The 143,081-nt window shown below is 32.2% G+C and overlaps 14 protein-coding genes and 1 pseudogene across 22 annotated transcripts in view; 7 read left to right on the top strand and 8 right to left on the bottom strand.

Moving 5' to 3' along the window:
* LOC114415253 (phosphatidylinositol 3-kinase, nodule isoform) overlaps positions 1-852 on the bottom strand; it is a 9,361-nt gene extending 8,509 nt beyond the window's left edge. For 2 of the 5 annotated variants that reach the window (XR_003667337.1, XM_028379854.1), the window contains exons 1-2: positions 615-852; positions 373-469 (exon numbers count right to left, since the gene is read on the bottom strand). Coding sequence is in view for 4 of the 5 variants with exons in the window: in XM_028379854.1 (XP_028235655.1) it covers positions 373-469; positions 615-726 (209 nt within the window). In the remaining variant the exon portion in view is untranslated. The remainder of the gene's footprint in view (positions 1-372; positions 470-614) is intronic. The other 3 variants (XM_028379851.1, XM_028379852.1, XM_028379853.1) reach the window with 2 other exon arrangements.
* A 1,596-nt stretch (positions 853-2,448) lies between these two features.
* Positions 2,449-5,737, bottom strand: LOC114415252 (kinesin-like protein KIN-4C). Its single transcript, XM_028379850.1, has 5 exons — positions 5,194-5,737; positions 4,917-5,064; positions 4,656-4,748; positions 3,979-4,503; positions 2,449-3,294 (listed from the first exon to the last, which is right to left on the bottom strand). The coding sequence occupies exons 2-5, from the start codon at positions 5,016-5,018 to the stop codon at positions 2,827-2,829; spliced, it is 1,188 nt and encodes a 395-aa protein (XP_028235651.1). The 5' UTR covers positions 5,019-5,064; positions 5,194-5,737; the 3' UTR covers positions 2,449-2,826.
* Positions 5,738-10,601: 4,864 nt separating this feature from the next.
* Positions 10,602-20,210, top strand: LOC114415251 (mechanosensitive ion channel protein 2, chloroplastic-like). Its single transcript, XM_028379849.1, has 14 exons — positions 10,602-10,864; positions 11,171-11,383; positions 11,481-11,540; positions 13,684-13,841; positions 14,568-14,691; positions 14,785-14,882; positions 15,202-15,315; positions 17,410-17,470; positions 17,787-17,936; positions 18,184-18,294; positions 18,480-18,647; positions 18,733-18,846; positions 19,018-19,074; positions 19,219-20,210. The coding sequence occupies exons 2-14, from the start codon at positions 11,306-11,308 to the stop codon at positions 19,969-19,971; spliced, it is 2,046 nt and encodes a 681-aa protein (XP_028235650.1). The 5' UTR covers positions 10,602-10,864; positions 11,171-11,305; the 3' UTR covers positions 19,972-20,210.
* Positions 20,211-21,736: 1,526 nt separating this feature from the next.
* Positions 21,737-28,798, top strand: LOC114415250 (mechanosensitive ion channel protein 2, chloroplastic-like). The gene is made up of 14 exons (XM_028379848.1): positions 21,737-21,980; positions 22,103-22,232; positions 22,338-22,397; positions 22,844-22,995; positions 23,789-23,915; positions 24,006-24,097; positions 24,180-24,293; positions 24,603-24,663; positions 24,978-25,127; positions 25,326-25,436; positions 25,595-25,762; positions 25,858-25,971; positions 27,325-27,381; positions 27,931-28,798. Exons 2-14 carry the CDS (start codon positions 22,128-22,130, stop codon positions 28,600-28,602), a joined length of 1,983 nt encoding a protein of 660 aa, XP_028235649.1. The 5' UTR covers positions 21,737-21,980; positions 22,103-22,127; the 3' UTR covers positions 28,603-28,798.
* A 726-nt stretch (positions 28,799-29,524) lies between these two features.
* Positions 29,525-35,016, bottom strand: LOC114415249 (O-fucosyltransferase 31-like). Its single transcript, XM_028379847.1, has 10 exons — positions 34,676-35,016; positions 34,464-34,526; positions 34,237-34,318; positions 34,032-34,102; positions 33,769-33,857; positions 33,471-33,674; positions 31,855-32,110; positions 30,375-30,602; positions 29,997-30,194; positions 29,525-29,840 (listed from the first exon to the last, which is right to left on the bottom strand). Exons 1-10 carry the CDS (start codon positions 34,808-34,810, stop codon positions 29,631-29,633), a joined length of 1,536 nt encoding a protein of 511 aa, XP_028235648.1. The 5' UTR covers positions 34,811-35,016; the 3' UTR covers positions 29,525-29,630.
* A 581-nt stretch (positions 35,017-35,597) lies between these two features.
* Positions 35,598-36,905, top strand: LOC114415248 (protein TIME FOR COFFEE-like). The gene is made up of 4 exons (XM_028379846.1): positions 35,598-35,758; positions 35,867-35,933; positions 36,018-36,386; positions 36,495-36,905. Exons 1-3 carry the CDS (start codon positions 35,670-35,672, stop codon positions 36,300-36,302), a joined length of 441 nt encoding a protein of 146 aa, XP_028235647.1. The 5' UTR covers positions 35,598-35,669; the 3' UTR covers positions 36,303-36,386; positions 36,495-36,905.
* Positions 36,906-43,511: 6,606 nt separating this feature from the next.
* On the top strand, positions 43,512-49,446 carry LOC114415247 (MADS-box protein AGL24-like). Of its 2 annotated transcripts, XM_028379844.1 has the most exons (10): positions 43,512-43,616; positions 43,763-43,879; positions 44,088-44,294; positions 47,393-47,471; positions 47,758-47,819; positions 47,983-48,082; positions 48,186-48,227; positions 48,613-48,654; positions 48,931-49,109; positions 49,223-49,446. In XM_028379844.1, exons 3-10 carry the CDS (start codon positions 44,113-44,115, stop codon positions 49,239-49,241), a joined length of 705 nt encoding a protein of 234 aa, XP_028235645.1. In that variant the 5' UTR covers positions 43,512-43,616; positions 43,763-43,879; positions 44,088-44,112; the 3' UTR covers positions 49,242-49,446. The 2 variants fall into 2 exon arrangements, with proteins under 2 accessions (XP_028235645.1, XP_028235646.1); XM_028379845.1 differs by lacking the exon at positions 48,613-48,654.
* A 2,395-nt stretch (positions 49,447-51,841) lies between these two features.
* On the top strand, positions 51,842-62,853 carry LOC114415246 (probable ubiquitin-like-specific protease 2B). Its single transcript, XM_028379843.1, is given in 17 exon segments — positions 51,842-52,027; positions 53,147-53,493; positions 53,578-53,668; positions 53,773-53,819; positions 54,220-54,414; positions 54,500-54,575; positions 54,776-54,884; positions 55,202-55,258; positions 55,628-55,759; positions 57,027-57,227; positions 57,314-57,400; positions 57,402-57,533; positions 59,377-59,470; positions 60,421-60,540; positions 61,034-61,432; positions 61,821-62,571; positions 62,574-62,853. Coding segments are annotated over 17 exon segments (2,958 nt in total). The 5' UTR covers positions 51,842-51,933; the 3' UTR covers positions 62,600-62,853.
* Positions 62,854-65,137: 2,284 nt separating this feature from the next.
* On the top strand, positions 65,138-71,025 carry LOC114415245 (annotated as a pseudogene).
* Positions 71,026-77,567: 6,542 nt separating this feature from the next.
* Positions 77,568-80,462, bottom strand: LOC114415243 (transport inhibitor response 1-like protein). Its single transcript, XM_028379842.1, has 3 exons — positions 79,832-80,462; positions 79,249-79,750; positions 77,568-79,104 (listed from the first exon to the last, which is right to left on the bottom strand). Exons 1-3 carry the CDS (start codon positions 80,335-80,337, stop codon positions 78,349-78,351), a joined length of 1,764 nt encoding a protein of 587 aa, XP_028235643.1. The 5' UTR covers positions 80,338-80,462; the 3' UTR covers positions 77,568-78,348.
* Positions 80,463-81,557: 1,095 nt separating this feature from the next.
* Positions 81,558-84,588, top strand: LOC114415242 (GEM-like protein 1). Its single transcript, XM_028379841.1, has 4 exons — positions 81,558-82,065; positions 82,140-82,241; positions 82,309-82,580; positions 84,124-84,588. Exons 1-4 carry the CDS (start codon positions 81,792-81,794, stop codon positions 84,295-84,297), a joined length of 822 nt encoding a protein of 273 aa, XP_028235642.1. The 5' UTR covers positions 81,558-81,791; the 3' UTR covers positions 84,298-84,588.
* A 9,704-nt stretch (positions 84,589-94,292) lies between these two features.
* On the bottom strand, positions 94,293-96,103 carry LOC114415241 (zinc-finger homeodomain protein 2-like). 2 transcript variants are annotated; one of them, XM_028379839.1, is made up of 2 exons: positions 95,106-96,097; positions 94,293-94,808 (listed from the first exon to the last, which is right to left on the bottom strand). In XM_028379839.1, the coding sequence occupies exons 1-2, from the start codon at positions 95,917-95,919 to the stop codon at positions 94,726-94,728; spliced, it is 897 nt and encodes a 298-aa protein (XP_028235640.1). In that variant the 5' UTR covers positions 95,920-96,097; the 3' UTR covers positions 94,293-94,725. The 2 variants fall into 2 exon arrangements, with proteins under 2 accessions (XP_028235640.1, XP_028235641.1); XM_028379840.1 differs by lacking the exon at positions 94,293-94,808 and having other exon boundaries at positions 94,899-96,103.
* A 10,003-nt stretch (positions 96,104-106,106) lies between these two features.
* Positions 106,107-108,084, bottom strand: LOC114415240 (serine/threonine-protein kinase-like protein At1g28390). Its single transcript, XM_028379838.1, has one exon. The coding sequence runs from the start codon at positions 107,848-107,850 to the stop codon at positions 106,405-106,407; it is 1,446 nt and encodes a 481-aa protein (XP_028235639.1). The 5' UTR covers positions 107,851-108,084; the 3' UTR covers positions 106,107-106,404.
* Positions 108,085-115,888: 7,804 nt separating this feature from the next.
* LOC114415239 (WD and tetratricopeptide repeats protein 1-like) lies at positions 115,889-131,507 on the bottom strand. 2 transcript variants are annotated; one of them, XM_028379836.1, is made up of 20 exons: positions 131,289-131,506; positions 131,074-131,142; positions 130,477-130,554; positions 129,816-129,950; positions 129,624-129,734; positions 129,355-129,483; positions 128,256-128,371; positions 128,057-128,174; positions 126,677-126,782; positions 125,667-125,812; positions 125,419-125,586; positions 125,184-125,294; positions 119,635-119,746; positions 118,915-119,264; positions 118,485-118,575; positions 118,094-118,189; positions 117,937-118,007; positions 117,720-117,847; positions 117,162-117,267; positions 115,889-116,286 (listed from the first exon to the last, which is right to left on the bottom strand). In XM_028379836.1, exons 1-19 carry the CDS (start codon positions 131,358-131,360, stop codon positions 117,186-117,188), a joined length of 2,289 nt encoding a protein of 762 aa, XP_028235637.1. In that variant the 5' UTR covers positions 131,361-131,506; the 3' UTR covers positions 115,889-116,286; positions 117,162-117,185. The 2 variants fall into 2 exon arrangements, with proteins under 2 accessions (XP_028235637.1, XP_028235638.1); XM_028379837.1 differs by lacking the exon at positions 130,477-130,554 and having other exon boundaries at positions 131,289-131,507.
* A 5,781-nt stretch (positions 131,508-137,288) lies between these two features.
* On the bottom strand, positions 137,289-140,681 carry LOC114415238 (transcription factor SAC51-like). 2 transcript variants are annotated; one of them, XM_028379835.1, is made up of 4 exons: positions 140,480-140,681; positions 139,515-140,149; positions 139,252-139,409; positions 137,289-139,154 (listed from the first exon to the last, which is right to left on the bottom strand). In XM_028379835.1, exon 4 carries the CDS (start codon positions 139,135-139,137, stop codon positions 138,061-138,063), a length of 1,077 nt encoding a protein of 358 aa, XP_028235636.1. In that variant the 5' UTR covers positions 139,138-139,154; positions 139,252-139,409; positions 139,515-140,149; positions 140,480-140,681; the 3' UTR covers positions 137,289-138,060. The 2 variants fall into 2 exon arrangements, with proteins under 2 accessions (XP_028235636.1, XP_028235634.1); XM_028379833.1 differs by having other exon boundaries at positions 139,524-140,149.
* Positions 140,682-143,081: the final 2,400 nt, after the last annotated feature.

Raw genomic sequence — 143,081 nt, 5'->3', positions numbered from 1 at the left:
CACCAAGCCCAAAAGTGTTGGATGTGAGGGGGAGTAATGGGAAAAACTCAAGTCTCACATCGGTTAAAGATAGTGTCAAGATAGAGTATGTAAGTTGGGGGAGCAACCCTCACCCTATGAGTTAACTTTTGGGGTTGAGTTAAGCATAAACCCACATCTTAAGAAGGCCTAAGAAGGTAAAAGCACATGGAGATGAAAATAAAATAGTTATAAAAGAGGTAAATCAGCAAAAGAAATCTCAACCCATAATAATTATTTTTTCAGTACATCAGTTGAAACTAGTAAGGTAACATTGTATACTAAAAAGTCGAGTCATGTGAGAAGTATATATACTGCAAATTAATAGCTCAATTAAGTTAAAAATATAATAACCTTGTTCTCATAGGAAGGCCAAACGGTGCACCATCAATGTACAATGCACACTCCACAAACAACTCTGTCGTTCTATTATCTGTGGGGGCATTATTTTCTGTAAGCAAATTGTAGTAATATGAAATTATCGATTGCACAATCATCAAGTTTAATTGATAGAGATTTTGTATTGCATGAGAACTAAAAGATTGGTCAATTCAATCATGAAATGAGAATTCTAGAAAAAGAGTGGGGAAACAAACCTAAATCAGGTGATTTGGGAAGGGGCAAATTGCCTTCAAGGCGCTCAACGCGGAAGGTTACAGGAACACTGATATCGCAGGACAAGAAGAAGCGAAACTCGTTACCGGTCATTGGAACTTGTTTGTGATGAATTAAGGTTCGTTGAATTGATGATCGTCTTGGTCTCTCTGCGTGGTGCTATTCTCTGTGCTCACACCTGACACAACACCCTTCTTCTTCCGCTTATTTATATGTTTCTTCTCTCGTCCAATTAGTAGCATTTATATTTAATGTACTTAAATTGAATGCTTTATTTTGAAGCCCGGATGAAAACTGACTACCCAAAAATATAAAATTTGGATATAATATCATTCCAAAACAATTTTTTAAAGATAATAAATACATTTAAGTTTAAATATCTCTTAGAATAAATAATGAGTTTATCAATGTTTTGAAATCAATCTTTATATATTCAATGGTTGGAGAAGGATAAAAAAAATAAAGGAGAAGAAAAAAATCACAAATTTAAACCTTTCAACTGATATTTTTAATAAAATTAACATTAATATTTATCTGTAAAAAAATCTTTATATATTTAAATAAAATGGTTGAAATAAAATTATATTAGATGGGAAAAAATTAACCAAACAATCCCGAAAAATACTTCAATATTTGACTCATGATGGTAATGATAAGATTATTCTTTTTTGTAGTTCACGAATTATTATGTCTTTGAAATAGATGTTCAAATTGTGGTGGATGGTATAAACAAAAATGCAGCAGAAAAGTCAGAATTTCATTTTTTTTAAATGTAAATAAGTCATTTCTAGTATTTCAAACTCTAGTGAGTTTTGTAAGACAACAAACCAATCATATAACTCATCATAACCAGAGTTTCAAGATTATATATTGGCACTCAAGTCTTTAATCAAGTTCCTTCATGCATTTCTTCAACCATTATGAATGAAATGTCTTAAGTGTCTTTGATTCAAAAAAAAAAAAAAAAAGACTAGCGGAACAATTCAACAAATTTGTCCTTAACAACGTGTTGGATTGGCATTAAGTTGAGCAAGTCAATGGATTTTTTTGGTGAATTGCACTAAGAAGAGGAATTAAAAGCCTCTAGGGAAACAAATTTGAGTTATATAAGATCTTACAGCTTCAAGAACAAAGTTAGAGACGAAATCAAAAATATGAAAATTAAAATCTTTTTCTATAACATGTTTTGCCATACCATCCGCTACTTGGTTGGTTTATTAAAAAAAATATGATTTCAAGTAATATCTCCTTCGTTACTATGAATTAAGTGTCTAATGAGTGTATAGCATGAATGCAGCATACAGCACATCCACATATAAATGAATCACATAACCCAACTTGTTTTAACAAGTTAAATAAATCATTGTGTCAAGTTCAATTTAATTTTCTCACCCTTATAAAACAATTGATATTTTTTTTTATACAAAATTATTGACATATTATAAACCTAACATGTTTTCATTCTATTTTTATCTTATGAAGTGTTGCTAAGTTTCTAGTTTTTTTTTTTATAAAAATAAATATGTTAATGGTAGATAACTCATTGACCTAAAAACTGCTACTTAATTAGGGGCATTTATAGGTTAAAATCTATTATGTACAATCGGTTCTATATTAAATTTAAAAAAATTAAATAATAGTTATTTTTCATAAAATCTAAAATTAAAACTTTAATTTTTAAATATATCTAAATAAAATTTTACATATGATGAAAATGGACTTATCCTATCTAAACTAAGAATTTGAATTAAATAATTTAAATTAATTTAGATAAACAAAACAAAAGTAAAAAAATCAAAACAACGTAAATTTCACTCATTTTAAATTCTCTAAAATTTTAAAATTCCTCGTCTAAATACAACCTTGTTTATTTACAATACTATGGCCATTCAGCAGAAAATATTTTTCCGAGCGAGGGATCAACTCAAATACTGAGCTTTGACACAACTTATTCTGACCTCACCACTTGAGTAGACTGGCCGTTTTCTGGCCTTCATCTGAAACCTTATGGAATGCTAAAATTTAACAGTATAAGAACCAAGAAAATCGAACCAAACGTACTTAAATCGATTCATTTGTCTGTACACTGATATCTTCTTTCTTCAACAAAACCTCCGCAAGACATATTGTTCTAGTACTGGTCTTCTTCTGGGTATAAACATGATCAAAATGGTAAGAAACAAATGTATCTGATCAGCGTCTGTTGTTCTCTTTTTCGTCTAGTGATCTTTTGTGCCGTAGTGGATTCCTTGTTTCAAAAACTTCAGGTTCATCTGACTTATTACCAGCAGCAGCATTCCTGTCCCAAAATGGAACGCCACTACTATTGGATGATGCTTCCCTTCGAACAGCCCTTGGCATTTTCAAGGGTGCATCTGGGTCCACGAAATTACCCTCTGCCCTTGGGGCTGAGGCAGCGTTTTCAGGTCTGGATTTGGACCTTTTATGTCTTGGTTTATTCACAGCTACACTTGTTTCATTCGTGTTGTTATTATTTTCTTTCCTGAAGTTGAACTTTTCTTTCCTGAAGCTGAACTTGAGGTTGTGGATGGGGATGGGGACTTCAGAATTCTCTGCCTGCGAAGAAGGTGGCGGATTTGGAACAATAATTACGGTGGCTGTTTTCTTTTTGGGATTATCGTTCTTGGCATTTGATTTGACCTGCAATAAGAAATTGTAATGCTTAACAGGACACGACAGATAAGAATGCAGAAGGATGGATGCGATATTATTGCCTTAACTAGCAATTATTAATACCATTTAAATAAAGAATTAGTGACCCAGCTAATGCAGAATGTATATTTTTTGTATATTATAGTTTTTGGTTGAGATTAAGAAAATAAAACCAAGAAAAAAAATCGGTGATAACCAGTTTTAATAGTGATTTCTATAATACATTAGCTGGACTCCTTAAATGATACTACAAAATTATAAAATAAACAAAAAAAAAACATTTTAGTAATAAGGAAGTAAGGAACACGTAATAAAAAAGAGGATTAGCGGATAACCATTACAATTTCAAATAAATAAAGTGTGAAAATAGTACTTCCAGTTCCAATCTTAACATTTTAAGGACAACATGAAAAAAAAAAGATTATTTAAATTAAATGAATTGCTAATGGAAACTTGTTTTTAAGAGAAATATTAGCAGCATACTATTTTGAACAATCATTTATTATCAAAATTTATTGAATCATAAAAATTTATGATCTTACCTTTTATTTAATTAGTTTCTTTCTTAAATTCATAGTTTTCAATTTGTCGGAAAGAGTAAACTAACACTTGTTTTTTTTATTAATCAAGAAAACGTCTTTGACGTTTTAGAGGATGATGATTGACACGCACCTGTGTATTTCCTATGTCAGAGAGAGGTTTTCTGTGCCCTCGGCCACTGTTTGTCTCGTCAAGCCTATCAACCAGTGCTCCCTGAAGTAACCCTGCACCTTGAGTAACAAGAAGGCCTGTTTCTTCAATACTTGCAGATTGTGTTGGCTCCTGTGATTCACTTGATATTGATGCTCTGTTGACACACTTGGTTGCTAGGCAACCGCAAGAACTCCCACAACTATTGCCCATAGCTTTGCACTTGCATTTTGCTGTCTTGCACAATGAGGTTCTGCTACAAGAGCAGCAAATATCTGATGCAGTTTCCCCAGGGGTATCTACAAGTATATCTCCTGAATTTTCTTTGAAATCTTCTAAATTGTTGATGTTGGATTGATTATTTTCAATGTCTGAGCGTCTTGTTTTAGATTTCCTTTTCCAAACCTTTAACTTTCCTGATTCTTCCCACCCGTCATCTGTCAGATCATCTGACTCTGTCTCAGATATATCCATGTCCTCCAATAGATGGGTAGACCAGCGGTATTCCTGAAGTTAAAATAAGTTTGCAGTGAATTAAATAATAAGCTAGTTCCCATTAAATGCAGTGGCTAAAAATGCTACTAGTTATGAGATGGAAAATCCTTTGCAAGCGTTGTTGTAAGAGAGCTAGTGAGTGATGTGTATTGTGTGAGACCTACCGGCTTGCACAAGTAATACTTGTGGCCTCCAACATTCAAGTCAGAATATTCTGAATCTCCCACATATTCTGAGTATCTTTTCAAAGCATCACTCTGCCATACAGTACAATTGCACAAATGATACGGGGAAAATATTAAATAGTTGGAGAATCAAACAGTTTAATTAGGACAGGTACGTCAAACTTGAAAAGAAGGAAGATTGACGAGTTATTTACTTAAAGCTTTATCTGAATGATAGATAATATGCAGCTAAACACAAACCTGCAACTTCAACTTGTGACTAAGTTCAGCTTTTATCATGTCCAACTGTCGAAGTGAGTAGCTTAGCCCCACAAATTTTTCTTTTAGATCTCTTATTTCCATGTCCTTCTCTCTGCAAATCACTTACTTATTATCTCGTAATGAACACCTGTGATAAAGAAAATCCGGAGGAAAAAATCTCAATCATATTACGACATGGAAAATTTTGGATTACTTGTGATTTAACACCTAGTTTAACTTCGCAAGGTATATAATCATTGACCAAAACATATAATACCTGGACGAAGATACAATATTGAACAAATAATTCATCACATTCTTGGCATCAGCAAGGGACCGGACTTGGTTCTAACGCTCTTTACCACTGAAAACCCGTTTCTGCTCTTCTGCCTCTGACAACTGGGATAACATAGACACTAGAGTTGCAGAAGAAGTCGAAAGCATGTTTTGAAGGGCAAAAATCCTAGAATTTCTTGCACCAGGAGACATCGATGTGGGACAATCACTACATCAGCAACAATAAGTCAATGGATGAATAGATTCCATCTCTGCCTACGTTTTGGAAACCCTAGACTCGTGATTGAGCGCGAAACATCGTGATCAATGTAAAAAAAAAAAACACGAAGCGCCGAACTGGTGAAATTCTGAAGCTATCAAGCATATAGAGAGATTTCGCGTGTGAGCTGAAGAGTGTGAGAGGGAAGAGAAGGAGAAATCAACAGAAGAGGGGGGATTTTCAGCGTCCTCGTTGGAGAAGAAGGAATAGAATGGAAGGGAACGAAAGGGTTTACGTTTCGTTTTGGATGTCTATTTGAATGAGGAGGACGTGTTGGGTTTGCATTAAACGGAAATGGAGAAAACGGCGCTCGCTCGGGTCGAATTCAAATACGGAATGTAATCACGCGCGTGTCACGTGAACGGAAGCTAACGGTCTAGTAGTCTATGTCGGCTGAGTGAAATTTGTGAAGACAAAGAAAAGCCCCACCAAAATTCGGTAATAATGGATTGGTTTTTATCCAAAACCAACTTTTATCTTTGCTTAATTATATAATTTGTCATTATAATTAAAAGTTTCTCAATTATTAAAAAATTCAATAAAATCCTATAGTGGTTTAGAAATATTATAAGTGTACTATTTTTATCAGAAAATAATTTTTTATATTGATTGCATTGTATAAATAGTATTATTAATAGATATTTTTATATTGATTTTCATTATCATCAATATAAAAAAATGATTTTATATTTATTGTCAATAAAATTGATATAAAAATGTATATTTATATAACTTTTATCAATCAAACTAATCGTGCTAACAGAAAGGATACAATTATGATATTTTCAAATAATTAGAAGATTTGTTGAACTTTTTAATAACAAAAGGATTTAATTAAACTTTTAATTATAATTAAGAGATCAATTGTATAACTAACCCTTTTTTATACTTATAGTCTCTTAGGGTCCATTTGATTTACTAAAAAAATGATACTAAATAGTTGTGTTTTACAATTAATTTAAAAAAGATTTTGAAACAAGTCAAACATAACATATTAAACACACAAAGACAAGAGAAAAACTCATTTCCACGCTTACTCTCACTTTTCTCTTATTTTCTACCCATGTTTTCTTATAGTAACACGAATTAAATCATTGTGTTTGAATTTTCATTATCTAATAGCTATAATAATTTTATCATGTCATATATTTTGAATTTATATTATCTATTAGTTACAATTGAACAACTTTATTATGTTATGTACTTTGAATTCATATTATTTATTAAATACAATAACTTTATCAAGTGATGTATTTTTGAATTCACATTATCTATTAGATAACTTACTTATATGTATTAAAAAAAATCACATAATATATCATAATAATGTTAAGGGTAAAATGTAATTTTTATCCTCTATTTTCTTTATTTTTTAATTAAGATAATTTGTCTCTTATTTTTAAAAAAATTTGTAATTCTAATCCCCTAATTTTTTAATTGATTGTCCCCTATTTTTAACAAAATATGTAATTTTAGTCTTCTTCTTCAATTTAACACTTGATTGTGTACTTTTTTCAATTCTTTGTAAATAAATTAAATTTGTTAGCAATTAAATTATTTTAAAAAATATTTGTCATATGGATAATAAATAAACATGCATCATGTTTATATTGACCACAAAGATTAAAATTACATATTTTTAAAAATAAAAAATAAAATATTTTAATTAAAATATAAGAGATTAAAATTATAAATTTTTTAAAAGTGAGAACAATAAAATGTCTTAATTAATAAAGAGGGAACTAAAATCACAAATTTTTTAAAAATAGAAGATGAAAACTGTATTTTAGCTTAATATATTTTCTTAAGATAATTAATATAAAAAAGGTTATTATAATAAGTTTGATATTATTTTGTTTGTAATAGATATTGTTAATTAAATAATATATATGATAAAATTTTATTTTATAAATATTTGTTTTGTACTATTGTCTTCGTCCTATACTATAATACGTATCAACCAGATCCTGAGTAAGTATCAAACAGACTCACATGTGGAGTAAATAGATTACCCCGCATAAGAGATTAACTGATCAGCGTTCAACAATCCAGCACGTTTCTCACCGTGTCGTTTTCATGCATACGGACAACTTCTCGACCATATGCTCCAAGTGCCATATTATCCACTCAATCTGTTCAATTTATATTTTACACAGGATAAAATATATTTTTAGTTATTATAAAATATTAAATATTCAGTTTTAGTCTTTTATTTTTTATTTTAAGAATATGATACATCTAGACACTAATTATAATATATTTTCTTTTGAAACAAAGACACTAATTATAATAATTTAGTATTGATCCGGCACGAAACAATTTTTCTTATATCAAACGCCGCCTTAAAATAACGAATACTGGAAAAATAAATTCTCCTAAATAGTCTGACAAAATTGGGGTGTTTTAGTAATTACTTTGTATTAAATTTAAACTATTTTTTAGAAGAATATAAACAATTTTTAGGTTTAGAAAGAAAAGATACAATTTTCTGACAATTAATAACTAATTAAATTTAAATTTCAAATATTTTACACATTGATTAACTATTAAATTCAAATTTCAAACATTGTTAATTAAATTTATAAAAAAAATTTATAGGCACAATTTCGTAATTTGAGTGATCTTTTGTTTGATATATTTGGTAAAATTAATTAAAAGTTGAAAAACTAGTTAAAAAATTGAATATTAATAACTGAAAATTTTCAAATTAGCTTATTAAATTGTAAGTGTTCGGTGAAACTAAACTGTTTAAGTAGTTAAAACATATAAAATAAAATTTAAAAAAATAAAAAATTGAATAAATATTTAAGAAAAAAATAGAATAAGATATAAAATGTTAAAAAACTGGCACCCTCAACAACATTGAAAACTATCAAAAGAACTTTATAAGCGACTTAAAAAGATTTCACTGAGTCGTCAAATAAACTTTTAACTAATAAAAAAATTAAAAACTGACTAAAATGATTTTTCAAAAATAACCGTTATCTTTCTAATATTTTCTCTACTGGGCATTAATCAGTTGAGTGATTAATCAGTTAAGTGAGTTCAAATTTAAAATATTTTGTTATTTCAATTTTTTTTATCAAACCATCTTTCCTATCATCTCTTCTCCTTGTCTTATCTTTTTTTTCTTTCTTTTGAATATTCTTCTTCCAATAATAATTTTTCACTCTCAAGTTTTTCTTCTTCCTCCCATCATTACCCTCTCAACTCTTTCAAACTTGAGCTACTCAATTTTGTGGTATTTTTTTCTCATTCCTTTTCTCCTTTCATTTTGTTTTCATTTTTTTGGTTTTGTTGTATATAACTTTGAAAATGAAAAAAAAAATCAATACAGTAAACTTATTACATGACATGACAACATGTTGATGTAATAAATAATTTGACAATCTGATACATACTAATATCACATTACCAGCAAGCTCAGTCTTAACATTTTATGGGTTAAAAAAATATCGTATTGTATGAGTATTCTAATATATATAATGATATAATTTATTGCATACAAAATATTACATGTAAATAGGAGTTTAATCTTTTGGTGAAAATTGAAATTTGAGAATTGAAAGAGTTACAGGGAAGTCAAGAAAATAAAGTTGAAGCATCATTAGTTGATTACCAAAAATGATTTTCTTTTTATAGATTAGAGGTATGTATTTTGGGGCCCTCTGGGTCATCGACCAATAACCCCCCTCATATCTAAATTTTAGTCTCTATTATTATGTCAGCACAATTTCATAAATGCGCTGTAAGGTAGGGAATATCCTATTTGCTTCTTCAAAAACAAAGAATGAAAAAGCATTCCTTCATAGTAGCTAAGAGGAATCCGAACTTATTTATTTTAATTTATTATTGTTATTATATTTTACTTTCGTTTATTTTACACTATTTATTTTAACTATTATATTATTTATAATATTTAATTTTTTATTTTAACATTATACTTCATGAAATTGACATTGACCAATGTTAAATTTATTTATTTTTTCTATTATTTTTTTGAATAACTTTAAATTAAACATTTTATTTTAACTATTACTCTAACCAACATAATAAAAAATATAATATTTACTTAGGTGTATATTTTATTTTTATTTATTTTTCCATGAATAAAAATATTTTAAGATATAATATAAAGTTAAAAATTCTATTTATCAATTAAATTTTTAACTTTCAACTATCTTTTTATTTAATTTTATCAAATATAGACATCATTACTTAGATGTGAGGTTAGTAATTTCTATTAAAAATTAACGACAAACTAACCATGGCTAAAAATTATTAAAATTTTAAAATTTAAGCACCAAATGTACAATAACTTTTTTTTAAGAAACTTAAATTGTAAAATCCTAAAATTACAAGACCAAAAGTGGATTTAATAAGAGAAAAAAAACTTTGAAGAAACCATTATCCTTTCCTTCTCTTTTATTAACAATAATCATAATTATTTAGAATTTAATTACACTTTCATTATTTATCTTTCATATATATATATATATATATTTTTTTTTTTGTGAGTATCAAACGGATATACTTTCTCACAAACTAGTATGTTGACAAATAATTTATATTCATTGAGTTATAATTAGGTTCAACAAGATATTTCAATTAATTTTTAATTTTTTTATTAACTAAAACTTTTATTTGATTGTTCAGTAAATAATTTTTTTAAACTTCTAGTATTTTTTAAATACTAATTTATAAATTTTTAATTTTTATTTTTTTTATTATCAATATATTTATTTATTTTTCTTGTTATTTTTTTTTAAAATATATTATGATTTTTTTTATTTTACACTTTTAAACTATTTCATCGGCTAATTTTACTAAATACTTATAATTAAGTTAATTTTTCGGCGTTTAACTTTTAACTTTTTAAATTTCAATTATTTTTTTTTAGTTTTCAGTTAGCTTTAAAGCTAATTTGTTATCTCTCAGTTTTTTTTTTTTTTTCCTTTTAGAAACCATTCTCAAATATTTGGAAAAATCAGAAAAAAACGGAAACAAAAATAATAATAATAAAAAAAGGCAGACGCACATGTCGTATAAGTTACTAATATTAGGATATGAGGGCCACCTTCTAGGCGCCACATAAATCCACAACAATCTGTAATTCCCGGGTTACCAGCATACAATAATCCGAAACAAAGCGTTTTGATTGGACCACGTACCAGAAACCCGTTAATCGCCGCATTATAAGAACCGAGTTTACCTTTTCCACGGCCTCGTCCTTCTTCAAAAGTACGTTGCATTCCACGAATTTCTTCTCTCTCGAAGAGGGTAAACTCGTAATGTTGGTTCCGATTTTTTCGGAAAAACGCCTTCGTTTCTTTCCCAGCGAATTTTTCTTTTGTTCGACGAACCTTGGATTCATTTCAGTAGCATAGTTCAGGTTCGTAGATCTCGAATTTCACTCAATAGCGTGTTGTTTTCCACTTTTCCTTTTTTGAAGAGCCGTGAGCAGGTTGAATTAAGTGCCGTTTTCTGTTGTTAAAAACTCCGATGGTTTTATTGTAATTTTGACACCAATATTTAGGGTTTTGTTTCTTGCTTTTTGCTGATTCTGAAGTTAATCTCCTCTCAATTTAACCCTGAGCTTAGTTCAGATGCTGAGAATTTGTCAATAGATCAAGATTGCAGTGAATTGTTGAGTTTATTGCTTTGCTAATTGCTGATGTTCTTGTTTGCTTTCTTGCAGGGTTTATTTTCCATTGAATTTTGAAACTTCTTTTTTTGGTAATTTCATCATTGAAAAGCCGAGGCATTGGGTTGAAAGGGAGAACTGGTTTTCAACTGTGAACTGATTGAATTACCTTGTACGGCAATTTCAAGAATGGTCTGTCCGGGTTCAACGCAATTGTCTCATGATGTTAGGCTCAACAGTAATATTGGATTCTGTAGTTTCCATCACGTGCGTGCTTTTTAAAATTTTAATGTTTAAGTATTTCCCTGTTGTTCTCGTCTTCAAATTAAAGAATGCTGAGTTTCATTTCCATGTCATTTGACAGAATCGGATGGGGGTTGGTCGATTACATTTGGTCACTATAAATCTTTCACCAAGTAATTTGGTATGGTTTTTGTGAAATAATTTTTTTATGCATAGTCTCTCCCTCCTCCCCTTCACACTTTTATGTATGTTTGATGGATGTCTTTTAATCCTTTTCTGCTTGAATTCCTCTTTGATAGGGGTGCTCAATTGCTCATGAGCCAGCAGGCTTACTTTGGCCTGGTATTTTGATTGGATCAATTTTTTAGGCTAAATAAATAATGACAGAGTCGGACTGGACCCAAAGTTTAGGCAAAATGTGCAAATTTCGATATTATGTATAGCTAATGCATAAAATTTTAAAAGCAGAAAAATAGTACTTTTATAATATATATTTTTCAATCGATGAGATTTTTTTTTTATCCGCAAAAATAATATTATATATTAGATAAGTTTCTTGTACTGTGATTTTTACAATCACCAATGAAGTCTCCCATGTGGAGGTTTGGTTCCCTATTACAAAACTAATCATGATGGATTAAAGAACCAAAACTCTAACAATATATTAGTGATCCCTATCCGTGGAACTATTTTCCACTAATTACAACACCCTTCTCTAATATGGCTTGACCATTGATGAAAAGGATTGTCGAATCCTTTTTCCAGGTTCCTCAGCCAGCTCCAACAAAAGAAAATGGCATCATCCAGTATCTTATTGGTGTTGGGGCTATTGTTTGAAAATATGATTCTGTTTCTATGGTTCCATATACTCTAAGTTAGTGCCACCCACCAAATTAACCATCTTTGTGACTTGATACCAAGATATGTATTGCAGAACGAGTGCTGCATGAAATTCTGCCTTGGGTGTTGCAAAAAAGGTCCCACTATGTTGATCCAAGACAAGGATTGCCACCAGATCTGTCTAAGGCTATGACAGCTGGAAAACAAATGCCATGCATCCTTCTCCTTTTTTGTATAGAATGGGCAGAGTGTATCATTGATGTCGATATTTCTTCGAGTCAAGTTCAATTTAGTGGGCAGTCTGTCCCTCATTAATCTCCAGACAAAAAATGCCACCTTGTTTGGTATTTTTAGCTTCCATATGGCATGAAAAATTTCATCTGTGTTATCATCTTTTGAGTTCTTGTCCAGTAATTGGCATGCACTTCTAACTGTGTATTTTTCAGTGGTATCATTTGTCCATACCCATTTATCCGATTGCTGGAGATTTATATTAATAGCTTATATTTCCTCCAGAAAATCAGCCCCTATACTTATTTCAGTCTCGAATAGTAGCCTCCTCCATTGTAGACACCATTCCCATTTTTCTTCTGAACTGTCTCCCATCTGCAAAATGTATTGCTTTTGTTATTTCGAGTTCAGGTATAATTTAGGATACTTTGCCTTTTAAAGGGATCCCATCAGCCGTCCATCCATCTTTCCAAAATCTAGCTTTTGAATCAGACCCTACATTCCATCTTATGCCCTGTTTGAACCAGCTTTCCTCCCCTGAATTGTGGCACACCTTTTTCGGGTCATACCACCATTTGGAGACTGCTTGAGGTGTATTGTTGCCATCCAAGCTCTGCCAACCTCCATATTTGGAGTCCAACACTCTAGCCCAGAGTTCTCCTTAATGGTGAAATAGATCCCACTTCCATAGGAGAGCCTGATTGAATTTGGTCAAGTCTCTAATTCCCAGGCCTCCTTTTCTTTTGATATACATGCTGTCTCCCAGCTCACCCTAGCAATTTTGTGGCTATCCATGTCTCCACCCCATAAGAACCTTCTTTGTAATTTGACTAGCTTGTGTACCACCTTCTTTAGAATCCTGAAAAAAGAAATAGAATAGATAGGAATTGAGTTTAGGGTTGACTTTATCAGAGTCACCCTGCCCCCAAATGATAATGGCTTTTTTTTCGATTTTGCTAATCTGCTTTACATTTTTTAACTATGGGTTCCCAAGTCACACAACTTTTTGGGTTTGCCCCGATGGGGATACCCAAATAGGTAAACGGTACAACTAGCAAGCTATACAAGGTTTAATTTTTAGAACCCAATCCCCGCAAAAATTAGCTTTGAGACTGGTTGGGTTATTGGCCAGAATTGAGTCTTGAGCACCCCTACTCTTTTCATACAATTGCTGTTTTTCTTTCATATAATATTGATTGATTGTGTTCATTTAATCTAAATCTTTGGAGATCTGTTACTTTTGGAAATAACAGAAGCAAGACTCTTCAGCATTCCATCTTTTAAGTAGACTACATGCCCCAATAAGGCATGTGCCTTCCAGATGTAATGTTTTCATTTGTCGGTCTGTCCTAATACCTGGTGGAGGGAGTGGGACTCCACTCATGAAATCTGCTAGTGTTATTTTAACAAGGTTGGCTTCTCTCTCTTTTCCTTGTTAATGAAGAAAGGTTACCGGGATTTAGCGGAAATACATGCTCATATCTATATATGGCTTCTTACTTATTCACTTTTTCACTTTTGCTGTAAAATTTCTGTTTGTTAACTTGTTTACCCCTGATGTTTGCTAGCCTTTCTAATAATGTTACATGTATATACAATCATGCTTATGCCATGAATATTTTTTGTACCTCTCTTCTAACTTTCATGTTAATGAATCAGCTTGTAGTTATGATTCAGAGGTATATAATTTAATATCATATTGTGGTAAATCATTAAATGCTCTTTTATATCTTTCTTTGACTTTGCTTTAAGCCACCTGCTTGTTTTCAGTCATCTAGTGCCTAACACAGCTGCATGGTGACTTTGTCCCTCTTTGTTTTTTTATCTATTTATTAGCTTGTTGACATATATTCTAGAGTAACTTCAACCTCTCAAATGATCTGTTTCTCTTTTCTCTTTTAGTAGTGAATATAAAATTGGCGTTGACTGGACCTACCAAGACTTAAATTAATTAGTATATGAACTTGTAAAGTAATCTGCAAGATTATATAATGATATGCTTAATTTGTATTTCTGAAGGACCGGGATTGATTGGTGCTAATTTTATACATTTCTTGTTGCTTCTCTCTCTGTCTTAATCTTTTATTTAATGCATAATCTCTATGGAAACATTATTTATTTTTTGATATTTATTCAGGTCATATGATGCTCTACAAGGAAACCCTATTTTCCTTCAATTGATCCCAGCCATTGGTATCATTGCCTTTGCTGTTTGCGGTCTTGAGCCACTCCTTCGTCTCAGCAGGGTTTTGTTCCTTCAGGTAGTTACTGTTGATTTTTAATTATTCACATGTCCCGAATCTGATTGATTAATTTAATTAATGCCTTTTCTGTTTATGAAAAAATATTTTCAGAGTACTGACATTAGTTGGAAGAAAAGTAGTTCGCAATCTATTATGACATCTTATATTCAGCCATTGCTGTTGTGGACTGGGGCAATGCTTGTATGCAGGTTTGTTTCTGGGCCAAAAGATTTTATTGAAAGAATTATGGTATTGAACTAGAATTTGCAGTACAGAACACTAACACAGGCCTAAGCCCAAACAAGCAGCTCCTTCAAACAAACGCCAGCGTTTAATACACAATCAGGAAACTATCAATACTATTTAAGAAAAGCACACTTAACTGCCATACATCACATCATTTAACTGTCCTACAGTTTCTAAACATTGATAACTTCCGTACGACACATCATATAACTGTCCTATCGGCTGACGGTTATATCTCCTGAGAAGCTGTATTGTTGTTAATCATAGAATTATTTGTTTCAGGGCATTAGATCCACTAGTCCTACCATCTGAGTCCAGCCAGGTTGTGAAGCAGCGGCTGCTGAATTTTGTGAGATCTTTGTCAACAGTGATTTCATTTGCTTACTGTTTATCAAGGTATTGATATCTGGAAGATGCATGACCAGTAGAAATTGGAAATGCTTTTTAAAAATGAATTTCTGTATTCTATTGTTATATTAGACTTAATTTTATGGTATGCTACCTCCTGCCCCCCTAATGCTGTAAGTTTACATTGCTCTTGCTAAGTAATTTATTATGGTTTTCTGCCTGTACTAGTCATAAAGAGATCATTTCTTTTTCTTTTTTTTTTTGCTATTGTCACAACCCACTTTTGGACCATGACCGGCGCACAAACTATAATTTCCTCAGTCTGGCTAGCCTAAGAATCCTCACTCTAAATCAAAATTAAAAGATCAACCAAAAGGGGTTAACAAAAATTCAGCAGAGTTTTCCCTCAAAATAGGATGAATCCCATATTGAATAACTTGTAAAACCATATCATATATCCAAACAAATATATATATATATAGATATATATTCAGATCCAATAGTTAGATATCAAGGTTACAGGTCACAACATAGGCTCTTGACATACTATCCAAAATATCAACTAATAGTGATGTTGGTCATACATACTAATCATCAAAGTGTCTCAAAAATCATAATTACACCATAAGCATATCTATAAGATAAGATCATCTAAATTTCAAAATAAAGGGATTTTCTCTATATCTATTACTACCCTTATCCATATAGCTGCATTATACCGGAGTTACAAAAAAAAAACACTCTCCATTAAACGCAATTGAGGCCTACCAAAAAGATAAACAAATTCCTGAGTAAGTCAGCAAATAAGGGGGTAAGTCACAAACACTTAGTGAAAGCATAAAATACAAAGCAGGAAAGAGAGCACAACATTGCACAAGTCTTTACATCCAATTTTTTTTTTAAATGACATTAAATAAAAACAAAACAAATACAACTTACTTCTAGAAACTATTGTATACTCTCTTGAAAACTTTTAGAACTACATATAAACTTGTATTCAAGAATAATAACTTTATAAACAAACTTTCATTCCACTATGTGCACATAGACCACATTATCTCTTGGTTGTGGCATATGGTAAATTATAGGACTACATCATTTAGCTTGTAGGTTGCATTATCTCTTCGTTGCAGCAAACAAAAAAATACATACATATATCTATCTATCTCTCTCTCTCTCTCTCTATATATATATATATATATATATATATATATATATATATATATATATATTATGAGTGTTTAATTTATAGGTTACATTATCTCTTCGTTGTAGCGAGCGCCAATCAATCATTAACTCACAATAAATAAAATATAATCCAATATTCGTTCTTAAATACCTTATCGAAAATCTTAGAATAAATTCCAATCATGCCAAAATAAACATTTTTCTTTATTATCAAGTACTCCTAAAATTTCAAAGATCACAAAAGAATATATTTTGAAGTTTACTTGTTTTTCCTAAAAGAATTTTTTTAAAAAATATCCTTAAATAGATTAGCTACTCACTCAAAAAGAACGCAATCAATGTCTTTCAATGCCCTTGGGAGGATCAATCACCATATTTTCCACAGGATCTGAGCATTTAAAATAAAAAGAACAAGAGGTTGGGCAAAATTTCCTAATTTAGCATACTAGGGTTTTGAGGAAACCACTATAATCCCTAGTACTTAGTTTTCTAACCCTTCTCACACAATCCATGACTAAACTATGCTATAAAATATTCATCTAACACAATGGGTTATAAACTTACCTTAAAGAGATCAAATAGAAATTTTAAAGAAATGAGTGGTGTTCCCTTTTACTCCAATCACCTTCCCATGCTTGAGAGTGACACAAGGATGCAAGAAACTTGATAAGTTTTGGAACAATGGAAGAAGATGAGTGAAAGGTTGAGAGATGAAAAAATTGAAAGAGGGAGGATTTGAGAAATGGGGGTGAGTTATTGAAAAGAAAAGGGAATTAGGAGAGGGGGAGGGGGGTCTCGGGTTTTAGAAATAGAGGGATGGGGGGGAGTTTTTTTTTTTTTTTTAATTATAATTATATGAAACGGTGCGTGCCAGCTATTTTCCACTATTAGGTGTATTGGGTCCTGCATTGTTTTTAAATTATAATGTTATATGGTTGTATTTCTTGTTTTCAGCTTAATTCAACAAGCGCAAAAATTCTTTCTGGAGGGAAATGACTCCAGTGGTGCAAGAAATGTATGTTTCTGTTACATATTCATTTACTACTTTGTTTGTTCTTGTCATTTTTCAATTGCTGTGTCAATAACATTTTGCTGCAATAATACTGATGGACTAGTTATTTTTTTTGTCAGAGCATGTGACTGAATGAATATCCTTAGATCTTTTTTTTATATAATTAAAAATTAAAATTATTTATTTACCCTTGTTTTTCAGTATATGGATTGAATGTATTTTTATCAAATCCTTCTTCATTTTCTGTTTGGATTTTTTGTGAGGGAACCCAAAATTGATAATCTTTATCAGCTTCTCATTTAGGAAAAATTGACTGCAGATGGGCCTTGATTTTGCTGGGAAGGCAGTATATACTGCTGTATGGGTTGCTGCTGTTTCGTTGTTCATGGAGTTGCTAGGTTTCTCCACACAGAAGTGGGTAACTGCTGGTGGTTTGGGCACAGTATTGCTCACTCTGGCAGGTCGTGAGGTACAGCATTATTTCCTTTATACTGGCTACTATTATGGTTTGTATGGTTACTAGCTTTGTTTCTTGTTCATTGTTTGTTGTGAATCCATCTTCAAATCAACTTAATCAAATTCTGTAAAAGTAAGATTTCTAGGTGTAGCAAGTAGCCATTTTCAATCAGTAATTTGTAATTTTGTATATACAAAATAATTATTTAATACTCTTGTTTGGTGTTGCGATTCTGAGTTCACGTTTGTGATTAATTCAGATATTTACAAACTTTCTTTCGAGCATAATGATCCATGCAACTCGGCCATTTATAGTAAACGAGTGGATTCAAACGAAGATTGAAGGATATGAGGTTTCTGGCACAGTTGAGGTTTGTATCTCTACCTTAGAAGGAACTTTTACTAGTATAAGTTTGATGCTGGTCCATTATGAATAATTTATAATTTTTTTATTGTCACAATCATGTGACAAATAGAAGAATCATTACCAACTGCAGATTTTCTTTTTGTGCAACAACTTAAATTATGTTGTATTCAAATTTTGTTTTTTCTCCAGCATGTAGGCTGGTGGTCACCAACCATCATCAGAGGTGATGATCGTGAGGCAGTTCATATTCCTAACCACAAGTTTACAGTAAATGTTGTGAGAAATCTGAGCCAGAAATCTCATTGGCGTATCAAGAGTTACATTGCTATCAGTCACTTGGATGTTAACAAAGTTAATGTGAGCATTATTGGTTCACATGCTTAAAAAATGCTCTAGGACTTTCTGATGTGCATTTTTCTGATTAACATGTTTCTTCGTGCAGAATATTGTAGCTGATATGCGCAAGGTTTTGTCTAAAAATCCTCAAGTAGAGCAGCAAAAATTACACAGAAGGGTCTTTTTGGAGAATGTCAATCCTGAAAATCAGGCTCTTATGGTTAGTGTTTGTTCTATTGATTTGTTTATATTGCACAAGTTTTCAGCTTTTAGCTTGCAAATTTTGATGTTTTCTGTAGTGTCTCAAGAGGCATGATTCTTCAGAAGTTTCTTTTTTTAATTGTCCTTTCTCAATATACCATTCTCTTACTAATTATCTTCTTTGTTGCAGATATTAATATCTTGCTTTGTGAAAACTTCTCATTTTGAAGAGTACCTCTGTGTTAAGGTAATATGGTATACACAGTAATTACAATTGCTTATGGTGAAAACTTTAAGTTTGTGGATGCCAACAAGTCATTATTATATGATCATTATTCATTATATTCATAATATTTTCTTTTTGTAACGTCATTTACATGTAAAAAAATAGGAGGCAATCCTTTTGGATCTTCTCAGAGTGGTCAGTCATCATCGAGCCAGGCTAGCCACTCCCATCCGCACTGTTCAGAAAATATACAGTGAGGCTGACTCGGAAAATATACCCTTTGGGGACACCATTTTCACTCGATCTAGAGCAGCAAATCGTCCATTTCTACTGATAGAACCACCGTATAAAGTTAATGGCGAAGATAAAGTTAAGGCTTCAACACGTTCAACTCGTGCAAATGAGGAAAAAGATTCCAAAATTGATGAAACCATGGCATCTGACACCAAAGAAGATGAGAATTTTACAGCAACATCAACCTCCTCACCTGATGTAATTTCCAAGGATAAATCCAAGTCATTGTCTGATGCCCAGCCTAAAAAGGAAAATGCAGTAGATGCAGGAAAGGGAACTACAGTTCCTGTATCTAAAAACCTTGTTCAAAGTGCTGTTCCTGAAGCCTCTCTTGCTACTACCCAAGAGATCACTTCTGCAACTTCTTCACAGTCAAAGCAAGATGAAGAGAAATCTTCTGTGTCTTTGCCATCAGTTAGGCCTTCCTTGGAAGAGAACATTCTTCTTGGGGTTGCCATAGAAGGCTCAAAACGAACTCTTCCAATTGAGGGAGAAATGACTCCATCTCCTATGCCTGCAGAGTCACAAGAATTTGCTGTTCAACGGAATGGGGGTGGACCTCCGGCTAGCAAGGATAAGAAGGATGGTCAGTCTTCATTTCCAACTGGTAAACAGAATGACTAGATTAGTAGCTAAGTTAAGCAGATTAGAAGTTGATATTTCAGTACATACCTTCGATAGAAGCTAAAAAAAATAATCCAGCTGTCTTTTTTATAAGTTGGAATTATGCATTGTATTCTCCTTAATTTGCCCATGTATGTACATAATTATCAATTCATGGTTCACATAACTTTCAGAATCTCTAAATAGTCCTGATATATGGTTTGTTCCCCACACCCGGGTAAATGCATACATTTAAATAATTTTCTCCAATCTATTACTTTTTAGGCGATTAGAAATCATTATACTCTTTTAATAAGTGTTTTTTGTAATATTCATATATATATATATATATATATATATATATATATTATAGATATCATTAATACATTTTTGTATATAATCATTTCATATTATGTTTTTTCTTGTAGAATCACACATCTTATTACTTATTTCTACTATTTTCATTTTCTCCGTGAGAAATGCTAACATACTTCTTTCTAACTCTCTTGATATGACAGGCCTAACAAACACAACAGACTTAACAAAATACTTTTTTTAACATGATCAGAAGTACATTGAAATTGGACACAATTAATCGAATTCACTATTTCATTATATTTGATACCCACCTACTCAATCAAATCATCAAAACTCTATAATTTCATTTTCAAAATAACAAATGCATACCAAAATGTGTATACACCAGCCAAAATAAAAAAATTTAACCCATCAAATCCATTTTTTTCATGATATTTTATACTACTCAAACATTTTAAGCTCACTTCCCTATCTATGATCGTAGTAGTAGCACTCTTGGAATTATTACCAGCCTGCAGTGACATAGTTATCTTCCTCAGTTATTGTGCGTTCTGTGTAGGCTTGGCCTTTGGGCCCTTCTAGTAATAAAAAAAAAACAATAATAGAGTTAGTAAGATAGATTTAGTTGCAATATAACAAGTCCCGTGAACTAAAAGGAAAAATTAATCATCATACATTCCAATTCTTGTGAAAAGAAAACACTCGTATTATTGTAATAAATGTATTGATACTTTATTGAAATCAAATCATTTTAAATATTGAAACAAACAAAATCATTTTAAAGATTTGTTTACCTATTCAATGAAATCTAACATTATTTTCAATTGCGTATTTTATTTATATTTATAATAAAAAATATAATAAAAATAAAGTTCTTTCCGAGTTCATGGTCATATTTTTTATTTCTCTCTTAAACATTTTTTTCTCTTCTCTCAGAACTATCTCACTCTCACAATTCAATCTTTCAAACAAAAGCTTTTGTTTCAAAAAAAAATGATGCACAGACCAAGATTTGTTAAAAACAGTCTCAAAAATAAGGATTGACAACAATATTTCATTAATTAGAATATACTAATAGTATAAATAATTTTTTACATTAACATGCAATCACAAATTGATACATAACATTATTGACTTTTGCGATAATTTTTTTAAAAGTCACAATTAAAGTGATTTTTAATTGGTTAAAAATATAAAAAAAAATTCACAATACATGAAAATTAAATTAAATTATATACATGTATTAAAATATTTAATTTGAAGATTTAAAAGCTACATAGAAAAATCAGTACAAGCTACAGAAATATAAAAAAGAAACTTTGTAAAATTTCTTTAAATACTAGTATTAAATCGTAAACAGTGGAGAATAATTCGTGATTCCATTTTATGCCACTGCCATGTCACATTTTATTTTAGTTTTAGTTTTTTTTTATTATAGAGAATTTTATGGCTGAATTATCATTGTGCAAGGAAGATTCGTATCCTGATCGATTTCCTTTAGAAGTGGAAGAATACAAATGTGTGTGTTCTAATCTGCCTATTTGTATTTGCGATTTTTCTGTTCCCTTCCCGAGGAGACGATTTTTTTTTTTCTTTTCCTTCCTCCCACTTCTTTGGAATATTGTCCGCATCAAACGTTAGCGTATCACGCCGGTAGGGTACCTCTGTCTCTCCTCGTTTCGTACAAGTGAAACTTTCCGAGCTTAGTTCAGGTGCTCAGCGATACAACTTTTAGCATTTTTGTTCCTTTTACTTCTAATTATATAATTTCTTCCTTTGAGACCCTGTCTTTTTCTTTCTTCGCTGCTAACGTTACCGTTTGTCTCTCATGCAGGTTAAAGTAGTTTCGATTTGTTTATATGATGTCGTGCTCATCGCGTGACCTCGGACTTCACTTCACTTCAATTAGGTTGTCTCGCGACGTCAGGCTTTACAGTAATAATGGAAACTGTAGCTTTTGTCATGTATGTGGTTATTTAATTTGATTTGTTTTTTTTTTCTAGAGATTTCCTTTTAATCCTATTACTCTGTAAAATGTTGAATTTCATTTTACTTATCTCTCTTGACAGAAACCTCTGCGTGGCGATCGATTATGTTTTGTTGCCATCAGTCTTTTGCCACATGGTTTGGTATGGCCTTCATGTATTAAAACTTCATGTTTCTTGATATTGTGGGAAACGTAGACAAATGAGTGACCCTAATTGTGCTTACGTACACTTAAAAAAACCATACATTGCGGCCAAAATCACGGCCGCAAACCATTTTTAAAAGGACAAATAGTTCATTGGGTGTTGTTCTCCAATTAGAAATGGAGTTTCACCTTGGTAATCCGTGTAATCCTTTAATACAAACCTTTATTATACTAAGGAACTGTATCTTGGTTTGGTCCTTTTTCAAAACCCTGGTTCTCTTTCTGTGATAGATATGTTTGTTTGTTAGCTATTTATCTTTCAAATTTTTGTTACAGCAGTTTCATTCGCAATTCTTCATGCTTCATGGATACAATTATTGTATTGGATGTATGTGTTTCTTTTAGTTATAGTCTAAATCCATGGAGAACTTTGTGCATGGACAGAGGCAGGATTCTTCAGCACTACATTCCAGATTACGGACCCCACTTAGGCCTGTACCTTTGAGATGTAATGCTTTGCCGTGGCGGTGTTCATTAATGCCAGCTGGTGGGTGTGAGACCCCACTTGTGAAAGTGGCTGCTGTTTCTTTGTCAAGGTCCTTCCCTCTATTTCTCTCCTTGTAGTTGAGAGAAGTTTCACCAAATTCATTGATATGCATATCAAGGTTTATATGTTGTTCCAGTTTTCCTGATTGGGGCCTTCGTAACATTGCAAAAAACAATTAGTTTGATGGGTGTGTACCTTTTACTTTTGACTGGACTTCCTCTGCACTGATAACTCTAGGTCATGCAACTAATGTTACAAGAATAAACAATCATTTCTATTCCATATGTATTTTCTGCAGTTATTTTACTGTGTATGTTACTGGTTGTAAAGTTAGAAAGTAATTATGATTAAGAGGTATGACTATATTCTTCCAAAATGGACTTTCTGTGATATGTTGGACACCAATTTTTTCTTTGATATGTTGACAATTTTACTCCTCTTCAAGCCATTGCATGTGATTTGCTTGCTAGTACACACTGCAGCTGTATGGTTGCATCCTCTCATTTTTCCTTCTTTATATCTCTTTCATATTTTGTTGATATTTTTGTGATGGGCATCTAAAGTACTGACTTCTGATTCCCCTTTTTGGGAGTGGTGGTGGAGCAGTGGGTAGGAATAGGGAATCAACCAAACCCCATCGAGACTCTAAATTAATTAGAAATGAACTTAGAAAACAAACCCATTGCATGGTATTATGATATTTGTAGGCATGAAGTTTTATCATCATAAATCATGTCTTCTGGTGCTAAATTTTGTTATTGTTGTTCATATCCTTCCTTTTTCATCTATCTATTGCTGAATACAATCTCTATTGATTTATTTATTTTTGAAAATCAATGTAGGTCATATAATGCTATAGCAGGAAAACCAAGTGTGATTCAATTGATCCCTGCCCTTGGTATCATTGGCTTTGCTGTTTTTGGTCTTGAGCCGCTCCTACGCCTGAGCAGGAATCTTTTTCTCCAAGAAGTTAGCATCTTATCTTATTTCATTTGCATGTTTTGTCTAAATCAATTGAATAGTATCAATTGCTGATTTTCTATTCCGTGATCTTTTCAGAGGACAGATTGGAAGAAAAGTAGTTCACATTATATTTTGACATCTTATTTTCAACCTTTGCTGCTGTGGACTGGGGTAATGCTCATCTGCAGGTATCTTTCTGGATCAACAAGTCTTTTCCACTGGAAGTTTGTCATGTCCTATTGGTGAACTCCTTAGCATAAACTGTTTCAGGGATTTGGATCCACTAGTCCTACCATCAGAAACCAGTCAAGCTATTAAGCAACGGCTGCTGAGTTTTGTACGAACATTGTCAACTGTGCTTACATTTGCTTACTGTTCTTCAAGGTAGATTTGATTTCTGGCAGAATTATATCCCCAGTGGTTTAGTAAACTAACCTAGTTACTATTGTATTGCACTTCTTAATTGTAAGAAAAGCTTTTGTTTCCTTATTGTTAGAACTATAAGTAAAAAACACACTAATGTAGAATTTTCTATGCAAATTGAAAACTTAAAGAAATGGGAGGAGAAAAAAGCACTGAAGCACATAAACAATGAGGAGTTTGCTCGGTTGCTCATTACTTACTACTATGTGTTTGGAATCTTTTGTCTTGTTCAAATTCATAATATAATATGCTTGTGCTGCCTATTTTCAGCTTAATTCGACAAGCACAAAAAATTTGTATGGAGACAAATGACTCCAGTGATGAAAGAAATGTAGGTTTCCATTACAGATCCTTATCATGTTTCCATTTCTGTTTACATAGCATTTTGTTGTAGTGTTGTGTTGCTCCAGATAAGGATTAAAAAAGTAGTCAACCTCTAGGAAATAAAAAATTTGATTGCTGAATATTAGTTTAACAGAATTTGAATATGTGTGATGAATAAGGTAGTGTTATAGGATAATATTCCTCATTTTTGTGTTGGATATTTTAGTGAGGGGGTATAAATTTGTTAATTTAGTTTGTTGACTCCTGAGGGCATCCCTGAATTGTAAACACAATTCTTATTCAATGTATTGCCAATGACAGATGAGAATTGATTTTACTGGGAAAGCTGTATATACTGCAATATGGGTTGCTGCTGTGTCATTGTTCATGGAGTTGCTGGGTTTCTCTACACAGAAGTGGTTGACTGCTGGTGGTTTGGGCACAGTATTGATTTCCCTTGCAGGTCGCGAGGTACAGTATAGGTTCTTTGATACTCTGTCTATGAGAATGATTAAGTCATCTTTGTCATTAGAGTTTTTATGGATTGTCCTGTATATTCGATTTCTCAAATTTTGTTAGAGTAACTCTTCAAGGCATAGCCATAGCCATTATCAATCAGGTAGGCTCTTGTTTGCTGTCATCCTCACTTCATTTTTGTGATGTATTCAGATATTTACAAACTTCCTTTCGAGTATAATGATTCATGCAACTCGGCCATTTGTTGTGAATGAGCGGATTCAAACAAAGATTAAAGGATATGAGGTTACTGGTAAAGTTGAGGTTTGTATCTATCACCTAACTAACTGACAAGGTTGTTTAGGAGGAACAGAAAACATAATGTTATTCAGTGCAAGTGATTTTCATAATAAGTGATATTTTCCCCAAGTATATATAACTTCAAAAAATTTCATTGTAATCAAATTTCATATTTTCTCTAGCATGTAGGCTGGTGGTCACCAACAATAGTTAGAGGTTCTGATTGTGAAGCAGTTCATATTCCTAATCACAATTTGAGTGTAAATGTTGTGAGGAATCTTAGTAAGAAATCTCATTGGCGCATCAAGACTCACCTTGCTATCAGTCACTTGGATGTTAACAAGATTAATGTGAGTATTCTTGTCTTTAAAAATTGTTCAGGGACTATTGATGGCTATCTCATCATCTGAAAACAAAAGTAATCTCTCCTAGTTTCTTTATGCAGAGTATTATAGCTGATATGCGCAAGGTTTTGGCAAAAAATCCTCAAGTAGAGCAGAAAAAATTGCACAGAAGGGTTTTTCTAGAGAATATTGATCCAGAAAATCAGGCTCTTATGGTTGAGATATCTTTTCTGTTCATTGGTTTATATAATATTTACGAGCTTATAAATTCCAATATCTTGTTATCTTCCCCTTTTCTTCAATTTTTGTTTTGAAAGGCTTTTTTAAGATTCACCCTGAGATACTTCTTGAAGCATAGTGCTTAGAATGAAAAGCCCTGCCTTCCTGAGCTTGTTCAAATTTCTGGAATCCACCTTTCTTAGACTTTATTGGTCAAGTGAATGAAAATCTTGGGCATCTTTTTATTCTCTTTCCATTTAAGAACTATAATTTTTATAATCATATAGTCATGAAATTAAAGTTGTTTTAGACAAAAAAGTAAACTAAAAAGTTATATATAAAGAAAGCTTAAGTGAAAAAACATATTTGGATGGAAATCATTAAGACATAAAAGTATGCATTATAATCTAACATTGCCAATTTACTTGCTTGTTTGTGGCTTACAGCTCACCTAATTTATGGACAAAAAGCATCATATCTTACACTATCTGATATAGGGCAACATCCCTAGGGTTAGCAATTTAGTACTAGGGAAATGGGGATAAAAGTGAACTGGGAAGGAGATTTGGTATCCTTCCAATAGGCTGGCCTTCTTGTTAACCAGGGAATATAGAAGAAAAATTTCCATTATTAAGATAAACCTGAACTACTACTTTCAGTTTTCAAAATCCTTTTATATAAGGTAGTGCTCAAATTCAAAATTAGTCTTGATTATCTAAAACATAATCTTTAAATCATGTTTGCAGTTTTAGATATTTTCAGTACACTACATGGCATGATGGCTATTATATAATATATTGTAGCTTTCATTCTTATCCTTCTGTGTTATTACATTAGCAGATTTCTGTTTCTGATATAAAAATTTCCAGATAGATTGTTAAGTAATTCTGGTGTCAATTTGATAAAGTATCAGAAGTATGTTTTGAAACACCCTATATTGGTTGTTGTTCTTTGGCACCATCAGTGACTCAGGTGTCTAGTAGTCAAAAGTTTTCTCTTAAAATCTTCTTTGCAATAATGAGTTCCAGAATGCTTAGAAAAGCCTTTTTTTATTTATCATGTGCTACATTCTGAGAGGTTTGTCAAGTTTCTGTTTATACTTTATTCTATGATAGGTTTTCCATCTTTTGTTTTATCTTGTATTTTGTTCATTCAAGGCATCTCATTAGCTATTTTCACCCATGACAGGATTGAAGCATTTTTCTATTAACATCTTGCAATTTGTAGAAATCTGCTTTCTGCCCCTCTTTATGTTATCTGCTTTAGTATTCATTGCCAAGAATTTGTGACTTTACACATTTTCATTTCTCAACCACCATTATCTTATAAATGTCTTTTTTCTGTTACAGATATTAGTATCCTGCTTTGTTAAAACTAGACATTCTGAAGAGTACCTCCGTGTAAAGGTCAGTACCCCCTAGTTAAGGAAAACAGTTATAATATTGCTTAAAAATGTTTGCTAAAGCAATTCTTTCAACTCCATTATATAAGTAATATCCTCACCCATTTTTATGTTTTGAAACTCATTTATAAGGGGATTTTTTAACTGCTTTCATTGCAGATGATAACTTGCAACTGTTTTTGCAATTCACTGTACATGGTCAGAATTTATAGGTTGTTTAATTGTCTTAGAATGTGATTTTGGATCTAACTCAATCCCAAAAGCTAACTCCTAGGGTGAGGGTTGTCTTCCACTTATATATTCTACTATGGTCTTATCTTTAGCCAATGTGGGACTTTAGTTTTTCTCAACAAATTGCTTTCAACTTTGTGGATCTTTTAACTTTTGACAACCATATTGACCCAACTATCCAATACGTCAATTTGTTTCTGCCAAGCTATTCTTCGTAAAAGATCATTATTATTTAATTTATAGTCAAATTAGTCTGTCTGGTTGATAAAGATAAGTGGCTCACTTAGGTTTGGTGGTTAATAATTTTTATTCAATAAAACAGGAAGCAATCCTCTTGGATCTTCTCAGAGTTATCAGTCATCATCGAGCTCGGCTAGCCACACCCATCCGCACAGTTCAGAAGATGTGCAGTGATACTGATTTAGATGTTGATCCATTTGATGACACCATTCCCACTCGTTCCAGATCAAAGAATAACCGTCCTTTCCCACTGATAAATCCACCTTATAAAGTTAAGCCTTCAACTACTACAAATGAGGACAAAGATACTAAGATTGATGAAACCTTGCCATCTGACTTCAAAGTAGAACGTGACAAATTTGCTGCGACATCGAGTTCAGTCCAGAAGACCTCCAAATCCCAAAAGCTCAAAAAGGAAAGAGTAGGAAGTTCAGAAAAGGGAACAACATCCAAAAATTTGTCAAAATCCAACGAGTTTGGTTCTGGAGAGACTACTTCACCATCAAAACTAGATGAAGAGAAATCTGTTATGTCATCATCATCAGCTAGTCACTCCTTGGAAGAGAATATTGTTCTTGATGCTGCCCTGCTGGGCTCAAAGAGAACTCTTGCAATTGATGAAGAATTGATTCAATCTATCCCTGCAGAACCACAGGAAGTTGCAGTCCATCAGGATGGGAGTGAACCTCCTATTTCCAAGGATAAGAAGGATGGTGAGATGTCTTCATTTCCTACTCCTAAACAAAAGGATTAGGCTGACGATCAGAGTAGATGTTGATGTTTAAATAGAGTAGATGGTTTTGTTGAAGTTACAAAAATGATCTAGCTGTCTTTTTTAAGCTGGGCATTGTGCATTGTATTATCCATTTGTATATTAGTGGGAATGAATTCTCATGTAATTACAAGATTAAGTTCAAATCTCTATATCCAATTTTAAACATTCCAACCTATTTATTTAGGCTTTTTCTAACTAACCCCAACAAAAAATAGGTTAAACAATCTCATCCTAGGTGACCCAATAAAATTAGAACAACTGTATTAAAATTTGAACCCACTTGTTTAAAAAAATTTATACACAAAATTTTGAGTAGTTACATATTTCAACTTCAGATTTGGGATTTTTTGTTTCTGCAATTGTTCCTACATCATTTCTTACAAGAAAATGATGAGAACTATGGGGTGTTTGCCTTTCGAAAATATTTTTTATTTTCTGAAAAATATTTTCATTTTCAAGTTTTCATTGTTTAGAAAATATGTTTGTTGGTTTTCTATTCATTTTCTTCAACATTTTTTTCACCATGTAATTTGAAAATTTATCCAATATTCCAATGTCATTCCAAGTACTGCACCGCTTGGGAGAGTATGCAAGTTTGGATGCAGGATCCCGGGCTATTGAATGGACGATTGCTTGCTTCGAAGAGAGAGAAAGTACGTCGCAGATGAAGTTCCATAGTTTGATGATAATGCACATTATTTATCCAACAAAATTTTTATTGTGTTCAATTTAACTTGTTCTCAAATCTGAAAAATGAATAAACTTTTAGAGACAACTTTCAAAAAATAAGTAATCATTTTAAGCTGAGTTGAATACTGTGTCACGTCATAAAAAGAGTTCCGTGACTCCGTGTGCCAGCATCTTAATTTCACGAATTCGAAAACTACTGGAACATCACCACTGCAATTAGAAGTTGGGAGAGAAAAAATGAATTTTGGAGAAACTAATAAGCCAAAAACGTAATTTTAAGCTAAAGATCAATTTACAACTGTCAAAACTTGTTTCCATTAAGCTCTACACATGCAATCAGGAGCAGGATACGTATAAATTGATTGATTCTCCTTCCTTAATCTTATCTGCCCTTGTCTGTTCTTATGTCCATCAAGAACTGCAAGCTGAAATTCTGACCAGCCTATGCTTTTATTCTGAAATAGCTGCCCCAACAGTCTCATGTTTGGTCTGATAGTCTTCAGATTCATATAAGCACGATGCGCCTCCTAAAGAAGCAAAAGATGTTAGGTTTAAATGATAATTTTTGGGAATTTACATCAATTCTTGCACCAAAACAAAACAAATATAGCTCAAGGCTCTTTATGTAACATAATTATTTAGATTGTACGGTTTGAAATAGAAAATTTAACAATGATTCTTACTAGAGCATTGTGCATATTGCCTGGAGAAGCAGAAATGAAGATGTCACTCTGCATGCTCACGTAATAATCAACAGCAGCTAACAGTGATGCCTTTCCTTTAACCTTGGCCATTTCCTCTGTGGAGACTAGGCTCTTCTTATCTTCCATAAGAGGAAATAACTTGCTTAAAGTTGCTAGCCTAGCTTCTCCACCATAAACCTGAAAGCATGAAAGCAATCCAGATAAGTCCCAAGTCAAAGCACAAAGTGCCCTATGCCCCTATCAATAAAGGTGTCAAAAGGTAGTAGATTGTTAATCATTGGGCATCATTATGAATATTAGAATGAAATATATGCTGTTACATAATCACAAGCCATCCTTCATATGTTGTTAATGAACCTTGTGGGAAGCAAGATAAAGCCGTGTTCTATTGTTGAAACTCAAAGCTGCCAGGAGCAATCCAATCTCTTCAGGAGTCAGTGGGCAACGCCCCTGATTTCTCAACTCTTCATCAGTGAATTGAGAGTTCAATACCCTTCCCTGCCAAAGCACCTGCCGGTACTTCGCTAGAGCAAGTTTCTCAGCTTTACCCCCACCAAAATCACAGGCTGAATGAGCTGCCATATCCTGCATAGTACAGTTGGAATCAAAGTGTTAAGGGCTGAGATATGTAATGATGATGATGATAATAATAATAATAGATACTAGAGATTAGCTCTAAAGAACTCAAGGATAGTATTCTGGATTTGTAGAAACAAAGATGGAAAAGAAAATAAAAACAAAATAACAGGGTTCCAGACACCCCTGAAACATCCACAAACCAAACCCCCTAATTTGCTCTCAACACCCGCCTAACTACACAAGCCCACTCCTGATTCTCAATCATTATTTCTGAATCTCCCATTCACAGCATGCCTGCTATCCCTGTGTATAGCCAAATCCTCTCTTGTCCTTCTCACCAAATTCCAAGGAGACCACTCTGCTCTGCTATGCCCTTTCTTTCCCAGCCCATATTTCTTCTATATACATGGACTAAGGGTGTATCACATAGATGTGTGACCATCATGAAAATAAATAGGACCTTCAATTTTCTCAAAAAAAATGTGTAACTTACCACAGAAAATTAAAGATGTATTACACTGCTACATAGGGTAGTAGATTATATGGCTTTTAGTTTTGTGAAAAGGAAGAGAAAGAGAACAAAAAGGACTTTGGAGGGAGTTGTTAAGAGGGATCTCATGGTAGATAATATCTCTTAAGATTTGGCCTTCAACCAAGTCAAATGACGTTGTGTGATCCATATAACTGACTTCACCAAGTGGGACAAGACTTTGTTGTTGTAATATAGAGTTACATAAACAATTCTTAATAACAGAATCATCCTTTTCGTTCAATAGAAGCATATGTTAACATGTAGTAGTCAACTATAGAAGGATGAATTATCATTTAAATACATGAAACCTGCTCACACATGCACTCACAGAGGCAACATAAAAATGTAGTTCCTTGAAGTTGTAGTTTCCCTGAAAGGTCTTTACAACAGAATCGACATATTTTCCATATATAAGCATGTATTATTTGGCTACTCTAGTTAAGAAGCATGAACAATCAATTCATTATTCACATATGCAAGATCAATTGCACTCACACACAGGGAAAGTATTTTGGTGCTAAGGATATTTGAATTAATTATCCTACTCTAAAGTTCTAACTACATATCAAACTATACGCAGCATAGAAGATTGATTCCCCAAAGCAATAACTGAATAATAAGATTTTTCAAAAGAAATTAGAATGACAAGTGACCTAGAGTGTCATGAAGCTACATGCCTAAGCTTCAAATCTTAGTAAACCACTCAAACTAAAATGAAGACTTTACTTTGTCAAAACGCAGATGCAACACAACAAACTTCCCAGTTTGCTGTTTTCCAAACTTATCAGTTTCCTCCAGCGGATAGTCATTCCCTTCTGTAGGGTGGCGAAGATGATGAACAATGGCCTTTCCTAATTCCTTGATATGTGAAACAAAGATCAGTGCTTCAAAGTTGACCTTACAACGGAGGCGCTGGATGTATGATGGCAAGTTGTTGAATGTCAAGCGATGAGAGAATGGTGCAATGGCAGCAATTCCATAACTGTATCAACGAGAAAATTTACAGCATTTGAAAATAGATTTTTATGTAAATAATGTATATATAAAGGAATACATAGAGTGGTTCATGGCCCTGCAAATGCCACAGATTGATACCAACTATATAGTTTTTCTGCTAATAAAAAAAGTTGATATTTAGAAAAGAAAAAATTATCTTTCTATTTATCATTTAGACAAAAGCCAAAAGATAAACCAAAAGATAGTTATTTTATCTTCTATTCCCAGGATCAAATGCTATTTTCATGTTTGCCAGACAATAAGTTATAATAAGGCATATTATTTTCCTTCCTAGTTCCTAGAGGAGAATTTGAAGGTAGTCAAAAATGCTTCCTGAGACACCTTAAGGGTACTGTGCCTCATAGATTACTCCTCCAGTCTGCTACTCCCCTGAAACCCTTCTCCTTACATCCCTTTTATGATACTTCTTGGGCCAGTGGTCTAGATAACAGAAGATTTGCATCAAGTTCTTACATCTACCTAGGACCTAACCTCAGTTCTTGGCAGTCCAAGAAATATAGCCCTAGCATCCAGATTCCAGATCCAGCACTGAAACTGAATACAAAAGTTTAGTCAATACTGAAGCTGAGATCTTATGGATCCAAACTCTACTTCAATAGTTAAAAGTCTCGGGGCTCACCCTTATTTTTTTTTGGCAAAGACAATTCACTGTTTCCCTCTTTCAAGACTCAATGCTTCACTCCCGATTCTCCTGAACTAAGCACATGGAGTTGGACTTGTTTTTTTTTTTTGTCAAAGAGAAGGCCATAAAGAGCTAACTAAGTCCCTCTCAGCATACAGGTTTTTTGAGTTGCACAACAAACTCAGGGTCATGGACCAATCTTTTTCTCCATCCCCCTTGAATCTGAGTGGGGAATATTAGCATAACTACTCATATGGTAGTCACTGAAGTCTGTTATACTAGACTCTCAGGCTAGATTGTTATTACACCTATTGGGTAGTTTAGTTACATGGTCAGCTCCCTCCCTAACTCTCAACCCATAATTGTACTATCTCTTGCATTGCAAAACTAGTTCATTTCATTCAGCCATTTCCGCTTCCCACCAATATAATTCTCAAATTCTGTAAAATCTTTCTGAACATTTTATTTCCTTTTTTCCCTCATTTTGTCACACTTTCTCACACACTATTAATTCATATCACAGAGAATAACACTTATAAATTGTTTTTTAAAATCCATCTCAGCATTAGTAACAAAAGCTTTTAAGTCATATTTACAGAAAATAGAAGCCCATAACTAACCAAGTAAAGCAATGAACAATAGTGGAGGATGGGGAGCGGGAAGAAGGAACACATCAGAATCTGATGTTAAGCTTTGTACATACCTCTGAAGTACAGGCAAGACATTTTCTATATACCAATCAGAAGTAGCTTGAACAGGTGCGGTTTTAATTCTAGTAGCTCTTATGCCTGTGCCATAGTACTCTCTTGTGCTCCAAGAGTAGTCACTAGGAAGCTCCTTCACTATGGACACTTCATCACGGAGGACATCAATAAAGTGATCCACGTCAAAAATATCTGCAAATGAACTGCGGAAACACAACAATTTCATATAAATGGAAACTTTCCGGTTTGAAAATTAAACATATTAAAGGTTGAAAAAATAGCAGACTCTGAATATACCTTGAATCTTGCCACACAGGGTTCACTTCAAAATGTGGGAGCACCAGCGTCGCATTCAAAATCTTAGCAACAGCAACAGCATCACATACCTTTTAAAGAGAAAAGGAAGGAGAATGATATTAGACAAGTGATCAAGTTTTGACTTTTGAGGCAAATGCCAATGAGATACATGATAAAACACTATCTTCTTTTTTTTTTTCTTTTTTTCACTTTATCTCTGATCATATTATACCCTTTCAACACAATCTCATCCATTCACATACCCCCATCTTCTGCTGGTTCAATCCTCCATCAAGGAAAACCTGGATATAACCCCGTGACTTTTCAGGTAGTGCTGCAAGAAATTATAAGAATAAGTAAACATGTAAAATACCAGACACTACCGACAGACAAAACAGACCTCATTTTCAAGAAATAAATGTCCAATGTATAAAAGAAAATGAAATTCGATATAAAATTTGAACTCACAGTGTGGTTTTGGACGCTCAGTGCAAGGTTTCCATCCTTGGAAAGCCAAGGGAGACCAGAGACTAGTTTGAAGTTCAACTGACTGAAAAAACAAATAACCCAATTGGTAATCTTGAAACAACTAGAGACACAAAAAGCATGTCAAATCAAATCAACCTAATTTTTTCCACATTTAAATAAAATTATCATTATGATCATGAATTGATTGACGTGCATGCTTCACTCACAGTTTGGCGTTGCAAAGCACCCTCTAGCAAAGCCACGTGCATAGGCCTCGGAGCATTCCACTCCTGCAACGGCAATTCATTGATTCCAAAGTAAAGTCAATCTTTTTTCTTCTTTTTTTTTTCTAATTTCTCACAGAGAAGTAACAGTTAATTTGATAAATTTAAGGAAGGAAAAAAATTTTAAAAAATAAAAGATGAAAATTAGGAGTTACAGAGAACACAGAAGGCGAAGAACGACCGAGAGGTTGGAAAAGATTGGGAAAGAAAGGCGGCAAGAGAATGACGAAAACCACCGCCAATGCGGATTTTTGAGATTGGTTTAGTTGGGTGAAAATCTGAAGCTTCATTGTTCGTGCAAAAGAGTTTCGCTGGTGCTCTAAACGCTGCGTTTCTGTACCCAATCAACTCAACTCAGAAGATGATTTACCCTTAGCTTCATTAGATTCATCTTCAATGGCAGGTCAGGGATCCAATTTTGGAGCATAAGAACTTTGTTTTATGAAGATTTTGAAAGATCAATGTGGTACTGACCGGACTCATGATTACAAGAACAAGTAAAAAATATATATTTTACGTTTATTAAAAAAATTAATTAACTTCTTAATAATTTTTTTCTTGAACTGTTGCTCCTTAGAATTCGATATCAATCATAAACTTCTTCTACTATTAAATAGATCAGAATGACTTTGAGATCAGATGGATTTGCAAAAATATAATAAATTAAATATTAATAAAATTAAAGTATTCTCAATGCTTTGTATATTAACAACTCAATTTTATATTATCAACTCAATTTATGCCACCTTAATTTAAAAAAATTCAATCATTTTTTCACCAAATAACAACAAATATCATCACATATTTCATATTATTTCCCTTATTTAATATTGAAGTAACATTTATTTCATGGATTATTTGTTTATTTATGGAAATATAAAATTAAAAAAAATTATTTTCACATTTGTTATAAGGTAACAAAATAAATATTGAAAAATATATCACACATTTTCTTTCAAATATTCAAGAATAATATTTTCATATTATATTTCCAAAAATAATATCTCCAGTTTGTGATTAGGGTTGATGGTCACATGTCAACGTCTTATAGGCACGTGAAACAGTTTGCGAATTTTCAACTCTCAGCGATAATTCTTTTACTCTAAAAGAAACCCTAAAAGCACAATTTAAAAAATCCCTAACCCTAAAATGATGGGTTTCTCTCTTCTACTTCTTTCCGTTCAATCCAATTCTTTGCCTCTACCATTGTCAGTTCCTAGCGGGCTTCCTCTCATGGGGTACGACAAGAGATCCATTATTGTGTGTTTAGTGTTGTTTCAGATATTTGTAAAGTTTTTTTTTGGCATAAATTTGATGTGATCCTCTTCTCATCTCATTATTAGCAGATATATGACACCTCTGCAAGGAGTTGTATCCATGGATGGGACTCCTGTGAAATCTACAACAATATCGGTACTTTCCCCCTTTTTAAACTTATGATTTTGAAACAATGTGGAAATGAATTCCTGATTAATAACTTTCTCCCTTAAATTACAGCCTCCCCATCTTCTTTTTAACCAGCCTTGGCCAAAAAGGTGTGCAACCCACTGTTATATTGCTCGCAATATATTGTGTCACCAACAAATTGCGAGGATGAATTCATTTTGGCCAACAACAGCAGGTTCTGCATCACTATATGGGGGTAAGCCCAACAATCTTAATGTTGTACCCTCCACAGAGTTGCATGGGAATGTTCCCGGCAGGGCTGCAAACTCTTCTCAAGACAAAGGGCATGGTATTGTCAAGTTTCCAGAACATATTGGGAAGGACAAAGCCTATTAGCCTGCCATTGTGGATAATTCATCAAGAAAACAAATTTTGCTTCAGCAAGCTTTACCCCCAGGAGCAGCACCTAGTAATATCTCGGTATGTTCTTTTTTCTTTTGTTTGTCTTCTTCTAGAACCATAAATTCTCTAGTCTTCTTATGTTTTGCTTTTTTCCAATATTAATTTGTGCTTTGTCACAAATTTCAGCATGGCCCTACATTCATATTCCCGCTGAATCAACAACAAACAAGTGTTGCGGCATCTGTTCGGCCTAGATCTTTGAAGTCTTTTGCCAGTTTCTAGTAATGGAGCACCCTCCAGTGTCTCCAATTCAACAACAAAAGCCTAATACGGTAAGGTTGTTGCTTCGATGACCACGAGGACGATGAAGCTGCAGAGCGTTTTAGGGTTAGGGATTTCTGAAATTGTGTTTTTAGGGTTTCTTTCAGAGTAAAAAAAAAATACCACGAAGGTTAAAAATTACAAACTGTTTCACATTATGAAAATAAACTGGGGGACCAAAAATACAATTTTGTAGGATCCATTCAAAAACGCATTATTATAATCTTCCTCGACATAAACAACACCTAATCTCGAGGGACATCTATAATTTTAATATATCCTTTCTTTTCCCAATTCCTTTTCAATTTAGTCTCCAGTTGTTTGAACCCCACCTTCCTTCCCAACACTGTCTCGTCACCATAAGTGATCCCATTTGTGATTTGCATCACTCGCTAAACTCTTCATCCCTAATTGGAATTTCTTTAAATCTTTTCTTGGTCTACTTGAGAGATAGGAGTAGGCGAAATTTCCTTGTCCAGATTACCATAACATCTACCATCAAAAGCAGAAAATGACACTGCACTATCAAGTAGCTTAGCCCAATAAGACACGTCAACATGACCAATTCCCTTACCTATATCATTTTCTACATCCATCTTGCTTATTACATGGAGTTTTCCATCATCTAATTTTCGTTCTACCTTCCTCATTAGTCTTCTCTAGAATAGAAACTCTAGGAGAACTCTTTGTTTCAACCTCCATTCCTCCTTTTCCATCTTTTGCTTGTTCTTATTTTAAAAGAAAGTATTTATTATAATTTAATATTTTTAATGTAATAATTAGTGAACTCTTTAACAGTTCCCTATATTGAATTACCACATTGGTACAAAGGATTGAAGCATAGTTTAAATTGCATTGTTCATAAACCATTCCATCTAATAAAAAATTATCCAAAAAAGTGAATATTGAATAACGAACAAATCTAAAAAAAACTGAGTGAAAACAAGATAATTTGTGTGTTTGGTGTTTTATCCCACATAAAATACGTGAAAATCAGAAGGTATAACAAATGGCTTTTACTTTGATACATATAATTAACGCGAAATCATAGAAACTCTTTGATCAGTTGATGCTTCAAAGTTAACACGCTTGGATTTACATCTCTTTCTTCTTCTTTTTTACTGCCGTTTAGATTTACATCTAAAATCACGTTATCACGTCAATGCCATACCAAACACGATTTACATTTTTTTTTACAGCCGCTTAGATTTTCATATAAAATCACGTTTTCACGTGAATGCATAAACAATTCATTTATGCTTCAAAGTTAACACACGTATGCGGATACCAAAGAAGAATTCCAACACGCTGAAAGAGAAATTTGTGGCTCAAACTATCTATCCCTGCAGAATCACAGAAATTTGCATATAATTGTTCAGAACTTTTAATACTTTAAAGTATTTGTTATTTAATATTAAATCTGATTTTTTTTAGAATTTAATGTTAATGCTGTAATTTTACATTATCATTTGAATTATTTTAAGATAATTATTTTAAAAATAATAAAACTAAAATTAAATTATTGAGGTAGTATCCAAGTTGAATCCTTTGTAGAAATTTTTTTTTTTATCAAATTTTACCTATTTTTTTAATTAAATTTTAAATTAAGCAAAGTTTCTTTTTTATTATGAACATGAAGAGTTAAAGAACAAAACTTATTATATATGAATCATGCCTGCTATTACCTCTCTAGCCCATATATCCTCCTCCCTCCTGAACTCCTTTACTCAAAAGATTAATCATTTACCTGATCAGTTAACCTACCCACCAGAGCACTTGTATCTTAATCCAAGTATTACCCATAATGGTTAGAACATCATAATCTAGATTGTGATTTCTTTTTTAGCCGACACACTCTTCATCCAACAAGGGCAAGGTTGCGGTATACCACCCATGAAAATCCCCCACAGCAATTTAGTGAGAATAACGTGGCAGCATCAAATGAATGATGATAACAAAAGGATACAGCAAATGTGCCCGAAACAAAATTCTTTAAAGTTCACTAATGAGTATATTTATGTAAACAACATAAGAATGTTCCCCAAATAATCCATATAAAGCTAGAAATAAAGAAATAAAAACGGTGATGATATTGAGTGACATACATTGATTTACAATGTTCCATAAAATATTTATTTATTTTTATTGTTACCTTTTTTAAATAAATTGTTTTAATTATTTTTCTGTCATTTTATTCTTTTTAGGAATTTCTAAAAAATTTACGAATTAGTTTAAAATTAATGACATGTGTAAAATTTGAATATGAGACTTTCAGATTATTAACACATACTCTAACCAAATAAACTAATAAGTTAATGATGTTATGAAATAATTAATGTTATTATATATAACACTAAAATTTTTAATGTATGTTTAATGCACCAAAATTAATTGTCACAAAATTTATTATGTAAATTTATATGTGCATTAAATATACATTAGAAATTTAAAAAAATATTTTGCAAAACATTTTTTAAAAAAGCTATAACCCGTAAGTACATATGGATGACAGATTTTCCTTACAAATTAATTAATAACCCATGCAGGATTCGAACCTGTGACTTTCATAGTTGTTAACACGACGCTCTAATTAACTGAACTAATAGATCAATCATATTATAAAATAGTTAATGTCGTTATACACAACACTAAAATTTATAATATATATTTAATGCATATGTGAATTTACATAATAAATTTTGTGACAATTAATTTTGTTATAATATATTTAATTCACCAAAAAATAATTGTCACAAAATTTATTATGTAAACTTACATGTACACTAAATATACATTAGAAATTAATGCACAAAAATTAATTGTCACACAATTTATCATGTAAATTTATATGTGCATTAAATATACATTAGAAATTATTGCATAGAAATTAATTGTCATAAAATTTATTATATAAATTTATATGTGTAATAAATATACATTAAAAATTTTAGTGTTATATATAGTGACATTTATTAGTTAATAATATAATTGATCTATTAACGTGAAAGTCACATGTTCCAATCCTACCTAGGTCATTAATTTTAAATTAATTCGTAAGTCATATATTTTTTAAATTTTTTTAAAAAAAATCCATTGGGGCCCATATAGATTATGGATCCATAAATTTATCAGGGATGATTTTGGAAAAGAAAAAAAGCACTGGGTGCACAAGCAGTTTGGCTGGTGTGCAAAGCAATGCCCTCAAAACTGCCACTGATTGGGTCCATTATGAACCATAGGCCGAGGCCCATTGGAGCCCAAAGTTCCAAACACAAAGGCCCTTGGCAAGCGTTCCGCTTGGACTGTGCTTGTGTTCATTTATTTATTTTGTTATTGTTGTGGGGATGGGAGTTACTGACTTACTGTTACGGTGGCATGTTAAATATTATTGACTTCTACTTATGAAGCACTCGGTCAGTGACCCAAACGAAGCAGCAAGGAGATTAAAAACAAAAACCCCTCAAGAATACTCCATCTTCCTATCGTCCACATATTAAACCTAGGTATATAATCCATATTTTAAATATTATAATTAAATCATACTTAACTTTTTAAAACTATTTTTACGTTTCACTGAAAAAGTGCTACCGTTCATCAAAATTTTGATTGTCCACCGGTGCACCACCTAATTCATAGGTGCACCGTAAAATTTGTCCTCTTTTTGGAGACTAAGCTCACGCGATTTTTTGGTCCACGAAATCTTTTGCTCTGTTTTATATGGCGTTTTTCAAAACTAAAAAAATGTTATATTCGAGAAGTGGAATAATTAAACATGTTAATAATAAATTTATTTATAAATACACATCAATATATGAATTTTGAGTTTATAAAATTTGAAGGTGAGGATCGAGAACAAAAATAAGGAAAATAAAAACTTGTCACTTTCTCCCATCCAACATAAATATAAGTAAAATTGGTGATATCTAAAGGGTAAATGTCGTGAGTCTTGTGTCATATTTAAGAATTTTTTATTGAAAAATATTAATAGTTAATGTTATATTAGTGGTAACGAGAAAGATTCTAATTCAAAATATTAGTTTGTTTGAATTTTCGTTTGAAACCCATCAAACATAAGTTTGTGCATTTCAATTTCCAAAGCAACAAAAGTATATAAGTAATTCCATTGTTATGTTTGTGAAAATGTAACTTACAGTTCAACGTAATTTTTTTTCTCAAACACACCCTATGTTTTTTCCTAATTACCATAAGACTTGACCCCCTCCTTTGAGATCCTTTGTGTAAATGAGAGGGAAAAAAATTAAAAAAACATTAATGGAGAAAAATAAATAAAATACATGTTTTTGAGTTAATATTTACTAATTTCTTTTCTACATGAATTGTATCTTTAATTTTTACGCATAAAATAATAAATATTTAGTTAAATTCATTATTTATGTCCCTTGATATATTTTGGGATCCGTTCCTGCACCTTGTAATTCCATTAAATAATATATTATTATTTATTAAGTACAAATATATTCTTTATTTCAATATGTTTTTTAGGCGAATTATTTCATTATGTTAAAATTAAATTTTTAGGACACGAAAGACCGAAATTATCAACCCACTTTTTTATGCCCTACCTCTTGGTCCATCTGTGGCTTACATCTGTCCAAGTTAGAACAAGTGGAATTCAATTATTAATAATAATAGTCCTCCACATGTTCAAGTAGACTTAGATCCTCTTTCGGTATTTTTTTTTTGTTGTTTTTTATAATGGCCTAAATTTAATATCTTAATATATGGAATTAAAAAAATAAAAAAATCTTACCATATGGATCCCAATCCCCATCCGAATCCTGTATTTTTTTCCCTCATTGCTGCAGGTGTACTGCTGAAGAAAGATCGAAGAAACTTCGTAAGTAATTATGATCTATCGATCTCTTCATCTCAACATTTCTGTAAGAACTATATGAAACTAAGTTTATAATTCAAACACACTCAATGAAGTTTAATAAGTATTAATTAAGTAGTATCATGATCGTATCAAGAATTTAATTAGAATGTATTAGCAATTAATTTTTTTACGATTCAGCAAACGAAAAGCAATTAATTTTTTTATGCATACTTCCAACCATAAATTGATATGTATAATAATTAATGAAACTATTAACTTTTGTAATTTTTGCTTTAAAAACCAAATTATTATAATTTTAATTATTTGACAATATAAAATGTAACAATGTATAAAAAATGAACTCTTTCATCAAAATAGAAAATGGGAAAAATGACATCTATATATAGAAATTTATAATTTGTATATATAAAATTTGTACATTCTCTCTTTTATTGATGATAAACGTATAGTATATATTAATAATAATAAAGGATATGAATCAAGCATATTTAGCAATTATTTTTTAATTATTATATAATACATACTAATTAGTAATGAGTTTAATTTTATTAAATTATCAAGCGTACAAAATTGTATACTATCATACATTTAAAAATTATCATAAATATAATTCTAAAAGAACTATTATAAAAGTAAATAATATTACCATATATATATGACATTGCTTGATTGAATAATAGTATAATTTTTTTTTTCATTATCACCGTATATTTCAATTAAATTTATTATAGAATAAACAAATAAATAAATATATTGTGAATTATTTGCATGTTGATTATCGATATAAAAGTAATAGAAAAAATAGTATAGGATAGGAATAATGTACTATATGAAATAATTATTCAGAGGTAAAAGCACTTCAGACGACAGGCAACATGGCCATGATCGATGTACGAAAAGCAATCCTCTACAGAAATATATAAAATATTAATTGAAAATAAATACAAATTAATTTGTAAATAACCAATCCCTTTATATTATTAAATGAAATATAATTGATCTACATCATGTTTGTTAGGGTGTTCATGATCTAGAGTCTATTTTACTAATTCTGCTTGGCTCAAAAGAATTTTTAACATATTTGGATTTGGGAAATTTGAAGTTCGGGTTATATCCCGAGTCATTCCAACCAGAATTTTTGTCAACCCTTTGCGTTCCTATATGTCTTATTTAATCCTATATATTTAGTATTTTATTTTTCAAAAATACATTTCTTAATTTTTATTTTATTTTGTTTAACATGATACCAAAAAGTTAGTTCTAAACCATCTCTAACTATTTTTTATATATTTAATTTTCTTAATTACTTATATTTTTAAAATCAATTTCAATATTTTTTTATAAAAAATCAATAATTAAAAATATATATGATAATATAAATGCTTAAATCTAATTTTGATATATATATATATATGTAGTTTCACGATTGTGTGATTTTAATCTCTCAAATTTTGGTATTTCAGATTTTTTTTTTAATTTAGAAATTTTGATTTACCCTTGATAATATGCGGTCAATTTTTTAAATTTTAATACACCAAGATTACACAATCATAAAACTATATAGAGGAAATATATATATATATATATATATATATATATATGTTTATTATAAATTAGTTATTATAAATTTAAAATCCTTAATTATTATAAGTTTCAATTATATAAAAATAAATATTTATCATAAAATAACTTTAAGAGTGTGTTTAGTTTAGAGGAGAAAAATAAAAAAGAGAAAATTAAGAGTTTTTTTTAATTAGAATAAAATGAAATTTCTTTGATTATTTCAAACAAAGGCAGACTAAAAGACTAAAGGAAAAATATGAGATCAGGTTCACATCTACTTATCTGTCAATTCTCAAGAACCAATGACAGACTGTCCAAAAAAAAAAAAGAACCAATGACAGTTTTCCCAGAATTAATTATTCCTGGTTTCGAAATATCCTTATCCAACTTTGACCGCTCTTCATGGTCATATTTTAATTATTTAAACGAATTTCAGGCAAGAAAAGATTCAAAAAATAGAAAGTATATTGGATAATTAGTAATAAAAATAGAAAGTGTCCAGCGTTTACCTATTAAGGGAAGGGTTTCTTTCCTTTCTTGATACCAAACCAGCATTTCCAATCAAGGTTATCTTTCTCTCTCTCTCTCCTGTGTCTCTTTCTCGCTGTGTTCCTGACTCCTCAAAGTTCTCGTTCTCCTTCTACTTCCTTTCTTTCATACTATATCTGATTGGTAACATTTTTTTTTTCTTCTTCAATTTTTCCCCTTTCAGTAATCGAGATAGTGCTCCAACTAGCTAATAGAGTGAAATATATCAACAAATTAAAATCGAACCCCACCAATCCAAAGCTATCATACCCTTGCATGTTCACGAGCTTCCTTTTGATTGGTAGGTTATTTTTTCTGTTTCCCTTAACCAGATCTGAAACTGGGCGTGCCTTTTATTAGGTTTTTTTTTTCTATCTATGTTACGCAAGAACCCAGTGTTTATATCATTCCATATATATCCTTATATGTCATATATTATTATTATTATTTTGTTTTAAGAAAAGTGTGAGAGAACGTGTTTAATTAAAATAGTTTTTTTTTTACTTCAGGTTTGTGCAGCTGCTAATTATTAAAATGACGAGAACGAGGATAAAGATAAAGAAAATCGACAACATAACGGCGAGGCAGGTAACATTTTCTAAGAGGAGGCGAGGGCTATTCAAGAAAGCTGAAGAGCTTTCTGTGCTATGCGATGCTGAGGTTGGTCTCATTGTTTTCTCATCTACCGGGAAGCTCTTTGATTATAGCAGCTCCAGGTACGTGTACGGACGACGACTGGTATATTATAACACACCACTCTTGAGTTTTTGACTTTTCTCTCAGTATTTTGTATACACATACTAGTAGACGTATACATTGTTGGGAAACCTAGGGGATAAAAACTGGGGTATAAACATGTGTAAAGCACGTTCTTAATTACGTTGCTTTCAATTAATATTAATATGTCTGTATGGTTCTTTCTATCCTAATTCCTAGCCAGTAGTGCCAGTGGTTTATGTACGGAGTGAGTATCTGGAAGTCTGTTAGAGAGAGAGAGAGAGAGTGTGTGTGAAAACTGAGAGGAGAAGGACGGGGATTAGATGTAATCTCATGATGGGTTTGGAACAGAAACCTCGTTTCACTCGCTTATGGTTCTAATTTTATGGAAATTTAATAGTAGGCTATTGAAGTTTCCATGAAAGGTTGTGTTGGGAGAGAAAAAAGAAAATGAAGCATTAGTTAAATAGTAATTCCTAAGCGATCGTTTTAACTATTTTTTTGTAAATATTTGAAAAATAGGAAAATAAAGTAAAAAAAATGAATGGATTTTTTTTTTTATAATTGTTAATAAAAAAGACAAATTAATCCAAACTGAATCCTTTCCTATCTGTCCAACACATGAAACTGTAAGCTAGCTAGACAAAATATTCTATATCTTATGTACTTAATGAATTAGTTTAGCTTTTTTCACATACAATCAAACGGCCTTGTACTACTCAATGACACATTGACAATGGATAAGTTCACGAATCTGCCTGATATTGTTTCATTATGTCTTGGTTCGGTTAACTGATCAATGGAGTATTAACTTTCGACTTTTCACATCTAATTATTTTCTAGCTGCATGATTCTTCTGGTTGGCCATCTTCTCGTACTCTACCGATCGATAAAAAAATAATTGATGTTATACTGTGCATCTAAATAGTTTTATATACTGTTGAAAGTTGTTTTGTTGCAGTTTATGCACTTTTCCCAAATAATTAATCATGCATGTGTGTCGTGTAGGAATTTAATTAAAACCCTCGAATTTTTTTTATGAAATTCGGGTTGATGGAGTCAGAAGTAAAGCTTGACTCGTATATATTTAGTGTGTGGTTAATTAAGGCTTAAGATGTTGAGTTTTTTCTTCTTTGTTTTGTCTTGATTAGTAGTGTTTTAGAAGAAGGTCTTTTTTCAAAGATTAAAACAACTTGTGGTTCAATTTGGAAGATTGATTTCTTTAAATAAAAAAATAGGTCCAATCCAACATGATAAGATGTGGTTTGGATTAAGTTAGATGATTTGTTTTTACCAACACATTATGTCTAAGAACATATTGCAATCCTATATTATTTATTGCTAAGCCAAAACAAAAATCTGAATTGCTTAAATCATCTAAAAACCATAGTACCTACTAGACACATAGAAACATCATGCAAGGGAAAGATAACTTCCGAATTTCAGGGTGTGTATGCTTTTCCTGATGTAATTATTGTAGTATTTGTTGATGCTAATAATAGTATAATTTTTCAAATATAAACTATTAAAATTAAATTTACATAATTTGGTTATCACATTATATGCCTTTGTTCAAATAGTTACTAAAAATAATCTTAAATTAGATATATTAGTTATAATCCTTTAGCTAATATATTTTAACAATATTGGGGAATTAATTTGAAGGATTCTTCAGTACTTAAAAGATTACATAGCATCATTTTTATACTTTAAGGACTACTAGAAGAGATGATGATACCTTAAAGACCAATTTAATGGTTTATTCATTTTACCTTTGGAGATGAAAGGTGAGATATTCACGGATTTAGAATAAAAAATTATATTCTAGTATGACCTTAAATTCTTTGATATGCTGGACGACATGCATGGGTGAAACTATACATGTACGTGAATAAAAGTCCTAAGTTCTAAAAATATTTCTTATGGTGGCTATTGGTGAGGGTATATTTTTTCCCTTACCGAACTACATCCTTCAAAATTTCATCATTATCAGACATATGAGCAGTATGGGAAATTAAGTTGACAAAGTATATTTAGCTATCATGTTTTAACTTGGGAATGACATGCATAATTGCTTTCTCAACAAAATGTCATTTTCAGGTTAATTTGGTAAAGGGGAATATAGCCCCAACAATATACTTAGCTTTCCCAAAATAATCCCAATAAAAAAAATAAGTAAAGTAACACAATATACCTATATAAATCCTATAAATCGACTCTGCATTAAAGTAATTAAAAAATATATAGCATTAAGAATAGATAAAAAATATATAGAGTTTAATAAGTGTAAAAAATTTTACATTATCAATTAATAAAAGATTATTATTGATATGATTTTAAAATAATTAATAGAAAATTTAACAAACTTATATATATATATATATATATATATATATATATATATATATATATATATATATATATATATATATATATATATAAGTATGTTGAGATTCGATATGTGGTTTAAATTGGTGGTTGAAGCAGAGCGAAAATGAGTGAATAGAGGAAATTGTGTTATAGTGATAGTTAATTTCTATTTTCAGTTTTCTATTATATATGATAATGGTGAATGGTGTTTTTCTGTTATGCCTTGTGGTTAGCTACTCTTTCTTAGTTACCCCATCTAGTCTTTTTGCAATATATGCCAACTTATATATGCTTATATTTGTTCATGTTGATCATATGTTCGTTACTTCGTTTTTTAATTTTTATCCTCAAAATGTATTTTATATATTGTGGCTTAGCTTCCTTCTAGTTTGATTTATAAGGAGATTTTTGCCTAGTTCACAACTTCGAGTTGCAAATCAGAGTAGAGTATACAGCTATTGTAATATTGGAAAATACTGTTCACTTAATTATATTGGCTTGAGGAAATCCTTTAATTAATTTACGACTAATAACTAATATAATTTTGTTTTTCACAAATGTAGCACAGCGCTAAAGGGTGGAATAAATTACTTGCACTTTTGCAATGTTGTTTGAGTTGGGAAAAATCCTTGACAAGATGCATCTTTTTCTTTTAAGAAGTTTATTTAATTTCACACCTGTGACTAACTCTCTTTTCTTCGTCTCTTCTTGTTTTGGTCGAGTAAAGTATGAATGACATAGTTACAAAGTACAGTACGCATTCCCATGGCATCAACAAATTGGATAAGCCATCACTAGAACTGCAGGTTGTACAAAAAACTAAGTTCTTATATTTTCTTTTCTCTATTAATATTTATGAGTTTGTTATGATTCTGCAGAGCTTATACCGCCTGAACTTCTTGGTGACCAAAGTATAAAATTCACTATGTTTATATAATTGCTCTAATTATTTTTTATATCTATTTTGACCTATTTCTGTTATTACTTGTACATTTGAAGGAGGTGTATATATAGTTAAGGAAATAGTCACGTTTTAACGTTTTAGGCTGTAGTTAGTTACACTAACTGGTTTGGCACTTTTGTTCATTTCAGCTAGAAGCTAGCAATAGCGCCAAATTGAGTAAGGAAATTGCAGATAGAACCCAAGAATTAAGGTATATCAATTTTGTTAAATAAAGAGGAAAAAAAAGGTGAAATACGTGAAGATAAAGAGATAAATATATTTGAGTAAAATTCATTGCTTGTGTTTATATATTTTGATCCATAAAAAAAAATAAAACTAATAAATTATATTGACTGATAAAAATGATCGATCAGTTGGTTGAAAGGCGACGATCTTCAAGGACTAGGTCTAAATGAGTTGCAGCAACTGGAGAAAACACTTGAAATAGGACTCGATCGCGTGACTGACATAAAGGTACGCAACTACACATACCATGAAGTCATTTGGTTAATTTGGACAAACCTCTGCATGTTGATGCATGATTTATACTAATTCTCAATTCAACTTTTACCTTCAGGAAAATCAGATAATGAGCCAGATTTCTGAACTTCAGAAAAAGGTTTGTTGATATAGTTTGATAATGAAGCTATTATCTATCTGATAATGTTTAGTTAATCAAATTGGAATACACATTTAGTAATATGCTCTTTTCTATAGTGTAATGGCTATATAGATGCAAGTTGTTTTTAATTAATATGCTTACTTTAATGAATATCATGATGTTCGATAGAACTTAGTTTGGTTATATTATGAAGCATATAATTCGAAGAAACACATCAGATCGAGTGTAACATTAAAGCCTGTGCTTTAATTCTAGGAATATCATAATATGCATATTAAAGTGATCATTTTATCCAAGATTTCTGCATTTCTAGCTAGATTTACACTCACTTCAGAATTTTGAGGATTGTTGGTTTCTTTTGTGTGCATCTCTGCTAATAAAGGGAATCCTGTTAGAAGAGGAGAACAAGCATTTAACGAAAAAGGTGAGAAAACATTTTAAACTTTTTAACATGAGATTCACTACTGTTTCTCTTTCATTTATGATCAATGTGTAAAAAACATAATTGATGAAAATATAATAATTTTTTAATTAGAAATAAAAAATTACAAGCAGACAATTAACAAAAAACTTTTCTGTAAAAAAAACAAAAAACTTGGAAAGGGTGATAAAAAATGTCTTGGCATGGGTTTGTTTAAAAAATGAGAATGTCTTGATTTATTTTCCTTTCATTTACTACGTTAAATTAATAATTAATCAGCTAGCGGAGAAGGAGAAGGAGGCTATGCTGTGTAAGGCAAAAATTCCTTTCATGGTGGACTCAGATAAGGGAATAATGCAGGAAGAAGGTGTCTCGTTAGATTCTACAAATAACATTAGCAGTTGCATCAGTGATCCTCCTCTCGAGGATGGTTCCTCGGACATATCTCTTACGTTAGGGTAAGCAACCGAAGCAAACACTTATACACAAGTTACAAACTATACATTGAATTCTACAAAAATTAGCTATTTTTGATTGTTCATTAATTTGAATAAGTCCTTTGTTTTTTCAGGCTACCCTTCTCTAACTGAAGAGGTAACATGGTGAAAGAGTCTTGCCCCGTTTTGAGCGTTATTAAGATTTTTTTTCTTAAAACTGTACCAATATTTTTTTTAATTAAGAAAAAAACTGCACCACTATATATATGTTTTTGTTGGATTTGTTTATAAGTGAGAAGTGTATTAAAAAGTAAAATGTATGATTGTTAGCTAAACCAATGAAATATATTTTATATACTTCCGTGTGTATTAATTTAATTTAATATAATATATTAACTATTAATTTTCATCACATGTATATCTTTGTAGTAGTAGTATTTTTTTTTTGTCAAATTTGCACTTTGGATCCTTTAATTTCTTGTTGAATACTAGAGTACATTCGTATAGTAGTTCTTGTGTTTTTTTTTTTTTTTTGAGGGGAGTAGTACTTATGTTAAAGAGAGAAATATTTTTTATCAAATAAAACCTCGCTATAATTTCACTAAAAAAAACCAATGTACTTCACTGTAGAATTTACAAATCATATTTGATTAAAATTGTCTCTCTTCCCAACATGATCATATCTTGTTACTCAATAAAATTAATTTTAAATTCATAATTGATTTGGTGAAAAAAAAAACTTAAAACTTAAAAGAAAGTTACATTTCTTTTCTAATTATATTATTCAATAATATTACACAATTTAAATGAAATTTTAAATTAAATTATATATGAAGATTAGTTTAATTTCTCATGATACGCTAATCTTAATTATTTTACTTTACCAGGAATTCTTAATATAAAATATAGATGATATTTCTATAAAAATAAAACAATAACATTGACAAAATATATATACATATAATCTTAATTTAACAACTTACGTTTCATGTTAATATAAAAAAATTATCAAAATATTAATCTTACTTGAATTATTATGCACACAAAATGGGTGAACAAAAATCATGCAAAATTATTATATATGTATTTGTCATAATTGAGAGATCTGATATCATCTCAAGATCCATTTTTATCCTTTTTCTATTCATTTGCATTAACCTTTTCTCATCTAGTTTTCTAGCATTAAAATCTTAAATAATCTTTTTTCACCATTCTCATTAATTGCTATCCCTATTTACATTTTTTATTAACTTAATTGTTTTTTAGCTTATTTTCCACCATGTTCATTATTTTTTACTTGTTTTTATACACAATTAAAAAAAAATGTTCGTTTGATTAATTTTTCCATTTGCATGTTTTATTTCTACTCATTTGAATATTTTTCCCACTATTTTTTCCCTATTTGCACATTTTTTCTACTTATATTGTTTCTCATTTTTATAATTTTTCCATTCATCTAAATAATTTTTCTCACTGATTTATATATTGTTTATACTCACTTGAATGATTTTTACTACTATTTTTGTGATAAATCTTTTGCTTATTTTTTCATTCATTTGCATATTTTTTTTAAGAGCATTTGCATGATTTTTATTCACCCATTTTGTGTGCATATATAACAGTAAAATATCTTTTATGATTTATTGTATAGATAATAACAAAAATAGATTTATTATAAGTTATTTTTAATAAAGTTATTATTATTATCATATATTATAAACTATATTATACTGTATATTATTGTATTATTATAATGTAATAACTAAGTTATATAATATTTTATATAGATGACATTTAGTAACATAATAATGTGTGGGTATATTATAATATGCATGATAATAACACTATAATTTTATATAATATTTTGAGAAAAAATAGAAAAGGAATAAAACTAGTGAGAATCCTTAATCGTAAAAAGGACAAACATTTTTAAAATTGATATTGTGAGTTTAATTTATATGCATTATCAACATAAAAAAAAAATATAATCAATCAAATTAAAAAATCATCTTTAATATGATTTTTAAAATAATTAATATGAAAATTAACTTATTTATCATATATTGTAATTCATGATTAAATTAAAATATATAATAACTTTAAATACATAAATTATTTATTTTATAAAAAATAAATGTAATAGATTATGAATTGAAAGTTTGAAATAATTTTAGACTATAATTTAATTATAAATTATTGATAAGTTTTTTGAAAAAATTAAAGTATTTTTCAAATTTTAGAATCAACGAATAATATTTTGAATTACTCATTTATTTAAGGGATTAAATTATTACTACATATATTTTTTCATAAAACACATGATTACATATTTAAGAGACATAGTTATTTATCAATAATATTATGTTGGTATATAAGTTTGTTAATTTTTATAATAATTATCGTAAAAATCATATTAAGAATGATATTGATAATGTAAATTTTTTATACTAATTTTTTATAACCATCAATCTCATAAAAAGTGTTTCTATCTTTATTTTCAAAACTATTATTGCTAATATTTTTAAAAATTATAATTACTAATTACTAATTTTGGATTTAAAACTGAAACACAGTAAAAAAAATTTATAACGGCGTTCAATTTCTACAAATAATAATAAAAAGAATCACTTAGATTAGGGTGGTAGCTCCATACTCCAAAGTCGAAAGAAAGATACAAGAGCCTTCCAACCGAGTTTAGGACAGGTGGCAAATTATAATTGGCGGGTTTCAATTACTATTTAGGGCACTCTTTCAACGCACCCCCAATCCCAAGAGTGGCATTACAGCTTGCATCAATCTCGGGCTCTCAATTCGCTGTTCCCCCCAAAAACCCTTGCTGGGGACCATGAGCAAGTCTCCGCGCAGAGATCTGCAAGTCTTCGATTTCAACGAAGAGGATGAGGTCGCCTCCGATAAACACCACGATTTCCTCGCTCGCGGTAAGACCGATTTCCCTAATTTCCTAATTCCAGAAACAAACGTGAAACGTGATCTTCAATTGGAATTTTTCATATACAATGCTTGTTCTGCCTTTTAGATGGTGATTTAATTTGTAGGTGTCGTCATTGCGTTATATTTAGTGTTTTATGATTGATAGTTTCGATTTTAAAGTATATCGTATGCTTCTTAGAGAGACAAATTGAAGGAACTGGAGGAGAGGAATGAAACCTAGAGAGTTCTTCCTTATAGTTAATGTTTTCTTTTTCCGAGGACTTAAGAGTTTGTAAATAATATTAAAAATCTAATGTCATGAGGGCTGGTTATCTTTATTGAGATAAGTTGGATTGTCCTTAACACAAGACGTTGTGTAGCATAGGCAGTAGTCTTGTTTTGATTCTATGAGCGTAGTGCACACCATGGTTGTTGAATTCGTGGAAGGGTAGATATTGGTCGCGTTGCAATTTTGTCGCGTTTGTTGATTGCTGCAAATCACGGACAAATGCAGTCCCAATTAAAACTGTGATATTGCGACCCAAATCACAGTCACGGACCATTTTTTAAAACCTTGGCAGTAAACTTTACACACTTCCATAGATTGATAACGAAGAATGGCATGTGTATATATAATTTATTATCATGAAATGAAAAAGGATTAAAGACAAGCAAATGCTAACCAGGGCACTGGTTAAGGAATTATAGCTGGATAGTTTTTATGAAAAGTGTTATTAATATACTCTTGCCACAATTTCCAATGCATCTCCAGCATGATTTTCAATATATATATATATTTTAATCATTATCCTCAGAGCATGGATAGCAAGACCCTTAAAAGATAATCAAATAATAATACTCAATTACTCACAAGTACTATCCAGTTCAAGATCAAGTGTCTTTCTTAAATCTTAATTTGCATTATGGATTATGATTGGCAAGATTGAGGGTCCTACTCTTTATTGTCGAAAATATGCTTCAGCTATGCCATTTAGTTTTTATTTTAGTAATTTTGCATCCTTGAAATGGTTTCCCTCTTTTGTTCCCCACTTCTTTCTATTTTTCCTTTTATATTATCTAAGCATTTCAATTAAATTGATTGTACATATATCGTGATGTATTGACAGATGCGCAGGTCAACAAGGTTGGCATCAAGAGTGTTGCCAGTATTTCTCATGTTGATGTTGATGAAGCTGGTGCTATGTTTAATTTGGAAAAGGGTGGTTCTGACACCTCTCCTGACTCAGTGGAAGATATATATGATAGTAAAGAGAATAGTTCTGTGTTGGAAGCTGACAAACAATCAAATTTGATTAGTCATGAAAGTCGTCATCATTTTAAAATAGATATTCATAACCATAACAAACTAGAGAAAATGGATACAAGTAGCGAAGTATCTTCACCTGAAACAAGCCAGATTGACCCTTCAGGATCTTCATTTTTTTGCACAGCCCCTTCAGGGTCTTCATACAGTGTACTGTAACTTCAATTTGTCCGACTACAGCCTAAGCAATTGATTTAATTGTGAGATTTATATCTATTTTCAATTTTTTTACAGAATGAATCAATTGATGTCAATTCAGAGGCTGATGAGAGCATGAATGAGAGTGCTCCAACAAGTCCTGCTTCTGATATTCCAGAGAATGGTGGTGTGTTTTTTGTAATCCTGGATTCCTTATACTTAGTATACCATGTTTAATTTAGAAATATTATATTGCAGTTTACTAACTAAACTTAGTATTCATTGTTCCAGTGTCATTAGATGGTTGTGGATTGCATGGCACAGACAATTCTGACATGGTAATTTTTTTTAAGCACGTGACCTTTTTGTGCTAAAGAAACTGACATCACATGCAGTATTTTTTCATCTCTTGGTTTTTTTTTTATAGATTTGGTATTGCTTTAGTTGTTTTTCTACTGTTGTCTTTTATTGCTTTTTACTTTTTCATTACTGATGCATATTAATTTTGGGATTGGTTTGTCTTTCCCCTTACTGCTTCATCAAGTTTACCTACCTTTTATCTGAGAATATAAGCTGATGTAGTAACTGTTCAAGCTACAAACTTTGTATTTTCTTATCTCTAAATCTAGTACATCAACATAAAATGCTTTCTACGGCATTTGATTCACTATTTTTGTGGCATATTATGCTTCATTTTGTTTTTGTATTCACTATTATTTTCTTTCATGTAATCTTCAGGATGACACAACGGAAGTCGTTCTTCATCCTGATTATGTCATATACCAGGATAATTATTATCTGGGGCCAAAGTTAACCTTTTCACCTTGTTTTGTCAAGATCAATGTTTCAACTGCATGTATAAAGCAAGAAGCTTTTGATCTTGAATGGGCAGTTGATGATCTCATTGACATTAATTGTCAGTTGTTTCAAAGTGTGAGTTTTATAGTTCTATTGCTTGCAATGTGTGTGTGTGTGTGTGTATAAATTCTATAATTCTCCTTATATGCCCTTTCTTCAGAGTGGAACTGTCATTATAAAGCTTCGAGTAATATCACATAATGCAAGCCAATCAAATCATGTAAGCGATGCTTCAGGTGAGTGCTATTATTATAGTTGATCAATGGGAATGGTTTTCTTCATTATATCTTGGCATACATGACATAACTTGTCATTTTTATTCAAACTAGCTAAATTTATTTGGGTAATTTCTGGTAGTAGGAGTTTGTAGATTGTTTTGCAGATAGTAGTTTCTCTCTGTTATTACTGATTAAATATATGTCTATACATATGCTAGGCATTGAGGAATTGGAAATTGCGGTTGCTGATTACAATTGGTCCCTCAGACATAGACAAATCACATCTCTTAATCTGAAATACTTGGCTTCTTGGAACATGGCTCTTCGGTTAGTCATTAAGTTGTATTTTCTATTACATTTTTCCTTGGTCAGTTGGTTATCGATTGTTCTATAAAATGCTATACAGATTGTAGGCTTTCAACTGTTGGATACTGGTTTCTATCAATTATAATTGATGGATAGGTTGCAAGTCACAGATCTTGAAAGGACTCTGAATTGTAGTATTTTCCTTTTGTTTATAATTGTGACGTGTGATTTCATTGTATGGAAAAGTTTATTCTTGGTTCAAAATTGATATGAAGTGGATATGTTTTGTGCTCTGAATGCCAGTTTATGTCATTTTATGATTAATTTTTCCCTTGTAGTGTGGATGTAGAAGGCAATGGAACTGATTCACGTGGGTCAAGATGCTACTTCCCTAAGTAAGAATCGTTTGCTAATTTCCTTTTCCCTTTTTGACAAGTATATCTACATGTATGGATGCCATAGCCCATAGCTTTTATTTGAAAATGTTTTCAGGTTTCATGCTTTATGGTGTCCAAATTTCCTATTTGCTTTCACATAAATCTTCTGATTTCTAGATACTTTTTTAATGTGTCTATTGGAGTGGATGTAAAAGATCATCATATCTTGTAAATAACCATTAGAGCCTATTGCTTTCTACTATCATTTTTCATTTTCTTTTCTTCTTGCTTTGTGTTTATTTTATTTTTTTTTTTTTGGGGGGGGGGGGGGGGAGGATGTAGCTCCTGATACCATGTTTTATTCTAAGAATTTATGATCTGAAACAGTTTTGAGGAGCATTTTGATGATGTTATCTATCCGAAAGGGGATCCGGATGCTGTTTCCCTAAGCAAGAGAGATGTAGATCTCTTGCAACCAGACACATTCATTAATGACACAATTATTGATTTTTACATCCAGTGAGTTTGCGCTCTCTCTCTCTCTATATATATGCATGTATGTATGTCTAATTATCATTCTTTTGTCCCATGTTTTTGTTAAAAACTTTATTCATCATATGCAAGACTGTACAAGAACATTTATATCTTGTTCTATCCTTCTTGGTTGCATTTTATTTCTTATAGATTGTATCTTTGTGAACCATGCTATGGAGCGTCCTTTATCTTTTCTCCTTTTAAAAACTAAGTCCTCTTTCATATAATTTTTGTAACGTGCAATTTACAATTGAAAATAGATGATATATGTAGGCACTTATGGGCAGAGAAATATCAACATATATTGCGTTTATATAAAGAGAATACTAAAAGGATTGATGATTGTAGGATATTGTGAAAATGCAGAAGATATTAAATAATGAAAAATTGATGGATACTGAAATTATAATATAAGTCGAGGAGAAACTCTCCTTTACGGGGTATAAGTTGATTATTAAGTTCTGAACACAGAAAATGGAGCAAAATGAACAGAAGAGAAATAAAATGCAGCAAGAATTAGTGGATCCTTCCCTACCTGGCTAAAGCCATTAAACCCTTTAAAAATTTCTCTTCTCTGTCAATCTCTTCTCCTTACACTTTATTCATGTTTTCCTTACCCTCAGCATTGCAGAATTTCCTCCCCAATTTGCTAATGCCACATGTAAAATCTGTTACCTCCTTCCTTAATTTTCTCTTTACTCATGACAACATTTCTCACGGTGGTGGATAGCACTGACTTGGACCATATGGAAGCACAGAAATAATATAGTTTTCTCCAATAACAATTTCAACGCAAATAGAATGATGGAGGAGGCACTTTTTGGTATGGACTTGGCTGAAATATTTAGAGAAGGATTTCAACACTCATTATAATCAGTGGTCTTCAAATCTTACACATGGTTTTAGATGTAATTGACATTAGGAGTGCAGGGAAAATACTTGTAATAGGTTCTTTTATGAGGCCCCCATTCTGGGATGGATCAAACAGTTGGCTGAATTCAAATACAGCAGAATTGTAATCTCAATCCTGTACCTTTTAGTACCTCTGGTACTCATTTAATATACATATATATTTATTTTGGCTGATAAAAAAAAATGACAACATTTCTCACCCTGCTTTTATGTACCATCCATTTCCTTTTTTTTCTCTCTTCTTGCATACATGTGATAAAGGCCCATTATAATTGTATGGTTGTTGATCTATATTGTGATTGAAGATGGTTCGATGTTTTGGAAATCTCAATTTTGGCAGGTATCTCAAGAATCAAATACCGGACAAGGAAAAGCCTAGATTTCATTTTTTTAATAGTTTCTTCTTTAGAAAGCTGGCTGATATGGACAAAAATCCATCTAGTGCTTCTGATGGAAAAGCAGCATTTCTGCGCGTTCGTAAATGGACGAGAAAAGTAAATTTGTTTGCAAAGGATTATATATTCATTCCTGTGAACTTCAAGTAAGATTCTATTGAAGTTTTCCTTCTCCATCTGTCTCTATCTGAATTCAAGTTCTGATCAGCGTTATCTTTTCATGTGATGGTAGTCTTCACTGGAGTTTAATAGTCATATGCCATCCTGGTGAATTGGTTAATTTTAATGGTGAGGTCTCAGCTTATGATCGTTCTTGTGAAAGTATTTTCAGAGATTTATGTTATTATATGTATTCCAGATAAGGAGCTGGACAATTCACTTAAGGTACCCTGTATATTGCATATGGATTCCATAAAAGGAAGTCATAGTGGTCTGAAAAACCTGGTGCAGAGGTAGATTAAAACTTCTCACTTTCTTTTATTCCCCTCTCAACCCCTCCCCTGCCCCAAAAAAATGCATGCTGGTTATTATGTGCTTTATAGTAAAACTGAATTTGATGTTATATTATGTATGCAAGTACAAGTTATCTTTGGGTTGATGTTTGAGACCATTGCAGACTATCTGCCCCTGCAGCTGAATTTTAAAATATTGATTTGGCAGTAGCTTTATTAAATTGTGATTTTATCAAGCAATTGATAATGAAGTTCCTAGTGGTTAATGTTTTTTTTTGGAAGGCAAAATTATAGTATTATTAATATATAAACCATACAGTACCAGAGGTACTGAGTGAAACAGATACAAAGCACTCAAGGTGCCACCTTCCAAACACAAACCCAACAGCAAGACCCCACTATTAGAGATAAGTTACAAATTAACCGAAGGACTCCAGAAGATTGGTAGACCACTGGTTAAAAGGAATATTAAAGCCTTTCTCCGTAGCTTTAAGCCAAGTCCACGCATGAAATAAAGCATCATCCATCACTTTGGGAGGTTGAAATGGGGTGCCCTTAAACAATAGGGAGTTCCTATGCTGCCAAATAGTACTAGTTAAAGCAATCCACCAAATACAGCGCCTATTGTGATTCCTCTGTGCCCCAAACCCATCACTGAATTGGATAAAATGAGCAGCAGGATCATCTGAGAAAGCTCCCAAAGTCCGGGTCCAGTTCATGGATTCCCACCACAACCCTACAGTCATTCTGCAATGGAAGAAAAGGTGCCCAGCCTCCTCCTGGTGCTTTCCACATAGAGGACACATAGTATCCTGTAGAGCCACATGTCTCCTAAGCAAGTTAGCCCTGGTAGGGAGCCTATCTCTAAACAACCTCCATGAGAACAACTCAGCCCTTGGGGGAATTTTAAGCTTCCATAAAATCTTGAAATTCCTAGTGGTTAATGTGCTTCCTTTAATTATGTACTTAGTAATTAGTTGTGAAAGTCTTACATGACTGGTCAATCTAATCAAATTTTGTAAACATATGTATCAGTCCTAGAACCATTCAAGGGAACTTTTCTGGCCTTAGAACAGAACCTTATATCCTTAGCCAGTATTTTGTGTATAATAATAATTCATTTAAACGTAGTCCTCTTTGTACTCAACTTTTTGCGCAATGTTAGACATAAATAAATCTGAAAATAGAGCTCAGACCATTGATTAAACTCTAAGTGAGTCTTCTAGATGAAATTTCTTCTTAGCTACTGGAATTCCTAGAATTTGGGCTTATGGCCTAACTCTGCCTCACAAAACTGACTTTTAAGGTGAGGATTGTCCAAGTGTTATGAGCACTACTTAGGCCATATTTCTAATCGATGTGTGATCTCAACCTGCTAAGAGTTGACTTCTTGGTGGCTCCACACTTCACTCAGCCTTTCTGGTCAGCCCCTTTGTAGGTAGTCTTTTCCGAGACACTGACCCAGGGGTGACTAGACCACAACTAAGGCAACTTTCCAACCAAAACACATACTTAATGTTAAGTTTTCTAATTTTTGACTTTTATGTAGTTATTGAGTTTCTCCTTTAAATTAATATTGAACCCTGAAAATGCAAATATCATGATTGTTTTATCTTTGATTATGAATGATGATGTAAACAAATAAGAAAACCAAAATTATGTGCTTATGGATTCTGCTTATTCGTATTGGCATTTTCTGTTCCTTACTTTAATTTCAACATAATATCAATTATACCTGCTTATTTCTATTACTACTATGCAGATTCCTTATATTTGTATTCTGATTTTAAAAAATGAACTCAAGAGAGTTGTATTTTGGTCTTTTCTCATCTGATATTGACAGTTACTTGTGGGAAGAGTGGAAAGAGAGACATAAGGATACTTTGGGAGAAGATCTTTCATCAAGATTCTTAAATATGCGTTTTCTTCCACTTGCGGTATTGCCTGCTGATATTTTGATGACTTTCACAAGGACAATTATTCTTCCTTTAAAGATCCATTGGTGTTTAATGAAACATATTTCTGTTATATTTGTTGAGGAGTAGATACTACATTGTTTTGGAAATTACTATAAAAGGTTTGCTGTTTTTTGATAAAAAAATCTCTTACTAGTTGATGAACTTTAAAATCTTTTCCTTCACTGTCAAAGTGAGGCACCTAATTATTCATATAGAAAATACAGGTATTTGTTTCAATCCATTATATATGTTGGGAGTTGTTTTGAGTAAACCCCAAAATTAATGAGATTGTAAGGGTGGGACATTTTAGTTCTTGAGATTTCAAAAACTTTGTTAACCCCTGATTTTGCAAATAAATAATTCATTTTAATCATTTTGTACTTTGTTTTCCATTGTCGTTTTGCACCAAAAAGGGTTAAAAATGAATGATTTGCAAATTCAAGCATTAACAGAGGATTTTTTAAAATCTCGGACTAAAATGCCTTACTCATTCAATCTTGAAGACTAGTTTGGGGTTTTACTCAGTTTTTCTGCAAACCATTTGTGTTACATACACTTGAAGAGGAAAATCCCAGCATTTGATAATCTTAAATTTTCCTCTATTTTTTGTTCGCTATAGAAAAATTGGAGAGAAATGGAATATGACATACCTTTTGCATTTGTATCTTTCCTCAATTGCCCATGGCTCATTATTAGTTGAGTTATTCAAGGAATACTGATCACTTTTTGGTTTTATGCTCTTTATTTTTTTTAATTTAATTTTTTATTGTATTATGATTGAATATTCTTACTTGTTGACAATTGGCACAACAAGAAAACTCATGATTGTTGCCTATTTCTGCTGAACACTGGTCACTTTTTGGTTTTCTGCTCTCGAGTTTTTCTTTCTTTTTAATGTTTTGTGATTGAATGCTCTCACTCCATGACAGTTGCCACAGCAAGAGAATTCATATGATTGTGGTCTATTTCTGCTTCACTACCTAGAGCTGTTTCTTGCTGAAGCACCTCTTAATTTCAATCCTTTCAAACTAACCAAGTTTTCCAACTTCGTAAGTGATCTACTTATTCTTAGTTCTCTGGTTTATTTCAAACTTTTTATGAGAACACAAACAAGAAATCATTGGAAAGAGTATTTATTTCCATTCTAAAATCAATCATTCACTCAATTGGTTATCAGTTTACAAAGAGCAGCTAATCAATAACTGCTGGTTGACTTATTTAATCACTTGAGTGGTTCAATATTTTCTTAAGTTGAAAATAATTTTACCCATAGTTCTTCTGTTGCATCGTCCTCAATTTTGTTTATCTCTTCATCTGAGGAGTTCTAGCTGAACAGCTTTTTAGCATTCTCTTCAACACACTATAATTGGGTTAAGTACATGTCCTATTAAATAACCTGTGTCCCACATAAATTCACTCAGTGATAGTATGTTGAAGAATGTGTTAAAAGGAGTGTGTTGTTAACATTTCTCTTAGTTGTTGGTCCTGCCTATTTTAGTATTACATCTCCCAATTTTACCTAACATAACTAGTAATTTCCAGCTCAATGTGGACTGGTTTCTGCCTGCCGAAGCTTTTCTCAAGCGAACACTGATCCAGAAGTTAATCTTTGAACTTTTGGAAAATCATGGTTCACATGAAATCTCTTCCTCTGACTGTAGTGATGACGATGAGTGCTTACAAAATAATGATAATAGAACTGGGATTGATCACCCTGAAGTCAATAAGGAGTCAACAACTTCCCATGCTGGGCAGGGAATAGAAATCACTCTATTGTCTGGTTCATCGTCTTTGGATCCTCAATCCTTTAACAATTCAGGATTGGTTCTTAAAGAGCTTTTTGATCCAGGAGCTACTGCAGGAGCAATGTTGGGACAGTGTCAATCTTTTGACCAGCGTTCATCTGATTATCGTTTCAGTGGTTCAATATTTTCAATTGAGGTATCCACCCATAATCTGTCTGCATTTTTTTTTCTTGAATTTGTTTGAACCACTTCCTAGGGTCATGTGTAGTCTGCCCTCCCGGCAACATTTTTATCACATGGACATAGCCTTTCCTCATCCCAAATACAAATTTTGAACCCTTATGCTACAAAAGGCTTCTATGCTTGTCAAATAATTTATGCTGTCTGCATTACATTTTATACGATGACATAGACATAGGACCTATCACCTCCTCCAGCATAGTTCCTAAATATTGCCGTTGAATTATGTGTAAATTTCTTCTAAACTTAGGACCTATCACATATATATTAGTTCCTATCACTCTTTTTTTGCATTGATGTTGCAAAACTAACGCCCACCCTCCTTTTCTATCCTATTTTAATAGGAAGACACGGATCTTGGGAACCAGTTTATGTACTTGCCTACAGATCCCAACTTCCAGCAAGTGACTGGAATTACACCTCCAACATGTTCTTTGCCATATCTTCCTAGGGATTGTGGAGATGAGACATGTCATAGACCACAAATCTCTCCGCTAGTGGATCGTGATGTGGTGCAGCCATCTTTAGATACATCAAATGGTGTCTTAGATGATTCAGAAGATGTAACAGTCACCAAAAGTTGCCTTGTTTTGAATGTGCCTGGGTCATCTAATGAACCTGTACAAGGTGAGAAAACTTGTTCAGCCATGGAAAACGCTGAGCATGTTATAGATATTTCCAACTCGGTTGTGGGAAATTCTCTAGACTCAATTACGAAGTGTGATGATAACAAGAATGGAGATCTCCACTATACTGGTCAAGAAACTCTGACAATTCCAGTGCAGCAGGTTTCTGATGCAGTAGATGATGAGGAAACTCCAATACCATTGCAACAAGTTTCTGATGCAGTACATGATGAGGAAACTCCAATACCAGTGCAAGTTTCTGATGCTGTAAATAATGAGGAAACTCCAACAGTATCATTGCAACAAGTTTCTGATGCAGTAGACGATGAGGAAGCTCCCACAACACCATCACAAGTTTCTGATGAGGCTGGATGTGATGATGGTCAGATGATAGATGACATGGAACCTGATAATTGTGAGGAACAAGCTGCAAAGAGGAGGCGGCTAATGCCTCTACAGTGCAGAAGTGAGGCATTGTGACAGAATCCGATTTGTAGATAAATAGGTATAGATAAATATGGCATCTTGTTTTACCTTTGCTTTTGAATTATTTCTAGGCTTTACTTTACCAATATGTGAATAGTGTCGTTGCTTGGTAGTAGTTAATTCTGCGACCAAAATTGAGAAATATCTGCGGACTTTAGACACGATTCATCCGGGCAATGGTAGGATTTTTTTTTTCCTTGATGAAAAACCTTTGAAATTCTTCACCCCCCCGTTTCTTATATTCTAAGCTCCAGATTATAATTTTGCGATTGTTGCTTTTGATTTTGTTTGTGAAACTCGGGTTAACAAGTTCTCTTACAAATAGTGGAAAACAATAAAAAGCTTAACTGTAAAGAAAGTTACTTAACAATGTTCAAGGGGAGGTAAATTGAAAATAAATAGTAAGTTATAAAATTAGTGCATGGATCATGTTAATCCTCATTTTTATTTCAACAACTATTCTTACCAAATAAATCTTGAAAAACAATATAATAAATTTAAATTATCTAATTATATTGTTTTATTGCAGTGTTTGACAACTTTTTAACTTGAATGTCTTATTTATCAAGGGTTATGTTGAGCACCTTTTTAGACCCTAATTAAAATGTTTTCCTACACTTTCTTTTCCTACGAACATCTCAACTCCTTCAATCAACAAATTAGCCCGATTACGAGAAGTATACATACGTATACTTTACAATTGTGCCAACACTTCAACAAGTTACTTCCAATCTTGTGAAACCTTATGACAGTCTTTAGTTTTGTTTTTGTTACACCTTTCTTATATAAACTTGTTGAATAACAATTTAAAAATTTTGATTCGTCATTAAAAAAAACATAGGTAACACTGTACCAGTAGATTTCCTTAATACTTATTTGAAGAATTTAGCAGAAAATAGTGAATATTTCCAACTATTGTTAGTAAGCTTTTCCCACCCGAGTTTTCCTCTCCAAACGCTTGTCACTACTTTTTTGATGTACAAAAACAACCCTTTCTAACCATTGCATTGAGGTGGGTACAAAATTTTACTTTTGATAATGATGATAATAATTATATAATCTTAGATTGATGAAGATAATGACAAATATATTGACAGAGACTATTCTCAGTTAACAAAGACAATATAAGAATCAAAAGAATGATAACAATATTCTCATTTTAACACACACTATATTATTAATTAAAATTTATTAAAAAAATTAAAAATCATATAAAATTTATTAGATCTGAAGTAAAATTTATAAAATTATATAATTTTTAATAAATTTGATCCAATAATAAGGGGGTGCATCAGATTAAGATTTCAAAAGATTTTTTTTTTTGTAAAAAATGTTGTAGTAGAATTTTTAAATAGTATAAATAAGTCTTGTGGTATTCAATTAAGACTTTTAAGATTTTTTAAAGAAAATAACAAAATTCGGTAGTATTCAATTAGATTTTTTTATGACTTATAAAAAAAAATTGGTATTAAAAATATACAAATCTCAATGGATTGATTATTAAGAAGAATTTTAATGGATTTTATCATACTTTTTAGTATAAAATATTTATCAAATAATTTCAGCCAAATCTTTAAGATTTTGCTAGACTTTTTTCTTTTTTTATTGGCTACCAGACTTTCTTTTGTCTCATCACATATATCATCTTCTCTCTATAGTATTTTTCAAGATGTTTGTGTCATATATATTTTTTTATTTTTTTAGAATAAAAAAATGGTAAATATACTTCTTTCCTATGCATTTCTTCCTTTATTTTTTAAATTAAATTAATATTTATCTTATGTGTTAAAATTAATCATGATTTTCTTATACTGTCTATATTCATCACCAGCACAACGTAATATTTTTGTGACTATTATATTTAATTTCGTCATCCACATAACTCATTAACCATCCTATCAACTTTTCACCCTTATTACTCCTTTCTAGTATATATTATTATTATATCTATTTAAACATGTCAATAAATTTATTATGAAATAATTGTAGTAATTAAAAAAATATATTAGAAAATCAACGTATAATGTTAAATTTATCATTCAAATCCAAAGTGAAAATGAGAAGATATTTTTGTAAGAAATGTTAGTATATGAAAACATAAGGCTAGAACCATTATAATTATTAAAAGATTAAAAAAATTATATTGATTTACTTTTTTTTATTCAAACCTATTTTTTTTTTATTTTTTTCAACAACTCTTGTAATCTTGTAATTTTGAATATATTACATAATTTTTTCAAAATCTTATAAATCTATAAAAAAAATTAAATTCTTATAATATAAATTATTAAAATCTAAACTATCATAACAATCTTGAATAATATTTTTAAGTAATCTTTAAACTCTAGAAAGACTTTTTAAAATTAAAATCATCTTTTAAAATCTTAATCAAATACACCTAAGAATGCATTAAGAAAACGTGTTAATAACATTTTCAATCTAAAAAAAAAAGACATTTTCTATCACTAAATCTTAAATTTTTATACAGGAACTGATTTGTAAAATAATACTCCTTGATTTTCAAATCATTTTGATGTCATTGCCACATGTTTTGGTTTTGCCTTATCTATTAAGAGGTATAATCACTGGTGTTAGGAACTTACAATGGTGGTTGGTGAAGTTAATAGCGGGGAGGGAGATGCAGAAGCGCAACTACCATTGGTGCCGAAGGGAAGCAGCAGCATAAGCATGACATGTCTATGCCTTACCCATTCAATCACTCAAACTCATAACCATAACCATAACCTTCCACACGCTACTACTACCTTCTCTTCTTCTCTCCATAACCGTAACCCTCTCTTTCAATTATTCTCCGTAAGTAACCAATTCCCTCTTCTATCTCGCGCTTTGTTTCAGAGTATTATTCTCCGACCTCGAATTCGACCATTTTCCACCAACTTAACTGCTTCTTATTCTTCTTCTGCCTTCGCCCAAATCATGGCGAATTTCGACGCTGATTCCGTCACTTACCTTACGCAGCGAGATGCCGCGGAGATCGACGAGACACTCATGGGTCCACTTGGCTTCAGCGTTGACCAGCTCATGGTCATTTCATTCTTCATCCCTTTCTCCATTTTTTTTTACTTTTCATTTGTTAATGCATTTCTTAAGCATTATTTAACGCCTTTCATACCTAATTTCAGGAATTGGATGTTTTGAGCGTCGCCACTTCCATTTCTGAGGTATTTCCAAGGAATTGGCTTAAATATGTTTAAGATTCCCAATAAACTTTTTGTCCTTGTTTTGAGTCCTGATATATTGAAACTTTTGTTTTGAATCCCTTGAAGGCTTAAACCTATTTAAGCCTAATATTATTAATAACTGTAAATTTTGAAACCATCTAGGCATGAACGTCTTTCTGTTGGTGTGTAGTTTACACTAGAAAGGAGAAAATATTGTCTGAGGAAAAATTGTTCTCTTTCTCTATGGATTATTGTCTATTAAATTAATACTGGTGCGTTTGTGCTTGAATTGGTTTTTTCTTTTACAGGTTTACAAACCATGTGAGCATAGTCGTGTTCTTACTATTTGTGGTCCTGGTAACAATGGCGGTGATGGTCTCGTAGCTGCTCGGCACCTGCATCACTTTGGTTATAAGCCCTTTGTCTGTTACCCAAAGCGTACCCCTAAGCCTCTCTATGCTGGGTTAGTCACTCAGGTAGGATGGAAGTCATTTTGACATAGTTTTGAACCACATCTCTTTTTTAGTTATTCTTTTTGTGTCTATTTGGGTTTAATGAGTTACTGCAAGTCTCATATGAAATGCTGATGCTGTAGCTTGAAGCACTGTCGATCCCATTCTTGTCAGTGGAAGAACTACCATCAGATCTTTCAAATGACTTTGACGTTGTCATAGATGCAATGTTTGGATTCTCATTTCATGGTAGGTGTTTTCTTTTTAAGAAATTGTTTGCAATCCATGTACATCTAGAACATCTACTTTATTCTCACCTATGTTTTTGCCAACCAGGGACATTACCATTGTTTTTCTGCCTCTAGTCATCATCTTGCTTACGTTACTTTTCTCTTTTTTTACATGTATGCTTCCTTGCTATTTTGATGCTTACTGTCTCCTTAGAAGTCTGGGTGGGTTGCTCTCCCTGTTATGATCAATATCATTGCTATAATTATAAACTATAGCTTGAAACACTCAGTTAACTAAATTAAATAATGCTTTCTTTTGTTATTAAATAGGCTTTCACATCACATTGGTTCTGAATTCCAAAGTACTGTATAGATCCTTTAACAAATAGTTCCATTTAATGTTTATTATTTTCTGTTTGTTCAGGTTCTCCAAGGCCTCCTTTTGATGATTTGATCCAGAGACTAGTCTCGTTACATAATAATAATAATCAAATTGGCCAAAAAAGATCAGTTATAGTCTCTGTAGATATTCCCTCTGGGTGGCATGTTGAAGAGGGAGATGTTGATGGTACAGGCATTAAACCTGATATGTTGGTATGTTTCAGGGATATATCTGTCTATTTATTTCTTTGAACGTTGAAATTTAGATATTATATAATACCCTCAGATATTTATTCCAACATAAATTGTGTTTCTATTGAGATGCCGTTCCACCGTTGTGCTTAATTTTTTGTAGGTTTCTTTGACAGCCCCATAATTAGGTGCAAAGAAGTTTTGTGGTCCTCACCACTTTCTAGGAGGTAGATTTGTCCCACCTGCTATTGCAGAAAAATATAAGCTTATACTTCCACCATATCCAGGAACATCCATGTGTGTTCGAATTGGAAAGCCTCCACAAATTGATATCTCAGCTCTAAGAGAGAACTATATCTCTCCAGAATTTCTTGAAGAGCAGGTCGAGGTTGACCCTATTAATCAGGTAAAGTTCATGTGACACAATACTGTTTGTTGCAGAGATGATGTCCATCTTTTACTCGTCAGTGGTTGTCAATGACTTTGGTACTTTGCCATGATCTATTTCAGTTTCCTAATCTGAGTATTTTGAGTACTTAGATTTTAATGGCTGTGAATGATTGCAGATCTATAATATTATATTTGTTATCTGCAGTTTCACAAATGGTTTGATGATGCATTGGCTGCTGGTTTGAAGGAACCAAATGCTATGGCCTTGTCAACTGTAGGGAAGGATGGAAAACCGTAAGATCTGATTCTGTTCCTTATGTTAAAATACTGTATCTGTGGGTCTTGTAAAATGAATTACTCTCCCATAACTCTGGATAATATGTGTAATATCTGAACTAAGATTTCCAAATTACTTTACTTCATGCGGCTGCAGCTCATCAAGAATGGTATTGCTAAAAGGCTTGGATAAGGACAGATTTGTGTGGTTAGTAATAATCTGTTATTTTTATGTTAGAACTGCTGAGGCAATGCTATTTGGCAAATGCTTATTTGTGTTCGCCTGCTACTATTGCTTTGCGCTGGTACACAAACTATGAAAGTCAAAAGGCATGTGAATTATCTGAAAATCCACGTGCATCTCTTCTTTTTTACTGGGATGGTTTAAACCGGCAGGTGACTATTGCTTACATTCTCGCTAGCCACATCTTCAGATTGACTTATTCTTATTGAGTATTTCTATGTAGTTTACTAACATACTCTAACTAAAACACAAGTAGGTGTACATTAGCAAATCCCATTGAAGTATTATTATTTTGCATTTGCTGACTCATTTTACATTGATGAAGTACAATGGTTTGTGTGCCAATTTAACAGGAAGCATCTAGTTTGATAATGCAAACTTCATGTCACTGTACATTTTGGAGGCATGCCACATAACTTATTGATAGTTGTGATATTTTACGACTATACTAAATTGGAAAATATGAAGCAGCTGTGATTTGTGATTGACTGATTCTGTTTTCCCAGGTCCTTTTAGTTGGACCAACTGTAATCAGTAATCTATTTGTATAGTAGGGAAAGAAATTTTTTTCCTTTCTATTTTAGGCTCCTAAATTTGTGTACAGTTTTCATTATTTATTTCCTCCCTGTAATTCATATTTGACTAAGGAAACAGATTGTTGTCTATATCTTTTCTTAGGTACGGGTGGAAGGGCCTGTTCAGAAAGTCTCTGATGAGGAATCAGAACAGTATTTCCATAGCCGTCCTAGAGGAAGTCAGATTGGAGCAATAGTCAGCAAGCAGGTCTACTTCTGCCTCACTTCAAATCAAATTGTTATGTATGGAAATGATATGGTATGTATACTTATAATTTAATTTCTTGGAACATTAGAGTACTGTAGTGCATGTTCTTTATCAGGAGTACAAAGAGCTGGAAGAAAAATACCTGATGGGTAAGTTATTGAACATCTACTTTTGACTCTGTTATCAGCAAATTCTGATAAAATATGATAGTCCCACGAGATGGTCAATAATTCCACATCTCCCCTTGACTTGGACTTGGAAATCTGGTTAGCTAATCATCTCATTTGGCCACAAATATACCCTATTCTCCCATGCTAACTCTAGGGGAGCTGGAAATAATCCTCATATTTTTTGCTTGCAGAAGTTTGATCCCTAAACCTAAGAACTGGGGAGGATATAGACTAACACCACAACTTTTCGAGTTTTGACAAGGACAGAAATCTCGCTTGCATGACAGGTGGTTGCTACCCCGTTTGTGATAGGTTTCTTGTTTTCATTTTCTTTTAATGGATGAAGCCAAACAATATGCACATAATATTCTTGTCTACATTAATTTTTACTTTGTTTACTCCCCCCTCCCAATTGAGTTACTCAAATAGGTTTGAGGTTTATATTCAAAATCAACACTTACAAGCTTTTGCTGCATCTTTCTTCCCTCATTAGTCATCCAAACACAGCCTATATTGAACATTGGGATTGCTTAAAATTTGGATATACTTATTCTTGATGGGCAATTTTGATTTGGAACTCTATAAATAAACTATCCATAGAAAAATGATAGAAGCATGGTACTTTATTAGGAAGAAATATTTATAAAACCCAATTACAAAGATAAAGCATTGCCTTTGTTCCTTCTTTGAAATTGTTTAACCAGGTACTTCTCCACCATATCTAGCATAGCATTTTTTTTCCCACTGTTCCTCCTTTGCTGCAATTCTGGTTCTTGATCTTCAACCCTTCATTTTCCCTTTTGTCTTGCTCCCAAGATTTCCCTTCCCTTGGACCCTAACTGGCAAATTCAGATCATACCTGGCCTGGAATTTCTTGAGCACTGACATCTGAAGCTCTTCCCATGATACCTTAGGATTACTGACCCCCCACTGTTTATACCAATCATAAGCATGTCCTTCTAGTACTTTCACAACCAACTGCAGCTTCCCTTCCTTCTTCATGTCAAAGTGCTGTTGGATTTGAATCAGCCATCTGCACGCATCATCTTGGAACACTGGGATTCTCAGACGTCCCTCCTTGAGTTCTCTATTGAAAATTGCAATCTGGTTCCTCAGTTCTGCAATGATGTCAATAATGTGCTTCATTATTGTTGAACCCTGAACAGTTCCTGGAACCTTCTATACGCACTACCCACAACTCCGAGATTGGAGTTCCAGTACCAGTTCATTGTAGTTCTGGTACCAGTTTTTTTTTTTTTTTTTTTTTTCTGGCAAATGTTTTTTATGAGCGAGATGCCTGATTGCTTCTAAATATCCCAGCTCAACTAACTAACTAACTCCCTTACTAGCAGATGCTAAAAGATATCTAACAAAAACAAACACCTAATAGAAACATTTCACACCCTTTTCTGCATTATAATAAAGTATGTAGAATTCCTTTCCTTAAAAGATTAGTTTGAAATCCTAGTTAAAGGATTATGTTGTCCTAGAGGAGTTCTCTAGGCTATCATCCTGTTCCAGAGCAGAGCTTCACATATAGTGAGGTAAATTTTCCACGAAATTTTTCTGATATTGTGTACATGTTTTATTGACAAGTTGCAATATACTCCCCATGAGATCAATGGACAGCGGCTGTGGAAGGTTGAGCGGTTGGCTCCCTGATCATTATTTTTTTTTCTTTTCAATACCTCTACTTGTGAAAAACAAGGGAAATAAACTTTTTTCTTCAATATATTGATTTGTGCTGTGTCAATTTCTATATACATGAATTTTCTTTTTCTTGGCATTCTAAGTAGACTTGACCGCAGGCCTACATTCCAAGTAATTTGCAGAACGAAGAACTTTCGCCCGCCGAAAATTGTAAAATTGAGATCCAGGTCAAATTTTAAGTTAATGAAAAGACAAACCAACAATGTTGAAAAAAGATTGGGATAAGCAGTTCCTTTGGAAATTGGGATAGTTCAGCATAAATTAATAATCGTCCGATATCAATCACGATTTAGCGATAGCTTCAATTGGTCAACTTGAACTATATTTTCAAAAATGGCAAGTGCAAAACTATATCCGTTGTCTTAGACAGTGTCTTGTAAGATGTTAATGATAATAATTATGTGAATACTTTGCCTTTATTGTCCAATATTGGTCGCTCACTTGCTCCCCCGTACCTTGTATTTTTATGTTACTTACAACCCCAAATACTGTTGCAGGATATATGGTGTTAACCTTTTTCAGCTTTATTTGCTTTGCACCCAGCAACACAGTAAAATGGTCAAAATGTCTTTCACTTTTTCACGGATAAAACACTCATAGGACTTGTGTCTCCTGCATTAGTAATAAAACACTCAAATCAATTAAGTTAATAGACACATTATGTTATAAACAAATAGTGTGTTATATATAATACTAAATTTTTAATTTATATTTAATGTACATAATAAATTTTGTGATGATTATTTTTTATCTAATAATTAATTTATTTACATATATAAATTATAAATAAAAATCATAGGTTTAATAAGTATTTACATATGTAAAAAAATATCAAATTTATTTAATTATCAATTGTTATAAAAAAACATCTAAATACATCATTCAATTAAATATCAAATTTTGTAAATAAATTAAATAAAAAAATTTCTATAAAAAAAATTTAAATTTTTTTTACTATCACGATAGTATATAACCTGGGTCATTAAGGTCTTACTTTTGTCGAGTTCCATAAATTTTATAAACAATTTTTAAAAAATTAGTAATTAAGAATTGATACTAAATTAAGGATATTTTTGTAAAAATGTATTATTTTATTTTCAAATAATATATATTTTAGAATTTTAGGTGTCTTTCTACTGTAATTTACAACATTAGTAGTTGATTTTGCATTGTAAAGTACAAAATTGCTAAATTTTAAACAGATTTGAAAAATATATTTTATATATTGAAAAACTCATTATATAATTTTTGTGTTTATTATATATAGCGATACTATTTGTTTATAACATAATGTGTCTATTAGTTTAGTTAGTTTGAGTGTTCTATTAATAATGCAAGAGACACAAGTTTGATCCTTATGGATTGGAAATCCGTAGGCCCAATAGGATTGACAATTTGTATGGGTCCATAGATTGATAGTCCGTAAAAAAAATCATACAGATTATTGACCTGTATGATTTAAAAAAAAAACTCATACGGATCGATCCATATGAGCATACGAATCGTCAATTCATATGAGCCATACGGATTGTTGATCCGTAAAAAAGTGAAGGATATTTTGACCTTTTCACTGTGTTGTTGGGTGTCCCAGCAAAAATGTTAGGTGTCCCTAGAAATTCTCATTATTGTATTATGGTTGTGGTGAAGAAGTTGGTAAGCTCATTTTGTTTTTCCTGAATCTAATCATGGTCCCTCGGATCCACAAGTTTTAGATATTCCAAGGCATTGTGATTATTCGTAACTGCAATACAAACTTTGATTCTTTAAAAAGACGAGATTCTTTTCTTTTTTTTTTTGTCAACAATTCATTGATTAGAAAGTACCTCTCACTGAAGCCTTCCTAAAAGGGGTGAATGTGCTGTATATTTGCTGTCTGTAGCCTCTATTCTATCTATCATCTATGCACTGATCTTCAGTGAACAAGATGCTCCTGTTGAAAAACCATAAGTAGTTTTTACTTTCTATTCAAGATAAGTCACCTTTTCTTTTTTTTAATCATGAGTGTAATGCCTCTCATTCAATTCATGTTTGGATATACGTTTGTAAAAATGATTTTAGATTAACGTGATTTTATAAAATTAATTTAAGAAAACAAAGGTGATTTTTGTTTGAATAATAGATATTAAAAATTTGATTTTTATAGAGAATATTGCTTGAAAATTTATAATCATAATTCGTTTTTGATGTATAATTATCAAAATAGGTTTTAATATTCATATAATTTTTAATAGACATTTTTTGTATTGGAATTAATTTTATTGATATTGATATATTCATTAAATAGCTAGAGATTTACAATATTTTTTTACAATAAAATTAATAATTACAATATTTATATAATAGCTTTTGAACTAAAATACATAACTTTGAGAAAAACTTACAAATTAAACTAGCTTAATTATCAAATATAAAGTAGTGACGATAAATAACTTTTAAATATTTTCTTTAATTAATAAGAAGTATTATTATTTGGATTTTTCTCTCTCTTTCTAATCCAAATAACATAGCTGAAGATCGAAAGAAAGAGAATTGGACTGGAAAATTGTGAATAAAAAAAGGGATGAAAGTCATGAAACTCAAAGTTAACAGTTAATAAACAGAAGAATAGTTATGGTTTTAAAGTAGAGAAGATAAGACATTGATGACTAGTAATAATTTGCTACATAAACAATATTTTTTGGTGGACTATTGGGGATTAGCTCAATTAGAGTGACATTGTGTGATAGTGGTGAAAGAAAAGAGTAAATATGAAATAATAATACTTAAAAAGTTAACTTCTAATTGAATCCATGTTCGAGGGTGAAATTCACATTTTAAATTTGATTCCAAACATCTTTTTGCATCATTGATCTCATGTTTAGATATGATTTTTAAAGGCTAATAGTTATAACTTTCATATCTAAAATGCAATTCTTTCAACGGATTTTCAAACACATTACTCATTACAAGACTAATAGTGTCAAACGAAGTCAAAACTCTAGTTTGATGAGTACAATCGTGGAACCAAACATACCCAAATATTATAGTTGCATTGATTTGGTTAAGTTCGATCATACTGAAATGGGCTCTACCATGAATTTAAAACTTGCAACCTTTTCATGCTTCCACTCCTGCTTCTTTTGACCGAGTTGAAGCTGATAATCTGACAGTCACGCTGCTTTATTTCAGGCCAGTTTGATTTAAGCCGAAGTGACCCTGACTGAAGATGCCACCTTCTCTCAGAAAGAAAGGTTTAATGAGTGCTGCTTCTATCTTAATATATGCTTTTGTTAAATGCACAGGGAACTATTTACATCCATGGTTGTTTGAGATATTTTGGGATATCTTAGCTAAAATTATTATTAAGACCAGTGTATGAATGTAAAAAAAATAAAATAATACTAACATCTAATATAATATTTGCGACAGAGAAAAAAAGAAAAAAAAACGAATGTAAAAAAGAATGAGAGAATTGTTTTTTTAAGAGAAATATAAAAGTTGAAGTTTGTTAAATAAATAGAAAATAAATAAACAGTTACCTAGCTATGGAAATGATCAATGGTAATTAACAAGTATGTAATTGTCTCTGTTTCACATTTTTCTAACGGTTCCTTCACAATTATGACTTATTAACGAATGTTGTTAACTTCTTATTTACTATTTCTTAAAACTATTTTCTTCTTTAAATAATTTTTTGTCTTCTTTTAAATATTATGTATGTACATATTTAATATAACAACGGACTTTATTAAAAACGTGAGAAAATGGAGCAATTGAGACAATTAATTATGCGTTACAATAATAATAAGTAAAAAGAATTTGAGGCTTAAGATAATTGCCTTAGGAGATAATTTCGGACCCTAGCCTTGGTTAGGTGTCACGCTTGAAAGACAGATGCTAAGATGTTGAGATGGGACGGAGTTAAAATTAGAGTTGAGAGTTCTAAAGATTCTAAAGGAGAAATTATTGTAATGGTCTTTTCTTAACCACTCTTTCACATCATGCAACTAAAGAAAAAGTTTTAATGGGATTTGAATTTTGAAGTTCTGTTCTAGATATTCCACAAGTGGGAGAGCTGTTTGATCGAACTAATGGGTTATTAGCATTGGAAAATAACTGGTTTGTGGTTCGGTTTGAAGGGAAATTTAACAAAACATGACATCAACATCAAGCCTTATGACTGTGAGCAACCAGCCATGGAGGATGACCCACCGATAGGTCAATTTTGATTCCACATTAGAGAAAAATTTATAATTGATTATAGGTTAAAACAATTTAAGTAATTTTTACGTTGAATCCACTATATTGAGTTTTACTTCTAATTTAAGAAAAGTTTATATGTTTTGATCCCGTTTGTATAGGAATGGACAAAGATACTGAAGCAGGCAATAATGCTACTTTCTTTTTTTAAAACTTTTTCTTCAATGGTTATCTGTATTATGATTAGCCTTTGAACTTTGAAGGGAGTAGAATCTGCAACTTATCTAAAAAAATCCTTACAATCTGACTTGACCTGAGTGATTTACTATTTATTGAGAGGAGGCCTCTTCTTAAGTTTTAACATTAGTGCATGTCTCATGCCTTCAATTGGGCATATATTTTAATGATGAGGGTTCTTCTTCCTTTGTTATATATCCTGGATTTCTGCTAAATTAAAAGAACATTGGACCTTTCAGAAGAAAGTCTCCAATAACCAGTTCTTATTCTTCATTTTTAGACATTTGATATGGCAGTGTAAGCATCAAACTGAATACTTTTGGAGGAATTAATGATTTAGATAATACTGAAGTTCAGTCTTGGTAATTCTCTAATTTTCTACTTTCTAGTTGAGCATATTATTTATTATTCCATGTGATACCTTTAAATAATTGAGACCATTCATGTAAGAATGATTGTGATAGACTCCTAACAAAATGATATTCTCACATGACACATACTAGCCTGTCTGAGATATATACGCAAGTGAAATCTCTTAGCATCCGGTTCTAATGCAGATGTTATAGAGGAAAGTTAGACAATATTTAATGTAAAAAGAATAGAAGATCAATGCATTCTATAACACTTCATAGTTTATATAATAAAATTGTGAATTTGGAAATAAACATTGTACCTTCAATGTTAGTATACAGGATACTATTATTTATAGAAATCTGCAATTTTCCTTCAAAAGCCATTTCCTCCGAATATCATGGTCTGTAACATAAAATAAGAGATGGGTTTCAGTTAGGAAAAGACAAAGATCAATGCTGAATTGGTGCTTGAAAAGAATGCGTGACTAATAAGTTAATTCCACATGAACTACAATAGTGGAGGAGCTTAATACAATAGTTATATAGTAATAGCATAGCACACTACAACATACTTTAGTGGTTGACCCCATGCTTAGATCAACCATGAAATGTGCTTAACTACACCAAATTTGTGGAAAACCAAAACCCTTTTGTGGCTCCACCGACCATTTCCTAACATTTCCTTTCCCTACCAAGACACCGACACCAGCTATGGCCAATGTCACTCACTTGCCAAGCAGTTACTGGCTTCCTTGTTTGATATTTTGTACCTCTACCATTATTTTATCAACTATGAATAATATCATTATTTGATAAAATGCATGATTATAAAATATCTTAATATGCACAAAGCTATAAAAAATGTATCTCAATCCATTACCGTACACACGGCCCACACACTCTAATGACCATGTTGTGGGGCCCAAACCCAGATGGGTCCTCACCAATCAGCCCAAAGAACTTCAACTTTTTAGCATTGCAACAACTCATTATCATTTGTTATGATCATCGTTTATGCGTGCTTAGAAAACAGTATAATGCATGTGCTAACCCTATCGGGTTGCGTGTTTATACTTTATGCATTATTCTTTCCATTTAGATCATGTAATTTTGATGAAATTTTTTATTGAACAAGTTATGGAATGGTCTGCGGGCTGCCTAGGGGGTAAGGCAAGATCATAATTAGTAATTAGTAGAGTCATTAAAAGCATTTGACGGCCATATGAGTGAACCAAGTGTTAAGGTGAAAGAGGACCGTCCCCGTCTAAGGCCATACCAATTTGCTTTCTTCTCTCATTTTCCTTATTCTTTTTTTCCACCACTTTTCTTATAGGATCAGGATAGTGATGGTTACTCGCAAGAGAATAACTAATGCTACGATTTGATTTGTTATGCCTCCATTTACGTTTACATCATGACAAACATTACAATTTTGGTAAATGTCATGTTCTGTCCTTTCCTTCTAGAACTTGCTTTTAAACTAAGGTAAAAAAAAATGTTACTGTTGGGATAAATTTTTTGTTTATTTCCCTAAAATAGTTTTTAAAAGTTTTTAACATTTTACATAATTACTGTTTTTTTTAAAAGGCATAATTACTGATTTATTTATTTTTTATCAATACACTTTCAAATACACAGGGAAAATGGTATTAATATTACAATATAAGCGTAAGACTTTAATTCTAAGGTAATTGCCATGAACGGGATTTTCCTTGCCACGATCAATATGGATAGGCCTAATAATGAGAACTGAATGTATCATTTGTTGTCTATGTTCCCCGCACAAGCTACTTATCCTCAGCAACGTAATCTGAGTCATTGAAGGTGAGGGTCAGACTAAAAAAGGAAGTGGATAAATTGATAAAATTGCAAAGGGGGTCACTTGTTTAGGCGAGAGCATGTGCATTTGGCAATGGTCCACTTGGCACAGCAGAAAATGGTTAGACAAGAAAGAAAAGCGAAACTTTGCTCCCCCATCACTTGTTTCATTTGCACAGTCAGATCCCACTTTGATCTTAGAAGAGTTTAATTTTATCATTTTGCATTATTCCAGATTGAATATCAACAAAGCAGAAAGAAAGAATTTTTTTCCTAATTATGAGAGTGCGAGAGAGAAGCCATCAAATTATTGGCTCCCTCACACCATTTGGAATTGATTGCAACTAATAAAGTCCAGTGCTCTGCATAAACCAGATAGTAATTGTGAATAAAATAGAATATCATACATATAATCAACGGGCGTTCAGTTTCACACTCAATTGATCATTCTACATTCAGAAAATGAAATGGATAAACACAACCCCAGTATGCAAGTTAATTATATGGTCCATGCATATTCTGGCATTTATTAACCATGTAGCAATTGCTAACTAAAAAAAAAATTCAAAAGTCAGGAGCTACAGAAACACATCTGAGAAAACATAAGGGGGACGCATATTCGCTTATATCAGTCTGGTGATAGGGTTCTCACCACCCACAGCTTAAACTAACTATCATCTGAGTCAGCATACACAGACTAAGTCCTTCAAAAAGCGAATGCTTTCCCTTTTCTACTGGTACGGTGAAGTTGGAGACAAATAATGCTTATTAACAAATCCTCAAAGCAGCTTCAGCAATCTCTAACTTCCTCAACTATGATAGTGAAGTTCTTCATGATAAAATGAATAAAAAAGAGGACATAATAAATTTTAGCTATAGTGATACAACATTGGATGGTCCGATACCTACAGGAATTTTTATCATCTGCATCATTCTCAGCACACCCTCTCCCGTTGATATTCCCCAAGCTCTGTCCCATAAACAAGAATGCAGAATTTGAAATGCTTTGCCACATAATAGAATCTATAGTCCTCTATGGCCTGCCATCACAACAGTGTTGGCCAAAAACAGCTGAGTTCTTAGCTCAACTTTTTCTGACATTGACAGTACAAATCATCAATCTTGTGGCAGGTTTATCTAAAAACTAGTTAAGTTTCAAAGAATCAGCAAAGGATGGTAACAACTTTTGGAGCATCATCCCGTGGCCCGTCCAGAGACCGATACATGTACAGAATCTCTATACCATCAGCTTTGTCCTCTTCACTATTAATGACTTCCAACACCAGATGGGGCAATGTCTGCGCAACTTCTTGGCAAGCTTGGCGCGTCAACTTACATGAGGACATCCAGAGGAACCTCATGTTGTAAAAGTGATGCAAGCCAGAATGCAAAGCTCCATCCCCAAATGGACTGTCCCTGATTTCAAGCTTCTGCAGATTAGGACATCCTTGTAGAACATATTGGAGTCCAAGGTCAGTGTCTCCAGCAAAGGCAACTGACAGCGTCCTAATCAACTTCCCATACGTCCCAATGTAACTAAAAGCCCGGTCAGTCAGCAAACCAGACACAGCAAGCCGAGTGAGCTTCTTGCAGTTCATAACAATGGCACCAAAACCCTCATCCATGGGTTCTAGTGTCACAGGGTCCGGCCGATACTGCCCAATTATACACAACCGAAACACCACAAGATCCGGGCAGTTGTTTGACATGGCCACCACAGCAGCATTCGTCATCCTCTGGCAGAAAAACAGAATCGACTGCAGTTTCCTACAACCTCGAGAAATCGCCTCAAATCCCACCTCAGACACGGGACCTTCTATCTCCTCCCTGGTATTGACAGGGAAAACCCGAAGCTCACGCAAATCCTTGCAAGTCTCAGCCACCGCTTGAAGCCCTTCATCGCATATGGTATCTAGGACCTGCACAAGACCAAGACACTTTAATTCCAAATTACTAATTCACAATTCAATTCAAACAGCAAGCAAACAAGGAAATGCAAGGCACCAAAGCACTAATTCCCAATTCAATTCATACAATGAACACAAAAACAAGACAAAAGATACCCAAAAGGTCTGTAGCTTATGACAGTGCCGTATAACCGATTTGAGCTGATCCGCACTGATATCAGCAAAACTGAAATTCAAGGATATGAGATTGGCACAAGCTGGATAAATAGCAGGGAGATAATCCGCCCAAAACTCCCTAAACCCAGACAAACAAACCAACGATTTACAAGAGGCGAAGGCAGACGCAAAATCCAGTTCCTGATCCAGCTCCGAAGCACTGAAGGATCCAGTTCCCAGATGCGTCAGCTGCGGCGCTCGATGCATCAACCGGTGCAGCTGAGACATCGAAACATAACGATTCAGCCTCAGCTTCCTCAACAAGGGAGACCGCGCCACCAGCCTCTCCAAAGCATCGAAATTAACGGGACACTCCACGCAGTCAAAAACAAGAGATTCCAAATGTGTCTGAGCATCACTCTCCGGAAAACACGATATCCAATCCATTTCCTCGTCGCCAACCTCAACCACGCATTCCACTAGTTCAAGCACTCTCAGCAATCTGTAAGAATTCAAGATCCCAAATTGGTCAGTAATAAGATTAAAAAAATACTGTATATAAGAACAAGTAAGAAGAATGAACCTGCAGTTGGAGGTGAGGGCGGCGAGGCCGGTGGTGCCGAAGCCTTCGCAGCACGTGAGAACGAGGTCTTGGAAGGAGGGGAAGGAGTGGGAGAGGAGGATGAGGTCGTGGTCGGTGAGGGACATGCGTTTGAGGTGGAGTTTGTTGAGGGAGGAAGGGTAAGATTGGGAGAGTGCGGTGGCCCAGGGGGTGAAGTGGGCCCCCCAGTTCAGGGGCATGAGGTCGAAGTCGGCGAAGCGGGGCTTGCCCTTGATGGTCAGGGACCGGACGCGGGGGAAGCGGGCGGTGGCGCGCCGGGGGGAAACGGCGTAGCAGTTGCCGATGAAGAGGTCGGGGCGGGTGAGGGCCTCGGCGCGGTACCAGGACTTGCAGACCAGTGAGGCGGCGTTGCGGTCGCGACGGGAGGTGAGGAAGTGGAGCACGCTTTCCAGGACGTTCTCCAGGACCTGTTCCGGCAGAGGGGAGAGGGATCGCTGCTCGTCATCGCCGTCGTCGATTTGCTTCATCTTTTTGGTTTCTTAGAGAGTCGGGAAGGATTAGCTATAGAGTCTGTGTCTCCTCTCCCTCCTTATTACACCCCTTTCTGCCTTTTTCTTCTTTTATTTTACATTTTTTTTAACTCTCTTTATTCTATAGTATAATACAATTTAATTCAAACATAAATATCTTCCATGCAAGCTAATATTACCTGAATGAGAGAAGATTATTTATAGGCAATCAAATTTTGTTTTTAAATATTTAACATAGTTGTGTATATTTAAGACTTAAACTTGATATTATTGATTAAGCTGACACAAATTTCCACTAATTAATCTTAGGAGTGTACAGTAGTTCACTAGATGGTTTTGGGTCAGATTTGTTAAAACTCATTATCCAAAACAACTAAAACACTTACATTCGGCTAATTTTGAAATGCTCTTTTAGTTTCTTAATGATCATTATAGTGTGGATTATGGAGTGGACAACATAATTTGACCTGTTATTGCAAGTTGTCAAATTTGAAAAGCTAAAAGGCATAGGATAATCTTCTGCTAACTACTTCTTCAATTCTGGACCTAGAATTGTTTGAGAGAGATTTGATTTAAAATTTAACACTTACTTCTTTAATTTATTAGTGGTCTCAACTTTCTACCATGAAAATATGACGCGTCTCTTTCTTTCCCTCTCTCGTGACCCTGATCTATTTTTTACCACGTTTTTTTGTTTTTTTACGCTTTTCTTACCACTATTGTTGATTCCTTGTAATGTGTCCTTTTTACCTTCAAAGTAAGAAAATTAGTACTATTGTATAGTCTGAAGATTGATTCATTTTGAATAAAATATGTAAATTTTGTCTAAACATAATGACACAATTGATAATTATTATATAGAAGGAAAAACATCAAAGGAACCTTTAACAAATTAGTTAATATTTCTCAACAAATTTCACATTATGATGGTCCAATTCATTTGCTATGTTCCTTATTCTAGTAAGAGATTGTGATGGCCCAATTCATTTGTTAGAAAATAGTACGTGTCATGATTAGTGGACGTTTGCTAACAACGATTTGTCATTAATAATGTAAAGTAAAACCATTTTATGTTGAAAATTTCAAATTTACAGAGCTTCTGTCTAATTACTCTTGTGTAATTTAAAAGAATTTATAGAGAAATAACAAAAGTTTCTGCAAGTAGACAGACGTAACCATGTTTTATCAGAGGCCCGCTATTCATCACAATTTGGCCCAATGAGTAGAGAGAAGCCCGTTGTGTTAGTTTGGAATGTGAAAGTGAAGCCTCAAAAAAAACACAACACAACGAGTAGATCCAGAAAGAGCGTTGAAACATTGAACCTTTTGAATGAGTTGGACGGTTTCGCAGAAATTGACGTTTGAATTGTAGTCGCACGCACGTTTCATCATCCTCTCGCAATCGCCAATACTCCGATCCCCAACCAGAGAAAACCTAAGCGAACAACAACATGAGTGGTGACGCCCCACCCCAAACCCAAGCCACCAACACCAAACCGGAAGAATCTCAATCTCAATCTCAATCTCAATCTCAGTCTCAGCCTCAGCCTCACTCCGGCGATTATGCTCCATACCCTAAACTGGACCCCACCGATGTTGCGCCACCACAACAACCACTGAACACTGAATCTCGCGCTCCCATTTCCGAAGATGCTGCCACTACTATGCCCAAAGACTCCAATCCCTATGTCACTCCTGCTCCCGTTACTGCTTCTTCTACCAAGAGTAACTCCTTTTCCTGATTTTATTTGCTATCATCCATGGACACTGCCTCTAATTTATGCCCTTTTTGCGCGCAGCTACTTTAGATTCGGTGAAAGACGTTCTCGGGAAATGGGGGAAGAAAGCCGCCGAGGCCACCAAGAAGGCCGAGGATTTCGCCGGCAACATGTGGCAGCACTGTATGTATTCATTTCATTTCCTCTGATTATTTATTTATGTATGTTTAATTAATTTTGCGTGGAACAGTGAAAACGGGACCGAGTTTTGCTGATGCTGCCGTGGGGAGGATTGCTCAGGGAACTAAGGTTCTTGCAGAAGGAGGGTATGAAAAGATCTTTAGGCAAACATTTGAGACAGTTCCGGAGGAGCAGCTTCTCAAAACTTATGCATGCTACTTGTCTACCTCGGCTGGACCTGTGATGGGAGTCTTATATTTGTCAACGGCTAAGCTGGCATTTTGTAGTGATAACCCACTTTCTTACCAAGTGGGTGACCAGACTCAATGGAGCTATTATAAGGTATAACCTTCTTATTGGCCTGTAATACAATATATGATACACATATGCTGACCATCTTGTGTCATTATGTGAATGCCTTCATTTTCTATGATTATTATTTTTTTTATAAAATTGGATTCAGCTGATAGAATTGCATGTGTTCCTAAGTGAATGCAAAAACTTATTTAGAGATGGTCATTTTAATAGCTTGATTGGGGTCAGGTCCCAAGTTCTGTTATGTTGCATTTCTTGGAACTAAAGGATTATATTTAGTAGTGATGGTCTTTCATGCTTATTTATCTTGTTTGAAATTTTAAGTCAAGACTCTACATGTATGATACATAATTCTTCTAATTTTGGGGGGTTGTGAGGACGAGGATTGAGAAGAGTGGAATTCATTAAAGAGCTACAGTTTTGCTTGTCTTTGTTCATATTTTTACACTCTATATAGTTTGGCACTCTACTTTTGAACTCTTGTCAATGATGATGATGATCGAGTACAGTTGATGTGTGCTCTGGTAGTCTGTTTGTCAGGACCCAATTTGATTGGCTTTAAACTCTGGGCTGGTTATGTAGAATGGAGAAGTATATTTAAGAATTATTGTGTTATGTAAGAATCATTATTTTATTAGGATTTTGTTGTATAGCCAATTAGTATTTAGATGTAGGATGATAACCAAGAATACTTCTCGTAAGCCAGTTACTTCAAAAAACCACAAACTGGATAAGCTTAAAGGACAAGACAAAAAATCTAAATATTTACTATTAGTTAGGCAAAGTCTAAACGTTAATCACTTAAGGTTTAAGTTACTCCCTCCTATCCTTTTTACAAGACTCAATTAATTAATTCACTAAGTTTGAAGAAATTAGTTAATTTTGTTATTAACATTAAATTTATTGTTAGTTTTCTCTAAGATTAATGAGACATACTCTTTTCTTCTTCTTTTTAAAATATTTTTATTAGTTTAATTATTTTAATCTCTTATCATTAATATATTTATTGCTTTAATTTTTATTAGCTATGTATGCAGAGAGTTAAAGTAAAATTTCCAACATACTTTTCAAGCAAGACAAAGTTAGACTCCCATAGAGCTTAAGACATTTAATGTATTCCACTTACTAAAAAAAATTAACATACCCCTACTGCCAAAAGGCTCCTACCTTGCGAAGGTACATTGGAGGGTTACTTAAATGATTTTTAATAAAAAAAATTAGACGGTACTAATGGAAATTGAAGTCTTTGTGACCTTTATAGTTTATATGTTGAACGTTTTCGTCCCTCATTCACTTAAATTCATTTTTTGTAGGGCTATTAAACAAACTAAACACCTAATCATATTTAGCTTTTGGACAAAACTCTCAAATTAATTCTCCCTCTGTTAAGTTGGTCCACATTTTAGATTAAACAATGTGTAGTTTATAATTTCCATCCTTTTATTCATATTCGTAGAAGAAGATCCTAAGGAGATTGATCCCCACACTTGTTAACTTACATTGTCATATATATATATATATATATATATATATATATATTTCCTAATATGCTTTTCTTCCCATGCATTAGGTGGTCATTCCATTGCACCAGCTGAGAGCTGTAAACGCATCCACAAGCAAAACCAACCAATCTGAAAAATATATACAGATTATCTCTGTTGACAACCATGAATTTTGGTTTATGGGCTTTGTGCACTATGACAGCGCTGTTAAAAATATTCAAGGAGCATTGCAGCCTCATTGACAAACAAGGGATTGAAAAGCACCATGTATTGTTTATACCAAAGATGAGGTTTGTGTTGATAAATTATCCATCCATCAAAGAAACATTTATATGTTTATCTTTACGTGGTTAGTTCGCTAGTCTAGTTTGTGGAGCTGTTATTATTGTATTAAAATTGAAACTCATTCAGTGTTCACATGATATATTTGTTTTACCTTGTTGCTTTCTGAAAGCGAGAGTCAATTGATTTGTTGTAAGTTGAATTGATATATAGACGGTGGATTTACATTTAAATCTATTAAATTATCTATTTTTTTTTTTGTATATTTTGAATTTGGGTGATTTAACTAGTTAACTTTTAAACGTTGATAGAATGAGGGAATTCTTTAACTTTTGTTACTAGCGAACGATTTTAAAAGAATTGGCAGGTTCAGTGTTGGCTACCTAGGAATTATTTGGGTGGCCTTGGCCCATGTGGGTCTCACAGTCTTCGTTGTCGAGGAATTCAAAAAGCCGAGAAAGACATAACAATATTGTTGGTTTTCCATGTTCTCAATAATGAAGGCCCATAGAGCCAAGATCACAAACATAACAAACAAGGTATGGATAATAATAAAAAAAAAAAAGGACTTACGCTAATAACGGCGAAAAAACTGCATCCGTGTTTGAAAAAAAAATATGTTTGAACGGTGATGAAAGCTACAAGACGTAGGATGACAGTTTTGTAATTTGATTTTAGAAAAAGTATGCATGTTTAACATTTAAAGCCTAAAATAACATTCAAGAAATGAAAAACAAAATAAAAATAGGATGCTGTTTCAGACCAGAGAAAGCCCTTTAATTTATTTCATAATCCCCATCAATCCAACATGTACGATATATCCTGCAGGGAGACGGTAGTATTAATTTTTTAATTCATTTAAAAGTTGGTTTTGGAGGCTTTCCTAAGCAATACTTCTAAATTTTAATTAATCATTTCAATAATTATCAATTTTAAGTACAAAAAAAAACTAAATGCTTTTTAGGATAATTTCTACTTATACCTCTAATATTAAGTGAAATTATATCCTATATCACTTATTATTTTAATCTCTCTTTATCTAACTGCACAAGTAGTTAAGAAAAGTTCATATTAAACAAAAAGAAAACAATATTAGTATATAAATCAAGCTTGTAAATGTATAACGTCCCAATATGTCATTGGGATCCTGTGTCATTGCATTGGAGGGTTTCTTCCCATTTTCTCATTTACAAAAAATAAAAAAATTCTATCTAAAAAGTGTGTTGTCCTAAAGATTATCTATTGAAATTTTGTTAAATATCTGGTAACGTATCATTTTTTTGGTACAAAAATAATGTGAGTATCACTAGCCCCACTTTTCCTATTTTAAAAATTGTTTTTTATGAAATATTTTTATTTTAATAAGAGAATCTTTTAGAAGAAAAAAAATAATGAAGCTCTTTACTATACGGTCCCCACTTATTTTGAACTTGGACGAAGCTAATTCATAGGGACTAACTAACTAAATGGCCCTGACAATATCTGACAGTTAGTCAGATTAAGATGAGATCAGAAGCGTTCTCCAGGTCCATCTTCAGTACTGTTTATGAGCTATTGTTTAGATAGAGTAGGTCATTTTGGCCCATTCTCTAAACTCAATTAATCAAAACCCAGAACGCTTGTCTCAATTATTAATTTTCAACAATCACAGTTCATTTGCTGTAAAAAAAAACAACACAATTCACAATCTAGTACAGGAAAAAAAATGTACTTATTACAACAAAAGTTGTAGCAATTTAAAGTAGTAAAATTTTTTTTCAATTGTTTGATGATTTTATGTGTATCCATAAATACTGAGATCAATATCTGCTATCAATCTAACTCTTTTAATAATGGAACTCTAAAGAGGAAATCATCTTTCTAACTTTTCAAGTATAAAACTAGTCTTGAACTCTTCTAGTCTATGTTTGGTGTATTTTGTCTCAAATGAATGCTTCCATTTATAATGTCAAAATGATATGAATTTGGGTCTTTTCTCAAATAAAAAAGAAAAAAAAATTATTTAAAATAATTTTATATCTCTTTATCTTTATAAAAATAATAATTGTCTCGTATCTTTTATTGTGAGAAGCTTCTTGATACAAGACAAAATAAATCACAATTACTCCCATGACTAATTACAATAATTAATCATGTGATCCTGATATGTATAGTAGAATTGAATATTATTCTTATTTTATGGATAGCTTTCACATTTTTTAAATAATACTCCCTTTTTACATTGGTGCTAGCAAAAAATATTTATTTGATTAAATTAAATTCTCTAATTTAATTATCAACACAAGTTTTACCTACACTAATCAATTATAGACACAGGTTTTTTGAAGTTTTACCTAAGTAGTTATAGGTAGAAGTCATTTTTAGTTTTACTAAATTTACCTATACCAAATAATGATAGGTACAAGTCGATAAGTTTTACGTGCATTAATTAGTTGTAGGTAGAAGTATTTTTCAATTTTACCTACACTAATTTATAACGGTAGGCAAAAGGAGTATGTAGGCATAGATAATTTTTCTTGTAGAATTATTTTCTTTTGCAAAGATTGCAACACTCGTTTATGTGTGGTCCTGCATTTTCAATATTAAACCAATAGTAAATTAATTAGGTAGACGTCTAACAACACTCCTTAACATTCAGATAGCATGAAGTAACATTTTTTACCTTTAAGAACCAATAAAAGAATAATAAAATATTTCCTTTTATCATTTATAGTTCAAGATTAACTCTAGAGTATATTATTATTATCAAATTCTAATAAGTTAGCACATTTAATCAATGAATGACTTCAAAAACTTTTTTCTTATTTCATTTAATTGTTTTGTTCAAAGTCTTTATTCTATCATGAAGCTTAAACCCATCACCTAGAGTTGGTGGATTCCTTCTTGATTAATCATTAATTCTACAAGTATTTAATCATATTCAATATTCATTCAACTAGTGTCTTAATGCATTAGGTATCCAAAATTAAAATATAACAAATAACTTGTTAATTACTATGATAATCTCAAGTCAAATGAAACAATTATATTTCTTCTTAAAAATTTCATATTGACATATCAAGGTAATATTAACTATTAAAATTTTTTAATTGAGTCAATTCAATAATAACATCCACATACATATCATCTATATATGCAATTTAATAAATAAAATTTATTAATCTTTATCCAATAAAGATCATTACATATATATTAATGTATCTGGATTATTGATGTCCAATTCAGAATAATCTTACAATAAAAAATAATTTAGATTAAAATTACAAATGACTTATTTCTCATTATTATAATATCTATCACAATAACAAGTCTCTAATTTTAATCAAGAACTTATCAAATTACCAATTTAATAAAATAATAAATATTATAATAAAATAAAAAATAATTCTTTACTAAAATTAATAACATGATAGATTTGATCTTGTAGTTAATTTCTACCATAAATGATAAAAGAAAATGCATGAATTAGGAAGAAATCATTCTCAAAATTCTCACCTATGAAATCATTATGTTTCCTTTGAAATTGGAATAAACCTGTTAATATTTTGTTATTATAGGTGCAGCCTTTTTCTATCTTAGCAAAGTCTAATAATTCTCAAAACTCATAAGAATAATACGAGCACAAAGAAATTCATGTAAGCTTCAGAGTATGCTCCACTTGGCCTGGCTGAACATATTGTTGGCATGCCCTAACGAGTTTAAGGTGAAAATGAATTATTTTATATATATGCCAAATTTTCTCATGACCTTATTTTATATAAAAGCTGTGTATGTGCTTGTACCCTCCGTTGTATTCCAACATATCATATTGCATTTTCATTTTTAAGCTTCTTCCTGCTATCGTATCGTATTTAAAGTTGAGAGATTGTGTATTCTCTCGATGAAGTATGGACACAGACCATTAAAGTCATTGTCCGACCGACCATTTACTCTGTTGTTAATCAACTCGTTGCCACAACCTAGAGGAGTTCAGTCTCATTCAAACCAATAACATGTCATCATAATAACCTCCTAGGGGAGCCATTTATAGGGATCTCAAGACAACCACCACGACAATTACGAAAAAAATCATCCCGAGAATATCGTGAATATACTCTAGACACGAAAGGGGATATAGTCCTGTTTATTTTTTGCCTAAGATGAATATAGAACACACATCAAATGCTTCTGGCTAGTTATGTCTTCCAAATCATAGGAAAAACATATATATAAAAACCGTGTCATCTTAACTTGACATTTACACGTTAAATAGGTAAAAAAAAAGAGAGTGAGAGAGATAACTATAAAATTTTCACAAGATAAAGTCAGTTAAAAAATTTACTCAAAATATTATTTTCGTTCAATATCAGAAACAAAAAAAATGCAGTTTTTATTTGACCAATACAAGTGTAGAATACAGGACTACCTTCATAAATATTAGTCAACTAACACTTCCATTTAATGCAAAGGCACCTAAACACGACAAATCAACGAAAGTAGGAGTAAGAGGTAAGGTTAAGACCTGTGTTAGTGTCTAATGTGTACAGTCTCGGTCGTTCCCCGACACAATATTCAGCTAGAGCTCCTTTCGTTGACTTCCACAGTCACATGTTTTGTTATGTTATTCGAATGCACCAGATTTGTAGTATTATTACCAAAGTAAGCTCAAGTTAAAGATGACAATGTAATAACTATTCATGACAAAAATAAGGAAATTGGAGCTCGGGTCAAATAAATTTTAGTTTGCTAGAGTTATTATGTGTTATGATGACAGCGAAAGTTCTTAGATCTTAGGCATGCAAATTACATTGCAAATTCTGAATTGGAATCCAATTTTCTGGTCAAGTGGATAATTATTTTTAATATGATCTGTACTGCTTCTACATATTGTTTACGGCCTAAGAATTTAAAAAGTTCTAGTTAATTAACTGGAAAATGTGAAGCGGAATACAATGCAAAACATTTTTTTCTCTCATTCATGAGCCAGGTCAAATATGAAAAACAAGTTAAGGAATATAAGGAATAGGTAAAAATAGTACCATAGTTTTTTTAATAAATTAGTGTGAATAAGTTAGATGGCAAGATCATCCCAACTTAGCAAATTGATGTCTGATGTGTTAGTGTCTAATGTGTATACAGTCTCGGTGTGAATTAGTGTCAAAGTTAAAAAGATGATAATTGATGTTTTCTTCAACTTTTAGATTGATAGATAAAAAAGAAAGTTTTCTTTCAAAAATTGATAGATAAAGAGAATGTTTTGATGAATATTGTTTCTTAAAACTGATTTATAAGCATCCAAAATGATAAAAAAAAAAACTATTGAAAACATTTATACTATTGGAATTATCGAAGTCTATAAAAATATATTTCTTAATAAAAACTACTATATAGATTAAGGTTAGAATACCCTAAGAAAAGTAATTAATTTCTCCTTCTCGTAAAAGTCGTTTATAATTTTTTAAGATATCATTTATTACTTTGGTATTTTATATACTCCGTATGATTATTTTTAGTATTTTTTAATATAATTGAGAAAATAAATTTTAATGTTATAGTAAAATTTTAAAATAACAAATATATAGGACATCTTTTTAAAATGACTGTTAAAAAATATATGACTTAAATATACTTTTTTGTTACATGTAGTTTCATGGATTTGTAATTTTAGTCCCTCAAAATTTAAAATTTTATTATATTATTATTTTGTTGTTAATTTTTTAACAAAAATGATTAACGTAACATATTAACGATGACATGATATTAATATGTTAAAATAATAGATAAATTAATATAAATACAACTGTGCGACATTAATATTGTTAATGTTATATAGATATATATTATTGTCTATGTATATTATTATTGTATATCACGTCAATCATTTTTGTTAAAAATTAACAATGGATTAATAATTAACCAAAATTATTAAAAACATAAAAAACTAAATATGTTATAAAGATCTTTGAAGGACCAACAAGTCAATTAAGTTATTCATTCATTAGCTAGATCGTCTAGATTCTTTGTTTGCCCGGAGTTCCTTAATCATTGTCTTACATGTATTGATTCTTTATTCCTGTTTGATTTAATATAATTATCATTCTTTAAAAAAAATGCATAAACGAAAAGTAGATTTAAGCCATAATACATTAAAAATTGATGTTAACATTTTCATGAAAAGATATATATATAGAGAGAGAGAGAGAGAGAGTAGTACTAATGTGGAGTAGCATGGAGTTAAGCATTTATTGTAGTTGCTCCTTTCCCCATACTGCTATCGTTAGAATTAATGCATGGTTCCGCATAGGGACGAACGCGTTATCCTTAATCTTGGTCTCCGCCACATTTTGGTCTTCATTCGGAAGCGCGTTTGTGAACTTGGAGTTCCTTCATCCTGGGATTTGTCTCGTGGTAGATTCAATGTATTTGCCTCTAATGTAATTAATACAATTATTTTCTCAGTGATCTTGCATACAACTTTAAAACGATACATGGCTGGTAAACAGGTAAAAGTTGTGGCAAAGGGGAGATGCTAATTAATTTAATTAATTGATTTATTTATTTTAGAAATAAAGATAACGACCTGCTTTCATTTACGTACGACTAATCAAATACCTTATCTGGGAGAGGCACCCCCATGGCCAGCACAGATCTATCACCGAATTTGTGCACCATTTTTATCATTTCTATAATAATATTTTACAATTCTTTTTATAACCAAACCCGTGAAGTGAGAGAGATATAGGTAAAGGAAAAAATAGAAAAGAAAAAGAAATGTATGTGATGGATATAGTTTAATATATTGACAATTAATTAGATACTACTCCGTGTTACCATATGTTTTTTAAAATTATTATTATAATTTTCAATAATATAACATTTTATAATTGATTGTATAAAATTATACATTTATGCTATCAGTATATTTTAATTAAAATTAAAATTAATAATATCATAAAAATAAAAATAGAGTATAAAAATCATATCTCTTAAATAAATGGTTAATTTGATATACTACTAGTAGTATCTACTTTGCTTAGAAGTTGATAATCTTGTGGGTGACACAAACATTACCAACTACGGTCACTTCAACGTGATATTAATTTCTGTGAATTAGTAATCATCTGAGAGATTAATTAATGTGATTCTTTAAGTAAAACAACCCCCTGTGCATTCTTATAAGACAGTAACAAATTTGTTTGCAAGTGTACATCAAGGCATCAAGTCTTGTCAATTTAACTCAATTGCTACTACTGTACTCAATTTAAACTTTAAAGGGGTGCCAGTAAAATTTGTTTGGGCTTTACAGATGGTAGTTAAATTGATTGAGCATTACACTTGGTAGTTTTGCCGACAGTTGCATGCCCTTGAATAAATCAAACTGCTAAGTTATAAAGGAAAAACAACAAGTACAGATGTCTTCGACGAGATATTTCATATATTTTATTAATTGAAATTTTATTTGGTTATTTGGTAAGTAATTTTTTTAAAAATAATTTTAGTAATTTTTAAAACCTAACTTAAAATAATATTTTTTAAAACCTTAATATTTAGTTTCTAATTTTATATATATTTTTTATCTTTAATATATTTATCAAATTTATTATTTATTTTTTAAAATAAATTATAATTTTATTATTATTTAATATAGAATAAGAGGTCATGGGTTTATTATAGTTTATTTTATTTTGTTATATTATGTTTTAAATATTTTATATTGCATTCTTAATTTAACAATTATATTATTTATTTTATTAATTTAGCATTATAAATCAAGATATTGATAATAATAGATGATAATTTTTTTATGTTACATTTTTTATCACTTATAATATTTAATCTATTATTTAAACACTATACTTTGTCTATTATTTTTTAAATAATTTTATATTTAATGATTTAATTTAACTATTACATTAATTAACATAATAAAAATATAATGTCTATTTAAGTGTATTTTCTTATATTATTTTAAATTTGATTAAAAATATTTTAAGAAATAATATAAGATTAATAGTAAAATATAAATATGTTTATTTTTATCATTTTACACTTTTCAATTAATTTTACTATACACTTATACTAAACAGTTGTAAACTTTTCATCTTCCAATTAGTAAATTGTTTTAAATAAAAGATGATCCGTATATTATTACTCAATTATAAATTATATTCGTCATTCTACTATATATAAGGTGAAATACATCAACTCGGGCATGGACATGTAGCTAGCTAGGAAAACTGTATAAAAAAACCTGATATAATTTTATTGTACTCAGCTTGCAATTTACTCAGTGAATAAAGATTCTTGTTGGTGTATCCTTCTATGATTTTGCTGTTTTTTTTTTTTTTTTACATACCCCAAAAGGAGATGTTCTGGTGCACTAAAAAGACTCGTATTCTTTAATAATTAAGACAAGATAATTTATAAAATCCCTTTACTAAATCAAATGAGGGCTCAAACTCTTTAACCCCCTTAGCGCTTAGCAATTGAGATTAAGAATAATTTATAAGCACTCTTCTCTCCTGACCAACTGGGATGTGCCTTTTAAAGATAAAACTGTGAGGCCTATACAAACGTTGAAGGTAAAACCCAAAATTCAGGTTCACTAAAGTGCTAAAGCAAACAACATCCAAAACCGAGGCCGCCATAAATTCTAAAGTGGACAAATATTTTAAGCGTGATCCTATCCATCACAATTTATAGGATGTATATTTCCGACTTTTTCTCAATTAAAATGTCTCATTTTGTTTTAAATAATTAATTTACGTCATTAACTATCTACTTTAGTTTTCAATTTTAATTTTATTATGATTGAAGAGTAAGTTATATTTTTTTTAAGAAAAAAGAGACTACTAACAAGATTTCTTGTCTCAAAACCATCCATTTTTTTATAAAAATATTATTAAAACAACTTTAATGTTATTTTAATAAATAATATTTTTAATTCTTTAATTAGTATTAGTATTATTAAAATATTAATTAAGAATACCATCTAAAAAATTATTGAGTATGGATTTTAACGAATTTGAATTGACCAATAAAATTCTAGATGAATTCATGAGGGAAAATAAATAAACTCATTTCTCAAATTTAAATAGATTAAAGATAAAAATGAACCCAAAAAAATGCGACAGTACACCAATCAAAACCTTAATCATATCCACACTCTGCATATTCAAAATACGAGGGAAAACTGCATTCTGAAAGGCCTTTATTATGCATAAAAGCATACCAGCAGGGAGTTTATATGCATATAAACTAAAAAGAAAAGGGAAATGAAAGAAAAAACGTACGGTAGTTCAGGTCATGTCTATATTACATAAAGAATATATGTAAGCTTTAATGCATTCTCAACTCTTCAACTGAAAAGATGATCGCGAACGTGCAATAGAAATGCTAACATTTATACAGGTACAGGAATTGAAGTTTCAGCGCCTAACAACGTTTGAAAATCAACCTAAATCTTTCCAATAGTTGTGTTTCAAAATCAGAAATCGTTGAACATAGTTAACGATAAAATTAAAGGAAAAAAAAGAAAAGAAATAACCAATAGTTAAGGAAAAGTAGATAGAGCAGCATTAACGTGGTGCAGTGTTATCAAAATCAGAAAAAGTCTGCATGTCTGATCTGCAACACTGTGATCTGCGACGCAACAGGCAAACAGTGTACCAGTTTGCCGCGTGAAACGCCCACTCATCATAGTTTTCGATTACTTTCTCGCTTTTTCACACATGCGAGAATGGAATTTAAATTACTACTATTTTCAAATGATAAATCTAACAAACACTCTTCTCGATTCTCATTAGAGATAAAAAGAAAATAATACTACTGCCAATGAAGCAGCAACAGCGACCAAACACATAAAGAGAAGAAATGAACTGAAAATCCGTAGAACAATTAATAATGGAGGACGCGTTACCTAGTCTTGAACAAAACCCGGAAACAACGTCAAAAGGAACATAAAATATGGGGAGGATTCAATCAGACCAAAAGAAAATGGTGTCACTTCAGTTACGGATCATGATGAATCTATTTGACTCATTAAATCTTTCAGGTCTAATGTGTCCAGAAGCAAAGAAATAGAAGAGGAGACATTAATATGAGAGAGACAAACGATAATAAAACTAAACTAGGGCGGTGTTAGGGAGGAAAAACAGGAAAGAAAGACGACAAATAATGCGAAGGAACACAGCAAAGTAGTAACATAAACAGCTTTGCACTTGCATTCCACTCACGTTAAATACAACTTTATGTTGGAATTTATTCTCTGTGCTCATCCGCATACTTCCATTGCGTACTCCCCCTCCTCGATCACCATCACCTGATGCTACTGATAAGATGAACATTTGCAAACCCTTCCATGAACTTCTGCCAACTTCAGTTCTTTCTCTTTATTTCGTTAATATCCCTCAGGAGAATTGAGAATTCTCAATTATTGTGGTGCTGTTCAAGTGATTCGATCCATTCCCAGCCGAATGTTGCTCAGAATTAGCTAGTAAATACACATAATAACCGAAAATCACCAACAACTAAAATCTCATCACATAATAATATCAAATGAAAGTAAACCAAAGGAGGAATATTGAGTAAGAATTAGCCCTAACTAGATCTCCATTAATTAGAATTCTAGATAACAAATGGTAAAATTGTTCCAATACTTGTTCTTTGCACACTCAATTAACTCTTACAAGTTATAATAACTCAACTCATCCTATTGAGACTAAAATCCATGACATAGACCTAAAAATTGAAAGAGATAGATTGAAGAATGGGAATTAGGGTTTCTTACCAAGAGTGTGTTTGTTATTGTGCATCCAAACCTTGAGTACATGTCTCTTGATGCAAGTTTCAGCGCAGAATTGTTCAACAGCAGCTTCGTCATGCTTCTGAATTCTCCACCCTAGCTTCTCCGCAAATGCCAGCATCTTATCCTTCTGCTCCTGCGTGAATTTTGTTCTAAACCTCTTCTTCGTTCCACTCCCGCTACCACCACCGCCACTAAAACCGCCACCACCGCCGCCGCCGCTGGAGCTGGGGTTTGACATGTCCTCTTCCTCCCTACTGAACACTCCTCCAGAAGCTAACGGTGGCAGAGCCAAGGGCCGGTGCTGCGACACCGGAGGTGTTACAAGGTGGTGGTGGAGATATCCGGCGGCGGAAGGTGGGGGCGCGCGGTGGTAGTAAGGGGAGAATTGGTGGTGGTACTGAGGGTGCAGAGGCTGAGGCTGTGGCTGCGAACGGTGCTGGTAAGGGCTGGTTTCGCCGTCGATCTCCTTGCGGTGGAAGTTGCGGTGGCAGTTACAGGCGGCGCAAATTACGGCTTCCAGCGTGCCTTCCTCTCCGGCAGCCAAGAACTCGCAGCATCCGTCGACGGCGTGGCCGCCGATGCTGACGGCATGGTTCTTCTGACATTCTCTGTATCTCACCGTCCCTTTGCGACCGGAATTCACGGTGGCCGCAACACCATCGCCGCCGCTAATTTTAGACCTCACCGCGGCGTTTCCCAGCGAGTCGTAACTCGCCGCCGCCGCCACTGAGAATCCCATTTCCTCCTCCTCCTCCTCCTCTTCTTGCTCTTGGTCCTCGTGCTCGTCAAATTCCATATGGCTCTCCACTTTTTCTAAAAATAAATGAATAAACAAATAAATAAATAAAATGAAATTTGTGTTTTATTTGGGTTTTGGTCCTTTGCTGTATTGCTTGCTTCAGATGGATGGGACTGCGAGAGAGAGGGGAGAGCTGAGTCAATTAAATGATGAAGTCATAAACCACCGCAAGGGATAATAAGATTGTCTATTTATTTTAATATTTTATGTTGATTCTAATAAAAAATGCTAATTAAATAAATTTAAGAGATATATATTTATTAGCATAATTAAATAAAGAAAAATTTGTTTGAACTCGGAGTTGAAGATAAGAGAGAGGAAGAGGATGTGGTCATCAATGACCCGTCTGCAGAAAAAGAGGTGTCTCACTCTGGAAAGCCTTTCAAATACATTAACATCTGCATCTTTCATGTTCAGACATTTACTTTTACTTTAACCCCCCTGTGTCCCGGTACTTTTTTATTTTATTTTAATCTTTTACTTTTTATAAAAATTAAAATACTCTTTCAATTCTATAAAACTTGATTGACTAATAATTATATGTACTATTCAACAATATATTAGACGTCAAACCGTTTGTATTAAATGTAAATCTTGATAAAAAAAATATTTTTTAAATATTGATGAATTTATTAGTTTGACTGTTAAAATGGGTGATATTAATGGAAGCATTTAAAATATGTGATTTAATGATAAAAATTTAATCATATTTAATTATGTTTATTTTTTAATATATTAAAGAATAATATAAAAATATATTTTTAGTCTCTCACCGCTGAATTTTTATTTTTAGTTCTCAAAGTTTCTTATCATCTAATTTAATTTCTGTATTTTATTAAAAACTTAATTTTAGTCATTTCTCGTAAAATATTTGCAAATGGCATTTACTTGATTAAAATAATGTGAAATTTTTTTAAGTTATTAATATGTCTTCCCAAACACATTGAATGGTAACTTTTAAGTTTTAACGACTTTATTTTTATTGTTATTCTTTTACCGTAATTTGTTTTGTTCTTGTATTTTTATTTTATTTTATTTGTTTCTCGAACATTATTTTTATGAATCTACATGAGTAAATGTAATTATCACTTATGATGAGAGATTAAAGTAATTTTTTTATAAAATATAATGACTAAATTGGATGATATGAATCTAGAAAGACTAAAAATAAACTTTCATAAAAATATAAAGACTAAAATTATATTTTTCTCACTAATAATTAATTTTGAATAAAATAAAATTAAAATAAAAAAGAAATTGATCTAGACAAAATAATAATCTAGTAATTAAGTTGAAGAAAGTTATTATAGAAAAGTTTATCAGAAATACAAATTTATCAACGGTACATTTATTGTCAAGGATTCCACTCTTATGTACTTCTTTCATTCCACTTTATATGACGACTAAAATTTTATCACAGATATTAAAAAATGAAATTTATATTTTAGATTGCATAAAATATACTACCTACTTGTCCTCCTCTTTTTATCTTAAAATGATTAACTTTTTCTTTGATTAATTATATTCTTTTTTATCATTTTACAACACAATTAATAACAGTTATTTCTAGTAAGGATATTCCATGAAAAATATTTAATACTTCACTGACTTTGTAAAATAATTTAAAATATTTCTTTTAAATGTCATGTAAAATGAAATAAAAATAATAATAAAAATTCGACCAAAAAAATAGAATAACAAAGAGAATGTTAAACACGTTTACCTAACTCTAACAGGTGTTACCAAAGTATATTATAAATAAACTCATTAAAAAAATGTAGTAGAAATTAACAAATGTTTCAAGAATATTAGTAAATAAATAAAATATTGCTGCTAGCATAAATATTATTTAATTATAAAAATTGCATAATTTTTTTTCTGAAGAGAAACATTAGTATAGTTAAAACTATAAAATGAAATATTTTAAATATTTACTAATACTATTAACTAATATTCTTTAAACAATTGTTAGGGGAAACTCTAGAAAAAGCTATGGAATGGAACGGTGCTTGAAGAATTAACAGTAGAAGTGAGAGGACCCATAAACTTAGGACACCGACTTGTCATCGGAAAAATTAATCTGTCGGCACTTATGGGAGCTGCCTACGTGCCCTGCTCTTCCGACATGACATGATGTCACTTACCTGTCACCATTCTCTTTTCTCTTTGTTAAATAAAATCCTAACCAGTCTACAGTTTAAAATATTAACGGTAAAACATTATATAAAAAAAAAGTATTATGAATACAGTTTTACGTTTTTCTAATATTATTTTACGGTATTTATTAATTATAATTGATATACGTAAAGCACTTGTTCTTAAGTTTATTATTAATATGTTAAAAAAAATGAGAGAAGATAACAACTGCGCACATTGATTGGCTAAGCAAGGAGCTTTGAAAGACAATTCCTTTACTGCTTTATTCTTGTCTTACAGCTAGCTATTAGGTCTAAGTTGATAGTTGATGCCCTTGGGTGTTTTTCCTAAGGCATAGCTATTAGCTAGTGTTTCCCTTCTATTGATCTACTGCATAACAAAACAGTCAATATATATAATTTGTTATCCCAATACAATTAGTTTACCATCAGGAGCAAGAATCTCATAACAACATAATATGTTTTTTCTCCTCATTAATTCGATTTCTAAAGAACATGAACATTATTAATAATCATATCAACAAATCTATAATCTCTCTTTACTGGTTTACCGTTACAAACAAGAGTATAAATTCTCTCCAACACTAATTAGTTTCCGGGATGAGAGAAATATATATAAAACTTAAAAGAGTGAAGTATGTTAGTTTTTTAAACACTTGACTCTTTTGCGTGTATTTCTCTCCCACTATAATTGTTCAGCATTGGCGAGGATACAAACCCCATAAACAATGAGCGAATAAAAAATGTTGTAGATACTAAATATAACATGTAAAATGGAAAAAAAAAAAAAAAAAGCCGTTGCCCCCAGGACTTGTAAAATACATTATATCATATCTTTGTTTTTTAACTATTATTCTAAATCTATGTTAAAATTATAATATAATTTTTTTCATGTAGTGAATACTTTTTAGTTAAATTCATTATAAATAATTTTTTTATGTAGTGAATACTTTTTAGTTAAATTCATTATAAATAATTTTTTTTATTTAAACTTATATATATAATTCGTCTTAAAACTAAGAAAGTAACTTCTGGTAAAAAAAACATCTTCCTATTTTATTTTATTGTTAGTAAAATATATTCCAAAATATATATATACACAATAATTAATCTATATCAAATCTAATAGTCAAACTAAGTCTCAAGTATTTTTTTTATCATATTATGGATATTTTTAATAATTCAAAATTATGTTGTGTGGAAAATAAATTAGTATAACAAATGCAATTATCATATTTATAAATTTATATTTTTTTTTCTTGAATCTCTTTCTTTTTTTTACCTCTAAGGTCGAAAAATAAGAGATACAAGTGATGCAACTAAGTACATTAACTGCTATCACTTACAAGTTATTAGTGATGGTGGAAGAGGCAGATTGGAAAGGCCATAAGTGATTCCTTCTCAACCAAAAGAAGGGTTTTTTTTTTTTTTCCTATTCGTAATTGTACTTGTGTCACTCTCATGTCAGCTGGCTGGAAACCACCTTTCACATCCAACAACACAAGAGACGACATCGTTCCACACGCACGCCCTCGGCCTGCAATAATCTCAACTCCTTATCCTTTTTCTGTCAATTTGAATCTCATTCCTGCGTGGCATCACTCACTGCACTAGTCTTTTTATCTTATTTTATCTTTTGTTCCACAAAATCTTGTTTGAACTTTTGAAATGTTCCTGTTACTTATTATTTTCTTCAATTTCTTTCAGTAATTTTTATTTTTTTTTAATTTCAGATAACATTGTTTGAATTTCTAAGTCCATTTAGTAACATTTTGGTATTTTTAAATTTTATATAACTAAATGTGCAATACTTTATTTACAGTTTTATAGAAATAGTATTATAATTTTTTTAAGAATTAAATTTCTAAAAAAATACATTATAAAAACGTACCTTTTTTAACGTTAAAAACAGAGATTCTTTAAATCTGGGACAAATGTCCAAAGTCACAACAGACAAAGCTAACACAGTTTGGGGTCTCTTCAATCTAGTCCTGGTTTGGATTGGAGCATTCAAATTTGGATAGTTTATGAGTTACAGTATATTATTACCAATTCTATGGGTTTCTGGGACATTCTAAAGCCAATAAAAATAATTATTAGTTACAATCTGTCACTATATGTGAGACCTAAAGTTCTACCTATTGTGAGAAAATTGGCTACTTCATGGCAATATTTATGTTTCAACTTTAATTTGATGGAATGACATTAATTTCTAAGACAAAGAAGATAATAAGTCTCAGACCGAGAACCTCTGCAATAGCTACATCTTCAAAACAGTCAACGATCCAATAGACTGTAGCCTGCAACGCAATTTCTTCGTGGTTTCTTACAACAAAAATGACTGTAAGACATCTAACAACCTATTTAACATATATGAAAGAAAGAGGGAAAAAAAAAAGAGAGGAAGAAATATAATTAGTCTAACAATTAAGTTAAATGATGTGATAAAAAAAAGATAAAAATAAATAAATGAGCACTAATGAAGTGGATAAAATAACAAGGTGTTCAAATATTCTTCTTCTTATAATTACGCCAACTCTTTGATCATTGTCAACAACTTCAGCAACATCAGTGTTAACTTCATACAAGTCATGTTTTGGAGGACCCTGACATATGTGAATCTGGTTGGGAAAATATAATATTGAGATTCTAATAAACAATTAATTTATTGATTCACAAAAGCTTTCGAATTGGAATGTTCTTTCCTTCTGAAAGGTACCGATAAATGTTTATAAGGAAATAATAGTGAATAGCAAGAGAGAGAGAGAGAGAGACGAGGGTCATTGTTCTTGGGATAGCTAGTATTGTATTCAATATATTGGGTCAACCGTGCACAAGAGTATCACAAATATACTACGTATTGATTTAGTGTAGCTTAGTCATAAGATTTGCCACAAATTAGCTACATTTCATTTGCCATCTTAATTGTTCTAATAACTGCCATGAAATTCTACGTAAGGGTGCCTGTCGTGTTGTTTAATTTCATTTTTATAAAACAATTTAAATCAAACATAAAAATAATATATGATTTGATTTGAATATAATATTAAATTCGAATTAAATCATTCTAATCTTTTATCATTTTATTTTGGATCATTATGGTGATTAAAAAAATCAATTTATTTTTGTGACTTTAAAAAAAACTAGTGCATGTTTGATTTATTTTTTAAAAATAATTTTGACCAGTGTTTATATGAAAGATTTCTTAAAAAATAATCATTTTTAAAATAGACTAAAACAAATATGCCATTATAAAAAAAATTATTACTTTATTACTTTTGGGGGGAAAAGATGGACTAAGGTCGAAGGTGAAGAAAAGCAAACACTGGTCCAGTAGTTCACACGGATAAGGAATGTTTTGTTGGGCTTTCTCTTCCATTTCCATCTATATTTTCTTTTCATCACGCAGAAAGAATGTATTTTTTTAATCGACTACATATATTTTCTACATAAAATAATTTTGTACGAGGTGAAGAAGCCTTTTTTTTCGTGTGGAAATAAATTATGTCAAGAAAATAAAGTCAATTTTGGACACAATAAAATAAATATACTAATTTTATTTTTAATTAAACTAACATTCTATCTTAATGAATGTCACTTAATAATTACTAATATAATTCTGATTTTAATTAAGAAAATATTTATAACAATGTTGTGTTTAAATTTTATCATAAAATAAATAATGGGACATCGACGTTGACAAGACGATAAAAGAGGTTGTAGCCAGGCTATGGCGAAGGAGCGTCTGAGCTTCATTTCTATACTTTATGGCAGCCTTTTACTTTCTTCCGTCTCTAATGCAAGAATTGTTCCTTTTTTTTACAAGCAAGAACTGTTCCTTTTATATATAATATATACTATAATATAGTTTTCCACTAAAACTGTTATGTCATTTGTGTGTTAATGCAAAAAATATTAGAGATTTTCATATGCTAATAAAAGAATTTTTACAACATTACAATTAGAATTGTGTAATTTATAATCATATCCCATTTTCATAATAGTTTTAATATTCTAATTGAGATAGCACTAGAAAATAATGACATTACTTTTCGTGCTGTGTTAGTTATATCAAAAAATGAGTTTCAGTTTTATCTACCATCGATGTTAATATTTTATACTGATGATCAATTAAAAATTACTCTCTAAATTTTTTGTACTTAAGTTCATTACTAAAACGATATAATATATAAGTTTTATTTCTCTAAAAATAATACATAAAAAATTGTTTTTTTCTCTCTGAAATTGTGTGTTTTTTTTACCTCCATTAACAACGAAAATATGATTCCTTTGATAACCAATACAACGGAATCATATTTCTGGTAGAAAAGTATTTTTGGAATATTGGAAAATTGTACCCACATGGACGGTGAATATAGCAATGAGTGCGGTAGGCATAGCAACTTCGGATAATTTTTCTAATTGGAGCCCAGAACAATATACCCAAACCTAGTTACTCCTCCTAGGTCTCAGCCTCAGCTCATAATTGAGGCTCATGCTATTTACACCTATATCTTCTAAGTACCCCCTTTCTACCTCCCAACTACCCATTACACCTTTTTCCCTTAAAGATGTACACCCCTTTTACTTTCCAAAAATATATTTCTGGAATTAAATGTACCTATTCCAGAAATATATGGTATAGTTGTTCCAAAAAGATAGTTTCGATAATAATATATCATACCTTAATCAAAGTATTTAAGAGTTGTTGAGAGTTGAGGCCTAAATTGTTAACATAAACTCAGATTAGAAAATGAACGAACACACTTAAAGGGAACAACTATCATCAAAAGCTTTGCTTTACAATTAAAGTGTATAATAGATGAAGTTAATCAAGAATATACCTTGAACAGGAGTATTACATGAAGGAAAATATAAAATATTGTATGTTAACACAATATCATATAATGAATATATTGTGAAGATGATTTAAAATTAAGGTTTAAAGAATAATAAAGATAAAATGAAATAAGATTTTAGATAAAATTTAAAGAACTTTAATGATAGAATAAAAATAAAACTAACAAACATGAATATATGATAAGTATCTTATCAATGTTTTTTTTTTGTATTTCCCATCAACGATCTTAGTTGGTAAGTGATATTTTATTTAAAAAAACATATACTTATTTTGGAAGTATATCTCTAGAACAAGTATATTTAATTTTGGAAATACATTTTCAGAAAACAAAATGGGTGTTAGGTAGTTGTGAGGTAGATGGGGGGAGGGGGGATACGGTAGTGTACTTAGCCAAAAAGAGAAGTAAATAGCAAGAACCATAATTGATGAATCTTACCAAAATAAATAATTTTTTGGTCCAGGTGAGTTGTCCATACGATGAGATAAATAATTTAATTAAATACTTATCTAATATTTGATATTTATACTATTTTATATTTTTAATATAAAAATAAAAAACAATATAGTAAAACATAACATGGGATATTCAGAATTTTGAAACTTATGAAAAAAAACTAATAAACTTAAAATATATTAAAATGATAAGATGTAATTTAAAATGTAAAATAAACTAGTTCCATACATACATGTTTATATAAGTTCAAATAGTATTATAATACTGTAAAAAAAAAAGTATTATAATTACTCGTGCGCAACAACAAAAACAACAGCCTTATCACGTGGACTACATAGTTGGACCATATATCATTTGATTCAACCAAAGATCAAATTCTTAAAGATTATTTAACATGAGATTGAGACCATGCAATCAAATAACGTATGTTTGATAAATTTATTAAATTTGATAATAATTATTTTAAATGTTAGACTTTGAGAACAATTATTTTTCAATTTTCTCTGACATTGTCTTTTGTATTCTCTCTCCTTTTTCATATGGCCAAGGCCAATGTAATTTACTTTACTGTCATATAAATACTTGTTAAATAAAAAAAAAAAATATCGGTTTAAAGTTACCACTCATGGTGGTTTTTTCAAGGGATGAAAATTTTCTATAATAGAAACTTTGAGAGATCTCGTTCTTTATGTTATTTTTTATGAGAAAAAATATATTAAGAGTGGTTACTTGTTTAAATTTTATTTGATAAAGAAATTTACCAAGGAATCAAGGTAAGGTTTGGTATCTAATAAATACATATTTGAATTCTTACTCATTTCTTTAGAGGAGATACATATAAGTAATTTTTGAGTTCAAAGGCTTTTTGTGCTTGGATTTGGGCACCTCCCAAACCGCAGGAATAACAGCACTGCAAACCCCTGCATGATATCCCCAAGCTGTCGAAATAATGGCAAATTTTCCCATCTGGGGTAGTTTTAGAAACTATTTCCCCAGATGGGGTCGTTTCTAAAATATTTGTAACATGGGGCATTTTTTTACGTGCATGGAAAACCCAAACCGCCATTGGCAATGGCGAGTTTGGTGTCAGTGAGCAACCCGCCACAACCAATGGCGATATGACCGTGCAGAGCCTAAGTCGCCAGTCCTAATGGCGATATGCAGAAGCAACTGGGAACCGCCAGTCAAACTGGCGAGTTCCAACAGCTGAGGGTGCACCAGTAGCCTGCCATGGCAGTGAAGTTCAGAGCGCGTCAGTCAAGGCCAAATCGCCAATGGTAATGGCGATTTGCCTTGCCCATGGATCGCCAACATGGCTGGCGGGTTGCTCCTAAATATTGCTTCTTCCATTATAAAAGCTCAGTCCGAGAGTGCACCAGCTACACTTCCTGCCTTTGCTTCCATTGGCCCTTCCATTGCTTTGCTTCCATTGCTGTCCTATTTTCTTCATAAGTTTCTCAGTGCGTTGTTGTTATTTTGGTAAGTGATTCTTAAGTTTATAACTCTAGTTGATAGGTCAATGTCAATATTATTTAAGTTAGGTTTTAAAAATAATATATTATTAGTTATGTTATATATATTTAGATATATGTTAGGTTAGTTATAGTTAAATTGATATATATTATTTTCTTTAATTATAGTGGTATATTATGATTTAAGTTAGGTTCTTATGATTTGCACGTTATATATATAGATATATGTTAGGTTAATTATGTTACAAATTTGAGTTGGTATATTATGATTTGTAGGTTAGTTGTATTGGATTTATTAATATGATTTTGTTAACATTTTTAAAATTTGTATGTTATTATTTGTGATAAAATGATTTTTAGGTTAATTTTAGTTATTATGTTATTATTATTTGGTTTAGATTTATTAGGTTTGTATGATATTATTTGTATTTTATATATGATATTTTTAGGTTTAGTTAGAATGTGAATATTATTTAATTGACTTACTTATAGCTCCTGCACACCTCCTCTGGCCTGTACCATGGAACTCGCCAGTTTGACTGGCGGTTCCCAATTGCTTCTGCATATCGCCATTAGGACTGGCGAATTAGGCTCTGCACGGTCATATCGCCACTGGTTGTGGCGGGTTGCTCACTGACACCAAACTCGTCATTACCAATGGCGGTTTGGGTCTTCCATGCACGTAAAAAACTGCTCCATGCTGCAAATATTTTAGAAACGACCCCATCTGGGAAAATAGTTTCTAAAACTACCCCAGATGGGAAAATTTGCCTCGAAATAATATCCTGCTGAAAGTGTTCAACACCGTGCAAGAGTCCAACCATTATTATAGTACATGACAGAAGAACATGTTCTATATATGGTCTCCAAACTTTGGCCACAAAATAAACAAGTAATTAAGTTCATTTACTGTAGCAATACATTCTCTAACCAGTAACCACTCTTTTTTTTAATCAAACAACACATTTTTTATTGTTAGAAATCTATTAAAAATCACAAAACTTTTGTTAGTTTTATTTTTTATCTGATAAAATCTTATGATTTTAATTTTACTATCACTGGGTTTTACTAATGTTCACTTGGGTGAATGCCCGCCTGTTACTATATAATACACGACTTTTATTTATGTCAAGAAGTTTAATGCTCTCTCTGCCGATGGATTTTTTTCAGATAGCTTTATAGTTCATTAATTGGCAACTAGATAATCCTAACAAAGAGAATGTGTACTCCTGCAACGGATGTAAAGAAGAGAAAGGAAAACAATGAGCATTGCCAACTTTAGAGTTCACAAGTTCCCACTAGAAGAATATTAAAGGAAGAAGACAGCATTGTCCAAAATAAAAAAGAAAAAGATTAGGAGCTGAAGTATTAATGACACAAAATTTGGTCGAATGATCTCTCTATGTCGTGTAGAATGACCGGTGAAAAAGCATCAAAGCAAAAAAACATTGGTCCTTCCGTTCAGATTCTTAAAACAGGAACAAACAAAACCAATCCAATCCCACATGTGCTTCAACCAATTCAAATGATTCCTTCATTCTAACGGTTTTTCCAGCATTTTCTTTTCCAACTTGGCCATTCCCGAACATCATTATTGTTATTCTGGATGCCATAATGTAACAGCAGAGAACCTTGCAAAACCCCCATGGACTTTGACTTTTTTAGCCTCACCTTCCTTCTTCCAAAGCCGTTGTCCGTTTGGTGTTGTTGCTGTTGCTGTTGCATTTTAACCCAACTCCCTCTCAACGAACCAGAACCAGAACCAATGGACTTTGACCTCATCACTTTATCATTATTATTGGAGGCCTCACTCCCATTCCCATACCCTACACGCGACACACTCGATACTTTCCCTTTCCCACCTTTCTTCACCATCCTCTCAAATTTCTCACTCCTATCACTATCACACTCCTCCTCCCACACCGGAAGCGCGCTCTCCACGCTCGCCACGCGCCTCCGCAAATTGTTCCAAATCGGCGACGCGCGATTCCTCTTCCTCGCCAGATTAAGGCACTCCACCACCTCCGCCATTGACGGACGCTTCTCCGCCGTCGACCTCACGCATCTGGCAGCCAGCACCGCGAGCTGCCGCAGCACGGCGGGGTCCGGCTGCGGTCCGATTCTCCGGTCGCAGATTCCGGCGAAGTCGCCGAGCTTAATCAACGGCACCGCCCAGTCCACCACAGACGGAGGACTAAAGTTAACATCGATAGCGTTTCTTCCGCTGATTATCTCCAAGAGCAAGATCCCGAAGCTGAAGACGTCGCTCTTAGCACTGAGATCCTCCGGCGCAAGATAGCAGGGGTCGAGGTACCCTAACGTCCCCGCGGGGGGAGTGCACTTGACGCGAACGTCCTCCACGTGTCCCCTTAAGGCGAGGCCAAAGTCACCGAGCCTCGCGTTCCATTCTTCATCGATCAAAACGTTGGAAGACTTAACGTCACGGTGAATAACGGGAGGGTTGGAAGAGTGTAATTCGCGAACCGCTTTGGCGACCTGAAGCGCGAACCGGACCCTAAGGCTCCAACCGGGCGGTTTTTTAACGGAGTGTAACAGATCGTGGAGCGAACCGTTGGGCATGTATTCGACGACGATTAATTTGTTGCCGTTTGGGTCGGTGCTGAAGCCGAGGAGGTTAACGAGGCGGGGGCTGGGGACTTGGGAGAGGATCTCGATCTCGTTTTCGGCGGGGCTGGTGCAGTTGCCGCAACCGGTGCATTTGGAGGCGTGGTTCTTCGAGGTGGTGCCGGCGAGTTTTGTTGTTTTGACGGCGGCGAGGAGCTTGCCGCCGTCGAGGGTGGCTCTGTAGACCCTGCCGTGACTTCCTCTACCCAAGAAGGTGTCGGCGGAGAAGCCGTTGGCAGCGGCGGCGATGTCGGCGTAGTGGAAGTGTCGGATTGGTGTTGCGGCGAGGGGCTTGTGTTTCTTGAAGTGGGGATCGCAGGTGGCGATTGCGGACTCAGCATTGCAAGAGAGGTAACCCATGAGAATGGGTTTTGAAGTTGAAGAAGAGAGAGATGAGTGGCGGTGCTAAAGGGCGCCAAAACCCATAACTGGAAAGGAAAGGGATGTTCAACTTCAACTTCAACTTTAACTTTAAAAGTCCTACCTTTGATGTGAATGCAATCCTCCACATTTTTTTCTTTTTCTTCCATTGTGCTTTTACTTTTTTACTTTTTTATTTTCTTTTTCCTTTATATCTTGTACCATGCTGCGTGCTTGCTAATAATTTAATGATTCCTGCATGCAAAGTCGTGCACCGAGCACAATATGGTCATCATCATCCAGAAAATTAGTACTATATAGGAACTGCTTGTTTTTTTTACCTCTTCTATAGAAATAATTAATTAAAAGTTTTGATAAAAGTTAACTATTACCAGTTCTTTAAAGTAAATTAAAATAATACTAGTACTAGCTATTTGATGCTTTCGATTTTATGCAAGCGTGTTTGATTTAATATACTTTCAATGTAGGAGTTTTACTCTCTCATTTGAGCATTCTTAAATTTTCTTTTCTTGAGAGGTGTTTTTTATGCACTTAATTAGATCCTCTGTTGCCATACAACCTCTAGCAGAAATATTAGCCATTAGATTTATAATATGAATGGAGTGAATTTAAGTTGAGGTGTGGACCTAACTCTTAGAAATGTTGACATAGGTGTAATTTTTGTGTCGAGAACCAAGTTTGCTAAAGGTTTGCCAAGACTCTAATGTGGCTAAGACACATCTTAGAAAATGGGTGAGCACTTACAAGAAAATATTTAGACTCTCAGATTGATAATAATTTCACTAGAATGATAATTCATATTAAATGTATATATATATATATATATGTGTGTGTGTGTGTGTATGTATCAGAATTGCATTGGAATCTATTTTGCAAGGCCTTCAGGCTATAAGAGATGAGAAAGCAATCGAGATGTCATTCATTACTCACATGTGTAGGGTGTTGTTGTTTTGACTTCGGCTAACACTTGTGGACTTGGAAGAATTGATACACGAATTAGTCCTAGCTAAATTTATCCATAGCACTATTTTTCTTTTTGTTTTTACATGCATAATTGATTTTATTACCTGCTTATCTGTTTTATTATAAATTTAAAAGATAATTTAAATATTCAAGTTAGACTTGAACAATTATTTTTGTAGTCCACATAAATGTGAGCTTTCTTTTACTCCAATTCAACAGGGCGTAAAAGCTGAATGGACTAACAATAATCAGATTAATGAGTAGTCAATTTTACCACCTCTGTCATATCATTATGTTGCTATATTAGCTGATTAAAAAAAAATCATCATATGTTTTACCAGATTTTTTTTATGAATTCAAACATGAAGTAAATATCGATTTTAAATAAAGGATTCTTTAGGTACATTAAAGACTAAGAATTTTTTATCTTTGCATTCTCTCTCTACTAAACCCAAATCCTTAATTGTAAGCATGAAAATAGGAGGGGTTTGCCCCCGCCCTAACGAGGTCAGGTTTTTCCTATCTTACCTTCGACATATTTATAAAATTTTATAAAAAATATAACTTTTTATAAATTACAAAAATAATTTTAAATAACAAACACAACATATTTTTAGATTGTATATGATAACATAAAATATAATCCAACGATAACATAAAATTAAATCCAATAATTTTAAGTTCTAGTATATTATATATATATATACAAGAATATTTTTGTAAATTAATTATTAACGAGATGGATTCGACGATTAGTTCTAGTCAGATATTAATAATCTCATCCTCGATCTTGAATTTGATTTTGATGGTCGGAGAAAACTCCAGCCGGACCGCAATCAACTTAAATTTTTTTTATCAAAATGAAGACTGATTCGAGACGGAGGACCCCAGGCGTTTGTGGCCATTGTCATGCCTACTTAGTTCCATATTACATACGTCCTCAACCAGCCTTTCTTTCTTTTGCCTTCATTAATTGCCATCATTCTCCCTTCGCTGTCGAATCTCGCGTCTCTAACTCTTTGAAAGAGGCAAGGCTTTACATTATTCATGATACCATATGGATTTCGATGAAAAATGAAGCTTCATCAGTTTCATGATAGCTGGAGTCTAATATTAATATTATTAGATCATTTGAATAAATTTTTATAAACTGCAAAATTGGCGATTTACGTTGCATCTAACATTGTTGGACACCTACCTTCTTTGACTATTTGCACCCAAATCTTAATTTTCAAGTTACAAAAATCTGCTTAAAATAAGAAAACTTGATTGGCTGTGTAAGGACATCTGAATCCGTTTTTCTCAATATGGACGAAATATTAGAATATATACTACACCTTAATAGGACAAAGACCTATAATTGATTAATTATAGCTAAACACTGGATAGGCCAGACCCGTGGGGGACGCATTTTCTCTGTTTAATTTTTAATTAGATTGTTGAAAAAATTAACTTGTCCTGTTGTGCACGACATAGTTTCGCAACGACTAATATACTATATTATTTGTTATATTCTCTTATTACTTATTTTAATACTTTGTAAGATAATTAGTATTGGATCATCCCATATTTTAGGTCAAATACTTAATCCAAGTCTATCTACAATCATTATGGATTATTGAGCTCACGATCGCCAAACACAATAAACAACTTGATAGAAACCAATTTTTCCATTAATTGACTCCAAATATATATTATTTTCTGAATTTTTACTTTACATCCTCTTATAAACAGATTTATTGTCAAGTTTTGAGACTAACCTCGCATGTGCTTGATGACGTTGATTGGAACAAACATTAATATTTTTTTAAATTTTTTTAAAAAACATAAACATTTTTATTTTTTTTCATTTGATAAATAAAAAGATTTGTAAAATGAAGATGTAAGAAAAGGAGTTGAGGAAAATCGTATAATACCAACAAATTAAATTTAAAGTAATGTTATTCATATAAAAAAACTATAAAACTCTTTATATACATTTTTCTCTTTGCTTTATTGTTACATTACTTATTTAATCATACACTTATTTTTTGAAAGCTTACACACTTCTTTCTATTTATTCCATTCTTAGTACATAATTTGTTATAAAAAATTAATATATAAACAACATTACTCTTAAATTAATTAACTAAGGATCCCCACCTTCATATTTAATTGGGACAGAACTACGTGTGGTTAACTGGTTATGGAGAAAACTCTACACAAAGTGGGGAAACACAAGCAACAAAGTATGTTTCCAATTAAATAGAAACAGAGGTATTATATGTTTTTTATAATTAAAATAAAGTTGGCATAACATAAAGTTAGCATCGTAAATGGAAAGGTCCAATAATTATTTTTTTAGCGATAGTGGCTGAAGTGCAATGCAACAAAGTGAGTGTGGACAAATGACACACAGTGACGTGCATCTGTTTGTGTTTGGCTTTATCAACACTCTGAAACGTGGGATGAGAATCTGTTGGTTGCTTTTATTTGTAATTTTAGGAAGTGAGAGATCGATGTGGAGCTTTCTCCAGCTTTTGTTGACGATCAAGTGTCTCTTTGTGAGAGATGTTCAAAATCACCTTCGACTTCTCTAAATCATTTCAAATGGTAAATCATTCTCTTTGCCTTCTCTAGTTATCTTGCATATGGGGTCACAATTGAAATTGATACTCTAACTTCTAATATTGATTTTGGTTATTCATGTTACTTCTCTTTCTGGTTAAGAATATTATTTTTTATCTTGCTTTTATATTATATATGCTACAGTATTTTTTTTTACCTTTTATAAAATTATTTTTCTACACATCTAACTTAAAATAGCATTTAATTTAGACTATTTTAAACTTCTTTTTTTTAAGAGAGAAAGTTGAACAAAACATAATTCTACAAAAAAAATAAAAATTATGAAGAAAATACTTGAAAAACTTTTCAATGATTTATAGATTGTTTGAGTAATCATTTTTGAGAATTGAATTAAAAATACAACAAATTACATTAGGAAAAGTTACTGTAATTGTAATTTGTTCTTAAAATATGTTAATAGAAGAAAATTCTTTGTTACGTTTAAGTTAAAAGTAATTTTGACAAGGTGCAAACGATCATCTAAACATAAGCTTAATTTTAAGATCTTCTATTTCTCTTATCTATTCTAAATTTTAATACACCATCCAAAAAATTAATTTAAAAATTATAAAATAATTTTAATTTGAACTTAAAATTAACTTTTATAATTAGAAACATTAAACCAAATACTGCATACTACTCGTGTAAAGCTCTAAGAAGTTAGATTTTTCTAAAAAAAAAAAAAGCTCATGATATCTCTTAGTTGGGAGTTATTAAAAACTAATTCTTTTAAAGGGTTAATTTGATACGTTCTCAGAATTTAGACTAACAACACATATAAAATGACTTTAATTAACCTAAGTCCAGAGTTAAATGGTGAAGATATATATTTCTAACTCAACCTTGTGTGAATTTATAATATCATTAGGTGACTATTATGTTAACATTGATCTAGTTCATAGCTGAGCTCATACAACTACTAGCTACCTATGCTCAAGCTACCAATTATTTCAAAATTGATCATGTCCCAATTTAAACCAAACGAAAATCAACGTTCGGATCTTTAAAAGATTAAACTGAAGAGGGTTGGACTTTTGCTCTCCCATCCAAGACATGATTGTGACCCATCAAACACAAGTAGGTTGGGTGCAAGAATTTTATTGAAGCAGCCTAGCATTTTGACACAATGCTCGTCAGTGGGAGTAGATTTTAATTCTAGAAAAATATCTACATAATACATCATGACATGAAAGAGTAAAGTAAAGGAAAGGATACCATGATTATCAAGCTATTTAGAGTATGAGAGTTTTTTTCTAAAAAGATTCTTTAAGTGAAAAAATTTTATTTTTTACAGTTTTTTTATTGAAGTAAATATATGTGGTAAAGAAAATTTTTAAAAATAAGATTTATATTTTATAAAAAAAAAATTAATAATAAAAAATAATATTTATTTAACACATAATAAAACCATAATTAAATCATAATTAAATCAAAATATCAAAATATAAAAATGTTCATAACATCGTGAAAACATCAAAAAAATAATTTAAGAAACCACTTAAAAAAAATTCATTAAAAAATACTCTTATAATACAACCTCTGACCTAATCCCGTTTGAAATTATCTGTAAAAATTAAAACATGTCAAATATTGGTAATCATTTTCAAATACGGGATAATCAACTTTGACTTTTGCTCTACCAAAGCCCACCACGATGGAAACATGTAAAAATGCAGCGAAATAATGTTCAAATACTTTAAAGTTCATAATGGGATCGTAATATCCTCAATGGGTTGATACTTTTGGAGATATTATAAGCAGTAATAATACCCTAGTATGCGTGAAGTGGTCATCATTATTATTCGAGAAATAATGTTCTATTGATTGTATGTATTTGATAATCATTGTTCTCGATCGTGTGCTGATTCAAACCCATAATTCCGCTTCTAATAGAAAAGTAATAAGTAATTAAAAATAAATAAATGATTGCCGAGAGGTGTTTGTATTGTTTATGTTAGGCTTGTTTTTCGTTTAAAGAATGAAAATAAAAGATAAATTTTAAAATTAAAATAGACTATAAAAGATCTGGGTTCAAAATAAAAAAAATACAAAAGTTATCTTCAATATTATTATTTTTTTCTTTATTCCATACACAACCTATTGCTTCGAACTTATATAGAACCTATATAAAAGATATACCTTGAGAGGATGGAAAAATAAAAGTCTACAAATAAAAGTAAGAACATATCTATTTTAGTGACTAGTGAATTGTGAATATATCTATTTTAGTGAGTAGTGAATTGTGAATATATCTATTTTAAATTATTCGTAGATAGCCATTTAAATACTTATCTATTTTTCGTTTAGACTTCTATCCGTGAATATCCACAAATGCAGATATTTTTTTCATTCCCATTCTCAATTCTATTTGACAAATGCATTGTTGGTGAGTATTTTAATCCTTTCTATAAAAGTGGTAAGCACAAAACTAATAAAACAATGAATACTATTTCCTAAAATATCTAACTAATAATATTAGTATATATTATTAATTTTGGTACATTATCCATATTTTTTATATTATCAATCAATTAATTTTTTTTATAAATATATATTTTAAAATATTGATTATATATAAATATCTACAAGTTTTAATTGTATCATAATTCGTGATAACATGATAATATAAAATTATTCATACTATCAGTATATTTCAATTAAATTATCTAAATAAACATATCATAATAATTTAATTTAAATTATTTAAAGGCCAACTATAAATTCCATACAAATTACAAAGTATCTTATCCACCATTACTATATGACATGTTTTATAATTTCGAGTCATTTAAACAATTTTTAAGTAATAAAAATATTCACATTAAGTTTAACTTATTTAATTCTAATCAAACAGCTAGCTTTTAAACATAAATAATTTAGTTTTTTTTGTGAAAATAAATAACTCAGCTAAATCAACTTAAAACATTGAGCAATACTATTTTGTACGGAGTACACTAGCACGAAAGCAGCTATGACGGTTATTATTTTCTAAAACAAATATTAATTAAGAATCTAAAAAATATATAGTTTCCGTACCAAATATCAATTTTCTAAAACATTTCAATTCACTAATAATTACATAATGAGTTAAAATTTATTACATCATTATTTAAGAAATTATTTCACTTTTTACATATTTATTCAGCAACAAATATTAATTTTATTGTATGATACATAAGATAATTTTATCAGTGCAGATCTTTCTACGTGAAATTATTACAATCATTTTAAATAATCATTTTTAACAGCTATAATTTCAACATTATCATAAATTAATCATAACAATCATTTTAATTAACATTTACTAAAATAAGATAATTTGAATCAATCAAATATTATAATTATTTCAAATAATTTTTTAATCTAAAGTATAATAAAATTGTCCAGCTCTCACCACCTAGTATTCTATCATGCATTGCGGCTCCACATTTGTTTTCATTTTTTCTCCTTTTTTTTTCGATCTTATTTTTTTCACTTTTTTTTTTTTTTGCTTTTTTCCCTCTGCTTTGTTACTTTTTTTTTTACCTTGTTCTAAAGGATTTACAGTCCATGTGCGTAGGTAGGTGTAGGTGTAATGTAGGTGAGTGTTCTCAAAATTTTACTTCTACCGGCTTTCTTGTGGAATGTGATTAAATTCGTTAAAAATATAATACTCTGAAAATTCCTCATACACTAATTTTGCAAGTCGCCGTGATAATGATTTTGTAAAATATGGCAGGTATCCAAAAACATACATCACGGACAGCACGTATATCTAACACCATTCTTTATCAAGGTGAAATAAAGAAAAAATAAAACAGAAAAGAGAAAAAGTGGAAAGAGAAGTGACAAATAAAGATGTAATACTCCGTTGACATAAAGATGTAATAAATAAGAGAAAATAGGATGAAAAGAAAATAGATCTATAGAAAATATTTTTCAACACGATAAAACCTTATGTACAGGTCACTCCAAAATAAGTGATGACACACTAAAGACAAATATTAAACTATAATTTAAATTTTAAAATTTTTTATTCTAATTTTGTTCCAAATAAAAAATACATATTTTAAATAATAAAAAAGGCTTAAATGTTTTCAAATAAAAAATACTTATATATACTGTTTTTTTTGTGTTAGTCCGTATCTTTTTTTCTCCAAAAAGATCTTTTAATAAAATTTCTTATATTTATTTTGGTTGAGGGATTATTCTTCTGTTTTAATTCTTATAATATCTTATTCATTTCGAATTAGTATATCTTTGAAAACCATTTGATTGAGACTAAAAGCAAATGATTTAGATTATTACAAGAACTAGAAAAATGTTATAAAGAACCAACACAAAATACTAGTAACATACTAAAACAAAAATCTTAAAAACATTTTTTTATAAAAGACAAAAATAAATAAATAAAACAGTATATTATAAGAACCAAAATCATACTTTAAGTCTAAAGATAATAAAATTATTGCAGTTATTAAACTATTTACCATTTATTTATTTTAAAATGTTAAGTACTACTATAATATCCGTGTTCAAACTAACAGGATTTCTCGAGATCATTTACTACACAAAGATTAAATCTAATAAAATGTATTTTTAATTCAGAGACCACCTTTTACTATACACATTATATTAGCAACCAGTAAATTTGTACAACTCTTTTTTTTTTTTAATCATCAATCCTGGAAAGAAATCCAGGATAACACCCAGGATTTTATTTTCACCGCTCCAAATTATTCTGCGCGTCCCAATGCCTTCCATAGTGAAAAAGCTCATATACCTCATACCCATCGATAGTGGCTCCTCCCCATCAATGTCATCACTAATCAGTCCAGATTCATATGCACAACCGAATAGAGCACCCTACAATGGTACAAAGGATAAAGCTAACTCTCATAATTCCAGTCAGATACAAACGCACAAGCACGGTGGTTCCATATAAGGCCCGAAGACATGGGTGCATGTCCTAGAAAGGATAGAAAACCCGTTCGACATTTGGCCAATTCATAAAGAAAAATAAAAGCGTGTTCTATAAACATCTTGAAATCAGCCAGATGTGAAAGCTTCAGCAACTACGCAATTTAAAAACTGACTATTTTAAAAAACATTTTGATGTTTTTGGATCAAAGGATTTCCGGTTTAGTGTTAACTTGTAAGACAAGGTTTATGAAATGCAAGTTTAATATTACATGAGATGAGTTAGCAATATAACAGAAATGAAAATTCAAGATCTGCAATTTTTGGTATCTTTTTATGTTGTTTGGTTTGTCCTTGGATGAACCATCAAGTTAGCCAATTGAACCATTCAAAACACTACCAATGGTCTCATTGGATTGGTTTTGAAACATTACTAACACCAAAAACTGAGGCTCTTTTATTCAAAGATCAATAAACTCTCAAAGCTTACTAATTAGATATTTAGGATTTAGGTACACAATTTGAATAAAGTATAAACTACTAAATTAACACTTATTAAAAGAGAGAAAAAGGCAAAATAAATCAAACTTCTTTCGTTAGTTAAAATCAATTTACGCATCTTAACTTTTGGAGTAGTTAGATGAGAAAACTTCAACAAAAATAAAATGTATACAAGTTGATTTTAACTTGCAGGTGCAATTTAATTTATTTTTACCTTTTTTTTTCCATAAGTATTTATGGAGAACTTTATCTAGACAAAGACTTGTAAAGGAAGAGCTGAATATTAACTTACAAGAGAGAGAAAAGAACATAAGACTTACCACCAGAAGACAATTAGCAAACCTTTAGCTTTGAGCACATTCAAATGGATGCAAGCGTAACGACCCTTCAGGAAAATCCTGCCTCCTAAATGATTCCAATAAGGGCCTGCAGAAAAAAAATCACTTAAGTCATAATATATCTAAATGGTTGAACATATCAATGTAGCACAGAAATAGAAAAGTAAGAATGTATCAAAATATCAGCTCAATTCATGAATAATGACAACTAAACATGGAAGACATTAACTCCAACCCTCCTGGTTAATTGCCTGACACGTATCACCTGAGCTCACCTACAAGATGAGAAATGCAGCCTACTTCATAATATTAGGATTAAGTCAAGAAGCAGAGCAATCTCTAAAGTTGGAGGTGATGATGATTATGACGTGCAACATTAAGAACAGAATGACAGACTGAAATATAAGCCAAAGCTCATAGACACCATCGAATTTATTTGTAGACAGGTTGCAAGACATTGTGGTTATAATAAACTACCTGAACAATAACCAAACTGCACAATTTCATTTTCAATATTAAAAAAGGTCTAATAATCCTTACAAGATAGAATTATGGCTACGGGATAGTTTTTGTTGATTGCTCTCCATAGCAACCAACACATCACCAGTTTCTGGTCCTGCTGAACCACCAGCTACAGAAGATGGAACAGGAGCAGTTGGAGTCCAGATCTAGAATAATGCACCACCAGAAAGCTTCAGAGATTGAAGTTTTTATTCAATTCAAAAGATACTACACATCATAGAGTCATCATACCCACCTTTATTGTGCTATCAATCCCACTGGTTGCAACAACAAAATCAAATGGATGGCATTGTACACAATTTACAACTTTATCAAGAAGAAAATAATTGCGTCAGACAACCATACAAGAGGAGACTTCTAAACCCGAAAACCTTGAGGAAACCAATGATTACCAGATTCATCACCACTCAGCATTTTTATTAGTCTGCCCGTACACTTTTCCCAAATAAACCATCTGCCATCATCACTTCCACTAGCAACATATTCACCTACAAATAAACAAGAGCAACAATCTTGAACAAATTAGCAACTATGGTAGACCAACTGTCAACTCAAAAACTCACCACTTACCTACTGAAGGTTGAATAATAAAAAGGAGGCATTCATTATGATAAAATTAAAAAAACACCCACATGCCAAAAAAATACAACGTAATTATATTTCCCTGGTGGCTATGCATACAACACCTGAACCATTGGTTTTACTATATTAGTTTGATATATGAAAAAGACTCATTGTTCACAACCAATTCTAATTTAGAAAATCACATAAGAAATAGCATACCTCTTTGACCAAGAAAACTGGCTTGTTTTATGTCAGTCCCAATATTGCAGTGGCCAACAAATCTCTGTTTCATATCAACAGCTGGTTCAGGCTGCAATATTAACAATAGAGAAAAAATGATCCAAAATGTGTAAGTAATTTAACATTAGTTTAATAAGTTTCTCAATAAACGTTGCATCACCAAAGCATGAAGGCACCAACATTAAGCAATTAAATGGGCTTACAAATAAAACCTGTATCAAAATCTTCTAAAACACTTCAAATCTGAAGGTTGTTGCACCCTTCCAACATAATACTAATAATTAAATTTTAGGATTATGCATTGGAACCAATGGAGAGGAAGATAAACAAACATCAAATGAAGCCCTTAACCCAGGAAATAATTTAGAAGGCATCGACAATAATAAAAAGTTGAAATAGTAATATGTACCTGATAAGAAGTTCTACTGTTCTGTGACGATGATGAAGGTGATTCACATGAGCCACTTGCATCAGCATTGTCTCTGGAGTCACCTCTCCCATGAATTCTAAGATTTAAATTTCCATGAAGAATATTTGATTCAAGATCATGTCCCTCATCACCAGATATTGATGTTTCAAAGTCCAACTCCAATTCGTCATCGTAATCAGAATCATCCCTCTCTGATCTTGAACCATCATGTGGATCATCACTATTAGACTCAGGACAATAGAGTATGTCGCTTAATGATAATATTCTTCCACCCCTACTATCAAACCTTGATGCCCCATCATTGGTCTGACTATTTTTTTCAGCTTCAGCTGTTAAATAAACCAGTTAGATCTAACATAAAATGGTAAAAAAAATAGTGCATAATTTCCCAATCATAAACAGCAATATTTGGAAATTAGATTGATTTTTCTGTATCAAATTTTGGCAGTTATGACAATACAGTAACTATTAAATACTTTAATATCATTAGTCTACGTAAGAGAAAAGTAAAGCATGTTTCAGTGAGCTCAATGGGGCACAAACTTCTTTAGGAAACAAGGACCACTCACAAATTTCCTCAACATAAGTAGAAGAATAATTATTGACGAATTTGCACATACATGTAGAAATAGAAATGCAGCAATTCAATATAGACATCCTTATAACTAAATCCAGCCATGAAAGCCATCTTATCCATACCTAAAGCAATGTCCCTCTTCACATTCGCTACTCTTTCTGCAACTTCAGATTTGGATGGGGCCAAAGAATGGGAAGCAACAGCAAACTCCAAAGCATCTTCATGTCTACCCAACTGCAACAAAATAACATTAATATAATGGGTTTTAAAACTAATAGCAGGTTCTCCTATCAAAGGGTATGCTTGACACAAACAAATAGCATCAAAATGAAGTCAAAAAGATCCATACAAGTCCCTCCAGTCAAAAGTCAAAACAAAAATTCATAGATATTGATAACTGATTTGTCAAAAATTCAAACAAATAGGTTCCAACCTACTCTTTAGTTTCTCTTCTGTAGATTAGGGTTTGTTTTTTGATCCCTTTCACTTCCGCTTGGTGCGCAGCTTCGCGGTGAATAGTGCCCGCACCTTCAGCCACTGTTTGGCAGCAACCAGTGGCCCCTTCTCCAGCGCACGACCTCCGACCACTGTCACCCCTCCCTGGTGACCAAAACCTCCATCGCTGCGCCGCCACACGCGTTCCCATGTGCTTCTTCTCTAGTGCATGAAGTTCGCACGCATCCTCCTTTGCCGGCACGCGACACCGACTCGCTGGCAAGACCATCTGCAGCAACCCACACCAGTCCTTTATTTGGCTATATTTTTATTTTTGAATGCCTCTTTGGGTACTTCGAACAGCATCCCAGCCACAACGTTTACCACTGTCCCACTTATTCCTTGTGAGAAATTAGCCAGATTTGTCAATTATACTACTTGGGCGGCCACTGTCCTGCTTTCGTTTTGCAGTCAAGAACATGCCAACCACTTGACCACTAAGGCTACAGACATTCCCGAAAAGCATTGAGCTAGTTGGCGGCAAATCGACGCCTCTTTGTGCAGTGTTCTTTGGTTCTCTATTGCTCTAATCTCCGACCTTCGTACCAGGCATTTGACATGTGTTATGAGGTTTGGAGCAAAGCCAAAGTCTACTCCAACAATGTTCATGGTCTCTACAGTGTGATAACCACTATTCGCATGTTTTTGGTCATTCCGCTACCCCTGCCTCTTCTGCGGATTCTCCACCCTTGTCTCACACTCATCTCATGGTGGAGGACATAGCCGAGGCCGTGGTTGGAAGAATCGTTGTTGCAATTATTGCTAAATTTTTGGATATTGAAGCCGATTGCTGCAACAAAGCCCAAGACCAATCGAGATTGGCAAACGTTGCCCAAGTCATTGATCTTGCCCCTCTTAGGATGCCATTATCTTGGCTACTGAGTATCATGATTTCCTTCAGTTTCGAGGCAGCCCACCAATCTGCCTCCTTGGCTTAGTCTGGTAATCCAGTAGCCTTTGTCTCTCAATAATCCTCTCTAGGACCTTGGATACTTTAATCCGGTACCTCTAATCATATGACCGGTAACCAATCATTTTTCTCTCAGTTGTTGTTATTTGATTCTTTGCCTTCTGTTACTCTCGTGGATGGCTCTCAAATTAAAGTTCGTGGTATTGGTCAAACCCATCCACTTCCTAACCTCCCTTTGAATTTTGTCTTGTTTGTTCCTAGTTGTCCTAGCTACAAAATTGCTAATACCTATCTCTATCTCTTCCTATCAGACAGTTCTCTCCACACCTCCTCTAGATAATGGTTGGTTAAGCTCTATCGAAGTCAGGCATCTTGTCAACTCTCCGGCACCGGTAGTCTGGTGAGTAAGCAACTTTCTCTTTAGTTACTCCAGGCAGGAGTCCAATTTGATTTCCATTAGCAAACTCACTCGGGCTCTTAAATTTTGTCTTGTTTGTTAATAATTTTGTCCTTGTACAGGATCATCGTACAGACGGACGACTGGAGTAGGACATGATTCTGGGGGATTGTATCATCTTTCACTATCGGTTGCCTGTGTATCCACTACTTCTGCTGATCGCGTCTCAATCATCCCAGCTTGGAGTAGTTACATCTTTTAGTTCCCATTCTCTCTACACTTAGGTCGTTGCAATGTGAGTTATGTTAGTTAGGAAAACATGTTCGTCATTCGTATAATTGTCGAGTCAATAAAAGTGTCGTGTCACCATTTGCTCTAGTCCACTCTATAATATTTAGGGGCCTAGTCGAGTATGTTCCACTCTAGGATGTAACTATTTTGTTACGTTCATTGATGATTTTTCTCGTTGTTCTTAGGTCATCTTAATGAAAAACCGTTCTGATGTCTTCTTCGTCTTTCAAAGTTTTTCACATTAAATAACTAATCAATTTGGGGCGTCCATAAAAATTTTACACTGATATTGCTAGAGAATATTTGTCTTTCCAATTTCATTTCTAACATGGCAGGGAATTCTACATCAAACTTCTTTTGCTCACACACCACAACAAAATGGTGTTGCAAAACGGAAAAACCATCACCTAGTTGAAATAACTCGTACCCTTCTCCTTCACTATAATATCCTTCTTCGCTTCTGGGGTGATATGCTTCTTATTGCATGTTACTTGATGAATCGCATGCCATCGTCCATCCTCAGCAGTCAGACCCGGTACTCTATTTTGTACCTGCAACAAAATCTCTACTTGGATCCTCTTCATGTCTTGGTTGTATATGTTTTGTCTATGATCTTTCCCCAGGTAAAGATAAACTCGTTGCTAAGTCTCTTAAGTGTGTTTTTCTCGATTACTCTTCTATACAGAAAGGATATCATTGCTACTGTCCGCAACTTCAACGGTATCTGGTTTTTGCTGATGTCACTTTCTTTGAGTCTAATCCATTCTTCTCTGAGACCGTTGTCAGTCATGCACCACTGGCTGATCAACCTGTTGTTCCCATTCCGCCAGTTGTCATTGATCCACCACCATTAATTGTTTATTAGCAAGGGTTGCAGCATCCACCGATGATTCCACATATTGATCCCCCAACATCATCTCCTGCTCCAACCCACCCTCCAACAACGCCTTTGCACCTGAACTTTCCATTGCTCTAAGCAAAGATATTCGGCCCACTCGCAATTCTAACCCTTTATATGCTTGTACGCTTCATTGCCACTGATTATCTCCTTCCTATTTCTCTTTTATCTCCTCTTTGGATTTTGTGTCTATTCCTAAGTCTAAAGGGGAAACTATGGTTGATCCACGCCAACAGCAGGCAATGTTGGATGAAATGCTTGCTTTATAAACCAATGGCACATGGGAGTTGGTTCCTTTGTCTCCAGAAAAGACTATTGTTGGTTATCGTTGGGTGTATATAGTGAAGGTTGCACCAGATGGTAGTATTGATCGGTTCAAAGCCCATTTGGTGGCTAAGGGCTATACTCAAATCTTTGGCCTTGATTATAGGGATACTTTTTCCCCTGTAGCCAAGATTACTTTTGTTCGTCTATTTCTTGTTATGGCTGCTATTTGCCATTGGCCGCTTCACCAGTTCGATATTAAAAATGCCTTCCTACATGGTGAGTGGTAGGGAAGAGGTTTACATGGACCAACCCCCCAGGTTTTACTGCTTCTAAAGGATCTCATCTTGTTTGTTGCTGTCGACACTCCCTCTAGGGCCTGAAGCAATCTCCCTTTGTCTTGTTTGGCTGTTTTAGCTCGATCTTAATTCAGTTTGATATGACCTGCTGTGAAGCTGACCACTCTGTTTTCCTTCATTCTTCATCTGACATGTGCATTTATTTGGTGGTCTATGTTGATAATATTGTTATTACTGGTGATGACTTTGATGGTATCCGCCGACTCCAATATCACCTTTAGAGTCAATTTTAGGTGAAGGATCTTGGTCCGCTAAAACATTTCTTGGGCATCGAAGTTGCTCAATCCACTTCGGTATTGTCATTTCCCAAAGGAATTATGCTCTAGACATTCTCACCAAGATTGATATGCTTGACTGTCATCCATGTGACCTATGGATCCTCAAGCTTCTTCCAGGTTTGGGGGGGACCATTGAAAGACCTGGAAAGATATCGTAGACTCTTCAATCACCTCACTATCACCAGGCCAAACATTGCATTTGTTGTGAGTGTGGTAAGCCAATTCCCTCAATGCACCTTGTGATAGTCATTGGCATGCTGTCAAGCATCCTTCGATATATTAAGAATGCACCAGGCCACGCACTATTATATGAAGAAAGAGGCAATTCTAAAATTGTTTGTTACTCTGATGCTGATTGGGCAAGATCACCATTGGACAGAAGATCTACTTTTGGCTATTGTGTTCTTGTTGGAGGTACTTGATTTCATGGAGAAGCAAGAAGCAAAATACAATTGCTAGATTCAGTGCTGAAGCTAAATACATGCCATGGAAGCAGCTGAAAGTGAAATTACATGGCTACGACAACTTCTCCAGCAGCTCCAATTTGGAGACACCCAGGGCACTAAGCTTATTTGTGATAATCAAGGAGCTCTTCACATTGCATCCAATCCAGTTTTCCATGAATGGACTAAACACATAAAGATAGATTGTCATCTCGTGAGAGAGAAAATACTCTTAGGAGAAATCACCACCGACTTGCTTTAGTGACCAACTGGTGGATGTGTTCACCAAATATCTCAAGCAGTCTCACATTGATTATATTTGTAACAAGCTTGGTGCATATGACATATATGCTCCAGCTTGAGGGGAAATCTCAAATATATGATATGATATGATTGTGATATGACTGAAATAGGGAAATTAGGTATATCTGTACATATATATAGGGATTTCTGTTTCCTCTATTTCCTTAATTATCTTGTACCTATGATTTTTTTTTTTTGATCCGCAAAACTAAATATATTATATATAAATGATCAAAAATTACCAGAGGTACTAGTACATAGGGATATACATCCTCATATCTAGACACCAAAACTGAGGTATTCTAGATATTAGGAGAACATGTATTTTGTTCTAATTGTAACACCCATTACATAAGAAAACCTTGGCTAATATTGCTTGACCATTGGTTTAGATGGATTGAGAAATGTTTCTCAAAATGTCTAAGCCAAGTCCAGGTCAAGAAAACAGCATTACAGTAAACACTTGTATACTATGATCTTGTCTCTTGGTGCTTTAGTTGGCATTTCTAATCTACAGAAAATTTTAATGCATCGAACTATCATGTTTCGCACCAATAATCCTGGCTTGCATGGGAATTTTATGGATTTAAGATGTTTCCAACTTGAATAGCCCCTCTTTCAATGTCCAAGTTCTATATCCCGTTCCCACCCTAACCACCCTAAAATAACTTGCATATACAAGACAGTAATAAGAATCAATATCATTCACTAGTGCTTCTACTTCAATTCTATTCACTCTTCCATTCTCACTACTACAGTACATCTATGCAACCCAAACACAAATGCAGATTCTTATACAAAACATAAAAAACAAGATACACAAGCTTAAAAAATCTTTTCACTATCAACTTCATCCATATGAGTGCACTTCTCTTATATGAAGCTTTTGTTTCTTCTTCTAACAAACAAAATATTATACGAATTCTAATAATTTGTCCTGTTTTGAATGAGGCTTAATGAGTCTCAGAAACTACCATAACACATTATTGCAAACTGAACACATTTTAAAATGCAGTTCAAACAACAAAGTTACCTGTGACAATGCTTCTGACATATAGTATAGTGCTTTGTAAGAGGAATTATCAATTATCCTAGCAGCATAGCAGTCTCTTATAGCCATATGAGCATCGTTTTTCCACTTCCTCTGGATAAGAGTGGGAAATTTCAAAACATGTCTCATCAAGCAAATATTATACATACATACATACATATAAACTAAACTGAAAGGAAAGCAAAATGCTAAGACCCAGCTTAGTTGTAATAAGAACCTTGACCAATAGTGCAGCACGAGTACACAAGCATTCATGTTTCAGTGCAGGCCCAATAATATGGCTATAGCCATTCAAAACCTCATTACATGCATCAATTCCATAATAGGGTATCCCATTGTCCAACGATTTCTTAGCATATTTTATTTGTTTCCTGCACTTGTCAAGCTGTAAAACCCAATTAGTCAACAAAACATTATGCAAAACTGAAGTTACATGTCTTAGTTACACCACATATAAATACATACCTTTGCAGCAATGTTCTTTTTAATAGGAAATCTATTTGGGAAGACATTAGATACACAAGGCTGCATCTCTGACCCATTAATTGTCGGAGAGTATGTCATCAGCTTTGATTCATCTCCTGAAGTATATTGCATCTCCTTCACTCCAGCTGCATAATGCAAAAATTAAGTACAGTCTAAACTTTTACAATCTACAGAAACACAGTAACCAGAAACTAACAGAATAGAAGTTACTGCAGTTAAACAGTTACAAATAGATCTTTGAGAACATTCAAATCCACACCGTACTCAACCTAGAAAATAACTTTGACAGATCATTGAAGAAAATCTGTCAGCAAATGAAATAAATACTGCTTTTAAAAGAATTATTTTAGGAACTGGATCTCCCCTTAATGATATAAAAGGAATCAAAATGATATGATAGAAACTTCAACTAAGGGTTGCGAAAAAAATGCATGGTGACCTCCAGTTGAAAAAGCTAAAGAAAGAGTTTGAACATAAACAGGATTAACATGTAGATGCACATCACGGAAGGCATTAGAGTGAAACACATCATGAACTGGCCTCTTGACAACCCAGTTCAAAACACTAACTTTTTTTTTAAAAAAAAGAAGGAAATTCACCATTCAAGCTTTATTGCATTATTTAGAGTTTCAATATCTTCTAACTAATATTTTATAAAACAACACACTACATCTCTCTTCTTATGTCTCTCACAATGTGACTTAAAGATTACACTAATAACAAGCATAGCATAACCAAATAAGATGACACCATGCAAAAAAAAATGTATTCCTCTTCCTGTCATGAATAAATTAAACTGTTGGGTAATTAAAGAAATTCTATAATTTACCCAATAGTCACAAATAAGTTGAACAAATAAAAGTACATTACATTATACTATTCTTGAAAATTTTACCCATACCTTGAACAAACAAAAAATGACATTACATTATACAACTAGTGGCAAATAAATAAAAAAAGAAAACAAGATTCAGTGTGATATGCTTTACCATGATTTACATTCATCAAGTAAACGTGCTCTCCACTATAGCTGAGGAGAACCTCGTGCCCATCAGGACTGAATGTAACATGAGTTAAGTGCAAGCTTGGATGTCCCTGAAAAAAAAAAAGAAGATACGATTTGAGAGCAAGAACATTTGGCTTGAAGTGCCAAAAAGAATTATGCGTCCATAACACACCATGTACCAAAGAAGGAAAATGGGTGAGCAAATACGATAAAACCTAGAGCATGTAGGACATTAGGTAAGTAGAATGAAAAATTATCATTACAAACTACTTGATTTTAGACTTTAGTTTAGGCATTCTAGGATAGGAATTACTAATGATTTTTCTGACCCAGCATTGTTTAATCATTAATGTCTTGACTTCTTTCCCCAAAATCAGTTGTATAAAATTAACAACATAATATACCAAGAAACCACTGCCACCACCACAGCCACAGCTGTCATTTCTTTCACTAGACATGACTATAGCCATGATTGCCACCATCTCCAGAGACCTAAAAATGCCAACAGTGGATGTTGGTGTGTCAACAGAAGAAGAGACAAATTGAGAATGTAAAATACCACTATTTAGATTTATGATGAGGATACCCAATAGGTAAGTAGGAGGAATTCAACACAGCAACAATCCCACTTACCCCTCTAGAATGGAATAGATTTCCCAACTCTGAAAATATTGCATTCCTTAACACTCATGAAACAAGGGTATTTCACATTTCAAACCAATATCATTGAAAGTAAACTTCCAATATTTGATATACCAACCAGGCAACCACCAACACATAGCTTATCAACAATATTATTTATACCTATAATAGCATGCACAGACACCCAACATTTCAGACAAGTGCCATACTACAATTCATAAATGGAAAGAAACAAAAAATTCTCTGACTGTTTCCCTTTTTCAGAACAGGTGAGAAAATTCTAGAAAAAATAAGATTCCCAGCCCTCCATTACGATCACACTCCCAAAAGAAAAGGTAGAGAATATAAGTTAACAAGAAGATATGGATTTTTGTTTTACATAAAAGAAAAGCTTTATCAGAGATGAGAAAGAAAGAAATACAAGCAAAAATGGTGATATACCCTCCCAAAAGAAATCAAATTATAGAGAATCCAGAAGAAATAAATAAAAAATCAACAATAAGCAAAGCTTGCCAACATATCCAACTTTCCTTTGTTATTTTTTTTTGTTTTGTTTTAGGGTTTTTTCATCCTACTGCATTGTATCCCTTCTCTAAAAGAATTCTTTTACCCCCCAAAAAAGGACTTGTAACATTTTCAACACTTAACGGATTGAACAAATGTCTGCAATTCAAACACTTCCAAAGTTGATAATCATAGATCAGTAAAGTGAAGGACTCACACGATCAGAAAGATGCATTGGACAGAAATAATTAACACAAGGAGGTGGAGACATTCTTTTCTGACATGAGCTAAGAGGCGGAAGCATCCTTCTATCATATAAGCGTGCGAAGGCGTCACTTCAAGATATGGAAAGGCTAACATCAGTTTGAGATAAAAAGATGAATTAATTAACATAATTAATCACCAGAAATATTTACCTCCCACCAACAAGAAGCAAATGTGGTTTAGTTGAACTAATATCACAAGATTTTAAAGCAAGGACTTGTTTAGGAGGATCAGCAAGCGACCTTTTAGATCCACTTCTTAAGTCAAGCTGACATTAAGCATTAAACATGAAAATCAATTAATGTGAAGAAAAAAAAAAGATTCCAGCTTTAGAAAACAATGATCATAGTTAACCAGCTTTCGGACTAACTTGCAGTAAAAAAAACTCAAAAAACTACATTGTGGAAAGACTGTTGACATACTAACTATCTTCCATACTAAAGCCATTTAATTTCCAGAGGATTAAGACAATAATGATAGATGAGATCAAAGATGCAACACCAATATCTAAAGCATAGAATTGCTCATCATTAATGATTCCCTTTAGATCCCTTAGTCATATAGGTTTCCCATGTGCACTTATAGTTTAGGATATAAAAGAGCTATCATAGTAACCCATGATAGTCTGAAAAAACAGGAGGAAATGTCAAAAGAACATGTCGAATTTTTACCACTGCTACATGAAAAATCAAATTACAAGTTTGATCCTCTACCCCCACCGTCCAAGAGCAACTTCCATTTAGTGTAAAGAACTAAGAAATGCATAATAAATAATATAAAGGGAAAAAATTGTTATTAAAAGAGGTGGATAGCATAGAAAATTATAGCACATGATTACATCCAACAGTATCTTATAGCAGGTTCCAGTATACTCTTCTAACCTACCTTGTTTAACTATGGAGAAAAGATTGTAATTGACATATAACTAGCAACAATCTATTGAGGCAAGTTTTTATTTTAATGGAATAGAATCATCTTATTGATCAGATCAACATTGCAGATGTCCTAATATAGCAGATGAATTAATCTCGGCAAACCAATTGGTATTTTCATTGGAAAATTCAAATATTACAGAAAATGAAGGAAAACCAGTTTTCTCAGATCACTTATATGCATACAAGAGCTGGAAATTTTAAATTTTCTATCCAATTCCCTATATTCGTATGCCAGACAAGGTCCAATTGCGGTCCAATAGCATTCAAAACCAATAGGTAGGAATGAGAATGACTACAACTGAATTAAACCCCTTACAAGAATATTTCGACACTCTTGGTGTGAAGATCCAGCTGGAGGACAAGAGGTGCCTTCCCGAAAATCATGTTGCCTTAGAGTCCCATCTTCACTAGCACTCCATACTACATTGGGGTTTCCATTTTCAACCTGCAAAAAAGGACCAGGGAAGACATGAAAAACTCACATGATGCAGATTTTTCCCACATGGATTATGTTTTATTTCCTTTAATCCCATTGATGTGAAGTTATTGAAATTATGTTAAATTAGTATATTCTTCATAACTTACAGCCAATTTCTTGACTCTTCGAGTGTGGCATTGATAATATGCAGATGGAGCAATGATGGCATTGTCACTAAATCCACTCCCATTTAAGCGAGACAAATTGAATAACCGGACCTACCAAAATGAAAAATAAATGAAATTAGAGAATTAAAACTGTATTACCCACTAAAAATATTGAAAGGATCATAGAATTACTTCAGCATCTCCAGCTCCAGAGGCTACAAGCTCATCAGAAGTTTCTGGTATAAACTTAGTACAGAATATATTTCCTGTATGTCCTGTGTCAATTGAATGTAAAAGTTTCCAGCCAGAATAGCTCCAAATATTGATCTGCAAAATTTCAGAAAAACAATTCAATGCCTTCTGCTGCTAAAGCAGTCTAAGAGGGTTAGTATAAACCAAAAACAGAGAGGCTGGAATCATTTGCTCCATGACTCTATCAGTCTGTTTGCTACCTTTTGAGAGTTAGAACTGAACTTTTCAAACTAGTCATGACTCAATAATTATAAATTATATCAGGCAAAACAAGACGTAAGACAAACAAAAGAATTATTCTCTGTAGTTTGATGCTTCTTGATCATTCTCTCTACTTGGTTTGAAAATAAATCACAACTGTGTGAGAACTAGAAGCAAGCACAATAAGTGGCAGAGATGTCAAAGTCTCTCATTTAATCATGGACAAAGAAACTTCATTTTAGCCCATCAAGAAGACAGGGGAATTTTATAATGGAACATTCTATATGAAAAAACATATTCAATAGTTTCATGGACCCTAAAATATGTCAAAGTTCATTTCTCATATATTTCCAAAAAAGAATCTCCCATTCTAGTGTATGACATAAAATATGTGCCATACCCGTTGATCATCTGATCCAGATATCAGTAACGAACCTTTGGAATTCCAAGCCACCGCATTGACACAGCCAGTGTGGCCCTATTAAATTCATGAGCAAAAGGATGCCCAGCAAAGTCAACAAACAAAATTTGGGATAAATAGATTTTATTTTTTGTATTGAGGGGGGATGCACAGAGAAGGAAGAAAACAGCTGCAGAAACTTGAAGAGAATGTTAGTGGAAATCTATGGCTAGTGCAAGCATTTTTTAAAAAACTCATGACTACTGAAAATAAGTCTAATCAATATAATATAATTAAGGTTTCAAATTGTGGTTTCATCAGGATTGCGGGAAAATGGGAAATTGCAGACAACCGCATCTGATGAGGCCATAACTGTGATTGTGTTGTGGTCATGATAAACCCAAAAACCTTGATGTTGCGGCCAAAATTGCAGTCACAGACCATTTTTAAAACTTTGAATATAATATACAAGGACTTCTCAAAGACATAATACTGAGTATAAAAGGATGATATGTGAGCGTAGTCAGAAGACAGTCAACATCTCAAGGATTTCCTACTAAAATATGACGTAGCGGTAAATCAAGATACGTTACGAACCTCTAACTCCCTTTCTTGAGAAAGCCTCCGAATCAGCGAGGAATGAGTGTGCAAACTATGATTAACATCCTACAGAGAACAAGAACGTATTTCAGACACGGGAAAGAATCGTTGAGGAAAATGGAAATCAAATCATGATGCAACAGATGATTGATAATCGGAATCCGGGAGATGCTTGGCTTTGAATTTCAAGAAAAAGGAAGGAAGAAGAATACCAGTGGAGAGTGAAGATAACGGGAGTCGAGAATGGTGTGTATGTTACCATCGCGAAACGGAACGGAGTCCATGGTGGAAGGCGGTGGTGGCAGCGGTGAGTGTGAGAGAAGGTTAAAGTGAGTCCATGGCGTGAATGCAGCTAAGGCGGTCTTCTCGGTTTCTTTTTAATAAATAGTATTTTATAACTCTTAAATCAAAGAAAGTGTTGTTAATTAAAATAATAAAAACGAGGGAGTGCAGTGGTGCGATGTTGCGTGATATCTAAGCGCCCTTCATCACTGTAGTGGCTCCGATTATGTTTTGTTTTTCCCCAACGTGCACCTCCCGCACTTGTATTTCCGATTTTATTTCTTTAATACACCTTCAGATGTTAGAGTGTTTTTTTCAAAAAATATATATACACCTTAATATTTCAGAAATATGTAAAATTTTCATATTTTCAGACTTAACATGTGTCTATTTTCAAAAGTTACATCACCACTTTTGTCAATAATGTTTTTTTTTTAGAATTAAATTTTTTTTCTTAATTTAAAAGATTAAAAATAAACTTACCTCAAATTTCAGAGAAAATAATTTAAATTAAATATTTTTTAAAAGAATTAAACCTAGATAATTACACTGATAAAAAACATAAATAATCATAACAAATTATTTATATAGGTGAATATATATAGATCATTTCAGTTTGTATTAATTCACATTTAAATGAATCATATCAAACTTGTGAAATTTTTATCCAAAAATAAAAAAAAATATCCAAATAATATATGTGAAAAAATATTTATATAAATGATACAAAATATTATGTAAGATGAGAAATTGATTCTGCTCAAGCCGATTTCTCACCTGGACATTTATTTCTTTTTTTAGAAATCAATTTCTAAATCAGTTTTTATAAAAACTCAATTAAAAAATGAACTAAGTTTTTTTTAATTGTTTTTCTATTTTTTATTACAGTTTTTAAATAATAAACATTTAACTAGTTTTTTGTTTTAATTTTTTATTTTACTAATTTATAAAAAATATAATTTATCTAAAATATTATTTAAGAGAAATGCATATATTTAAATACTCAATATAAATATAATTTAGTATAATATTTATATACAAATAATCATAATTTATTTTATATTTAATTATATATATATATATATATATATAATTATGTGTGTGTTTTATTTTATATTTAATTAGTTATATACAAATATTTTATTAGTATAATATGCATATTATAATTTTTGTATGCATAACTATATTATAACTTTAGTCACATTAATTTATATAAAATGAATATAATAATGAAATTAATATTTTTAATTCATAAATTTTACGTTCTTCTCCTTAAAAAAACTTGATAAATGATGTTATTTTAATGTCTTTTTTTATTAATTGTTTGTGCTAAATATTTCCATGATAATAAAATTAAGTGAACCTAAAAGTAATAAAAAGACTAAGATAAAACAAACAAAAAAACTAATTAAATTTCATATATAATGAATAATTAGAATGTAGTAAAATAAAATAAAAAATGATTCAGTGAAAATAATTAGAATTATTTAGTGAAAATAAAAAATGATTTGAATTGTCTAAGTAATAAAATAACAATATAGAATTAAGAAAAAGGTGTTAAAATTATACAAAATTTCATTTAACAACATGAGAGTTTTTTTTTTTCTATACCAGCATATAGATAATTACAATAACAAAAAAAAAACAAGAAAGGAAAAAAAAACTCAATTGGCAAGTTTTTTAAGAATCGATTTCTAAACTAAGCAAAGAAAAGCACTTCAGAAATCAACTATTAGGAAATCAATTTTTAAAGTGCATCTTTAAAAAAATGTGCAAATGAGAAATAGGTTTGGTGAAAAATCGATTTCTCATCTTGTACAATGTATTATCCATGTAAATATTTTTCTACATGATGTATTATTTGTGTAAATATTTTTTTTTATTTATTTTTGGGGTCAAAATTCTCAAAGTGGCCTATTTATTAAATGGACAACAGTTTTGCTTTGTTTGTGTATGACTTAAAGAAGTAATTTGTATCATAATTATTTTTATTATTATTAAAAATATATAATAAACAATTTGATTACCATCGTAAAAAAATCGAATACTATTTTTTTAATGAAAAAAATTGAATACTATTAAAAAATATAACTTATACCTCAGTTAATTAAATTTCAATTAAAACAAGTCATTTATGTCATAATTAATTTAATTACTATAAAAAAATTTAAAAAAATGTATTATAATAATTTCAATTTTAATTAAAAATATAATTGTATCATAATTAATTTAATTTTAATTTAATGTCCTCTACAAAAATTACGATTAAAAAATATTTAAAAAAACACAACGTGTATTTTAAATTAACTAAAATGGTAAAAGGTTTCCGTTGTACATTTCCATAAATCCGCACTGTATAGCATTACTGTAGTTCATTACACAATAAAAACAAGTTGTCGTTCTCTAATTTTTTCTTAAAAAATTAAGATGATGAAAAATCATTTTCATTTATGTTTGACATAAATAATGAAAAAGTTTCAATTAAAAGTTTCTATTAAGTAAAGTACACCGAAAATTTGTTTATGTCAAACTCGCTTAGTTGGTTGAATAAAATAAAATGTGTGAGTTATTGTAAATTTTTCGTATGGTCTTTGATTCCTTCCTACATATAAAAACAAATGTTCAGGTGTGAACTTAGAGAAATGGGAGGGTGAGAATAACATGGGCCTCAATCCAATATTCATTACTACCGTTGGCCCAGTCCAATACAAATTATTGTATGTTAAATACTTTTTGTGAGAGAAAAAAACAAATAAAAAAGAAAAAGGCTTTTGACCATAATAAATAATAAAGAAAAACCTAATTCATTAGTAGGTATTAGGTAATAGTAATGATAAGGAAAAATAAGATATTTGCTGGAATAATTTTTAAGGTATTTTATTTTTTTTCCTCCTTAAACACCTTTTGTTTCAAATTATATTACTTTTGGTTATATAAAAGAAAAACTGAGTATGCGATAAGGAAAAGTAAGATATTTGCTGGAATAAAATTTTAAGGTATTTTTTTTTCCTCCTTAAACACCTTTTGTTTCAAATTATATTACTTTTGGTTATATAAAAGAAACTGAGTATGCTAATAGGGTTGGTCCAATAGTGGAAGATTTGGTATGCAGCATGACAACTAATTAGATTCAATTTATTGTGGCTATAGGGGGAAAAATTGAATAAGAGAAAGGAAGGCATTTTTTCAATTATTGTAGAAGTTTGGAGAATTTAGACAAGTGACAAACCAGAGCGTGTCTTTCCTCACAATTTCACCCACCAGATTGAAAATTCAAAATTCATATAATTCTTAATTGTGAACTATTAAGTCATTTCGAGTTTAAAGTAAATAGACAAAAAACAAAAGAGTGCTCTAACCTATTACGAGGCCCAAGCCCAACATCAAGAGGCTAGTAGCAACACCAACCAACCCACTAAGGCCACAACACATTTTCCTTCATGAGTCATGACTCAAACCACAGCAAGTACACCAGCATGTATACATCACTTCAAAATAAAAAATAGAATAAAACTCTTACAACACTTAATCTTTATTTACAAAACTAAAACTTGACTCTTTTTTTAAAAGAAAAAACAAACTTCTTATCTCTTCAACTATCATGTGTTCCTACTACAGCTTATAACAAAATTGAATTTTTATTGCATTTAAAATATGTTTATGCAATACATGCTGTACTTGTCAATAGGTAAATAAATGAAAAACTATACGCAGTTTATGAATTGAGACTAAGAGATAAAATATCTAGAAAATAATTCTAAATATTTTAGTATACAATTATTGTAATACAATATATATATATACCTTTTAAATATGCTGCATTCTTGCACCTTGAATGACTACCATTGAATTTGAACAAAAGAAAGTAATATGATTTTTTATATTCTGATCCAACAATAATATATTCAAGGTGCGTGGATGCACTCTAACTTAAGAGTGCACTGCAGAACTTCTCACAAAGAAAAGCCAAAAAAATATGGAACTTGGTAGCTGTCTATGCGCCTTGCAGTTGAGAGTGCATTCATGCTCCAACTATTTTTTTTTTTTTTCCTTTTATAAAGTAAATCTATGGCTATAGAACTTGGCGCATATATCCACGCACCAAACTAAATAGATGTGCATCTTAGAATACGTCATGGAACCTAATGAACCATAATGCATAGCAGCATTTCACAATTTTCTGTAAAGTAGTTGAGCCCAAAACTATCACACCTTAATAGCAAAAAACGAAAATCCTTTCACGGAAAATTTGTCATACTGTCCAATTAACTATTCTCAGCAGTGTAAAACTGTCAATTGAATTTCATAAAAAATAAATACCAAGAGAGAGATATATGTAGAATACTAAAACATAAAGTGTGATAAGAGATGACCACTAGAAAATTGTCTCCTTATACATTCTCTTTCGTTATCTTTTGTGAGAGTTTTATTCGATTCCCTTGCCACTAACCTATATAATGGAGACGTAACATGCAATGTGAAGCACGCCTTCTTCTCTGAAATGCGATGGTTCAAAGTATTCATTCAGACCAACCATATCTTTAACAAAAGTAACTTGTTGTTCTGTCCTTCAAGGGAAAGGCATGCATTCTTCATACCTACGATTTTGTATCTGACTGTCATTCGTTTGAAGAATATATGCCTGCCCATCCATCAAGCCCCACTATTGACCTTTTCCCAGAATATTCTTCTTATTTTAGCTTCTTCTTTTTAAAAAAAAAAACAGTAATTTTTAATTTTGTTGATAAGATAATTAATTGAAAAATTTGACTGATCACATTAGTATGATCTCTTCTTTCTATAATTTTTTTTTCATCCACAAAACTTGAGTGCAATATTTTTTTTTATCTTATTTTTAACTTACTTATATGACAACCCAATTGTCACCACACAAAAATGACAACGCAATCCTCATTTTTTTTCTTCAAATACTGTTAATTAGGAGAAAACTTACTAAGATCAGCCTAGTGCAAGAATTTGGGTAGATGCATGGAAACTGAATCCATCCGTTTAAACTCCAAAATCATGTAGTCAAGTAAATTAAATCAGTGTGTTTGGGACATCGGATCACCAATATTAAAAACTCAAGTAAATGTCAATGACAAGAATGATAGCCGGACAGAGCTAATTATTATAATCGTGTAGATACATACTGCAAATAATAATAATAATAATAAGACTAACAAATTCAAATTTCTAGTACACATGTGTGAGCTTATAAATTAGTTGTTGACCAAAGGCACGGGCACCCACAAAAAAATGTACTATTAAAAAAGAAACTCAGATCGAACTCTGCCATCCACCGAAAAAGAGAAAGGAAGGAAAACAGGTACTTAGAACATGTTGCTCCAGCCTCCAAACAATGGTAGGCTTCCAATGAAGTTCCTTCAACAAACAAAACACTGTACAAGATTCTTTCTTTTGTTTGATCCTAACCCATGACTCATGACTATTCATTCACCATAACCGTGCCCGTGCCTCACTCTCTCTCACGCACACATAAATGCACCCTTCTCTCTAATAATTCAACGCTGTGGTCCCCTACCCCTTTTATCACCCAGCCATCACCATGGAGCCGGACATAACTTCTCATCAACATACGAATCATCCAAATAAAATTTAATAATTACAATACCAGTACTAATATTTTAAAAATCTTCCCAGCAATGATGTAAAGAAATAAGTTAAAAAATCAATTAAGTAAACAAATATTTTAATGCTTGATAGTATTAACTAGTAAGAATGCATTAAAAATTTCAGTAAAATATACATTTATAACACGTTTTTATAAAAACTTGATTAAAAATATACATTAGTGCACTCTCACCTTTGATTTTCAATGCATTTTCATTTAGCAAGCCCCAAAATTTAAAAACACATCACTTTCTCATATCATAAATGCGTGCATGCGACGTAAATACACAAGCAAAAAGACAACAGTAACACCATTCACATTAAATAACATCCAACCAAAGACATATCATCCAATCCTCTTTAAGTAGTAGTCCATAGTCATACATCAATTACGATACACACAACACAAACCCATAAAAGTAGTAAGTAGGGCACAACTCAGAACACAAATATCTGTTTCCCACATGCGTCCTACACTACACTGCTGTAACTATCCCGGTGGAAACTTGTGAACGAGTGTGCCCGAGCCAACCGCACCAAGTTACCTCGATCTCTCACAGCCAGTGAAAAAAATTTCTTCATTTTCTCTCTAACATGACTAGGATACAAAAAGAGGAAGCAAGTTTGGGCCCCATATCAGCGTGCACTCGTTTTTGGGACCCTTATCTGGAATAACCAACCACACCCTTCTCATTCAAAATGGTTCACTCACCATGCTATGGTGTGAGTGCTACTTTCTCTTTAGTCTAAGACACGGACTAATGAATAATGATTCATAGTTCCTTTATTGCGCTTGATACACTGAACACTTCCGTCTTTCCTTACACAATGCTTAACATAGGTTACACTGACTATATTTCCAACTCAGAAAGGGCTTTAGAAGACAACTTTACTCAGTATTTCACACGTAACACCTATGTTGCTGAGCACAAATTCCTTGACAACCATGACCTTGTTTATTTTGCAGACTCCATGAAGTATGAACAACAAGCAAATCAACAGAACTTACACTATAAAGTACTACTTAGATGACAAATAGTAACACTGTGTGGGTAATAATTCTCCAACTTACAAGGCATCAAGTCCGAGTGCTTGAGCCTTGTGTTTCAAGGATTTTAAGCAATGTATGGCATTGTCAAGAAGCATGACCGGATCCTTATCCTTTCCACCAGGAATTATGCTCTGCAGAATGCTCAGAACATCGCGTATCTTCTCCTTTTTAATCTTCTTATTGCCAGACAAGGATCCTTCATTGATGTTACTAGAACATCTTGATTCTGCGTCATCATCTCCCGTTGCAGAAGACTTGTTCAGATTCTGAGAACTGGCAGTATCAATGAGTTGTATGTCATCATAATAGCCATCCAATAGCTTCCTCTTCTTGGTTTTCCTGGCAGAGCTTGCAACTTCTTCTGCGGTATCCCTCCTAAAGGTTTCACAGTTATCATGAGTGGTCATTGTACTCGGAGAGTGCCCTGTGCTAGTAACTTCATCATCATCATCCTGGGTAGAATAGCCATAGCTGTCCGAGTAAAGCAATGCATTAATTTCTTCGGTGTCTTCATGCATCTCACTTTCAATGCTAGTTCCCGGATTCTCATCTACTTTATCAGCCAAAGTTGGCTCAGTCATATTCAAGTTCAAATTCAAATTCAAACCTCTTCTGAAAGAAGGTTCGTTCCCCCTCAAATAGTTAGCACCATGCAGTTTTGAATGCCAAGAAGCAAGGCACTCACCAGGACTGCCAAACCTGGAGCTATAAACAATAGTTGTTTGACCACCCGTCTGATCAATAACAAGAATTTGTTTCTGAAGGGAACTGGATTCACCATAGGGACCAATTTTGTCCCCAAAAGTTTTTACATGGTCAGCAGGAGGGTTTCCCTCAGCATTGAAGTTCAGAGCAGGAGCAAATCCCTGTGGAAAGCAGGGCAAACAATAAGACCAACCACTGGGTTCATAGGAATGTCCTAACTGCAAATGAGGCACTGTAGAGGATCCGAAAGCAGGCACCGTAGCATTGCTAGAGACCATATTAAAGCCAGGGTTCATAGCTGCAGAAATACCAACCGGCTTCCCAGTGTCAAGGAGATTCAAATTTGGTGATTCTAGATGTGGTGCCCAGGTTCCACAATCTCCTCCCATTCAATCAGAACAATCACCTAAAAATCCAAAACATTTACCATAAAATCAATAATTAAACAACATAAAAGTCATTCTTTGATGAGTGAACAATAATAACAATAATGTAAAATATACCTGAAGAAAAACGATTCCAACTCAAAAGCTATTTGTTACAAAAGGTACTTTGTTTCACGAACAAGGAAAACAAATAAAAGAACCGGTTTAACCCACCCAAACGAATCAAGGCAAAACAATTACGTCACAGGTTTGAGCAAATGACGGAAATATTCAGCCTGGAACACAGAAATTAACATTTATTGAATGTGTTAGTTTGCAGATCACAAAATGTGCAAAAATAATATAACAACAAAAATGTTGGCCATTGAAAGGTGGATCACATCGAAAACCTGGCATTCTCGGAGAGGTTGAAAACATGCTATAACTTTAACTATAATGGTGGAGCTCCCGGCGATTCCATTTTCATGTTTCAATGCCCGAAATCTCGTTTGGCTCGCTGCTTGGCACACCATAACTACTTTTCCCAACCCTCTTCAATTCAAAATGCAAGAACCACACTTTTCCTTAGGACAATTATTAATCTGATCACCTCCACGACAACAACAGGTTTTGAATTTGACTGAAACCAAATAAACGATGCCTAAAATTCTAAACAAACAGGAACAACTCAACACTCCTAGAAAAGGAAAAAAAAAAGGCTAATTAACAGATTTTTTTTAGAGAGTGAAAGATGAATTTGTGTTTGCTAATGCTACCCTTCAGCTGATCTGACGGACGTAGCAAGGAAGAACAACAAAGAAATTGGATCCCATGGAAACGGTTTAAAGAGAAGATTAAGAAAGGTTTAGACCACAGCACACAAATTACAGAATCACTTTGCAATACAGATTCAACGAAATCCCTTTGCGGAATACATCAACAGAAAGACTAAGCCACCACCGCATGCTGCTGTATCCTTCCCCACAAAAAGATAAAGCCACTCCTTCTTCTCCTTCACCCAAAACTACTCACCAACCTGCAACAAACATAATTAATTTCCACATCAGAAACCACCCACCAATTCCCCATCGACATAACCAAAACCAAACAACAAAAAGATTAAAACTTTTCATGAATCCTCAGCTCAATCCACGCAATAAGTTCTCAATTTTGAACTAAAATTTTATTTTTTAACAAACAAGAGAACCTTAAAATTCCCGAACAAAACTTAAAAAAGAAAACTAGCCCAAAAATTATCCTTGGCCTGTTGAACAAAAACCATATACCAATTCCAGAATTGTAATAAATTATTATCCTTGGCCTGGGAAACAAAAATCACAGGAAATGCGAAAAATGAAAAACTTACTTAGAATAGAGAGAGAACTGAGAAGAGATCGAGAATGGAGATGAATCCGATAACTGAAAGGTTAGAGAAAGAGAGAGAGAGAGAGAGAGAGAGAGGAGTGAAAAGGTTGAAGCGGGTGAGGAAGGACAAAGAAGAGAGGAACAAGCGTGAATGGCTACAGTCAAAGGTGGAAAGTGGATGTGGAAACTCCAACCCACAAGACAGCACGGGAGTTGAATTATATAGATCATGCATTGACATATATGCCCTTGATTGAAGTGCATCAAATAATTAAACTATTAAATAAATAAATTAATAGAAATGTGAACATACGACAGTGTGCCTGTATTTTCGTAGTTAATAATAATGGAAAAAGCCAAAAAGAGGCAAAATAATAAGAAAAGAATTGCTGGGGTGTGTGTATGTGGATTGATTCATACGTGCGCGTGTGAGGAGGGAGTGCACGCAAGGTATTTAAGTTTACAATGATGAATCACAATAAGCTTCAATTCAAGCATTGTGGCGTGGCCCCGTGGATGGTTGTATCATGACATGATTTGTCTTTTTTATGACAAATGTTAGTGATTAACATGGCTAAGGGGTCAACTAACCCATGTGTGTTGTTCTTCACCACACTCTTGGGTTCGAACCAAACTACCCCCTTGTCTCCGTTTCACTCCACGAATTCATATCCCCCCATCTGCGAAATCCCATCATGCCTCATTCACATATTTTTCTTCAAATGCCACTATAGCCTCATCGATCACCACAATGGTTAGTTAACTCAACAACATTTGGATATTATTATGTTATGCTAAGTGTTAACCGTAGTATTATTAATAAATTAACGTTGCATCTTTTAAAATTGTTCGTAGAAGGAATATACTATATCAAGTTCTGGTATTTCCACAAACCCTGACTTGTTGACCCCGAAAAGGAGGACTCTGGCTTAAAATATCTTAACAGGCGCAAAAGTTTATTGCCATTGTTAAGGGCTAGTTTTTATTCAATCGTGGCCATTCTCTGCATCACGCATGCATTGACTTTGTATTTCTAAATATAAATCTAACACCCCACTTGTTCTTCTCACTTGTACTTCATAACTTCAGTTATTCTCATTTGACTTCTACCGTCGCAGAGTTAACGCAGAATATTCACTTCAGGGTCCTTCCATTTCTGGTTTTAACCAACTCAACATTGGAGTCAATCATCCAGGCCAACACATATATCAGTGATCAATAGGAAAATCTTCACAGTAGAAAATGTAACGTACTTTGTCCAAGCGTGTGAACAACAACACACATAATAGGGAAAGAACAAAAATAGAAAGAAGATTTTGGTAAGAGCATGGAAGGATAGGGAAGTGAAAGGAGGCGATAATGGGGACCAAAAAAAGATGGAAAAGAATATATGGTATCCAATGTTTAACATGAACAATCAATTTTTAGCTTGACCATTCAAACTAGGAATTATACAGACACACCTTTCAACAAATGGTACATCATATCATATCATTTCTCAAACTCGCACTCCACCTGACGGTATATCTCTCGTGATTAACCATCGATGCCTAACTTTTAGGATTTTTGGGGTAAAAAGATCGCTAGCTGTTGGTCCCGCCACGGAATACAATTATACTTTTAATTGATGTGATACATATAAGTGTGCCTAGGCCATCAAAATAGTCATCAATTTGGTTTGGCCCATTCCCGCCTCTGCCACACTTTGCATCAAATACGTTCCCTATTTAAACATCTTATATAATTCTACCTCTCCTTCTTTCTTTCTTTTTTCCTTTTTGTTGTGAGTGAGCTTATGTTTTAAGAAACTTATTTCTCTTATATAGATGGGTTGCCATGGAATAAGACACAAATTTGTGTTTCCAATGAATGCAAAAAATATGATTAAAAGAATAGATAAATTTTATTAAAGGTTATTAATCATGTTTCTAAAAAATATTACTCATCGACTAATCCTTATTTGGCAACTCCTAAAGCAACTGTTCATGGCTCTTTTGGAAAAAAAATATTTGAAGAAGATATATTAGTTATATTTATATATAAAAAATCGAGATTAAGAGATATAATTCAAGGTCTTTCAAAGTAGAAAAGATACTGGAAGTTTGTCCAATTGATTCAATGTCAGGAACATAGAAAAAAAAAAGTTGATCCTTGAAATAGACTATTGATGGATACTTCTCAATAATATCATAATGACTAAAAAATATTTTTTTCTCATTATTTAGATAAGGTTTAAATAACTTTTTAGGGGGCATTTATTTGAAGTTGAAAAATTGTATTTTTTGAGAGTCATATTTTCAAGAATAATATATTTGAAAATATTATTCCCACACACATGTTTGATTGACATTGATAATTTCAAAAAGAAGAAAAATATCTAATTAAAAAACTGTAAAAATAAGTGAAACAATGTGGAGAAATGAAATAAAGATTGATAGTTATTATAGAAATAAACTTCCATTTCGATGAAAATATAAAATACTCACCTTTCACCAAAATATTATTAGGAATAAAAAATATACACTTAATATGTTATTATAAGAATAAGAAATAACATAAATATAAGTAATTTATATTCGTATTAATTAAGTGTGTATCTGAAT

This window comes from Glycine soja, chromosome 6 (assembly GCF_004193775.1).
Source record: "Glycine soja cultivar W05 chromosome 6, ASM419377v2, whole genome shotgun sequence".
Taxonomy (NCBI): domain Eukaryota; kingdom Viridiplantae; phylum Streptophyta; class Magnoliopsida; order Fabales; family Fabaceae; genus Glycine; species Glycine soja.
The sequence above is the reverse complement of the archived record's forward strand: the minus strand, read 5'-3'. Positions and strand labels throughout refer to the sequence as shown.

What these genes read in the sequence shown, in the direction of transcription:
- LOC114415252 (XM_028379850.1), bottom strand. Translation starts at nt 5,018, where the DNA reads ATGGAAATAAGAGATCTAAAAGAAAAATTTGTGGGGCTAAGCTACTCA. An exon ending in GTCACAAGTTGAAGTTGCAG is followed by an intron (nt 4,749 to 4,916) that starts GTTTGTGTTTAG and finishes ACTGTATGGCAG; the next exon opens with AGTGATGCTTTGAAAAGATA. An exon ending in CTGACATAGGAAATACACAG is followed by an intron (nt 3,295 to 3,978) that starts GTGCGTGTCAAT and finishes TTCTTATTGCAG; the next exon opens with GTCAAATCAAATGCCAAGAA.
- LOC114415251 (XM_028379849.1), top strand. Translation starts at nt 11,306, where the DNA reads ATGGTCTGTCCGGGTTCAACGCAATTGTCTCATGATGTTAGGCTCAAC. An exon ending in GGGGCAATGCTTGTATGCAG is followed by an intron (nt 14,883 to 15,201) that starts GTTTGTTTCTGG and finishes TATTTGTTTCAG; the next exon opens with GGCATTAGATCCACTAGTCC. An exon ending in AGGTTTCTGGCACAGTTGAG is followed by an intron (nt 18,295 to 18,479) that starts GTTTGTATCTCT and finishes TTTTTTCTCCAG; the next exon opens with CATGTAGGCTGGTGGTCACC.
- LOC114415250 (XM_028379848.1), top strand. Translation starts at nt 22,128, where the DNA reads ATGATGTCGTGCTCATCGCGTGACCTCGGACTTCACTTCACTTCAATT. An exon ending in GTCTTTTGCCACATGGTTTG is followed by an intron (nt 22,398 to 22,843) that starts GTATGGCCTTCA and finishes GTGCATGGACAG; the next exon opens with AGGCAGGATTCTTCAGCACT. An exon ending in GCTGCTGTTTCTTTGTCAAG is followed by an intron (nt 22,996 to 23,788) that starts GTCCTTCCCTCT and finishes AAATCAATGTAG; the next exon opens with GTCATATAATGCTATAGCAG.
- LOC114415249 (XM_028379847.1), bottom strand. Translation starts at nt 34,810, where the DNA reads ATGAAGCTTCAGATTTTCACCCAACTAAACCAATCTCAAAAATCCGCA. An exon ending in CTTCGCCTTCTGTGTTCTCT is followed by an intron (nt 34,527 to 34,675) that starts GTAACTCCTAAT and finishes TTGCCGTTGCAG; the next exon opens with GAGTGGAATGCTCCGAGGCC. An exon ending in GTCTTGCCTGTACTTCAGAG is followed by an intron (nt 32,111 to 33,470) that starts GTATGTACAAAG and finishes TCGTTGATACAG; the next exon opens with TTATGGAATTGCTGCCATTG.
- LOC114415248 (XM_028379846.1), top strand. Translation starts at nt 35,670, where the DNA reads ATGATGGGTTTCTCTCTTCTACTTCTTTCCGTTCAATCCAATTCTTTG. An exon ending in AGCGGGCTTCCTCTCATGGG is followed by an intron (nt 35,759 to 35,866) that starts GTACGACAAGAG and finishes CATTATTAGCAG; the next exon opens with ATATATGACACCTCTGCAAG. An exon ending in TGAAATCTACAACAATATCG is followed by an intron (nt 35,934 to 36,017) that starts GTACTTTCCCCC and finishes CTTAAATTACAG; the next exon opens with CCTCCCCATCTTCTTTTTAA.
- LOC114415247 (XM_028379844.1), top strand. Translation starts at nt 44,113, where the DNA reads ATGACGAGAACGAGGATAAAGATAAAGAAAATCGACAACATAACGGCG. An exon ending in AGCCATCACTAGAACTGCAG is followed by an intron (nt 47,472 to 47,757) that starts GTTGTACAAAAA and finishes TGTTCATTTCAG; the next exon opens with CTAGAAGCTAGCAATAGCGC. An exon ending in GATAGAACCCAAGAATTAAG is followed by an intron (nt 47,820 to 47,982) that starts GTATATCAATTT and finishes ATGATCGATCAG; the next exon opens with TTGGTTGAAAGGCGACGATC.
- LOC114415243 (XM_028379842.1), bottom strand. Translation starts at nt 80,337, where the DNA reads ATGAAGCAAATCGACGACGGCGATGACGAGCAGCGATCCCTCTCCCCT. An exon ending in GCCCTCACCTCCAACTGCAG is followed by an intron (nt 79,751 to 79,831) that starts GTTCATTCTTCT and finishes GAATTCTTACAG; the next exon opens with ATTGCTGAGAGTGCTTGAAC. An exon ending in ATAAGCTACAGACCTTTTGG is followed by an intron (nt 79,105 to 79,248) that starts GTATCTTTTGTC and finishes GGTCTTGTGCAG; the next exon opens with GTCCTAGATACCATATGCGA.
- LOC114415242 (XM_028379841.1), top strand. Translation starts at nt 81,792, where the DNA reads ATGAGTGGTGACGCCCCACCCCAAACCCAAGCCACCAACACCAAACCG. An exon ending in TACTGCTTCTTCTACCAAGA is followed by an intron (nt 82,066 to 82,139) that starts GTAACTCCTTTT and finishes TTTTGCGCGCAG; the next exon opens with CTACTTTAGATTCGGTGAAA. An exon ending in CGGCAACATGTGGCAGCACT is followed by an intron (nt 82,242 to 82,308) that starts GTATGTATTCAT and finishes TGCGTGGAACAG; the next exon opens with TGAAAACGGGACCGAGTTTT.
- LOC114415241 (XM_028379839.1), bottom strand. Translation starts at nt 95,919, where the DNA reads ATGGAATTTGACGAGCACGAGGACCAAGAGCAAGAAGAGGAGGAGGAG. An exon ending in CAATAACAAACACACTCTTG is followed by an intron (nt 94,809 to 95,105) that starts GTAAGAAACCCT and finishes TGTATTTACTAG; the next exon opens with CTAATTCTGAGCAACATTCG.
- LOC114415240 (XM_028379838.1), bottom strand. Translation starts at nt 107,850, where the DNA reads ATGGGTTACCTCTCTTGCAATGCTGAGTCCGCAATCGCCACCTGCGAT.
- LOC114415239 (XM_028379836.1), bottom strand. Translation starts at nt 131,360, where the DNA reads ATGGACTCCGTTCCGTTTCGCGATGGTAACATACACACCATTCTCGAC. An exon ending in TGTCAGAAGCATTGTCACAG is followed by an intron (nt 119,747 to 125,183) that starts GTAACTTTGTTG and finishes ATTTTGTTGCAG; the next exon opens with TTGGGTAGACATGAAGATGC. An exon ending in GCTGAGTGGTGATGAATCTG is followed by an intron (nt 118,008 to 118,093) that starts GTAATCATTGGT and finishes TTCTTGATAAAG; the next exon opens with TTGTAAATTGTGTACAATGC.
- LOC114415238 (XM_028379835.1), bottom strand. Translation starts at nt 139,137, where the DNA reads ATGGGAGGAGATTGTGGAACCTGGGCACCACATCTAGAATCACCAAAT.